General features: G+C 41.7%; 4 protein-coding genes across 9 annotated transcripts; all 4 read left to right on the top strand.

The window, feature by feature from the left end:
- Window positions 1-5967: 5967 nt before the first annotated feature.
- Window positions 5968-12975, top strand: LOC309689400 (ubiquitin hydrolase B-like). Of its 2 annotated transcripts, XM_082505791.1 has the most exons (7): window positions 5968-6063; window positions 6175-6251; window positions 6426-6534; window positions 6631-6688; window positions 6850-7007; window positions 7087-7150; window positions 12920-12975. In XM_082505791.1, exons 1-6 carry the CDS (start codon window positions 6043-6045, stop codon window positions 7102-7104), a joined length of 441 nt encoding a protein of 146 aa, XP_082361917.1. In that variant the 5' UTR covers window positions 5968-6042; the 3' UTR covers window positions 7105-7150; window positions 12920-12975. The 2 variants fall into 2 exon arrangements, with proteins under 2 accessions (XP_082361917.1, XP_082361916.1); XM_082505790.1 differs by lacking the exon at window positions 12920-12975 and having other exon boundaries at window positions 7087-9220.
- Window positions 12976-14570: 1595 nt separating this feature from the next.
- Window positions 14571-22717, top strand: LOC309688761 (ubiquitin carboxyl-terminal hydrolase 37-like). Of its 5 annotated transcripts, XR_014271160.1 has the most exons (14): window positions 14571-14717; window positions 14862-15002; window positions 15126-15191; window positions 15289-15420; window positions 15513-15636; window positions 15720-15871; window positions 15977-16076; window positions 16188-16264; window positions 16440-16548; window positions 16645-16702; window positions 16864-17021; window positions 17101-17164; window positions 20991-21214; window positions 22662-22715. XR_014271160.1 is itself a non-coding variant. In XM_082504709.1 (13 exons), the coding sequence occupies exons 1-12, from the start codon at window positions 14578-14580 to the stop codon at window positions 17116-17118; spliced, it is 1275 nt and encodes a 424-aa protein (XP_082360835.1). In that variant the 5' UTR covers window positions 14571-14577; the 3' UTR covers window positions 17119-17164; window positions 22662-22717. The 5 variants fall into 5 exon arrangements, 4 of the variants coding, with proteins under 4 accessions (XP_082360835.1, XP_082360836.1, XP_082360837.1 ...); XM_082504709.1 differs by lacking the exon at window positions 20991-21214 and having other exon boundaries at window positions 22662-22717; XM_082504710.1 differs by lacking the exon at window positions 22662-22715 and having other exon boundaries at window positions 20991-21335.
- Window positions 18560-29207, top strand: LOC309689797 (uncharacterized protein; the record flags this gene model as incomplete). The annotated part of the gene is made up of 19 exons (XM_082506459.1): window positions 18560-19081; window positions 23251-23334; window positions 23451-23506; window positions 23611-23739; window positions 23844-23972; window positions 24077-24205; window positions 24310-24438; window positions 24543-24692; window positions 24837-24977; window positions 25101-25166; window positions 25264-25395; window positions 25488-25611; window positions 25695-25846; window positions 25952-26051; window positions 26162-26238; window positions 26413-26521; window positions 26618-26675; window positions 26837-26994; window positions 27074-29207. The coding sequence occupies 19 exons, from the start codon at window positions 18560-18562 to the stop codon at window positions 27089-27091; spliced, it is 2463 nt and encodes an 820-aa protein (XP_082362585.1). The 3' UTR covers window positions 27092-29207.
- A 10698-nt stretch (window positions 29208-39905) lies between these two features.
- LOC309690007 (pleckstrin homology domain-containing family G member 1) lies at window positions 39906-100748 on the top strand. The gene is given in 18 exon segments (XM_082506809.1): window positions 39906-40198; window positions 76727-77292; window positions 81620-81720; window positions 83863-83932; window positions 88868-88914; window positions 91061-91211; window positions 91769-91900; window positions 92616-92798; window positions 92901-92996; window positions 93394-93480; window positions 94268-94301; window positions 94455-94547; window positions 94682-94743; window positions 94834-95025; window positions 95177-95296; window positions 95409-96993; window positions 96996-97214; window positions 97880-100748. Coding segments are annotated over 18 exon segments (4989 nt in total). The 5' UTR covers window positions 39906-39927; the 3' UTR covers window positions 98860-100748.
- The last annotated feature ends 937 nt before the right edge of the window (window positions 100749-101685 follow it).

Here is a 101685-nt window from a genome sequence, read left to right as displayed (position 1 = left end):
CACTTTTGGAATGGCCAGCTGGTTCACCAGCTGACACCACTGGACGCACAACATCAGCGCACATCCAAACAGATTCTTGGCCAGTAAAATCGGTCAATTTTTGGGTCCAGAGTCTTATCTTATTCCAGGTGACCAGCCATCGAGTTGTAACGAGCCACCTAAAAAAATCATTTCTCAGTGGCTCTTCTGCGACCAACAAGTAGATGTGTTCTTCCATTTTACAAGTGTCACGACACGCTCAACATGGTCTGTCGTTACAAAATGTGGAAATGTCAGGGCGCACTATTTGACTATCAGCTCTCATCATTTGATCAAAGGGCGAATTGCATAGTGCCATTATCTTCTGTGTAGCGAATTGCTGGAACCGGCAAGCTGAACGCGGCCCAAACGCCACGTGTCCCTATTGGCTGTGTGTGCAGCCCAGCATACTGCCCTATTGAGCTACCAAACCCCAACCAATCAGTTTTGAGATTTAAGGGGTATGCTAGCCGCCAGCTAACCGCAGCCGTTACTCTATGCATTTCCCCCCGATCTTTCATTTCCACCAGTACTATGGGGTATTTGTGAATATCCATGACTGAGCCGGACAGGTCGCCAGCTGGTCTTTGGCCAGGGTGATGGCAGTTTCGAGGTTCACCGGCTAGTGATAGCAGACTCACTTCACTGTCCTGGCCGGTAGCCCCCCCCCACAAATTTCTCTAGCACTACCATTTTCAGCAATCCAGCCTTTCTAAGTGTGGGGCCAGGCTGCAGCCACCTGGTTTAGGCAGAGGACTGGTCCTCCAGCCCCATTTGCCCCATGAAAGTTGCTGTGATGGTCTTCTGGAGAGACTGATGGCAGCCACTTGCAACAACCGGAGGGCACGTTCCTTCCCTGGCCACCAACACACATAATGTCACATAAACAGAAGCAGAAACTGCTGGTAAGTCATCAAATACACTCATGGCTGAACACCAACACAACTGAGTGAAGTAAAACATTAACTTACGGTCTTATGAACGCACACACTGTCCGTTATTTGGCTGCCGTTTGTCTCTGAACTAAAGTTGCGGACATGCACCCCGATGGTGCATTCAGGGGGCATAGGAAATCCCATACACAACCCTAACCCTTTTGTACAATAGGTGCAATTACTAGTAGGCTGAAGGGTTGCGCTAGGGGCCATCTGTAGAGATGTAGGGTCAACAACCTGTCTGTGAACGTGGACAAAACAAAAGAGATGATTGTTGACTTCAGGAGAGCACAGAGAGCTCACTTCCCACTTAACATCACTGGATCCTCTTTGGAGGTCGTCAAGAGCACCAAATTCCTTGATGTCCACCTGGCGGAGAACCTTTTCTGGTCCCTTAACCCAAGCTCCATAACTAAGGAGGCCCAACAGCATCTCTACTTCTTGCGGAAGCTGAGGAAAGCCCATCTCTCACCATCCATTCTCACCACCTTCTACAGAGGGATTATCGAGAGCGTCCTGAGCAGCTGCATCACTATCTAGTATGGTAACTGCACCGTATCAGATCGCAGTACCCTACAACTAATAGTGAGAGCAGCTGAGAAGATCATTGGAGCCCCTCTCCCCTCCATCATGGACACTTTTAGCACCCGCTCCATCCGCAAAGCCACCAGCATTATGGAGGACCTCACACACTCTTCACCCTGCTGCCTTCTCGAAAGAGGTACCAGCAAGCCGTCAGACTCCTGAACACTCAGTGACTGGACTGATACACACACACACACACCTTCACACATCGCTACCAAGCACTTATCTGCAGTATCTCACACACACACACACACACACACACACACACACACACACACACACACATATAGGGCTGGGCTATATCATACCGTTCACGGTAATACCGGTGTAATTTTGGGCAACGATAGGAAAATGAAATATCGTGATAGAATATGGGTAAAACGCGCATGCGCAGTGCCTATGTTTACATACGCACATGGCGGCGACACAGAATGAGAAGAGCGAAAGTGGAGCATTACGGCTATATTAGGCAGGCGCCTCGCGGAGTGATACGTACTGTGCTTCAACATAATATTACTGTATTGTGTGTGTATAACCTCTTTTTAAGTTTAGTGGATATTATACATTGTTATGCTCAGGATATGTCGGCCAATTTCCACTGGAAATGCCTTTTGGTTAAACTGTCAGCAAGGAATTTGCATTGTTACATTTTTATATAACTTTAATGCACATAAAAACAGCTGCTTGTTTAAGTGAAAATACATTGATGGTTTTTTTGCACTAATAAAGTCGTGGAGTTGTAAAGTATTTTGTCTAGTGTCAGTTATATCGTCAGTTATATCGTTATCGCAAATTTTCAAATGTATATCGTGATAAATATTTTTGGTCATATCGCCCTGCTCCACACACACACACACACACACACACACACACACACACACACACACACACACACACCAAGTTACTTTTGCACAATACTCAGCATTTTGCACATATCCATTGCACTGTCTTGTCTTGTTTATTTTTGCAATTTTTTGCACATTGCACTGTACATTTCAAGCATGTACAGTGGGGTTGCTTGGAGACGAGTACCACACAGTTCCAATGAGCATACATTCCAAAATATGCAAACTAGCCCCATACATTATGATGACATATGTTCAGGGTATGAACATTCTATGCTGAAAGCTTATAAATATACAACTATTGAACTTGTTTTCAGTTGAACTTTTGCATAGCACAGAAGATTTTCACTGCGATCAAATTAGGTTCAAAGATGTTCAAACGCTTTTTTCTCAGAAAGGTAAGTTTGACGAGACTTGTAGCACATTTCTCTGTATATTTTCTTACAGTAAATAAGCATTTTGAAGCTTTTAATGGAGCTTCATAGATGATTTTTGTAAAAACTGAATTTTGAACCAAATGAAGTATTTTGTATTTCATACCATAAACTTTAAAACTCAAATTGAGGCATGAATAAATTGTTTTTAATTTATTTAAACATATTCATATCGGTCCACTTCATGAGTCGATAGCTCACTAAATTGATAAATAATCTAAAATAATACCAAATTTTCTAACTGGACACTTTTCATGTAGAGCCTCCCTTGGAATGTTTGTTTTATGCCATTACTGATGTTGGTTTTCTTCTTTCTAAACAGAGATCAAAAAACCAAAACGTGGCAGAGAAGGAAATTCCTTCTACGTCTCAACAGAGGTAAAGAAATGTGACTCTTTAATCCAATGTTGCCGGAGATATTTATAGCAGTGGTTTAGTGTGAGCTGTTTTATTTCCCTTTTATTGTTGTTTTTCTTCCGCCTTGTGTGTTTATATCGTTTTTACTACTTCTAGTTTTGTCTATTATTTATATCGATTCAGAGATTAGTTGAAAATATAGAGTGTAAATGTACAAAATACATGATTTTGTTCATTTTGGTATTTCATAACAGTTATTATTTTTTATTTGCAATATCCAGGATGCGCTCCTTGTTAAAAATTTCCACTTTGAAAAATAACATTTACACTTTTGTCCTCGATCAGCGTCCCGGATGCTTCTGTTGCTGCCACAACACCTAACCATGAAAATGGTATAAAGAAGAAGAAGAAAATAAAATGGAGACACTTCTTCTGCTGTTTCTCGGTTTGCTTTTACAGAAGACATATGAAATGCATATTTTCCTTAAAATGTATTTGTTATTTTTAAGTGACTTTTCTTTTTTAATAACATTATGTTTGTTCGTTCTCTACAGGAAACTGACAGCGATACAGAGGCAGAGACCCCCACTGTAAAGCCACAGAAAAAGTCCCGCTGGTCTATTTTCAAATTCTGGAAGGTATGTTTTATGGAAAGAGTCACTATCATCAAGCATTTATTCATCACAATGAAATGGGAGCAATTAAGAGCAATGAAGCACACAGCTATGTCCTGTCTTTTGGTTTCTTTCTACAGAGAAGAAATCAGGTTGCTCCAGAAACAACAGGGGAACCTGATAAAAAGAGTGACAAGTAAGGGAAACTTTAATCTTCTCACTTTAAAGAAAAAATCTTTTGGGATCCTTCTGGTTGCAGATTTGATACTTAATCTTCTATATATTTGTATATTTTTGCAGATTAAAGAACCTGCAGCAGGACTGTACACCTGCCGAGGCAGCACCACCAAAAGAAGACTGCCTAGAAACAAAAGGTCGAGAACTGGTTGCTTCAGAAACAACAGGGGAACCTGATAAAAAGAGTGACAAGTAAGGGAAACTTTAATCTTCTCACTTTAAAGAAAAATTCTTTTGGGATCCTTCTGGTTGCAGATTTGATACTTAATCTTCTATATATTTGTATATTTTTGCAGATTAAAGAACATGCAGCAGGACTGTACACCTGCCGAGGCAGCACCACCAAAAGAAGACTGCCTAGAAACAAAAGGTCGAGAACTGGTTGCTTCAGAAACAACAGGGGAACCTGATAAAAAGAGTGACAAGTAAGGGAAACTTTAATCTTCTCACTTTAAAGAAAAATTCTTTTGGGATCCTTCTGGTTGCAGATTTGATACTTAATCTTCTATATATTTGTATATTTTTGCAGATTAAAGAACCTGCAGCAGGACTGTACACTTGCTGAGGCAGCACCACCAAAAGAAGACTGCCTAGAAACAAAAGGCCAAGAACTGGACATCAAGCCTCCACTGAACAGTTCAGAGGACCTAGTACAGGTCATAACTACAGACAATCCCAGGTAAGTGCTTTTAATATTTTGGCCGATTGCTGATCACAATAAGAATTAGATGTTTGAATGCTTTTCTCCAGAGAGACAATGTTTGTTTGTTGTCCTGTTGTGCTTGCTATGCATCCCTGACTCCTTTCTTCTTTCTGCATGCAGCAGCACCCATAAGGAATGTGGTGAAAGTTCCAACCAGGTTAGAAACACCACTGAACATAGTGAGCCATCAGACCTGAGTTGGGACACTTTGCTTATGGAGTTTCTGGCACAAGAGGATGGATTGGAGCAGGTGCTTGACATGTAAGAGAAAAACGTCCTCCAAAATGTTTAAACTTCAAAGCTCATGCATACATGCACATACACTGCTTAGCTTCTTGACATCTTTCCTAATTGTGTGTTTGTGTTTTTACCTTTTTGCAATAGTTTAGGGAAAAATTTGAAGGATAGAAAAAAAAAGAAAAATAAAGTTCAGACTGTGGACCGCTTCGGGTGAGTACACGTGGTGCACGAGGACCAAAGCTCTCTTTGTCAAAGTGGAAATGAGTTATTTTACACTGATAGTGTAAACTTTGTGTATGTGTGGCAGGTTTCCAAACATTGTAAACAGCTGCTACATGAACTCCTGCCTGCAGAGCCTCTTCAACAATGAGGAGTTCATTAGAGATGTCAGCCGTCAGGAGACTTTGTGGAGAGCAGTCCCAGAAGCTCGGCTCTTAAGGTGCGCTACGTCAACCTTCTACTTTCTTCAGAAACCTGAAGAACAAAGATATCTAACACCAGAAATGTCTGTTTACCCTTTCCTTTTTACAGAAGGCTCATGAACATCAGGAACTGTCATGAATCAAGAGATTATGACCTTAAAAAACGCCGCCTAATGTCTTTTAAGAAGGCATTCAGCCAACAGGTTCCTGAATACGAAGGCAGTGCACAGAAAGTGCGTCAGCTATTTGGACATTTTGTTTTTTGCTTTACCTTCTAATGTTTATGTTCTAAATCTCCTCTGTGTTTTTCTTTCAGGACGCTCATGAATTCCTAACCTTTTTCCTCAATGAGGTGAAAAGCCTCTCACCTCACCTGAAGAGGGAAGCAGCTCTCCTGGGCCGAAGTTATACCTGCCCAGTAGAAGACCATCATGTTTTCAAAATGGAAAACATGAGGACATGCAGGAGGTAAGCCAGTCTTTCAGAAACACAGGGCTGATTGCAACATTTTCATATACCTCTTTTCCACCTACTTGATCGTTACTTTAACTACGTTACTCCTTAAATGTGTAGCTGCGGTCACCAGTCATCACAACAGGAGGAATTTACAAGCTTGTCCCTTGACCTGGTTCCAGAGGGGTCTGTTGAGGACATGTTAGGGACATACTTGAAGGTAAGATCACAAATTCCAGTAGAGATGTAGTATCACTGATCTTGTGTGTGCGCATAGGTTGTGATTTTTTTTTTCTACCATAAAGCCTGTTTTCTCTTTGCCGTTGTTTAGGAACAAAAAATCGAATTTACCTGTGACTGTGGAGGGACGACCTCGGAAGTGAAGCAGTCTTTTGATACACTGCCAAGGTGAGTAAGGTCACATCAGAATTGATCGACTGACCTGATTTCCAAACTGTGGCGCACTAAACATCAGAGTTTTTAAGACAACACTTGAGCAGTCATTTTCTCCCATCTTCGGTTTGTGTTTGACACTCATTCTTCTTATTTTGTACCTTGGGTTTTTTTTTTCTTTTCTGCCAGAGTTCTCATCTTTCACCTGAAGAGGTTTGGCTTTACAAAAACCCACAAGCTTCAGAAGGTGAATGACCCCGTCAGGCTGCAGAGGGACTTGGTGGTGTCATCCAAACAGGTAAAAACAGACTGCAGAACATCTCAGAGAATCAGCTTAATTATCGCACTGATGTGAGACTTTATGAAACTGATCTTTGGATTTGTTCCTTCTCAGGGTGATGGCCGTTATGAACTCATAAGCATCATTAGTCACTATGGAGGCACAGAATCAGGTAAAACAACTGACTTGTTACAAACAGAAAATGCTACTTTTGAGTGAAGGACTCACACACAAAAGCTTTTGATGTTTTAAGAAGCACTAAGTCCAAACCACTGTTTGCTTGAATCAGTTGACTTTTAGAAGTTGGATTCATTTGTCTTAATGTGATCTTAGGACACTACATCTGTCATTCTGTGCATCCTGAGGAGAGCCCACAGTCTACATCAGATCATTGGCTCACCTATAATGATGCACGGGTGCTCCACACAACTGGATCGGCAGTTTTTGAGGAACAGCAGCAGTCTGCCTACATCCTGTTTTACAAGAGAAACGTAAGAAGACACAGCAGCTGAGAGAATTTTGAAATGTCCTATTACCTTGTTAATCATTTTTCTCTTCATTCTAAAACAGGGTGTGGAAGCAAGTTAGAGCCATCATCGTGCTGAGAAGGAACAACCGTCGTCTCAGACCGCTGGTAAGTATTGCCCTTAGGAGGAAGGGTCCTCCCAGAGAGCCTGGTTCCTCCCAAGATTTCTTCCTCCAGGAGGGAGTTTTTTCTTGCCACCGTCGCCCCACATTCACCGGTCATTCACTAGTAGTGCACCACTACTAGAGATAGTCAGGACCAGTGTTTGGCTTGCTCTCTGGGAACAACAAATAAATTAATAATAAAATAAAATAAAGATATTATTGTCACGGGCTGAAAGCAGGGACTCAAGCGCAGAGCAGGTTGATGTCTCAAAACACAATTTATTTACACACCCGTGCAATAATATATACAGTGACGGGAAATTCAGGGTTCCAGGGGATTAGGGGAAGGCTCTCTCTCTCTCACGCTCGCTCACGTCCTCACACACGTTCGTACCGCGGGGAGGTCACAGGTCCGGGAAGATAAGCTGGAACAGGGAAAGGGAGATATCACTCACAAATCACGAAGGCATAAAGGTGTAAGACCACGGGAGCTGGAAAGGTAGACTAACGTCAGTAGCGCAATCATCCCGCGATGAGAGGATCTGTGACCCAGCCTCAAATAGAAGACGGATAATCAGCTGATCGCCAACAGCTGTGAGAGCCAAGGGCGGGAGCCAGCTGTGAGCTCCGCCCAGGCAGAGAGATAGGGGGAGAAAGAGAAAAAAAACACAAGTGTAGCCTTGTGAGGCCGGCTGGGCAGGCACGGGGACCATGACAATTATTTACTTATTTATTTATTTTTTATTAAAATTAACGTAACAACAAAAACAAAAATAACTAATAAAAACTAATTAACTAAGTATTCAACTGTGTTTTGTGAAATTTGTAATGAGTCTCAGTTAAGTTGATGTCACAGAAGTTTCTGAATCAACCATTTAGATTGTTCAACAAACAGATTTACTCAGGTAAAGATGGTAAGCTGGAGCACTGGTACCCTTCTAGTTCAGTTTAAGTTTTTAGACAAATATTCCCTCATTCAGTTGCAGTTTCTGCTTACATTATACATTATTTAGCTGCAAATGTTTAGCTGCAAGTAGCAAAGTCCAAAAGTGACAACATTTCCACTGCACTCTCTCCAGAAATGGCATATAGAACTTTTGATCAAATTAGACATTTATCCTTGAAAAATCCATGAAAATCTTTAATTGTACCTTTTATAACATTGTGGTGGGGCGTGGTCTGCGGTGCCGTGCAGGGAGGGCGGACGCACCTGCACGGCATCCTTAATCACGCCCGCCTAGTTAAAAACACGGGGACTCAGGGGTTTGGGGATTGTTGTGGTGAGATGTAAATAAAGATGGCTCCGAATGATACTCCGTGGTCCCGCCGTGCCTTATTCTCGCCACATTGGTGCCGAAACCCAGGAGGCAGCACGGCGGGTCCGTATCGGAGCCAGGGAATGGAGGAGCTGGCCCAGATGGTGGCCGAAATGGCGGCCGCCCAGCGGGAGCAGGCGGCGGCGGAGGGAGTAGTAGTGACGGAGGAGTCGCGCGATGGGCTGCTCCAGCGGGGAGCGACGGCAGTGACGGATGGACCGCGCAAGGAGCTGGAGGTCCCCGTGCCAGGGGAGCCTGCTCGAGTGGAACTGGCGAGCGAGGCGTGTGCCACGCTTGAGATCGCCGTGCTCACCAGATCGGCCTCACCACCACCAGAGGCCAGTACACGCCACACCTCTGCCCAGCCACCTGTGAGCTGGGGCTCACGACTGTGCCGGCCGCGCCGGGTGCACACGCCACGCGTCCGACTTCCGAACCAGCTTGGCCTGCACCGCTGGATTCGCGGGCGGCCACCTGAACTCGCACCTCCCCGTCGCTTGGCCGGGGCCTGGGGGCGCCAGCTGTCCGGGCTGATTCCCTCTCCCACTGGCGGTGGGGGAGTAGGTTCGGCCGGATGGCTCCCCAGCCTCAATCAGGCGATGGGGGTATGTGGTGGGGCGTGGTCTGCGGTGCCGTGCAGGGAGGGCGGACGCACCTGCACGGCATCCTTAATCACGCCCGCCTAGTTAAAAACACGGGGACTCGGGGGTTTGGGGATTGTTGTGGTGAGATGTAAATAAAGATGGCTCCGAATGATACTCCGTGGTCCCGCCGTGCCTTATTCTCGCCACAAACATTTTAACAAGTTACTGTCTCCTGCTGCATGTTTCTTGTTTTGGCTTAACTTCATCAGCTCAAAAAACACACCGTGCTGTGGTTTACTGAAAGAACTCATGTACAGGACACACTGAAAGCAGGTTTACAACGTTTAATTAACAAAGTCAAGATCAGTTAACAACAGCTGAACGAAAGATTTACTTTTTCTCGTCGATAAAATGGTCAGATGAGGTCCATGCCAATGTGCTCAAATGGTACCTCCATTAAGGGCAGTAAGGGCATAAAGGCACTTTTGGAATGGCCAGCTGGTTCACCAGCTGACACCACTGGACGCACAACATCAGCGCACATCCAAACAGATTCTTGGCCAGTAAAATCGGTCAATTTTTGGGTCCAGAGTCTTATCTTATTCCAGGTGACCAGCCATCGAGTTGTAACGAGCCACCTAAAAAAATCATTTCTCAGTGGCTCTTCTGCGACCAACAAGTAGATGTGTTCTTCCATTTTACAAGTGTCACGACACGCTCAACATGGTCTGTCGTTACAAAATGTGGAAATGTCAGGGCGCACTATTTGACTATCAGCTCTCATCATTTGATCAAAGGGCGAATTGCATAGTGCCATTATCTTCATAAGGCACACGGGATTATAAGGGGCACTGTCGATTTTTAGAAAAATCAAAGGATTGATTTTAAGTGTGCCGTATTTTCCAAAAAACACGGTAATAACGACGGCCTGCTAGCATGCTCTACCAAAAATGTGCTTTGTTGTGTATCTGATGGACGAAAGCTAAACCAGTTCCACACCACTGAGGTTGCAGCATTTTTACAAACCAATTCTGGTTCATCCGTTTCATTCAGCGATCCACTTTCGCCCTTCTCATTCTCCGTCGCCAGCACGCTTTTTCCACCATGTGCGTATGAAAACAAAGGTACCGCACATGCGCGTTTTACCCATATTCTATCGCGATTAGGGATGGGTATCGTTTAGGTTTTATCTGATACCGGTGCCAAATCGGTACTTTTGAAACGGTGCCGGTGCTCAAACGGTGCTCAAACCGGTGCTTAAAGAATGGAGAACACAAAATTGGTCCAAAAACCTCTCATATTCAGCTGGTTTTTTGTAAAAAGATAACAATGTTAGCCTTTTCTGCAGCTATGGGGCATATATGGTATCACTCTTAGCTGGAAGCAGTGCTTAAACAATGGAAAAAATACAAACCTTGTCCAAAAACCTCTCATGTTTAGCTGTTTCCCACTTTTTCTTTGGTCATTTTAGCCTTTTTGGCCAGGGTGAAGGGAGTATCTGCCATCAACCAAGAAGACAGCCGCATGTAGCTATGATGATGTTTGCTAGTTCACCTTACATGCATTAATGTAATAACGTGGTTAGCCTACTCAACGTAAATTACACACAAACAACATTAAGCTACTCACGCAGAGAAGAACGGCTGCTGCTGCCATCAAATACGGCGCATTTCTCGGCTTTTAAAAAAAAAACGCTACGCGTCGCCAGGTGTTTCATCGGATTCGAGGTGTTACTTCCTTTGACAGTATCACAGTATCAGCTTAAAGCACTTGTTGCAGGCTGCTGAGTTTGCATATTTTGCTATGAAGTACAGCCAGACTTTTGACCGCTTCGCCTTGGACATTTTTAATCTGTAGCTCTGCATAAAAGAACGTACGTACCTGGCCCCGCCTACTATCCTCGGAAACGTAAAATGATTGGCTAGAAGTGTATCACAGCTCAGGAAAAAAAAGCACCGAAATAAAGCACCGAAATGTGCACTGCTTTTCGGTCTGGTTACTACCGTTTATGTCAGAACACCGGTACCCATCCCTAATCGCGATATTTCATTTTCTTGTTGTTGCCCAACATCATACCAGTATTACTGTGAACGGTATGATATGCCCTAGCCCTAGCCAGAGTTAACAAAAACTTTTAAAGCCAGTGTAGCTTCTGTTTTGAACACATTTATTGATGATGATTTTACATAAATAAGCAGTGTATTATACTGTAATCAGATGTGGATTCTCACTAACCGCTTTACTAGTAATTGTCACAAATACTGTTTATTTGCCGTATTTACAGATAGTGAAATAAAATGGAAAATAATTCTTTCATAATTGTATACTCAGCTTGGTCAAGATAATAACTCCAGAACAAGAGGCATAGGATTTTGAATTAATACCAATGGTGCATCTACTGATATTCAGTTTGAATATCAGTGACCTTGACCTCAAGGTCAAAGGTCAAGTTTTCTGAAAATCTTGTGAATGTTACAACTTGGTGACAGGAAGGAAGTCACCTAGTTTGCTCAAATTTGTACCATAGGTGTTCAGAAGGGTTAAAGAAATCTGAGCTGGCAGCAATCACTTCAGAGTGTCGGGTCAGGACACTTGCAAATGTTCAGATGTGAGAGGAACAAACAGGCAGAGTCCAGGAATAAAGTTGTCATTCTTTGTATTTTCAATTGAGAATGTGCCCGCAGCTGGGCGAGATAGAGTGTGTGTGTGTGTATGTGTGGTTTCTGCAGACAAAGCATAATAATACAATCAATTAGGAATCAGATTACATAATAAACATAAAGATACAACTGAGGTGTACTCAAGTACCGTATATAGCTAAATAAGCTGACATTATACTTCAGCCTGGTTACATAAACTTAAAGTCAGACATTATGCATTAACACACCGCATACAACTATGCACTGAAGGCAACTGTACATTGGTTTATCATCTGTTACACGGAGCACAGAATCAACAACACGATAACAACGAATCTCTCTCCTAGAAGCTAATTAGTAAACAAATCTGTTATGCTAGCGAACTACCACTTGTACATAATGTCACATAAACAGAAGCAGAAACTGCTGGTAAGTCATCAAATACACTCATGGCTGAACACCAACACAACTGAGTGAAGTAAAACATTAACTAAACTAACCAAAACACACACACACACACACACACACACCAAGTTACTTTTGCACAATACTCAGCATTTTGCACATATCCATTGCACTGTCTTGTCTTGTTTATTTTTGCAATTTTTTGCACATTGCACTGTACATTTCAAGCATGTACAGTGGGGTTGCTTGGAGACGAGTACCACACAGTTCCAATGAGCATACATTCCAAAATATGCAAACTAGCCCCATACATTATGATGACATATGTTCAGGGTATGAACATTCTATGCTGAAAGCTTATAAATATACAACTATTGAACTTGTTTTCAGTTGAACTTTTGCATAGCACAGAAGATTTTCACTGCGATCAAATTAGGTTCAAAGATGTTCAAACGCTTTTTTCTCAGAAAGGTAAGTTTGACGAGACTTGTAGCACATTTCTCTGTATATTTTCTTACAGTAAATAAGCATTTTGAAGCTTTTAATGGAGCTTCATAGATGATTTTTGTAAAAACTGAATTTTGAACCAAATGAAGTATTTTGTATTTCATACCATAAACTTTAAAACTCAAATTGAGGCATGAATAAATTGTTTTTAATTTATTTAAACATATTCATATCGGTCCACTTCATGAGTCGATAGCTCACTAAATTGATAAATAATCTAAAATAATACCAAATTTTCTAACTGGACACTTTTCATGTAGAGCCTCCCTTGGAATGTTTGTTTTATGCCATTACTGATGTTGGTTTTCTTCTTTCTAAACAGAGATCAAAAAACCAAAACGTGGCAGAGAAGGAAATTCCTTCTACGTCTCAACAGAGGTAAAGAAATGTGACTCTTTAATCCAATGTTGCCGGAGATATTTATAGCAGTGGTTTAGTGTGAGCTGTTTTATTTCCCTTTTATTGTTGTTTTTCTTCCGCCTTGTGTGTTTATATCGTTTTTACTACTTCTAGTTTTGTCTATTATTTATATCGATTCAGAGATTAGTTGAAAATATAGAGTGTAAATGTACAAAATACATGATTTTGTTCATTTTGGTATTTCATAACAGTTATTATTTTTTATTTGCAATATCCAGGATGCGCTCCTTGTTAAAAATTTCCACTTTGAAAAATAACATTTACACTTTTGTCCTCGATCAGCGTCCCGGATGCTTCTGTTGCTGCCACAACACCTAACCATGAAAATGGTATAAAGAAGAAGAAGAAAATAAAATGGAGACACTTCTTCTGCTGTTTCTCGGTTTGCTTTTACAGAAGACATATGAAATGCATATTTTCCTTAAAATGTATTTGTTAATTTTAAGTGACTTTTCTTTTTTAATAACATTATGTTTGTTCGTTCTCTACAGGAAACTGACAGCGATACAGAGGCAGAGACCCCCACTGTAAAGCCACAGAAAAAGTCCCGCTGGTCTATTTTCAAATTCTGGAAGGTATGTTTTATGGAAAGAGTCACTATCATCAAGCATTTATTCATCACAATGAAATGGGAGCAATTAAGAGCAATGAAGCACACAGCTATGTCCTGTCTTTTGGTTTCTTTCTACAGAGAAGAAATCAGGTTGCTCCAGAAACAACAGGGGAACCTGATAAAAAGAGTGACAAGTAAGGGAAACTTTAATCTTCTCACTTTAAAGAAAAAATCTTTTGGGATCCTTCTGGTTGCAGATTTGATACTTAATCTTCTATATATTTGTATATTTTTGCAGATTAAAGAACATGCAGCAGGACTGTACACCTGCCAAGGCAGCACCACCAAAAGAAGACTGCCTAGAAACAAAAGGTCGAGAACTGGTTGCTCCAGAAACAACAGGGGAACCTGATAAAAAGAGTGACAAGTAAGGGAAACTTTAATCTTCTCACTTTAAAGAAAAATTCTTTTGGGATCCTTCTGGTTGCAGATTTGATACTTAATCTTCTATATATTTGTATATTTTTGCAGATTAAAGAACATGCAGCAGGACTGTACACCTGCCGAGGCAGCACCACCAAAAGAAGACTGCCTAGAAACAAAAGGTCGAGAACTGGTTGCTCCAGAAACAACAGGGGAACCTGATAAAAAGAGTGACAAGTAAGGGAAACTTTAATCTTCTCACTTTAAAGAAAAATTCTTTTGGGATCCTTCTGGTTGCAGATTTGATACTTAATCTTCTATACATTTGTATATTTTTGCAGATTAAAGAACCTGCAGCAGGACTGTACTCCTGCCGAGGCAGCACCACCAAAAGAAGACTGCCTAGAAACAAAAGGTCGAGAACTGGTTGCTCCAGAAACAACAGGGGAACCTGATAAAAAGAGTGACAAGTAAGGGAAACTTTAATCTTCTCACTTTAAAGAAAAATTCTTTTGGGATCCTTCTGGTTGCAGATTTGATACTTAATCTTCTATATATTTGTATATTTTTGCAGATTAAAGAACATGCAGCAGGACTGTACACTTGCTGAGGCAGCACCACCAAAAGAAGACTGCCTAGAAACAAAAGGCCAAGAACTGGACATCAAGCCTCCACTGAACAGTTCAGAGGACCTAGTACAGGTCATAACTACAGACAATCCCAGGTAAGTGCTTTTAATATTTTGGCCGATTGCTGATCACAATAAGAATTAGATGTTTGAATGCTTTTCTCCAGAGAGACAATGTTTGTTTGTTGTCCTGTTGTGCTTGCTATGCATCCCTGACTCCTTTCTTCTTTCTGCATGCAGCAGCACCCATAAGGAATGTGGTGAAAGTTCCAACCAGGTTAGAAACACCACTGAACATAGTGAGCCATCAGACCTGAGTTGGGACACTTTGCTTATGGAGTTTCTGGCACAAGAGGATGGATTGGAGCAGGTGCTTGACATGTAAGAGAAAAACGTCCTCCAAAATGTTTAAACTTCAAAGCTCATGCATACATGCACATACACTGCTTAGCTTCTTGACATCTTTCCTAATTGTGTGTTTGTGTTTTTACCTTTTTGCAATAGTTTAGGGAAAAATTTGAAGGATAGAAAAAAAAAGAAAAATAAAGTTCAGACTGTGGACCGCTTCGGGTGAGTACACGTGGTGCACGAGGACCAAAGCTCTCTTTGTCAAAGTGGAAATGAGTTATTTTACACTGATAGTGTAAACTTTGTGTATGTGTGGCAGGTTTCCAAACATTGTAAACAGCTGCTACATGAACTCCTGCCTGCAGAGCCTCTTCAACAATGAGGAGTTCATTAGAGATGTCAGCCGTCAGGAGACTTTGTGGAGAGCAGTCCCAGAAGCTCGGCTCTTAAGGTGCGCTACGTCAACCTTCTACTTTCTTCAGAAACCTGAAGAACAAAGATATCTAACACCAGAAATGTCTGTTTACCCTTTCCTTTTTACAGAAGGCTCATGAACATCAGGAACTGTCATGAATCAAGAGATTATGACCTTAAAAAACGCCGCCTAATGTCTTTTAAGAAGGCATTCAGCCAACAGGTTCCTGAATACGAAGGCAGTGCACAGAAAGTGCGTCAGCTATTTGGACATTTTGTTTTTTGCTTTACCTTCTAATGTTTATGTTCTAAATCTCCTCTGTGTTTTTCTTTCAGGACGCTCATGAATTCCTAACCTTTTTCCTCAATGAGGTGAAAAGCCTCTCACCTCACCTGAAGAGGGAAGCAGCTCTCCTGGGCCGAAGTTATACCTGCCCAGTAGAAGACCATCATGTTTTCAAAATGGAAAACATGAGGACATGCAAGAGGTAAGCCAGTCTTTCAGAAACACAGGGCTGATTGCAACATTTTCATATACCTCTTTTCCACCTACTTGATCGTTACTTTAACTACGTTACTCCTTAAATGTGTAGCTGCGGTCACCAGTCATCACAACAGGAGGAATTTACAAGCTTGTCCCTTGACCTGGTTCCAGAGGGGTCTGTTGAGGACATGTTAGGGACATACTTGAAGGTAAGATCACAAATTCCAGTAGAGATGTAGTATCACTGATCTTGTGTGTGCGCATAGGTTGTGATTTTTTTTTTCTACCATAAAGCCTGTTTTCTCTTTGCCGTTGTTTAGGAACAAAAAATCGAATTTACCTGTGACTGTGGAGGGACGACCTCGGAAGTGAAGCAGTCTTTTGATACACTGCCAAGGTGAGTAAGGTCACATCAGAATTGATCGACTGACCTGATTTCCAAACTGTGGCGCACTAAACATCAGAGTTTTTAAGACAACACTTGAGCAGTCATTTTGCCCCATCTTCGGTTTGTGTTTGACACTCATTCTTCTTATTTTGTACCTTGGGTTTTTTTTTTTCTTTTCTGCCAGAGTTCTCATCTTTCACCTGAAGAGGTTTGGCTTTACAAAAACCCACAAGCTTCAGAAGGTGAATGACCCCGTCAGGCTGCAGAGGGACTTGGTGGTGTCATCCAAACAGGTAAAAACAGACTGCAGAACATCTCAGAGAATCAGCTTAATTATCGCACTGATGTGAGACTTTATGAAACTGATCTTTGGATTTGTTCCTTCTCAGGGTGATGGCCGTTATGAACTCATAAGCATCATTAGTCACTATGGAGGCACAGAATCAGGTAAAACAACTGACTTGTTACAAACAGAAAATGCTACTTTTGAGTGAAGGACTCACACACAAAAGCTTTTGATGTTTTAAGAAGCACTAAGTCCAAACCACTGTTTGCTTGAATCAGTTGACTTTTAGAAGTTGGATTCATTTGTCTTAATGTGATCTTAGGACACTACATCTGTCATTCTGTGCATCCTGAGGAGAGCCCACAGTCTACATCAGATCATTGGCTCACCTATAATGATGCACGGGTGCTCCACACAACTGGATCGGCAGTTTTTGAGGAACAGCAGCAGTCTGCCTACATCCTGTTTTACAAGAGAAACGTAAGAAGACACAGCAGCTGAGAGAATTTTGAAATGTCCTATTACCTTGTTAATCATTTTTCTCTTCATTCTAAAACAGGGTGTGGAAGCAAGTTAGAGCCATCATCGTGCTGAGAAGGAACAACCGTCGTCTCAGACCGCTGGTAAGTATTGCCCTTAGGAGGAAGGGTCCTCCCAGAGAGCCTGGTTCCTCCCAAGATTTCTTCCTCCAGGAGGGAGTTTTTTCTTGCCACCGTCGCCCCACATTCACCGGTCATTCACTAGTAGTGCACCACTACTAGAGATAGTCAGGACCAGTGTTTGGCTTGCTCTCTGGGAACAACAAATAAATTAATAATAAAATAAAATAAAGATATTATTGTCACGGGCTGAAAGCAGGGACTCAAGCGCAGAGCAGGTTGATGTCTCAAAACACAATTTATTTACACACCCGTGCAATAATATATACAGTGACGGGAAATTCAGGGTTCCAGGGGATTAGGGGAAGGCTCTCTCTCTCTCACGCTCGCTCACGTCCTCACACACGTTCGTACCGCGGGGAGGTCACAGGTCCGGGAAGATAAGCTGGAACAGGGAAAGGGAGATATCACTCACAAATCACGAAGGCATAAAGGTGTAAGACCACGGGAGCTGGAAAGGTAGACTAACGTCAGTAGCGCAATCATCCCGCGATGAGAGGATCTGTGACCCAGCCTCAAATAGAAGACGGATAATCAGCTGATCGCCAACAGCTGTGAGAGCCAAGGGCGGGAGCCAGCTGTGAGCTCCGCCCAGGCAGAGAGATAGGGGGAGAAAGAGAAAAAAAACACAAGTGTAGCCTTGTGAGGCCGGCTGGGCAGGCACGGGGACCATGACAATTATTTACTTATTTATTTATTTTTTATTAAAATTAACGTAACAACAAAAACAAAAATAACTAATAAAAACTAATTAACTAAGTATTCAACTGTGTTTTGTGAAATTTGTAATGAGTCTCAGTTAAGTTGATGTCACAGAAGTTTCTGAATCAACCATTTAGATTGTTCAACAAACAGATTTACTCAGGTAAAGATGGTAAGCTGGAGCACTGGTACCCTTCTAGTTCAGTTTAAGTTTTTAGACAAATATTCCCTCATTCAGTTGCAGTTTCTGCTTACATTATACATTATTTAGCTGCAAATGTTTAGCTGCAAGTAGCAAAGTCCAAAAGTGACAACATTTCCACTGCACTCTCTCCAGAAATGGCATATAGAACTTTTGATCAAATTAGACATTTATCCTTGAAAAATCCATGAAAATCTTTAATTGTACCTTTTATAACATTGTGGTGGGGCGTGGTCTGCGGTGCCGTGCAGGGAGGGCGGACGCACCTGCACGGCATCCTTAATCACGCCCGCCTAGTTAAAAACACGGGGACTCAGGGGTTTGGGGATTGTTGTGGTGAGATGTAAATAAAGATGGCTCCGAATGATACTCCGTGGTCCCGCCGTGCCTTATTCTCGCCACATTGGTGCCGAAACCCAGGAGGCAGCACGGCGGGTCCGTATCGGAGCCAGGGAATGGAGGAGCTGGCCCAGATGGTGGCCGAAATGGCGGCCGCCCAGCGGGAGCAGGCGGCGGCGGAGGGAGTAGTAGTGACGGAGGAGTCGCGCGATGGGCTGCTCCAGCGGGGAGCGACGGCAGTGACGGATGGACCGCGCAAGGAGCTGGAGGTCCCCGTGCCAGGGGAGCCTGCTCGAGTGGAACTGGCGAGCGAGGCGTGTGCCACGCTTGAGATCGCCGTGCTCACCAGATCGGCCTCACCACCACCAGAGGCCAGTACACGCCACACCTCTGCCCAGCCACCTGTGAGCTGGGGCTCACGACTGTGCCGGCCGCGCCGGGTGCACACGCCACGCGTCCGACTTCCGAACCAGCTTGGCCTGCACCGCTGGATTCGCGGGCGGCCACCTGAACTCGCACCTCCCCGTCGCTTGGCCGGGGCCTGGGGGCGCCAGCTGTCCGGGCTGATTCCCTCTCCCACTGGCGGTGGGGGAGTAGGTTCGGCCGGATGGCTCCCCAGCCTCAATCAGGCGATGGGGGTATGTGGTGGGGCGTGGTCTGCGGTGCCGTGCAGGGAGGGCGGACGCACCTGCACGGCATCCTTAATCACGCCCGCCTAGTTAAAAACACGGGGACTCGGGGGTTTGGGGATTGTTGTGGTGAGATGTAAATAAAGATGGCTCCGAATGATACTCCGTGGTCCCGCCGTGCCTTATTCTCGCCACAAACATTTTAACAAGTTACTGTCTCCTGCTGCATGTTTCTTGTTTTGGCTTAACTTCATCAGCTCAAAAAACACACCGTGCTGTGGTTTACTGAAAGAACTCATGTACAGGACACACTGAAAGCAGGTTTACAACGTTTAATTAACAAAGTCAAGATCAGTTAACAACAGCTGAACGAAAGATTTACTTTTTCTCGTCGATAAAATGGTCAGATGAGGTCCATGCCAATGTGCTCAAATGGTACCTCCATTAAGGGCAGTAAGGGCATAAAGGCACTTTTGGAATGGCCAGCTGGTTCACCAGCTGACACCACTGGACGCACAACATCAGCGCACATCCAAACAGATTCTTGGCCAGTAAAATCGGTCAATTTTTGGGTCCAGAGTCTTATCTTATTCCAGGTGACCAGCCATCGAGTTGTAACGAGCCACCTAAAAAAATCATTTCTCAGTGGCTCTTCTGCGACCAACAAGTAGATGTGTTCTTCCATTTTACAAGTGTCACGACACGCTCAACATGGTCTGTCGTTACAAAATGTGGAAATGTCAGGGCGCACTATTTGACTATCAGCTCTCATCATTTGATCAAAGGGCGAATTGCATAGTGCCATTATCTTCTGTGTAGCGAATTGCTGGAACCGGCAAGCTGAACGCGGCCCAAACGCCACGTGTCCCTATTGGCTGTGTGTGCAGCCCAGCATACTGCCCTATTGAGCTACCAAACCCCAACCAATCAGTTTTGAGATTTAAGGGGTATGCTAGCCGCCAGCTAACCGCAGCCGTTACTCTATGCATTTCCCCCCGATCTTTCATTTCCACCAGTACTATGGGGTATTTGTGAATATCCATGACTGAGCCGGACAGGTCGCCAGCTGGTCTTTGGCCAGGGTGATGGCAGTTTCGAGGTTCACCGGCTAGTGATAGCAGACTCACTTCACTGTCCTGGCCGGTAGCCCCCCCCCACAAATTTCTCTAGCACTACCATTTTCAGCAATCCAGCCTTTCTAAGTGTGGGGCCAGGCTGCAGCCACCTGGTTTAGGCAGAGGACTGGTCCTCCAGCCCCATTTGCCCCATGAAAGTTGCTGTGATGGTCTTCTGGAGAGACTGATGGCAGCCACTTGCAACAACCGGAGGGCACGTTCCTTTCCTGGCCACCAACACACATAATGTCACATAAACAGAAGCAGAAACTGCTGGTAAGTCATCAAATACACTCATGGCTGAACACCAACACAACTGAGTGAAGTAAAACATTAACTTACGGTCTTATGAACGCACACACTGTCCGTTGTTTGGCTGCCGTTTGTCTCTGAACTAAAGTTGCAGACATGCACCCCGATGGTGCATTCAGGGGGCATAGGAAATCCCATACACAACCCTAACCCTTTTGTACAATAGGTGCAATTACTAGTAGGCTGAAGGGTTGCGCTAGGGGCCATCTGTAGAGATGTAGGGTCAACAACCTGTCTGTGAACGTGGACAAAACAAAAGAGATGATTGTTGACTTCAGGAGAGCACAGAGAGCTCACTTCCCACTTAACATCACTGGATCCTCTTTGGAGGTCGTCAAGAGCACCAAATTCCTTGATGTCCACCTGGCGGAAAACCTTTTCTGGTCCCTTAACCCAAGCTCCATAACTAAGGAGGCCCAACAGCATCTCTACTTCTTGCGGAAGCTGAGGAAAGCCCATCTCTCACCATCCATTCTCACCACCTTCTACAGAGGGATTATCGAGAGCGTCCTGAGCAGCTGCATCACTATCTAGTATGGTAACTGCACCGTATCAGATCGCAGTACCCTACAACTAATAGTGAGAGCAGCTGAGAAGATCATTGGAGCCCCTCTCCCCTCCATCATGGACACTTTTAGCACCCGCTCCATCCGCAAAGCCACCAGCATTATGGAGGACCTCACACACTCTTCACCCTGCTGCCTTCTCGAAAGAGGTACCAGCAAGCCGTCAGACTCCTGAACACTCAGTGACTGGACTGATACACACACACACACACCTTCACACATCGCTACCAAGCACTTATCTGCAGTATCTCACACACACACACACACACACACACACACATATAGGGCTGGGCTATATCATACCGTTCACGGTAATACCGGTGTAATTTTGGGCAACGATAGGAAAATGAAATATCGTGATAGAATATGGGTAAAACGCGCATGCGCAGTGCCTATGTTTACATACGCACATGGCGGCGACACAGAATGAGAAGAGCGAAAGTGGAGCATTACGGCTATATTAGGCAGGCGCCTCGCGGAGTGATACGTACTGTGCTTCAACATAATATTACTGTATTGTGTGTGTATAACCTCTTTTTAAGTTTAGTGGATATTATACATTGTTATGCTCAGGATATGTCGGCCAATTTCCACTGGAAATGCCTTTTGGTTAAACTGTCAGCAAGGAATTTGCATTGTTACATTTTTATATAACTTTAATGCACATAAAAACAGCTGCTTGTTTAAGTGAAAATACATTGATGGTTTTTTTGCACTAATAAAGTCGTGGAGTTGTAAAGTATTTTGTCTAGTGTCAGTTATATCGTCAGTTATATCGTTATCGCAAATTTTCAAATGTATATCGTGATAAATATTTTTGGTCATATCGCCCTGCTCCACACACACACACACACACACACACACACACACACACACACACACACACACACACCAAGTTACTTTTGCACAATACTCAGCATTTTGCACATATCCATTGCACTGTCTTGTCTTGTTTATTTTTGCAATTTTTTGCACATTGCACTGTACATTTCAAGCATGTACAGTGGGGTTGCTTGGAGACGAGTACCACACAGTTCCAATGAGCATACATTCCAAAATATGCAAACTAGCCCCATACATTATGATGACACATGTTCAGGGTATGAACATTCTATGCTGAAAGCTTATAAATATACAACTATTGAACTTGTTTTCAGTTGAACTTTTGCATAGCACAGAAGATTTTCACTGCGATCAAATTAGGTTCAAAGATGTTCAAACGCTTTTTTCTCAGAAAGGTAAGTTTGACGAGACTTGTAGCACATTTCTCTGTATATTTTCTTACAGTAAATAAGCATTTTGAAGCTTTTAATGGAGCTTCATAGATGATTTTTGTAAAAACTGAATTTTGAACCAAATGAAGTATTTTGTATTTCATACCATAAACTTTAAAACTCAAATTGAGGCATGAATAAATTGTTTTTAATTTATTTAAACATATTCATATCGGTCCACTTCATGAGTCGATAGCTCACTAAATTGATAAATAATCTAAAATAATACCAAATTTTCTAACTGGACACTTTTCATGTAGAGCCTCCCTTGGAATGTTTGTTTTATGCCATTACTGATGTTGGTTTTCTTCTTTCTAAACAGAGATCAAAAAACCAAAACGTGGCAGAGAAGGAAATTCCTTCTACGTCTCAACAGAGGTAAAGAAATGTGACTCTTTAATCCAATGTTGCCGGAGATATTTATAGCAGTGGTTTAGTGTGAGCTGTTTTATTTCCCTTTTATTGTTGTTTTTCTTCCGCCTTGTGTGTTTATATCGTTTTTACTACTTCTAGTTTTGTCTATTATTTATATCGATTCAGAGATTAGTTGAAAATATAGAGTGTAAATGTACAAAATACATGATTTTGTTCATTTTGGTATTTCATAACAGTTATTATTTTTTATTTGCAATATCCAGGATGCGCTCCTTGTTAAAAATTTCCACTTTGAAAAATAACATTTACACTTTTGTCCTCGATCAGCGTCCCGGATGCTTCTGTTGCTGCCACAACACCTAACCATGAAAATGGTATAAAGAAGAAGAAGAAAATAAAATGGAGACACTTCTTCTGCTGTTTCTCGGTTTGCTTTTACAGAAGACATATGAAATGCATATTTTCCTTAAAATGTATTTGTTAATTTTAAGTGACTTTTCTTTTTTAATAACATTATGTTTGTTCGTTCTCTACAGGAAACTGACAGCGATACAGAGGCAGAGACCCCCACTGTAAAGCCACAGAAAAAGTCCCGCTGGTCTATTTTCAAATTCTGGAAGGTATGTTTTATGGAAAGAGTCACTATCATCAAGCATTTATTCATCACAATGAAATGGGAGCAATTAAGAGCAATGAAGCACACAGCTATGTCCTGTCTTTTGGTTTCTTTCTACAGAGAAGAAACCAGGTTGCTCCAGAAACAACAGGGGAACCTGATAAAAAGAGTGACAAGTAAGGGAAACTTTAATCTTCTCACTTTAAAGAAAAAATCTTTTGGGATCCTTCTGGTTGCAGATTTGATACTTAATCTTCTATATATTTGTATATTTTTGCAGATTAAAGAACATGCAGCAGGACTGTACACCTGCCGAGGCAGCACCACCAAAAGAAGACTGCCTAGAAACAAAAGGTCGAGAACTGGTTGCTTCAGAAACAACAGGGGAACCTGATAAAAAGAGTGACAAGTAAGGGAAACTTTAATCTTCTCACTTTAAAGAAAAAATCTTTTGGGATCCTTCTGGTTGCAGATTTGATACTTAATCTTCTATATATTTGTATATTTTTGCAGATTAAAGAACCTGCAGCAGGACTGTACACCTGCCGAGGCAGCACCACCAAAAGAAGACTGCCTAGAAACAAAAGGTCGAGAACTGGTTGCTCCAGAAACAACAGGGGAACCTGATAAAAAGAGTGACAAGTAAGGGAAACTTTAATCTTCTCACTTTAAAGAAAAATTCTTTTGGGATCCTTCTGGTTGCAGATTTGATACTTAATCTTCTATATATTTGTATATTTTTGCAGATTAAAGAACATGCAGCAGGACTGTACACCTGCCGAGGCAGCACCACCAAAAGAAGACTGCCTAGAAACAAAAGGTCGAGAACTGGTTGCTCCAGAAACAACAGGGGAACCTGATAAAAAGAGTGACAAGTAAGGGAAACTTTAATCTTCTCACTTTAAAGAAAAATTCTTTTGGGATCCTTCTGGTTGCAGATTTGATACTTAATCTTCTATATATTTGTATATTTTTGCAGATTAAAGAACATGCAGCAGGACTGTACTCCTGCCGAGGCAGCACCACCAAAAGAAGACTGCCTAGAAACAAAAGGTCGAGAACTGGTTGCTCCAGAAACAACAGGGGAACCTGATAAAAAGAGTGACAAGTAAGGGAAACTTTAATCTTCTCACTTTAAAGAAAAATTCTTTTGGGATCCTTCTGGTTGCAGATTTGATACTTAATCTTCTATATATTTGTATATTTTTGCAGATTAAAGAACCTGCAGCAGGACTGTACACTTGCTGAGGCAGCACCACCAAAAGAAGACTGCCTAGAAACAAAAGGCCAAGAACTGGACATCAAGCCTCCACTGAACAGTTCAGAGGACCTAGTACAGGTCATAACTACAGACAATCCCAGGTAAGTGCTTTTAATATTTTGGCCGATTGCTGATCACAATAAGAATTAGATGTTTGAATGCTTTTCTCCAGAGAGACAATGTTTGTTTGTTGTCCTGTTGTGCTTGCTATGCATCCCTGACTCCTTTCTTCTTTCTGCATGCAGCAGCACCCATAAGGAATGTGGTGAAAGTTCCAACCAGGTTAGAAACACCACTGAACATAGTGAGCCATCAGACCTGAGTTGGGACACTTTGCTTATGGAGTTTCTGGCACAAGAGGATGGATTGGAGCAGGTGTTTGACATGTAAGAGAAAAACGTCCTCCAAAATGTTTAAACTTCAAAGCTCATGCATACATGCACATACACTGCTTAGCTTCTTGACATCTTTCCTAATTGTGTGTTTGTGTTTTTACCTTTTTGCAATAGTTTAGGGAAAAATTTGAAGGATAGAAAAAAAAAGAAAAATAAAGTTCAGACTGTGGACCGCTTCGGGTGAGTACACGTGGTGCACGAGGACCAAAGCTCTCTTTGTCAAAGTGGAAATGAGTTATTTTACACTGATAGTGTAAACTTTGTGTATGTGTGGCAGGTTTCCAAACATTGTAAACAGCTGCTACATGAACTCCTGCCTGCAGAGCCTCTTCAACAATGAGGAGTTCATTAGAGATGTCAGCCGTCAGGAGACTTTGTGGAGAGCAGTCCCAGAAGCTCGGCTCTTAAGGTGCGCTACGTCAACCTTCTACTTTCTTCAGAAACCTGAAGAACAAAGATATCTAACACCAGAAATGTCTGTTTACCCTTTCCTTTTTACAGAAGGCTCATGAACATCAGGAACTGTCATGAATCAAGAGATTATGACCTTAAAAAACGCCGCCTAATGTCTTTTAAGAAGGCATTCAGCCAACAGGTTCCTGAATACGAAGGCAGTGCACAGAAAGTGCGTCAGCTATTTGGACATTTTGTTTTTTGCTTTACCTTCTAATGTTTATGTTCTAAATCTCCTCTGTGTTTTTCTTTCAGGACGCTCATGAATTCCTAACCTTTTTCCTCAATGAGGTGAAAAGCCTCTCACCTCACCTGAAGAGGGAAGCAGCTCTCCTGGGCCGAAGTTATACCTGCCCAGTAGAAGACCATCATGTTTTCAAAATGGAAAACATGAGGACATGCAAGAGGTAAGCCAGTCTTTCAGAAACACAGGGCTGATTGCAACATTTTCATATACCTCTTTTCCACCTACTTGATCGTTACTTTAACTACGTTACTCCTTAAATGTGTAGCTGCAGTCACCAGTCATCACAACAGGAGGAATTTACAAGCTTGTCCCTTGACCTGGTTCCAGAGGGGTCTGTTGAGGACATGTTAGGGACATACTTGAAGGTAAGATCACAAATTCCAGTAGAGATGTAGTATCACTGATCTTGTGTGTGCGCATAGGTTGTGATTTTTTTTTCTACCATAAAGCCTGTTTTCTCTTTGCCGTTGTTTAGGAACAAAAAATCGAATTTACCTGTGACTGTGGAGGGACGACCTCGGAAGTGAAGCAGTCTTTTGATACACTGCCAAGGTGAGTAAGGTCACATCAGAATTGATCGACTGACCTGATTTCCAAACTGTGGCGCACTAAACATCAGAGTTTTTAAGACAACACTTGAGCAGTCATTTTGCCCCATCTTCGGTTTGTGTTTGACACTCATTCTTCTTATTTTGTACCTTGGGTTTTTTTTTTCTTTTCTGCCAGAGTTCTCATCTTTCACCTGAAGAGGTTTGGCTTTACAAAAACCCACAAGCTTCAGAAGGTGAATGACCCCGTCAGGCTGCAGAGGGACTTGGTGGTGTCATCCAAACAGGTAAAAACAGACTGCAGAACATCTCAGAGAATCAGCTTAATTATCGCACTGATGTGAGACTTTATGAAACTGATCTTTGGATTTGTTCCTTCTCAGGGTGATGGCCGTTATGAACTCATAAGCATCATTAGTCACTATGGAGGCACAGAATCAGGTAAAACAACTGACTTGTTACAAACAGAAAATGCTACTTTTGAGTGAAGGACTCACACACAAAAGCTTTTGATGTTTTAAGAAGCACTAAGTCCAAACCACTGTTTGCTTGAATCAGTTGACTTTTAGAAGTTGGATTCATTTGTCTTAATGTGATCTTAGGACACTACATCTGTCATTCTGTGCATCCTGAGGAGAGCCCACAGTCTACATCAGATCATTGGCTCACCTATAATGATGCACGGGTGCTCCACACAACTGGATCGGCAGTTTTTGAGGAACAGCAGCAGTCTGCCTACATCCTGTTTTACAAGAGAAACGTAAGAAGACACAGCAGCTGAGAGAATTTTGAAATGTCCTATTACCTTGTTAATCATTTTTCTCTTCATTCTAAAACAGGGTGTGGAAGCAAGTTAGAGCCATCATCGTGCTGAGAAGGAACAACCGTCGTCTCAGACCGCTGGTAAGTATTGCCCTTAGGAGGAAGGGTCCTCCCAGAGAGCCTGGTTCCTCCCAAGATTTCTTCCTCCAGGAGGGAGTTTTTTCTTGCCACCGTCGCCCCACATTCACCGGTCATTCACTAGTAGTGCACCACTACTAGAGATAGTCAGGACCAGTGTTTGGCTTGCTCTCTGGGAACAACAAATAAATTAATAATAAAATAAAATAAAGATATTATTGTCACGGGCTGAAAGCAGGGACTCAAGCGCAGAGCAGGTTGATGTCTCAAAACACAATTTATTTACACACCCGTGCAATAATATATACAGTGACGGGAAATTCAGGGTTCCAGGGGATTAGGGGAAGGCTCTCTCTCTCTCACGCTCGCTCACGTCCTCACACACGTTCGTACCGCGGGGAGGTCACAGGTCCGGGAAGATAAGCTGGAACAGGGAAAGGGAGATATCACTCACAAATCACGAAGGCATAAAGGTGTAAGACCACGGGAGCTGGAAAGGTAGACTAACGTCAGTAGCGCAATCATCCCGCGATGAGAGGATCTGTGACCCAGCCTCAAATAGAAGACGGATAATCAGCTGATCGCCAACAGCTGTGAGAGCCAAGGGCGGGAGCCAGCTGTGAGCTCCGCCCAGGCAGAGAGATAGGGGGAGAAAGAGAAAAAAAACACAAGTGTAGCCTTGTGAGGCCGGCTGGGCAGGCACGGGGACCATGACAATTATTTACTTATTTATTTATTTTTTATTAAAATTAACGTAACAACAAAAACAAAAATAACTAATAAAAACTAATTAACTAAGTATTCAACTGTGTTTTGTGAAATTTGTAATGAGTCTCAGTTAAGTTGATGTCACAGAAGTTTCTGAATCAACCATTTAGATTGTTCAACAAACAGATTTACTCAGGTAAAGATGGTAAGCTGGAGCACTGGTACCCTTCTAGTTCAGTTTAAGTTTTTAGACAAATATTCCCTCATTCAGTTGCAGTTTCTGCTTACATTATACATTATTTAGCTGCAAATGTTTAGCTGCAAGTAGCAAAGTCCAAAAGTGACAACATTTCCACTGCACTCTCTCCAGAAATGGCATATAGAACTTTTGATCAAATTAGACATTTATCCTTGAAAAATCCATGAAAATCTTTAATTGTACCTTTTATAACATTGTGGTGGGGCGTGGTCTGCGGTGCCGTGCAGGGAGGGCGGACGCACCTGCACGGCATCCTTAATCACGCCCGCCTAGTTAAAAACACGGGGACTCAGGGGTTTGGGGATTGTTGTGGTGAGATGTAAATAAAGATGGCTCCGAATGATACTCCGTGGTCCCGCCGTGCCTTATTCTCGCCACATTGGTGCCGAAACCCAGGAGGCAGCACGGCGGGTCCGTATCGGAGCCAGGGAATGGAGGAGCTGGCCCAGATGGTGGCCGAAATGGCGGCCGCCCAGCGGGAGCAGGCGGCGGCGGAGGGAGTAGTAGTGACGGAGGAGTCGCGCGATGGGCTGCTCCAGCGGGGAGCGACGGCAGTGACGGATGGACCGCGCAAGGAGCTGGAGGTCCCCGTGCCAGGGGAGCCTGCTCGAGTGGAACTGGCGAGCGAGGCGTGTGCCACGCTTGAGATCGCCGTGCTCACCAGATCGGCCTCACCACCACCAGAGGCCAGTACACGCCACACCTCTGCCCAGCCACCTGTGAGCTGGGGCTCACGACTGTGCCGGCCGCGCCGGGTGCACACGCCACGCGTCCGACTTCCGAACCAGCTTGGCCTGCACCGCTGGATTCGCGGGCGGCCACCTGAACTCGCACCTCCCCGTCGCTTGGCCGGGGCCTGGGGGCGCCAGCTGTCCGGGCTGATTCCCTCTCCCACTGGCGGTGGGGGAGTAGGTTCGGCCGGATGGCTCCCCAGCCTCAATCAGGCGATGGGGGTATGTGGTGGGGCGTGGTCTGCGGTGCCGTGCAGGGAGGGCGGACGCACCTGCACGGCATCCTTAATCACGCCCGCCTAGTTAAAAACACGGGGACTCGGGGGTTTGGGGATTGTTGTGGTGAGATGTAAATAAAGATGGCTCCGAATGATACTCCGTGGTCCCGCCGTGCCTTATTCTCGCCACAAACATTTTAACAAGTTACTGTCTCCTGCTGCATGTTTCTTGTTTTGGCTTAACTTCATCAGCTCAAAAAACACACCGTGCTGTGGTTTACTGAAAGAACTCATGTACAGGACACACTGAAAGCAGGTTTACAACGTTTAATTAACAAAGTCAAGATCAGTTAACAACAGCTGAACGAAAGATTTACTTTTTCTCGTCGATAAAATGGTCAGATGAGGTCCATGCCAATGTGCTCAAATGGTACCTCCATTAAGGGCAGTAAGGGCATAAAGGCACTTTTGGAATGGCCAGCTGGTTCACCAGCTGACACCACTGGACGCACAACATCAGCGCACATCCAAACAGATTCTTGGCCAGTAAAATCGGTCAATTTTTGGGTCCAGAGTCTTATCTTATTCCAGGTGACCAGCCATCGAGTTGTAACGAGCCACCTAAAAAAATCATTTCTCAGTGGCTCTTCTGCGACCAACAAGTAGATGTGTTCTTCCATTTTACAAGTGTCACGACACGCTCAACATGGTCTGTCGTTACAAAATGTGGAAATGTCAGGGCGCACTATTTGACTATCAGCTCTCATCATTTGATCAAAGGGCGAATTGCATAGTGCCATTATCTTCTGTGTAGCGAATTGCTGGAACCGGCAAGCTGAACGCGGCCCAAACGCCACGTGTCCCTATTGGCTGTGTGTGCAGCCCTGTATACTGCCCTATTGAGCTACCAAACCCCAACCAATCAGTTTTGAGATTTAAGGGGTATGCTAGCCGCCAGCTAACCGCAGCCGTTACTCTATGCATTTCCCCCCGATCTTTCATTTCCACCAGTACTATGGGGTATTTGTGAATATCCATGACTGAGCCGGACAGGTCGCCAGCTGGTCTTTGGCCAGGGTGATGGCAGTTTCGAGGTTCACCGGCTAGTGATAGCAGACTCACTTCACTGTCCTGGCCGGTAGCCCCCCCCCCACAAATTTCTCTAGCACTACCATTTTCAGCAATCCAGCCTTTCTAAGTGTGGGGCCAGGCTGCAGCCACCTGGTTTAGGCAGAGGACTGGTCCTCCAGCCCCATTTGCCCCATGAAAGTTGCTGTGATGGTCTTCTGGAGAGACTGATGGCAGCCACTTGCAACAACCGGAGGGCACGTTCCTTCCCTGGCCACCAACACACCTCCGCCAAGCGTTGGAAAACTTCCAGGAAAAGCTTGCTGTTGATTTAAGTCAAAATATATTTGCTGATGTTGAGTGTGTGGATATTCAGAAGGACACCCATTCCATAATACATCATTTCCATAAGTGTAAAATCACCAATTATGTTGTCATTAATGTCCAAAAACAACTTGGAGTTTATCACAGATGCGCTTCTTACTACAGTCAGTATATTTAGCATGAAATGGAGTTGAGGAAAATGGTAGAATACTTAATATCAATGTTTTGAAGACTATGACATTAGGGACATTAGGGGATGTATTGGTTGGCACCATCACCTCACAGTGTGAAGGTCCTGGATTTAAAAAAATCCAGGCATGGTCTGTTCTGAGTGCAGTTTAGATGTTCTCACTGTGTACTCTGTCTTTGTCCTGGAGTCCAAAGACATGAATGTTAAATTAACCCATGATTTTAAAATGTCAATAGGTATGAATGGTTATCTTTTGTTCTGTGTTAGTCCTGCAGTAGACTTGTGATATGTTCAGGGTGTGCTCCACCTTCTGCCTGATGACAGCTGGGATATGATTAATTCCCTCCACAATCCTGAATTGCATAATTGAATGGATTTATTGCATTCAGATGATAGCACATATCTTAAAGATGTTTCAGAAAGTTGTACAAATAAAAGTATGTCAGCATGGCTAAACACCAGTAGACGTAAGTAAGGAAATTGTGGGGAAGGGGAATTTTTTTTTTTAACTTATCAGTATTTCAGTTCTTGAATTCGTTACAGTTTGTGGCTTTTTCATTTAGCTGTGCGGGCATGTTATAGCATTTGCAACTCACAAGTTTGTATAAAGAAGGCAAATCCAAAAAGCACTTCCGTCTGCCAGTAAATCTTAGATGGAAAAGTTTCAGATTGTGATAATAATGGTCCTTGTTTGAGGCTTTAAACACTGCTCCCTTTCTGGCAGACAAAAGCAAAGTTTGTCTGAGGTGAACCAGAAGCTCTTGAGATTTGATGACCTAGACTTCCCCTAATCTCTTTCTCAAGGTTAAGGCTGATGAAGAAAACAGGCTCCCTTTTCCAACGGCCTCCCCATCTTCCACCTTTTTTTTTTCAACAACCAAGAGGATTGTGACAGCCAGAGTGTCTGCAATGAAGTTAAATGGGCGGATAGAGTTGCTCTCCTCTGCCCGATATGTGATATGTAAGGCAACTAAAATGCAAGAGACAGTGGAGAGAAAGAAAGATGGAGCAAGATTAGGAGGAATGTATGTTTGTACGTATTCGTAGTAGATCGGGTTTCTGGGAAATTGAGTAGAAAGTTATATGGGGTTGTCACACTGAAAGAGTTCAGTACAGGTAGACTGAGTCTCAGTTTCTGATTAAAGTGAACTTGTCAAGTTCATGTAGAGAAAAAAAAAGAGGCACTTGGCTAAAATGTCCACATCTGCTGCTAAATGAGCAGCTTTTTAAAAAGAGCTATGGCTGATATCAGAGATCAAAGGTTTTTGTCCTGCAGACCGATCACAATGAAAAACTTAACTCAAATCTTCTGTTTGTTTCAAAGCAAAGTGGAACCTTATTTAAAGATCGGCTATGCTGACAGCTCGATAACTTTGGAAACCTCACCTTTATACTTGGCCAGCCCATTTGTGTTATTAACATCCAGATTTATGTGGTGTTTTATTGTTTAAAACTTCTGGCTGTTGACAACATTTACTGATTCATGAATGGATTAAAGAGAGATATTCAAAATCCCCTCCGAAGAACACCGAAAGGAACTCCGAGGATTAAATTTGCAATTGTTAGTAGCGGTTTTTGTTTGACCCCAGACAACGAGCAAGGGAAGCCAATGTTAACTAAACAAATATAAGGGATATAAGAGATAAGGGATGTGAGAGGTAAGCATAGAAAGGAAGGGGAAATAAAGAAGTCTTTGTAATTTGGTCTTCAGTCACATACAGTGCTTAAAACATTTTTTAAGCCACCACCCAATGTAAGGCTAATGCTACCGCTCCTCTAATTTATAATACTGGTAATTAACAAAATGATGTTTTATGTTTCTGTAATTGTTAATCTACCTGCACTCCCACATTTAAAATGCATTTTTTTGGAGGGGGGTTGTTTTGCTTTTTACAAATTGTCACTATCCTTACCCATTAACCCCTGTGTGCAACTTTGGACAATTTGTGAGAAGGTAAATGTACATATACTGGCATTAGTATAGTGCAATAAATCTCACTAAGCACCTCAAGTGTTTGTTTTTTTGTTTGTTTTTTTACCGTGCATTGGGTTTTTTGTTTTTACGTATATCCATATAGCACAGTGCATTATTTCTATACACTATAATCTGCGCCATACCCAAAGTCACTTTAAAATCATTCATTAACCTAACGTGTATGTGTTTGGACTATGGGAGAAAGCTGGAGTATGTGGAGAGAGCCCACGCAGGAATAATAAATAAAAATAAAGAATAAGAAAAGAGAGGCGACAAAGAGTGATTCATTTTCTTCCCATGAATCAACAGCAGTCTGCAGAAAAGTTCTCTCTTGAATGTCAGACACTAATGGATTGCGGGGCTGCAGGTGTGTCTGTGCTCCTCTCACGCTGATGGTTTTTACGTAACAGCACAAGTCAGGAATCATTTCTGCAATCATTCTCCATTGTTGGTCACAGAACAAGTGTGGGCAACACATCTCCGGTTATATATGAGATGGAAACTTCTGGCTGGTACGGAAGGACAAACTGGTCACAGACATTTCATAAAAACATGTTCTGGAAATTATCTCATCAACATCCTGGTATCATAACTACAGCCTTTATAATGTGAGATGCGGTTTATGCTGGGACCTCAGGGCCACCCGCTTCTACATCCAGCCTTTCACGGTTGGTTTAACAGAAAGAAAAGAGTTTTGCTGTTTCATCGTTAATCGGTGAATTCAGCAGAATGGTAAAACTGTAAACTCAGAGTATTTCCTGGGATTTCGATGAGGTTAAAGATGGTGATGACAGACCACCTGCAGTTATTTAGATTAGATAGCAGCTTGTTCATTCTCTTTTTTCACTGTTGACATGGTTGGGTTCAGCCACTGATTAGCAGCTTTTGCACAGCTCAACCCACCTCAAATCCCAGAGAAATCCATTTAAATCAACTTAGTTTTCAATGACTTCTTTTATGCATTATTCATACTTTTTCGTCTGATCTAGCTTCCTGTTTACCTCCTGATGATGAACCTTTAAGTCAAGGGAAAAATATAATCAGCTTAAATAAAAATGCCTACTGTACAGATATATTCCTCTCATCTTTTATCTTTTCTACAGTTGTGGCCAAAAGTTTGGGTTTTATTTATTTGGCAATAAAAGTTTTTGAAATTATTTAGATTGTTCTTCATATGTCATAGAAACATACAAAAATCATCTAAATAAAAAGTGAACAGCCAAAGTGCATGGAAATTCTGTTTGTCTTACAGGTGGGACTTTGACTTGAACAAAAATCCAAAAACTGCTCTGGAGACATGTCAAAATATAATAGGTGTATAATTAGTGATATGGTACTATGCAAAAGTCTTGACGCCCCTCATTTCTTTGTGTTTTGCTTCCAAGGAGCTAGAATTATTAGTGAAACATGTTAGCTGAAAACTTTACATCTAGTGGCATTGTGTGTATTCTGTCCTTAAAAGAGTGAGGAAACTGTGTGGAGGACAGATAAGCAAAATTAAAACAACAACCAAGTTTTTCTATAACGAATGAAAATTTTCTGACAGTCATGTCCTTAAGAAATAAGGTGGAAAATCCAGCAAAGACATGACACAGGAGCTGAAAGATGCATCTGACCCATCAGTTGATACTATTCACTGAAGCCTCATCAGAAATAGTCTCAGTGTCAAGAAGCCATTCTTAAGAAAGGGCATCAAAGAGAAGATATAGTGGCCCGCTAGAGACAAAGCAAGTACAAACTCCAAAACACGTACAAACTCCGAAGCACGTACAAATTCCAAAACACAACGGAAGTGCTCCAGGACGCTAGGATCAGTGTTGAGCTCGATTTGCAAAATAAACAGCAAGTTTGTTGCAAACACTGGTGGAAAACACCTGCAAGGATAGAACAACCACACTCATATATATTCAAATAATTAATTGTGTAGCCACTATAGGTAACAAAAGCTCAACACTGACCCTAGCGTCCTGGAGCACTTCCGTTGTGTTTTGGAGTTTGCACGTGCTTTGTCTCTGGGCGCCACTGTACAAAAACACTGCCAGTGCATGAAAAGCACACCTGGATAGAAAAGACACAATGGAACATCAGTAGTCATGGACTGGCCTCCCCAGATCCCAGACCTCATCATTAAATGAAGCAGTGTGGGACCATCTTGACAGAGAACAGAACAAGAGGCAGCCAATATTCAAAGAGCTTTTCAATGTCCTTCAAACCTTGAGAACTATTCCTGAAGACAAGAAATAACAAGAAAGCTTACCTAAGAGATGTCATGCTCGCTCTGGCCAAATTTCCCATTTTCACAGCAACAGATAAATAAACCAGGGGTCGAGTTTTACACAGTAAACTATTTTTGTTTTTTATTACTTAGTGTAAAATGTAGATAGTTACATTTTCTTACATGAGGATATTTTATTTATAATTTAAGGAAGTTCCTCAGTTTTAAATTGAACTTCAAACTGGTAACAGACATGCAGAATCTAATTTTCAAAACTGCCATTCATTAATAAAAAAGTAACCAATCCATCTGATTCATCCTCACAGTTAATTACGTTATTGTTACTCTGGCACTCATTGTGATACTATTTTTCTTATTGCAATCACTTTCTTTCTAAAGCATCTCAGAGGTTGTTTTTTTTAAACATAATTAGCACTCCCACTCATGTGCTACTGTAAGTACAAAAGCCACCAGTATTTTCCCACTGCATCAGCATACATAATGCGGGTGCCACACGGACAGTGATCAGAGTTGGCATTACACACCCTCTGAGGCATTTCCTGTGGCGTTTCCTGCTTTCTTCATGGCTTCATGTGCTAATGTCCATTAATCCTGGCACACTCGACAGCTTTTTCTGTCCCAGCGTCTGATAACACAAAGGCGCTCTCTCTCTCACTTTCTGTCTCACAGTCGTTGCTCTGGACTGAAAGCAGCAGAGCGGGTCGCCCAGTATTTCTCAGCTGATGGTGGAGATAAGCTTTCCCTTGTGTGTGTCTCCCATGACTTGTGTGTACACATATGAGGGGAAAAAACACTGTATACAGTTCTGCCCTCGGGGAAAAAAAGTGTCTGGGAATTGTGAAACTCATGCCAAAGTGTTTTACACTGAAAATATCCGTATTAGTCAAACAGGAAGGGCTAAGATTAAAACTATCGGCTTTGAGCGTTTGATCCTGAAATGCATTTTTCTGTAGTGTTGTGTCTGCAAGGCTTAATGATTATTCCAAACGTACATTGTTTGTATATGCTCTCTAATCCTAAATGGGATGATGACATCTCAGTCAGGTCTATAATGACGTTTGTTATGGCTGCCCTCATCTTGCCTTCATTTATTGCCTTTGTCTATATGAGCGCAAACTCACCTAGTCTATTTTTGGCATCTCATCTGTCACACTGCCCTTTGACACTACAAACACCAGACACCATTTATCTCCTATTGCGTGACTCAGATCAACAGCACTCTTGCCCATGTCTCCTCCACAGTCTGCCACAGATAAGCATTTAATTAACCATTTCACTGGACTATTATGCAATTCACTCACTAATACAGGGACCGGCACTCTGAAAATGATGTATACTCGCAATTCTGTTTCAAGGACAATCAGAATCAGAATACTTTAATAATCCCTAAGGAAATTATGTAAATTATTATGTGGGTTAAATAATACAATATATTGCAAACTTTACAAATTTAAGAAATGGCACTAATCTATACAAGGTGAGAATATTAGAGAGGTGATATATTTGACTCTAACCTGTGAACTTTGTCATCTGTTATTTTACTGTAGAGTATGTGCAAAAGGGTGTAACTATTGCAGTGTTTACAGTGTATTAAATGCAGGAGTTGTACAGGGAGATGGCCTCACTGAGCGTGCTCCTGTGACTGGCCAGCACGTCATGGAGTGGGCGGAGGTATTATCCAACATTGTCCTTATCTTGGACAACATCCGCCTCTCATACACCACCCTAAGGGGTGGGCTCCATCCCCACAACATTACTGGCCTTGCGGATCAGTTTATTCAGTCTGTTGGCATCTGGGACCCTCAACCTGATGCTCCAGCATGCAATAGCATAGAGGCTAGCACTGGCCACAACAGACTCGCAAAAAATCCTGAGCATTGTCCAACAATGTTGAAAGACTTCAGCCACCTCAGAAAATAGAGTCGACTCTGGCCCTTCCTGTAGAGTGCAGTGGTGTTTTTAGCCCAGTTCAGTTTATTGTCTATGTGTACTGCAAGGTATTTATAGTCCTCTACAATGTCAACATTGACCTCTCTGGATTGAAACGAGGGTGAAGGTTTTCCTGGTCCTCCTAAAAAGTCCACAATCAGTTCCTTGGTCTTTTGCCACGTTGAGCTGCAGAAGGCTCTGCTCGTACCACAGGTACAAGGAGACCATGCAAACTCAATGCAGAAGGGCCTCGGGCAGCAGGTCCTGGGTTCAAATCCAGTGACTGGCCAAGGCCTTTGTGTATGGAGCTTGTTTGTTCACTCTGTGCCTGTGTGGGTTCTCTCTGTGTACTCCAGCTTCTTGACAAAAGCAACAGGCTTTTGTCAAGAAAGCTCTCCAGGGTGTACCCTGCATCCTGCCTTGTGACAAACTCCTCATATCAGATAGCATCATAGTATCACCAGTGAGTACAGGACAGCTCATCAGTGGCAACAAGACCAGAATTGGCCTGATGAAGACTCCAATTAGGACTTTTAACTGTATTTACATTTTACAGCTTTTCCTACTGATAAAGACACCCCACCCCACCCTAACACCACTCATACTGCAACAAAGTAATTAAGTTATAAATAAACAATTAAATGACAGAAAAGTTCCTTTTTCTGTTTGTTTGTTCAAATGGATCCACAGTGAGAAAAAATGACATTTTTCTGTGAATAAACAAAATCTTTCTGTTTTATAATTATATGGTATTCAGGCCAATGCGTTACCAGAACCTTTCTCTGTAATTTAACTTTTTAAGATTTAATGGTTACAGCTGCAATGTTAAAAAACATTTGCGTGAGGAATGATGTAAAATAGTGAAAGAAAAAATGTTTAAAAGACAACTGGTAAAAATAGATGGCCGGACAGCGAAAATAAAACAACATCTGTATGTATGCACATAATTAAAACGCATAAACAATGTTAAATGCAGGAAATCTTTATCAGGTCGTCAGGAAGTCGTTTTGAGTGTCCCAGTCATCTGAGATAAATTTCTGTTTTGAACAGCACATAATTTTCTCGTGTCACAGAATGTCACATAACACATCAGTCGCTTTGAAGCCTGTAATGTGAAACGAGATTAAACACATTTTTATCAGATGCTGTTTTAATATTTCGGTGCTTAAAAGTGGCGTTCACTCTGAAAATGATAAAATCATGTTGTCAAATCAAAAGCTGAGCAGCATCAGTGCGTGTATGCTTTCAAAATGAAACCAAAGGAACAGATTTTATCTGTCACCATCAGCATAGTAGGAATTGTTCTCAATCTGCCCTATAGCTAGGTGCATGTCTGTTTCCACGGACTAAGGGATTTCCACGCTAAAAATGATCAGGCATGTCTCTACATGTACAGGGAAAAACAGCAATTAACAAGCTATATTTTCTTCCACTGAAAACTAGACACTGACATACTAGAAGGACAGCAATGTAAATAGACAGCTTTGGCATTGTTTGTCAGCTTTTACCTGAGGGAAAATCCTCCTCACTCTCAGGACTTCAGCAGTTTCAGTTGACAATGAAGTCATCTTATTCTGAGAAAGCTGATATCACAGAGAAAAGCTCAGTGGCTAAGCCTGTCCTCTGTGGAATAATCATTCAGGCCATGACCTCCCCAGTGACAAAGATAATACTCACCAGAGAGCATGACACCTATAAATCAAAATGAAAAAATAATTATCAAAACTGTACAGACAAAAGAATATTGTTCAGTGAGTCACATAAAAGCTACAGATGTAAAACTACCGTCTGTCTGTCAGCAAGGTAAGCAGTAAGGAAAGGCAGGAATGTGAGAAATAACCACAACGCTGTTAGAGATATGTCCTATCCCGCATTCTGTTTTATGCCCAACAATAGACAGTGGGAAGATAAGAGGTTAGTTTTGGTTTTCCCAGTACAAAATACAAAGACAGTCACTATAAATAATGTATAAGAGATTTAAAATAAAGTGTTTTGAAGTCATCAAACTACTGGTTGCTTAATGTTTTTCATTAAAAGGGCCAATAAAAGGACAATTAGAGAAAGACTGAAGAAATAATGTACAGCACGGTGACTGGAGAAATCCAAGCGCAGCATGCCACCATTAACACCTTACATCCATTGTCAAGCAGTGGAGGAGGGGTGATGGTTTGGGCCTGTTTTACAACCACAGGACTTGGGCATCTTGCAATTATTGACTCAACTACAAACTCCTCTGTAAACCAAAGGAGTCTAGATTAAAGTCTGAATGCTAAACCTTAGATAAAAAAGGATCACGCAACATAACAATGATCCCAAACAGCAGCAGATCTACAGCAGAATGGTTGAAAAAGAAAATAATCCAAGTGTTGCAATGACACAGTCAAAATCCAGACCTCACCCTGATTGAAATGCTGTGGTGGAACCTATAAGTGAGCTGTGCATAAACAAACGCCCACAAAGCCTCAATGAACTGAAGCAACATCATAAAAAGACTGTATCAGAATCCCTGCACAACGATGTCAGAGACTGATAAATACATAGAGAAAATTATTGCTTCAAATTATTGTTGCTGAAGGTGGTTGCACATGCATCTTAGTGCCTAGTTTTTGATAGGAGTGTAAAAAATTGTATTTTTCAAATGACTGTACAACTACAGAAAAATGCCAACAGTATTTTCATTTTAATGAAATAGAGCAACTGTAGGTCTCTATAATATTTGACGTGCAGATTAAAAAATAAAACGATTGTCTCCCAAGAAGTCAAACCCGAGACCTCTCCTGAAGTAGAACGATGCGACTTCTAGGAAGTTGAAACCTACATAGATGGCCTGTTTTCCTTCTTACTAACAGTAAATCCTATTTCATAGCAGAAACTGTCAAATGGGGGCTGTGACTTTAAACATTATCCGATCACGTTGGTAAGCAATGAACATGTTCATTGATGTAGAGTTATATGAATAAGAAAGACAAAATTACACAAACAAATACATAACTAATGAAAAAAAATTCACAAAAATCTTAAATAATTTTTTTTTAAATTATAAATATATTTCTTCACCTTTACATCTAAACAGCTCATTTTATTTATTATTTATTTTAATTAAGTCCAAAAAAGTTTAACTGTTGAGTATCGACGCTGATAAAGTGAGCCGGAAAATGACGCCACGCAAAGGTAACGTCACTGAGGTTTTACGACCAGGTAAACGAGGGCGCTGGCAAAGTGAACAGGTGAGCCAGCGTGGCTGCGATTTAATGAAGTGTCGAGGAGGGTTTTCAGCGCTCCAATTCAAGGTTGACATGTCTCCGGTGGCTGCAGGAGGACGAGGATTTGCTCATGTGCCCTCTGCAAAGACACCCGCAACAGAAAACAGCGAGCGGAAACTGCCTCGGTGCACTTTTCGAGCAGGTCCCTCATCAATCCCTTCCCGTGAGTCTAACGAATTGCCCTAAGGTGAAGTTGAACACGGATCCCGCGCTGTTATCAGCGGAGTGATTTCAGAAACAGGTGTGCTGCGCAGAGGAGTTACTGTGCGTGTGAACAGCCTGCAGGTCAGATCGCAGGACTGGAAGATAATTGCTGGCAGATGAACGCTGATAGGAGATAAGGAAGAGACTGCTGGCGGAACAGGTTGCATGAGAATGACTATGAATCAATAACACCGGTTATGTAATGACATGTAGCTAGTGGTAAGCTATGTGTCTGGTGAAGTTCTGCTTTTAACAATGTTTGGGTCTTTGATCTTTAAAAAAATCATCTTACAAAGAATCGGTTTTGCTAAAAACTGATGCTCTCTGTACTAAGAAAGAGCTGACAGTTCTGGACACACTCCAGGCTCTTATGAAACGCCAGCAGATGGCTGAAGGAAGTCAAATTTCACCACAGTGTTTTTCTCTCTTTTTGCCACTCACAGGTGACTTTCACACTGAATCACTTTAATCTTTATAAATAATGATTAATGCAGAACATCACCACAAATAACATATTAAGCTTTTGCAGCTTTGACTGACAAGGCACTGTTGTCATCACTGTGACTGTTCCTGCTGTTGTATGCTGGATTAAAGGGATAGTTTAGGTTTTGGGGATGTTTGCTCACTTGTTGAGGGTTAGATGAAAGGTTTGATACCGCTGCTGCTTATGTGCGGGTTGAGGGAAATGAGGGAAGTGGCTAGTTTTGTTCCAGCTGCCAGGAAACCAACATGTTACTGATGCAACACGTTGCCCCCATGGATGCATTATTGAAAAATGGATACAGGACTTAAAGATGGCACCTGCGCGTTTGAATTAATGGTCTTTGTCTCCCTGGTGTTGTTCTGTACCCTCACCTCCAGTATGAGGGGGAGGGAAGGGGATGGACCAGCCACCCGTTAGTATTTGTCTACAAAGAAAGCAGCAGGTATCTGCACATCTCTGAAAAGCAGTTGTGTTTACCCAAGTAACACTAAATCGTCGTTGCAGAGAATCAGTCATTTATGATGTTAGTTTATTTACCTGTAATAATTTTGTACTGTAAAATGTGGCTATCAAATCTTGCAGTTTTTTCTAATAAGTTCATAGCTTGCTATGTTTGACTGTGATAGAGCGGGTTGTATACCAAGTGGAAGGTCGGTGGGTCGATCCCCGATTTATCCATTTGTTTCATTTGTTTCTCAGGCACAAATGAAAACGAGCGCAAGATAAACAAAAAAATCAGGTATCAGCAAAACTGATATTTTGATCACAGATATAATCTTTTACAGAAATGCACATCCCTTATTAATATCATAACAGCAAAATTGAGTCACGTAGAAATATTCAGTTAAGCCGTCCGTGTTGCCTTCTTTCGTCACAGTCAGAGGAGGACGGCAGGTGCTGTGCTATTCTAAATCTCGTGAGAATGTAACCTGAGATTTAGTGACCTTAGCACCTTCACCCCCCGTGTAATGTTAAACCCAGGAAAGACAGGACCTCATATCCTGTAATCTAGTCCTGCTGATTTACTGTCTTCTGCTTGTCTAATAACACTGTGGCCCTAAGATTACGTATTACGCCGCCATAGGGATCTATGTTAGCGTAGACCGAAGGATGAAAATGCTAATCAGACTGTAAAATATGTAGGCTTATGTAGCTCATCTTATCTTTGAGTTTAGGATGAGCTGCACCTGTCAAGTAGCTTTCTCTCTGAGTGATGTTTTTACCAAAGTACCTTCAGACAGATGGCTCCAGAGAATGCCTTCGGTCCCACGCTGTATCCAGTTTCTTTCTTACAAAGTTGGTCATAAATCACCCCACATTTAAACTAAGGTCCAGGTGATGTGCGCTCGAAATATGCATGATGGTTTATAGGAAAGATTGAATGTGTGGCGACTGTGTGCGTACACATGGCTGCGTTTAAGGATAATATTCATACCTTCCTGATGTCCACTGTAATCCAACACTTTTATCTCTGTTCTGCCTGAAGCAGATCCAGATAGCATGTGGAGTTCAAACGCGCTCCAGGCGGAAAGGACTCAGTTGTGCTTCCATAGGAGCCTTGGCACATATGTGATGTATTCTTGATGAGAAGAGCTGCTACTGTGCATTCTGGGAGACCGATACAGAAGCAGAGCTGATTAAAAACACAAACAGGAAATGACCTATTTTGTCCACTGTTGTTTTCATCTCCACTCCTTTTGTTTCATTTTAAACAACCTCAAGTATAGATGCAATTTCACAGCAGTTCGATTTTAGGACTTGTTGAATCTCCATTCCCTGCTTAAGGCTACTGTTTTTGGTATTTTGTAATTGTTCCTGGTAAATTGTCAGTGTTGAGAGATGTGATAGGCTGCTGTTTTTCCAGTCTCTGCTGAAGCCGAGGAAGAGGGCAGCGAGTCTTTGTGTTGGGGGTCGTGATCTTTCACCTGCTGCTGGCGACCTTCCCTGCTGGGAGGTCACATGTAGGAGCTGAGGCGTGAAGGAGTTGACAAAGGGGATTCAAAGGAAGATGTGAAGAGAAGAGGTTGAAAAATATGAGGCAAAAAGTTTACCCGTCAGCTGTTTGACCTTTCAATAACTTTCTTCACTGTTGTTTATAGATCATTTTTACCCTCGAACTCGAAGCAGCAATGGCTTCTGTATATAGTATGCATGAAGATTGCTACAACAGTGAGCGGATGAAAACTGGTGAAATAAGCAACAAAAGGCCTCCAGCTTCCATCATCACCTGACTTTGTCTTAATCAGGCAACGTGGGCTTCAGCTGCACAGCTGAATGACCTTTCTTGCTTGTCATACAGGAAAAGGAAATGAGCTTTGCTAACAGCACATCCAGCTCTAATTTAAACTTCTTTGTAGAGACATACAAAGTGCACACTCTTAAAATCTTTAAATTTAGCATAAATTATAGGCAGTATTGTCAACCTTTTACTAAAAAACATGAAAAGCTTTACCACCACTTTTCCATCAAAAGGTGCTCATCTGTGAAGTGTTTAATAACAACAACCGAGAACAAATGCCTGTCATTTTTACTCTTCCTGCCGTGAGTGGAGATGCAAACAGTGGTGTTGGCCTTGTCTGAAATGCAAAGCATGTCCTTTCACATGCAAAGCTGCGTAAGGAGAAGGGCGCACATGAATGTTTGGTTTATTTGGACAAGTTCTGATCGCCCCCGCGCATGTTTGTGTGTTTTTAAAAATGTCGTCCCGTTGCTTTGATGGATGAACTTGTGCTGCTCTGACTGCAGCTTCCTGTTATAATTTCCAAAATGCCTGTGATTGTCTGTATGTCTGTGTGCGTGAATGTCAGTCCACAAAAAGGTTGATGGATATCACCATGTGCTTCCTATTTTATAGGAAGGTGTGTGTGTGTGTGTCTCCACGTCCAACCCCTGACAAGAGCTGTTGGACATGCAGAGACCTGCTTTGTGTTGAACCGGGATATTTTTGGACTGTTGTTACTGCGAGACAGAGAACTTTTAAACTTCCTTTTCAAAACCAAAATATACTTTTTTTTAAATTATTATTATTATTCCTCTGGTCTGGGTTACTGGATTGTCTGTTTACCACCAGACTTCCATCTTTCTATTCATAGTGTAGAGCTTTGCATAAAGTGTTTTTGTAGTAGGTGCTGACAGTGGAAAAAGCGACCAGGTGGTTTCATGGAAACACCTGCAGGAAAATAGTTCACTGTACTCTTGAGATTTGAGGATGAAAGATTCTCTTGAAGTTAAAAAGGATACTGTCCGCTGTCAGGACTTTCTCTAGCTATAAAACTGGGCTAACCTCCTTATCTGAGTGCTAAATACCAGACATGCAAAACTTTGAGCTGATTGATTGATGATGGTGAATGTCGTTTGAACAGACAAGACCAAAGAGCTGTTTGGCCATAAGTACCATGTGTGACATTTGTTCAACAGCTAAAACTTGTCCAAAATTGATCATGCAATTGATCTCATTAATGGAGATGGTTTGTTTTTGTTTTTTTCATTAAATTTTGAATTAAAGGATATTGAACTATTAAAAAGGAATTAAATTAATGATGTATACACAGTAAAACAGTCGTGTTCACTGTCAGACTGTGCAATATAGACAGACTGGTATGGCATCTAAATAGCTTAGTATTATTTAGATCTTTTAGTTTAGATGTTTATGAGACTGCGTGTGTCCGTGTGTGTCAGAGGAAAAGAGACACTGGGATTACAAACTGCATCATTTTACCTGAGCAGTCTAAGGAGCACATATAGAAATGATGCCCCCTTTGCACACTTCATGCATCTACTTCACATGTTAAATGAAGCGTGGCTGGGATTATTTGTGTAAATTCGCTGTGTGTCACAAACCATTCTGTGCATCTGATAACAGAGATGGGTTTCTGTATTTGCTCAGCAGGCAAAGACATTCCAGGAGACATACCTGTAGTCTGTGATTTAAGTGCGTGTGTCTGCTCAAGCTTTTTCTATACTACTAACCACTACTTAAAGTACTTAGAGATATGCTGTAAAAACATGTTTTACCTAATTACAAGGTTTGCGACGGGGAGAGGGAAAGTTTGGCCCACTGACTTTAGTATTTGGCATGAGGTGCAAGTATGAAAATACTTTAAGTGTGGCTTCACAGCAACTTTAAGACCCACCTAGTTGAATAAGAAGTGTTAAGAGAAAGATTACCATGAATGAAGGTAGACATATAGTAAAATAGCCGATGACCCCAATATGTAATTTAATTTTAAATGTTTAAAAATTCATATTGGTTGGTATAGAACAGAAGTATAGTATATAAAGTTCTGTACAAAAGTGTTGTGCCACCCTTATTTCTTTATATTTAGAAATTTGGGACATGTGTGCAGCAATTTATTGAAACATGTGCAAACATACATGGAAATACAGCACATAAGCAAACACAGTTTCATAGTGAGTGAAAGCAAGTTTTCACAATTTAATTAAATTGAAAGTTGATATTTGGTCTGACCGTCTTTTTTGGGTTTGGGTTCCTTGTCATGCTGAAGAATGACCAATCAGCTTTCCCGATTGCATTTCATGGTACTTTTCTGCATTTATAATGTCATCAGTTTCATAAGATCTCTAACACCACTGGCTCAAATGCAGCCTCACATCTAAGAGCCTCTGTCATGTTTTGCAGATTTTTAGATTTGATGAAAGAAATAGAAACAAATTGTTTTTCTGACACATTGCTAGTAACAAAGTTTACAGATACAAATGCTTTGTTACTGTACTTAAGTAGAATTTTCAGGTATCTGTACTTGAGTATTTTTGTCTGAAAACTTTTTACTTTTACTCCCTACATTTTTATACAGTGTGCAGTTTGTCACACAGTGTGATGCTACCTAAAACTCCAGCTGCTGTACTTCAAAGGGTTCTGCCTGACTGAGAGCTAACTTCACTGAGAGATGGAGTAAGAAAACAAAGATAAGACAGGAGATAATCAGGTTAGTCTGCAGTACTGTGGTGAATACACAGTAAAGCAATATATTGGACTGCTGAACAGTGGCTGTGATGCTCATGGTTAGATTTAGGTTAGAGGTTATATCAAGCATAGCAGAGATGAATTTCCATTTAAGGTGAATATGCTTATTTTAATTAACTGAATTCCAAATTTATATTGTGTAGTGTAAAAACAGTATAGTGTCAGTGTAGGGAATGGTCATCGGCAATGACAGCTTGTCAAACATCTGTTGTTGGGTTCCCCACCTGCTAAATCCCACTGTGACTCCTGATTACTGTTTAGGTGTGGAGGGAAAGTCACACAGTCAAAAAGGTTAGCTTGAATCTGAATTTCAAGGAGCTACTTTTTACTTTCTTATTTTGATTACAATTCTGAGCCTGTACTTTTTCACTTTTACTTGAGTACAAAAGTTGCTTCGGTACTTCAACTTTTACTGGAGTGTAGTTTCACGCTGGTATCTGTACTTCTACTTAAGTAAAGGAAGTCTGTACTTTTGCCAGCTTTGCTTATATGTAGAAACATCACTGGTTTGTTTCTTGGGTTATTTCCCTTTTTCATGCTTGAATGATCTATAGGTCAGTGTTAAGTGACTTCACACAAACATGAAAAATGTCTTCTATATACAGCTAGACTGAAATTGAAAGTGAAAAAGTCTTGCAGTACTGTTGCTCAAGACCAAAATTTAAATAAAAATACAATAAAATCTGGCTCCTTGGAAGCAAAATATGAAGTTATTATATGTGTAAAGCTACACACACTTTCATGCACCGGTTTCCAAAGACCTTTGAGCTTTCTGAAGCTTGAGTAGTACTTAAAATATTCAGTACAAACAACTCACCGGATGCACTTACACCACATCTTAAATATGAAAGAATTACTATTTGAATTTACTGACAGCAACTGTACACTTGTGTCCACTGCGCCGGCTTTTCAAAGGATCCGCCTATGCACTTGCACGTCCCAGTCCATTGCTCCCTGCTGATTGTACCGTGTAAACCAAAGGCTAAAAGGTTGGAGGTCAGGGCCAGGGTGAGACTGAAATACTTGCTGAAATGCTGCTCCAAATGAAGGAGTCTAATTACAGGTTGTAAGAAAGTAATCCTGATTGAAGTCCATATATGGGAATGGAGCTCCATCCATATACTCACTTATTGTACATTGACACTATCACTGCATGCTAAGGGTGTGTATACATTATCAGGGGTTGACTGTTTTGGTTTGCATTTCTTACTAAGTGCGTCTCAAGTCCCATCTGTGTCCTGGTCTGCACTCAGTGTGTGGCAGTAGAGAGCTAATTCACTATAATAAGGGCATGTAAACATACATGCTTATCAAGTGGGTAATTATGGCACTTTGTCCTTTGTGGTGTGTGCAAGTGTGTGTGTGTGTGTGCCTACTTCACCCCATTGGTGGTTCAAGGTTCAGTTTATTCATCCATTAAAAACACAGCAATCACAGCACTCCCATCCAATCAACCAATAATTATTTACATAAGATATCTTTAAAAATGCAAGGTTTATTCTACAGCTAGGTGTTTATACATATTTGCCTAACACATATTTGTATTTTGATGTTTTTATCGTCTCGCCACATGTGTAGTTTATCCAGCTTTGGCCATGCCATACTGCTCAGCGGAGTGACGAAAGAAAGGCCTGCAAGTTGAAATTATAAGTGTAGGATGTGAGGTGATGTTCAGTAAAAGCAAACCTTTGAGTGGGTGAGGCAGTTTTAGAGTAGCTGTTTGCTTTCTAACTGGTGAAGTCTTAGTGCAGGATTAAGCCAAGCTCCCACACTCAGCCCTGAGAACAAACCCCCATGAGGCGTTTTCTTCAAACTTTATCATGTTCATCTGTATTTAAAAAGAAGGCGGGCATATTCTTGCTAAGTTTATCAGTTTGGAACTCTTATTGGGAAACTATGCAGAGATAAATGCTGTGGTAGAAAATGAATTCCTCTGGTTACATTTAAATACCCATTAGAAATGTTTCCCATCCTTAAGAATGGCATCATTTTTTGTAGATTCGGCTAAAGAAATGGGAACAAATTGTTTTTGTGACACACTCCACACAAGTGGTATCAGTGGTATCCACATAAAGGTATCTTTGCCAAGTTGTTTATTATGTGTAACACAATAACACTGGTTCATCCCATTGAGTTGGGTTCCTTTTTATGCTTGAATGATTCAAAGGTCAGTATCTGTGTGTGTACCTGTGTGCCAACTTTCTGAACTGGTCATGTACGAGGATTTTGCCAGGATTTGGTGTGTTATAATAAAACGTGTCACCCCGATTTTACATTTCAAATGGTTTGTAAGTGTTTGAGGTTTTTTTTTAATACATTAATGGTCTTTATTCAATATCTCACTTAATCAATGTGATTGTGACGGCACCTTTCAAAATATTGGTGCATTCCCCTAATTTTCCTGGGCATTATGTCTGTCAATGTTTTACTAAAAAAAACCTGAGATTTCATCAGGTATGAATAAGAGAGATTAAAGTCTGATGACTGAGGTTAAAGCTATGCAAGTGACAAGGGTGGTTTTGTTGGGAGATTATACTTTCTATTTCAATGGCTCAGTGAATAAAACATTTTGAATGTTTGGTTGTGTTGTGTCATGTGCCGCACTAGTTGCATTTCTCATCAAGTTTTTCACGATTACCCGTTTATTTTTCTGCTTCCCATCTTAGAAGAAAGCTTGTCTGTATTTCAAAAAACAAACAAGAAAGACTAATTATCAATAGTTGAAATGATAAAATTGACAGAATTTAAATAAAAACGTAATTTGACTCATTTCTGTTTGATCATCACAAACGCTGTCGTGTGGGCTGGAAGAGCAACCGCCAACCCTGTGATAAGTAGATGTGGTACCTCAGAGTCTATAGACATACCCAACAATGTGATAATAAGGCTATTTTAAGGAAGTGGGAGAAAGGATAAGGCAAATAACATGACTACTTATTTTCTACTTGGTGCAATTTTATACTAGAAAATAAAGGCAGAGTTTGAGTAGTCGGTGTGCTATCAATCCAAGCAATTAGTCGGCCTTCTGTTGTTTAGAGAATAAATCCTTTTGCACATTAGCTTTAGACTTTAGCACTTTTTTATATTAACATCCTATCAGAATTTTATTCTGTGTGGTGTGTCGCACTTAACAACTACAGAATGACACCCAGCTAAAGCAGAAAATGAATGTGTGCCATTGTTGGGCTGAGTGCCTCCCTCCCTTCTCCTCATGTCCCCTTCTGTGTGGCCTGGCTTCTTTCCCTGCTGATTTTGTTGTCTTCAGTCGCACCCCAAAAATACCCTGCGCTATTTCTGGCACGTATTCATTTTAATGTACATGTGAAAAGTACTGCCAGCTGACTAAGGCGGAGAGCAAAAGAAAAAGAGTGCGTCTGTTTAAAAAATGCTGAGGAAAAAAATGGAAAGCTGTGGAAAGGAAGTTGGCAAATTGAAACTAACAAACCTTTTTTAAGCTTATGGGCCAAATTATAGACTAACCAGCTTCCTTTTATTTGGCCAAAATATCCCAAATACGTTTTGTTTTGGGGCTACACTTGCAAATCTGAAAGTTTTCATTTGCTTACTTGTGTTTTTACGGGAGGTTAAGTGAAGTGAATGGTTATATTCGGATGTTCCCAGTGGCTGTATTAACTTGAACATCAGGTGTGTGACCTATGGATCGAACCAGGTGATCCAGAAGGGTGTGTAAAGTGTGCAACTCACATATTTGTGCCTCATTGTTTTGTCTTCAAAACATTCGAGTAGCTAACAGCAGGCTGTCAAATGGACTTTGAAAATGAGGTTATGATGTGTTGCTGAATATATATAAAGTACTAAAACAATCAGAGTGCATTATGCTGTAAATTTATGAGAACATTTCTAAGAATTGCCCTTTGACATCAACATGTGTCTGCTGTCATAAAGACAACTATTCTGAGAGCAACACAACTCTTTCCATGTAGTGTTGGAAAAGGATTAAAGACATTTATTATTTTTTTGAGAGCAGTGTTTAAGTTAGCGGTGTGTCTCAGTCTTCCACATGAATACCAGAATATAAGGTTTCTCTTGTTGCATTCTAACAGCGTAATCAGGCCTGACGTAGTCAGTGATCACTTTATTGTGCAGGAAGAGAGTTCAGGGTACCTCAAGCCAACATTGTCACGTGTAGTTGTAAACAATTCGGTTTGTGAATGTGCAGCTTCTGCTGAATTTGATGAGCTTCGTGGTGTTTCAGTATGCTGTTTACTTGTCTGGCCTACAATGGCAAATGAAAGTAACAAAAGAATGTTGGGGGGAAAAAAACAGAAACAAAAAAACCAAGAATTACTATCTGTCCAGCTGACTGTACTTTTCTGACTTTTACATTTTTTTCCCAGGGCATTGTATCAAACAACGCGTGAGTGTTTCATGAGTCTTATCACATCGTTGCCTCCAGATCACCACTAGTTGTCAGAAATTACAACTGGTACACTGGACAAAAAGTACCAAGTACCAGTACATTGCACATAGAAACCCATGCAATGAAGCTCCTGGCGCACAGTTTTTATGCTGATGTTACTCTAATGATACAGTTGATGGTGGACTATCTGGACAAGAAGTAATTTCACAAACTGAGTTGTTGCAGTTGTGGCATCCTTTTGCATTTTCACAGTCAAATTAATTGATTACTTTTTAATAGACCTGTTCTTTCATAAATGTCTCTAATTTCTGCATGATTAGGTGCATGAGTTTATACACTTATATAAAACAGGTCCGAAAACACCTGAATTCAACAGCAGAATCAATGTTTTTCATCTGTCAGTTGTTTTAATCTTGTGATTGGTCACTTTAGGTGGCAGTAGCAAAAACAGATGAGCGTCACGGAGCTGAGTTGTCTGGCCTACAAGAGAAGAATGAAGATGGGCAAAACAATTTTGGGGGAAAAACACCATGGTTATTGCAAATAACTGTAGTGTATGTTTAATTATTAGCTCCAGATATTAAACCTTGATATAAGAGAAGGGCAAAGGTTCAATCCTGGCGAGTAAAAGCTTGTCACACAGACACAGTTGGTCTCTAGCTCTTGACTTAACAGCAGTTCCTAGTTTTCATCTCCATTCCTGTATTTAGCTGATCTTTCAGCACTCAGCAACTTCAACCACAGAGTGACACACTGACTGTAATATGGAAAATTCCTCACACAGAGGTATAGGACTATCTGTAAAGTGCAAAAAAAAGAGTATGTGCATGACAAGATGGCAGATGTGGACTTTCCACACTAATCCAATATTCTGGAGAGAATAGTGTGGCTATGAGCTACATCTTTTGTAAATTTGCGAATGCTTAAAGAGAACAGAGGTGGCCCATAAAGTGAAGCAAGGGGGGTCTATTCCTAACGATAGCTTAGCCTGAACAGGCTGCAAATATAAAAGTAATTTATTTCACTGACATAGAAAAGAGAGAAGCCCCCCCTCCCTTCCTCCAGCTTTCTTTTTTTTTCTCCTATGCTCCCCCCTCATCCAGCTCTCCCACTCAGCAGCTGTTCCTCTCACTTTCCGCCCTCCCTCCACCCCACCCCGCATCCCTGCATGCCCACCCTGCTCCCCCTCCTCCTCCTCTGGCCCCAGTGCGATGGCTTTGTTTTATTGTTGCGCAGCGTTTGGCAGGGAAACCCCCGTCTGGAGTGGGGCAGGAGTCCGACTCCCTCTGAGCACTGGGGTGTAGCATTGTGGATGCCCAAATAAGCAAAGGATTAGTGGAGCCAGTTGGGCATTTGGTTTCTAAATGAGCTTTATGATGAGTTTAAGTGGTTAGTTTTGGACATTTTTCAACACTTAGCACTTGTTGTGAAAATGTAGTCCACTCATTTTTTTTATCTATTTATTTTTTGTAACTGAGTCAAATGAACCTGTGATTAATGTGAGTGAGGAAAAACATCTCTTGAGCCTAAATTGCAACCCTTGTTGCTGACTCTGTATGTTTTACTTTCTCTGTAAATAAAAGGCTCAGTCCCATATTTTTCTGGTTTGCTTGGCTTAGGAAAAACATGTATCACATGTCAGCACACACAGACAGACAGCAGATCAAGATCTGTAAAGCTGGTCCAAAAAAGGAGGAAAAAGAAATCCCCCGTCCAAGACAGGAAACAAACAACAATTTATTTGTGGTGTTGACAAACGACTGTTTCCTGTACCGAGGAGAAAATATGTAGAGGGAGGGGGAATCGGGAGCAGCTTTCATTCCAACAGTGCCAGCCAAAAAGTACAAGTACAGCCCCCAAATGAAAACTTAAGGATGTGTGTTTATCCTCTAACCACCTTCCTGTGGTGTGTATGCGTGCATGTTTGTTTCTTGCTATGGCAGATTCTTTTTGGCACTTGATGGTACTGTTGAGCTCGAGTTGGATGTCTCTTCCCATAGGTCTTACTCTGTTTTTAAATGCAGAATTATTCTATTTTATTTAGCAAATCACTAGATTTCAACTGGTGTTCTTCTACATTTTGGAAGCCAGGTTAGAAAATCACATTATAGGTCATGTGTTTATGTGGCTGATGTCAATTTATGAGTCATATTTTTAACTACTTTAATTTATATTATTGTCTACCTGGATCTGATTTATGGGTTTCTGTGGTGAGGATGGTGGGTTAGTGGCTTGAAAATGAAGCCGTACCGGTTTCCTGTTCCCCTACTCTGTCCTACCACTGTAGCCCTGTGGCTTGCTGGTGGAGGGTTGGGAAGATAATGGTCTAAGCTGTTTACACTGGAGAGGCCTTTTTGAGCAGTTCTTGTGCTCATAGGAAGTAACTTGCTGAAACGGCTGAGGTATTATAGTATTTGGGGAATCAGAGTTTATTGCGTATGCATTTCGTTTATTTTGTTTAGGAGCAGCTGTGTTAGGCCCTACAAAGACGTGGGGCCTAACACAGCTGCTGGAGAATGAAGGGCTCTATTGTGTCACGAGATGACATCTTCAGCACTTAACCCGGTGTCCAGTTATGCCAGGAGAAGTCAGCAGAACAGCAAGTCTGTGCTGATTTGCATGCAGGCATATATGAATTAATTCGGGTTTGGTATCCGGGAGTACGGCTTTGTGCACGCGTATAGAGTGCTAGTGCAAGAATGTCATTCTGTGTAACAGGTGGCATCGGCTTTTTTTCTTATTTGCATCCTGAACAAGGCCTGTCAATATTGTGTGTGTGTGTGTGTGTGTGTGTGTGTGTGTGTGTGTGTGTGTGTGTGTTACATATATGGATTGGCCATTGTGCCCTTGGTCCTCAGCAGATGTGGTCTGAACAATGAGCTGGGTGAATAAAAGGAAGTGGTGTATAAATAGCCTCTTACGTCTGCATGAGTGGACTCCGTGTGTTTGTGAGATCCTGTTTGATGTGACTGAAATGTACGATAGGAAGTTGCACTGTCGAGCGCTCCACAGGTGCCGTTTGGTGGACTTTTATATACATTCCCAGAACATCAGTATTTTGTATGGCTTTGATTTCATGCCCGGTGTGTCTGTTTTTGGAGAGTTTTTCTCTTCTTTTGAGTGATTCTCACCTGAGAACACACAGTAAGTACTAAAAGGCTCATCAGTGCTGTGTAAAAACTTTGCAGGTCCTTATAAGCCCCTACAGACAGCTCATAATGAGCTGTGAAGCTCAGAAACTCGTCTCTAAATCACATCCTGGTGATAAGTGCACATGGGGACCGGTGCTAAAAATAAACAAGCCTACTCCCTCTTCTATCTAGCTTTCCCTTCGTCTCTCTTGTAGCCTCTCAACAGACAGACTTGCACCTTTCTGTGGTTCATTTCACATCACAAGCACATTCATGCAGAGTTTGTTTTCATTCTCATTCATTTGTCCTTTTTGGTCAGGATTATCACAGCCAGCACCCACGCCCTCATGAAGGATGTAGTGCAGGGGGGTCTTGAGTGTAGTCTTCTGCTGCTGTAACTCATCTTCTTCAAGGTTTGATTTATTTTGAATGCAGAAATGCTCTTCTGCATACCTTTGTTTTTTACAAGTGGTTATGTGCTGAGCCTGTGCACATTGCAGCCTCAGTTTCTTGTTCTTAACTGACAGGAGTGGTATTTTAGAAATATTCACCTGCTGCCAACAAACATGGCACGTTCAGAGGCATTTAAATCACCTTGCTCTCCCATTCTAATACTCCATTTCAGCTTCAACAGGCTGGTTTGACCATGTCTAGCTGCCACATCCATTAAGTTGCTGTCATATAATTAGCTGATTAGATATTTGCATTAAACAACCATACCTAATAAAGTGGAGAATGAGAGTGCAGTAGAATAGTTGGGTATAATATCTGAAATTTGGAGCAGTTAGAAGCAGAATTGTTACACATTACCTTACGTCCTATTATGATGCACTGTTGTTATTTTATGGCTTGAGTCATTAATCTATGAAGTGAACAAAAGGATACAAGAATAATCATCTTTGTTCCCTTTGTTAATAGAGAAAAACAAACGGTTCCAAACAACCTACTGTAATCTGCGCTGTTTAAGATGAGTCACCGATTAGTAAGATTAACTGTATTGACTCTATTAGTGTATTATCTTGCATAAATGATTATGTAAATAGTAAATCTCCTTTTGATGGTTTCAGTTTTAAGCTGTTTTCTATCTAATGTTATCTCTCTCACTCTCCTCTCTGTCATGTCCTAGATCCTGAGTTCTGTTACAGCTCCATGGGGAAGTGTGTGCGCGTGCTTGCGTGTGCATTTGCATTGCAGGTTTAGGGTCTGGCCCGGGCTCGGGCGGCTGGGTGTTGTCATTGAAGTCCTGGCCTATATTAACAGCACACTTCGCTGAAACATTATACAGGTGGCAAATACTGCAGCGAGCCTCACAGCAGATAACAAGAGAAAGAGGGTAGGAGATAATTAAAGGTAGAATTACAGTGACGATGTGAGATAAAATAGAATAAAATCTAGTGGAGTATCTCCAGGTTAACGCCTTTTGGCTCGTGCCTGAATTTCACTCTTATCTTTCCATATGTTGGGAGCTGGATAGTTTATAACTTTAAATGCAACACAAACATGCATTCTGTCAGCATATAGAGAATAGCTGCTGATTTTGGAGCTTGTGATAAGATTTTCTTAATCTAACTCCGTAGAGACTGTAGAATGATTGCACATGTAGACGAATACTGTAGACGGTAAACTGCTAACATCTTTCTGTTGTGCAGTCACTTCTATCAGATAGTCTGTGTGCACTCTCTGCAGATAACCCAAATAATAAACTTCTCCATGGCAACTTTAATTACCAAACCTGAAAGGATAATGAGTGTTATTCACTTCACTATTTGCACAATGTTAGGTTGAGACTTTAGCTGTTTTTGCACATTGGCTTCTTCATTTTTGTTTTTTCCTTCAGTGCTGTGTCAGGATATTTTTGGGTGCTGCCATGTTTTTGGGGCCCTCTCCGTCACATCTGTGTCAAGTTAGGACCTGTCAGTAACATCTGTGCTTACAGTAAACACAAGGGCAGAAACTTTTCTTGTTCCACATCCTTTTGAAAATGTTCTTTGGTCAGACTGTCACATATTTCTAGTCTTGTTCTCTAGCTGTTATTAAGTAGCACGTGACCTCAGCACTTTTTTTTTTTTTCTTCTGTCAGCACAACCGGCAGTAACACTGAGCCAGTAACTGGACCACAGTTTACTCTTCATACAGTAGCTTCCAATCAACAAGTTGAAACAGGAGTCGGCTGCCCAGTCGATACCACAACAGATTTGAGGATAATGCTGCTAAGCAACATTAGAAACCAGCCATGCAAATAACAGAAATGAATATCTCTCTGATCTCTTCTCCCACGCATGAGCAGGACTCGCACTCAATGTGTATTACTCATCTGTACTGTGTAACTTTAAGTTAAATGGGGATAGTGTGAAGATGGTCTAGTGCCAGTTTACCAGTATTATTTGAAGACTGTAGTTTAAATCTGCGGTAACTCGTATTGTATGTTCTGTTCAGGGTTGTCTTTTTCTTAAATTTACCTATATGATAAAACAGAAAGTGGGGGAGCAGCTCCCTCGGTGCAGAACAGAGCAAACATTTATGACAACAGATTGATGAAAGAGATTGAATCAGACATAGGAGGGTTGCAAAGTGGCTTGCAGATGTATTGCCTATGCTTTATATGAGATTTCCCATTTGGGTGTTTGGGGGATGAAGATGAAGCAAGCGTTGTGGGATGAGATCCATCTAAAGTCACACATTCAGCAAATGCCTGTTGCTAGGGGAAAATTTTTTGTATTTGTATTGTCTCCTGTTCCAGACAAGAGAGACCTGTCTGGAACAGGTCTCTCTTGTAAATGAGACATTATACATTTGCATAGAAGAAAACTAAGATACTCCAAGTATATTTGGTCTGTTATTAATGTTTTTTTTTTAATAGTATCAAAGCATTTTTATTTGTTACACACTTCAAAGGAAGCATTTGTTTAGTTTAGATGGGATACGGCTCATTTAATGCATTCAGTGGCATGAAAAGACCCAGCTGCTTTTGAAATTTGTAATTTGCCTAATCTGCAATTGTTGTTAGTTTCAAATGATTTGTGAAGTTTAGAAAAGTGAAGCTGTTATGGAAAGCTTTTACTTATTTATTTATTTTTTTTAAGCAAACTTCACCAAGTGGAGTTTCTTCTCTTTAGAGGGATTTATATGATCAGGAAGGATTTTTCTGTTGGCTTTGAATGGCTCAGTGAAGATTGGCAAAGCTTCAGTTTGGGGCTTACGCCTAATTTTGGGCTTACTGGCTGCAAAACCCACAATTTACTTTATTATGTTATGAGACAGAGGGCTATAAAGAGAGAGAGGGCTGATTGAAGGAAAAGAGGAGGAAGACAGAGAAGACTTAAAGAGAAATGAAGGGACTGGAAAAGGGCAAAAAAAAGGGAAGCATTACAAGGAGACAGACGGCTGACGCTTGTGGCGGAGGGGGGGTAGCGTTTGACAGAGAAGCGATTTTTCTTTTGGTACTGTAAATAATAGCCCCTGCTTGAGTTGGACGGCTTTCATGGCTCCTTTTGTGTGCAGTGACATCTTAGGTTCCCTAAGAGAGAAGAGGGCCGGAGAGGGCTCGGCTTCCAGGGTTTTCACTGGCACTGCGTATTAGCCCAATATGAATATGAGGGAAAATAAAGCCTCCACAGGTCAAAGCGATCCAGCCAATACACACTCATGGCTCTTTATCCTTCACAAACCCGCATGCCTGAACAGATGCAGGCAGACGCACAGATTGTGGCGCCTGCACACACATCAGCATTTCACCATCAGCTGTAGTCAGATGCAGACAGCTTTCCTCACCCCTCCTTTATCTTCGTCCGAGCAGTCGTGTTTTGGCTCGTACTTCTGACGAGAGCAGCCCAGCGGCTGACTTGTGGCCTCTGCTCGGTTTCGAACTGTAATTTAAAGCTTTTAATCTTAATCCCAAACACATGTACTTGCTAAGATGTCCCATTCATATTTATAGCAGGGGGCCTAGTATCAGTTTCTCGTAGTGAAAGTCCCGCAAAAAAACTTTACTCTAACTTTGTGTATTTTACAGCTGCCCATGTAAAGTGGTGATGACTTAACAAATTGGTTACTTTCATTCTTAGTATGAGTAGTTTTCACGGTTTTGTGAATACAGAATAATAATACAGAAGAAATGACGTGTCTGAAATGACGTGTCTGTCTCGAAAGTAACATTGAGACATACTCAGAGTGAGATCAGAATAGGAAGGCCACCAAACAAACAAAATGAAAAGATGATGATCTCATTAACATGTACTTTCCTTCACTTACATGACCGGAGGAAATCCCTGGAAAAGCTGCATGAGTGTGAATCACCTGCATAATGACATCACATCCTGTTTAATTTGTTCATTTGTAAACAAGAAGCTTAAGATAAGCAGGAAATGGTAGCGGGAAAGGAGGGGAGGGACATTCCTGCTGTTGCAGTTGTCCCTGCATCTCAGAATATCCACTCAACAACACCTAATAATCTCTTACTAGCCCCTCCAGACCAAAATATATTGACCTCTTAACGTTGTCCACAAGAAACATAAATTTAATGTAGTGTTCCTGGCTTGTGGACAGGCATGCCCAGTATTGGGGAGTGGGATATGACTTATTTCCTTTGAATAATCACACGGCTGAATAACACCCACGACTTCACACAGGATACATAGTTTAACTGGACCTACTTTTTTTGGTCCGTCATTATTAGCATATTAGCATCGCGTTAGACAAATTTAGCTTTTTTTATTGTTTCTTTTATTGTTGTAATTTTAATGTTTGTCTGGAACAGGTCTCTCTTGTAAATGAGACATTATACATTTGCATAGAAGAAAACTAAGATACTCCAAGTATATTTGGTCTGTTATTAATGTTTTTTGTTAATAGTATCAAAGTAAAATGCATATAAGCAAGCATTACTTTAACTATTAAGTACTGTTTTGACCATTAATCCCAGATTTTAATTATTAGTTTACTGACTTCAGTTATTTTAGTCTACTTTTCTGGGTTTGAGAAGCTGCCCAACACTTCAGCCATCGAAGTAGAATTAAAAGCTTTAAAAGCTCGAACGTGTCATTGTCTCTTCAGGTTTTAAAGTGCAAGGTGTGGTGTTCAGTTGCAAGGGCTTAGCACAGTGTCTGTGTGTTTTCCTGGTTGGAATAATGGCAGCCAGTTAAGTGACTCACATCAGTCCTGTTTGTGTGGTCATTGCTACAGTAGGTCACAGATAAGGGTTAAAACAATTGCTTGGGTTGTTTGATGTATGCTAGTAGTTTCTGCACATTCCAGTGTTCACTCAAATGTATTTTTCAGAAGATTAAGGTCATTAGAGTTGTGTTTTTAGTTGGTTTCTTATCAAAGGTCAGTGTTTTCCACCATATGCGACTGCCGTAGCACCACGTGCAGTTTTGTTTTTCCTGGAAAATCTCAGAGCAGTAAAAAAGAAAAATGTGGAAGTAAGAAAGTGTGTGTGCTGGTTGGAGCTGCTTTATCAATCCCAGGAAGCCTCGCTACCAGGAGGCAGGAACAACAGTCACTGGCTTCCAGAAAAGGGACTTTCCTCCATCCTGCTCTGTTAGGATGCAGAACAATAACCAAATGACTTACGCACACACCATGACCACTGGCTTGGATATTTGTTGTGTGTGCTCATACAGACCTGTTCGCAGCAGGTTGCACTTCAAGCTCTAAACCATGAAATATATTTTCTTGACCTTTTTTTTTTTTTTTTTTTTTAAGTAGTTTTACCTTTTTTGTGTCCTGACCTTGACCTCGAGCATCCCATAAACTGCACCGTTGAAAGTAACTCCAAGGAGTAAAGAACAACAAGGGGGCAGAACACGAGGCTCCAGAGTGCTGCTGTATGCGACGTGACCCACTTGTTGGTGTGTTTTTTGGGGTTAGATGAGGCAGCTCATCCTTGGGCTGCCCTCTTTTCTTTTCTTCCCTCTCTCCCTGAGCATCGGATCATGTCGCCCACCCACACTCCCGATTGTTATTTCACATTGCCCAGTCACCTCATCACCATTGCTTCTGTTCGGTCTCTAGGCATGTTGTCACAGTTTCACTGACGGCACCGCTCGCTTTTTTCCAATTTCTGTCACATGTGTCGCCTGCAGCGCTGGCAGCTCTCCAGTTCTTGCGGCGATTCCACACCGCAAAGTGAGAGAGGGGGCAGAGCGAGGGCCCGGCTGGAAAGAGGGAGAGCGACCAGTCTTGCAGCAGTAATTGGTCAGGAAGTGGGCTGCTTGGATCTACGAGCTCTTCTCTCCCAGTCTCCCCCCCACTCCCTCCCGACTCCCTCCCCTCCCAGTGGGCAGTCAGTTCCGTTGCGTTTTGCTTCCATCTGTCCCCCCCCCTCCACACCCGCCCTCGCTCTCCCTCTTCACACTCGGTGTCTATCTTTCTCTCTGAACTGACCTCATACTGTAGAAGTGTGGACCACGGACTGGGCCGCCTTGACGCGAAGCCTTACCTACCTCGTGTCAGCGTTTCTAAGAAGGTGTGAAACTTTCTAAATGGATCTAACCTGTGAAAGGATACTGGGATACCAGCAGCTCAGGAAAGGCTAATCGTAGAAATGGTCTGTCTGAGGTGAGTGACAGGTTATCATAGCCTCTTTGTGGATCAGTAAACTGACAAGGCATAGAGTTTGGCCTCTGGTTTTGGCTGCGTGAACTGCTTTGATAATTACTGTAAATAAGGCTATGCCTCAGTGTGTCTGCTCTCAGACATTACAGAACACCACGTTTTGTGTCGTTTCCTCCTTTTTAAAAGCCCAGGTCTTTATTTAATCATAATTGCAGACGTTACTCCTCCAAACCCAGTCTGGCCGGCAATTATACATCCCAAAGTTTCAATTTAGCATGACTCTAATAGCACGTTTTGCCAACTTGTCTAATTAGACTGCATGGCAGCCCGCTGTAGTTAGTTTCTGTTTCAGCTTGAGGGATGCTGACCATTATTTTTGTGTTTTTTAAATCTGCGATCCTGAATTTGCTGTATTATTCTCCCCTATCTTCTAAATGCCACTAGATCCAATTATAATAGATTTGTCATCATTTTCACAGCAGTTTGATTAGAAATGAGTTTTTAAAAAGATGTGGACACAGTGAGTGTTTGACAGTCAGCTTTAAATACAACATAAATCACATTTTACAGCTTGTAAGTGAAACATTGTTACTTTATATTGCGATGCAATAACACAGACACGCCACAGTGTTTGGTGTATGTGGGTGTGCGTGTGTATCTGAGCATATACTCGTGTGTTCTCCTTTGTGGTTTGTCCTCATTTGAGGTGCCCTAACTGGAGCACCCAGCTTCTGATGGGCACAGATTTAGACTTATATTTTTGCTTTCCCCCAGAAGAAAGTGAACTGACCCAATAAAGTTACAGTTAAAATCTCTGGCATGTGTAGCATGACTTTAAATATTGTTTAAATCTGTTTAGCAGTAGAGTACCTCTAGGATCATTTTTGATAGTTCAACAATAATACATTAACTTCTATTTAAATTTGTATATGTGGATCGCTTGTATATATGTGTATATTATTAGGCTTGTGTCATGCGTTTCCCTAATGTGAGAAAAATCCCCCTGTCTGGTCTCCTTTCCTGAGGCAGGACCCCCAGGTCCTGCATTTTAATCTGAGGCCAAACACCGCTTCCTCCTGATATCCGCCACACATGCTCTCATACTAGCTTAACGCACAATAACTCTGTGTATATACATGTAACACACACGCACTGTGGCCCTGCACATTACTCTCTCTTCTGTTTCAGAGCTTTATACTTTGTCACATTTTTAAGTATAATTTTCCTGTGAAAGATCGCTCAACAAATCTTGCTTCTTTTCATTTATCTGCCTTTTCTTGATGAAAATCCAAACATACTGAAAATCCCTCCTATCATAAATACTTTTCCAGAGTTTTGCTCAAGCCCCTGGTGCCACCCAGCTCTATCATTAGCTGCGGCTGTTGCTGTTGACGTTGTTGTTCTTGACGTAAATGCTTGAGTTATTTCTGTGTCGCTGTTGTTGTTGTTTTGTCTGCTGGAATGGCGAAGACACTCCTTTGCTTTCCTGGACGCTCCTTCTCTGGCCAACTTTGAGGGATTCCTACTCTTATATAAGCTGTATCTGCTGCTTAAGTCAGATTTCTGGCTGGGATGAGGCAGAAATTCCTGAACTTGTTCTGGCACCGAGAATGGACTGCTGCAGCCTGAGGGAATACCATCCGAGAATCAGAAAGACTTATAAATCAGGAAGTGGGGGGGAAAATCACCGCATCACTTTAGATAATCGGGATCGCAGATTCTGCTTTCCTGTTTCACAAAATTAGTCCTAACACAACAAATGCTAGAATTTCCATACATCTGTTCATGATTTATAGACCGTGTTGATGCGTGAGACAGGCAGGCAGTAACAGGACAACAACTTCTCACATCACAGGTGGTGTGTTAAGAACAGTCAGTCTGTGTCACTTCAAAATACTTAACTGGGATGCATGTGGGTCAGTTGTTGCAAAATCATGCAGTTCAGCTAAGCTTGGTTCAAATTGTCACAACTTTATTTTGTATACCTTTCAATTATAGTTCACATGTGTGAGAACGTTCAGTAATTTTCAGTAACGTTCAGTAATCTCTTCCCCATGTTGATGTTGCAGGGGACAACATCAAGCCTTCTATCTGCTTTTAGTCCACTTGTATGTAATATTGACCGTGTAGGTAGCATGCAGGCAAACAGTCCAGGTCGATACCAAAAGAGTTACTGCATTTGCCAGAAAAGCAGCAACAGAAAACTGGCAACACACATGGATCAGATGGCTGTAGCTGTGTACAAGCTGCTGAATGTTGACTGAGATGAATCTGATATCCCTGTGTCAGTGGTGTTCCTGCATCATCATCATCATCATCATCAACCTGCAACATCATAATGTTGGTCCAGGATCAACATTGCAGCTGACCAATCATCTTGTTGTGATGTCATAGCTTTGCAATGCGGGGAAACGAGAAACAAAAGCTCTTGTTTATATAAAACGCTGTTCAAGGACAAATACTCTGCATTTTGAGTGTTTTTCTTTTTTATGTGATTTGTGCAACTTCATAAATATATTCTCAAGTTAGGTTTGCTTTAACCTAAATTTAGTTTGGCTCACTGGTGGTAGTTTTTAATATCATTAGCCAGCTTCTTGGCTAATGCTAATATGATTGTTGCAATGGTGATCCTGGACCAACATCACTTTGATGCTGTAGGAACAGGAACAACACCGACACCGGCGATATCATGCGTTGACTGTTAAGTTCAACTGTAATGTAACCACTTTGAGTTCCTGTTTGTTGTTTCTTAACATTAAGCATACACTAGTGTGGAGGAGCTGGCACTGTAGGTGGATTTGGCTTGTTATCTTGATTTAAGGCGGGTTCTGCTGTTTCTGGTGTCTTTGCTGAGCTAAACTAATCATCTGCTGGGTGCAGCTTTATTTTTCATGATTATATTGGAAGGGATCTTATTGTTACTGAGCTACATTAGATTTCCAAGATTGCCCCCTTAAGGTCTGTTAAAACAGAATTTCCCAATATAGTATTTGTTGCCTACATATCTACTCCTTGATAGATACTGACGCTTCTTGGAGCCATTACTTTAACTTCCCTGTGAACATTAAATTATCCTCGCTACTGGTTGCTTAGGTCCACTTCCAACAAGTTTTTGCTTCACAACTCTATATGCTTATTGGACCTATTGAACAGCTGCTATTACATGGAGAGGTTAAACAAGATTTGAATCAATATAAACATTAACATAACATCTGGAACAACTTAAAACAGCGAACAAAGGCATCAGATGTTTTGCAAATGCCTCCAAATTACCTTTGTTTACATTCATGTGACAAAGCCCCCGAACAGCAAAGGGAAGTCAGGAGAGCTCAACCAATTTTTGGACACACGTTGCCCATTTCCTTTATTTCCAGCTGTGAGTAAACATTTTTCAATCCATGGAAATGATGTTTCCCTTACTTTGACCACATGGTTTGTTATTCGAACTGTGATGACAAAGGTCTCCTATGAAGACGTGTTTTAAGTGATAGTGATGCTGCTTCTGTTGGATATTAATTTCGAAGATATGTTGGATACAAAATAGATGATGAGAGACAGAAGATTTTTTTTTTTTCATCATTTCATTTTCGGGTGAAAAGGGACAACGCTGTCTTTTTAAAGGGTTAATGAATAGCTCTGGCGGCAAGAACAAAGGCTTTAAGTGTTTATGACAGAGTCTGTGAGTGGAAGAAAAGACTGTGTATATGTGTCTGCTGATGATCCATCTCAGTAATGACAAAGACAGACAGGGTCACACAGGGAGGGGGAAACTGTATATGAATGACCTCTCCACCCACTAACTCCTGTCATTAATCACGGTCGTTCCCGTCCTCTGAATCTGTTTCCCGCTGTATTCTCACTTTACATTTCCTCGTTACCACAGAAACATCCCCCCCCCCCCCCCCCCCCCGACTTTAAAATGTGAACAGCTGAGAAAATGAAGAAGCTGTCAGGCTATCAGAGTTGGAGATTGGACCTGGTTTCACACACATGCAAGCACAAATTCAGTCACCCACTGCCCACTGAAATAACAGCCATCAAATTAGTTGTCCGCCTCTCTCCGCCTGCAGTCCTTCCTCCTCCCTCCAGGACATGCAAAAGAGGTTCCTTTTGGCAAACTTAAACCTATTTTATCACATTTCTCTAAACCTTTGCGGCCGTTTTATATACCAAAATAGTGTTTCTCCCCCTCCAACTTCTCACTGGTGGTTCAGATCATCAGACTGAATCCCACCGCCGTGGATCAGAAAAAAACAAAACAAAAAAAAACAAAACACCGGCCCAGACCCGAATTCACGTCCTGGGGCTCTCTCCTCGTCTAATAGGGCTGTCGACAGACTTCGGTGCTGGCTTCGCACGGCGTCAGGAATCAGTGCTGGATCTTGGAACAGAGTCACAGATAACAGTTCTGATGTTTTCTGATTCGGCTACGACCAAATAATGTAAAGAGATGTACTCTAAAACGCTTCTTCAGTAGAGAATCAGAGAAGAGAAACACACAGAATTTCTTGCTAGCAAGGGCAGCCTCCAGAACTGAGACTCGCCCTGAGGACTGCCCTGGTCCTTTATTTATATGCTTCAGTGAGCATTTGTTCCATACATTGAAGTGTGTGTGTGTGTGTGTGTGTGTGTGTGTGTGTGTGTGTGTGGCAGTAAAAGCTGATAAGAGTGTGTACGAACCTTGTGCCCTCCTCCAGTGTTTGCACTGCCCAAGTGTTATGAGGAATGGAACGGTTTATTGACAATAAGCATTTTCTTCCCTCGTTTCCTCCCCCTTTCTTGCTCTCTCACTGTCTTTCCACATGCCGCTCAACCATGGAGATGGATACCTCGAGGTTGCCATAGTGACCACTACAGCACAATGGCTCGAATTATCTTGGCAACCCCAAAAACTTTAATACTTACATCTCCTCTTAAAAGCGATGTCTACATTCCAGTGATAATCACACTTATTATAAAAGTTATACTGTTATTTTTTTAGTTAACATTACGCAAGGGAGGAGCATAAAGGGGGGCATCAGATAAGGAACAATGCGGCTGTAGGTTTCTGTCATCAGCAAGTCGTGCTTAGCTGAACTGAGGAGTTTCGAAGTTCCTGCTGCATGTTTGCCAAGCTGGAAGTGCTCGTCATGGACTGTGTGTGTGAGGGGTGAAAGGTAGCAGAGAGGGGGAGTGGCAGGTGGATAGTTTTGGATTTAGAGTGGAGCTTCAGGGGCTTCGTGGGTCAACGATCCCTCAAGTCATTAGAGAGAGGGGTCGTGCTTCTTTAGGTCTGGCCCTTGTGTGTTTGTGTTTGCGTGTGAGAATGAGAAGCAGAGAGAGAGAAAAGTCCAAGGGGGTCTCTATTCTAGTATTTGTGACGAGATGAGGTTGGCCGTTAGCAGGACCCCATACTGCTTGGACCAGTCCTTATCATTTAAGAGGGACAACAAATAGGCAACATATTTGCTTTAGTGTGTGAAACTGATGGTTCATTGTCTCACGTGTGCCATCCTGATGGGACACACGGCATGTCCTGATTTATAAGCGTCCTGTGAACTTCCCAAGCTAAGTGTTGTGACATCCACAAGGGTTGCATGATGAATCTGTGGGATCCTAAGGAGGCAAGAAAAAGGACTAAATTCTGCTTTTAAAAAGTTGTTTGTTATGCAAAGCCTTTATTAAATTTAAGATTAAAGATCTTTTAAAAGTAGATGATGGGGAAAACAAATCAGTTCCCATAAGACATTAAATCTGCTGGTCACAACCTCTAACACAAATGTGTATGGAAACATTCTTACACAGAGCAAAAAAACCAAAGTTTGTAAATTATTGTCAGACTTACGAAACGTGTGCAGCAGCCTGTTTAGCTCTTCTTAACATGCCTATGTTAACAAATCAGAATCATTCCAAACGAACAGGCTTTGCAGTCTGTGTACAATACCTACTATCTGAATACTGCTGAACCCAATTTCCTTACCTACATAAGAAAACATGTTCCCGTTCAGACGAGGTGGAGAAAGTGGTCACAATGTTGCAGGAGAGAAAGCTACAAAAATGTAAGGCAGGAAAACGGGAGAAAAAGCTAACCAAACAAACTGAAACTATTGTGTCCATGTGGAAAACAGCTTGAAGCCCTGACAGAAACGGCAAAGCAGTTCACAGTCGTGCACCAACTGTGCGCTGGATGGAGCAGGCTGTTGGAGATTAACCAATTGGATGTGTACAAGGATATCGACAGAGCCATAAGTAAGGAGATCAACCGATTCTCAGTTTGCAGCCGACTCTGACTTGGTGGTGTGCCTAAACTAACACTATGTTCCTTTTAGATACGGCTGTGTATTAAGCCTCAACACTTGTCATCTAATGATTAATGAGGTTTTAATAGTCTGAAGCAGGATTTACTCTCAATTTTTCACGTGTGTTTCTTGGAGTGTCCCTCTAAATTAGATGAGAGAATGATAAATGTTTAAGTTCCTGGAAGGAAGGGGGTTATTTTCACTTCACAAAAACATTTGTGTATGTCCACAGAAACACAACTCCAGCTTTTATCCTTAACCAAATATTCCAGCATTTTGAAATAGATTTTTATTAAAAACATCCTTTTTCAGCCATTGTGTTAAAGCAACATTAAAAGGATATTCCAGCCATTAAAAATGACAATGCTATACAGTTGAGGAGACTTAATGTGAATGATTAAAATTAATGATATCATTTGCTTTAGCCCCTAATCATTACTCAGTCCAAAAAAAGTCTAAGATCCAAAAGATTTTTTTTTTTTTAAGAAGACCCTCCCACCTACTAACTACTACACACCTGCAGTTTGATATGAAGGCTTTCTGTTATACCCAAAACATATTCATCCTAACGATCTTAAAGTTTTAGAAACTTTTTAGAAACTTTAGACTGCTTCACAGCCCGCAGACGACATGATAGAGTGGAAAAGTATAAAATCAAGTTTAACATGGCATCCACTGTCCACATCCTTCCTCTTCTGAGATTTTGTGTTCTCGTTCCCTCCAGCCTTTCTCTAATCTGGGCACAATGAGCCGTGCGGTGGACGAGGAGCTTTTGTCTGAGCCGGCTCGCAGCCTATTGATCAGTCGTAACCCCCTCCCCCCTCCTTGTAACGTGCGTATATGAGTGTGATCTGTGGAGCTGTGCACTAACAACAGCAGTTCAGCTGCCCGCTGAGCGTGATGGACACGCGCGCACACACACAAAAAGGGTGCCGCCTGGCCTACAATGCATTGCGGACCATGCTAAAAGTTTTATTTTGCAGTACAAGTGTAAAAGAACGGGGAGAAATAAAGTAGGGGAAAAGATAAAAGAAGGAAAAGGGGAGAGGAGGCACTTAATGTGGAACTCCCAGCTCCTTATAATTTGCTGCAGGAGAGAGAAAGCAAGGGAGAGGAGGAGTCAGGGGGAGGGGAATACCCAGCGGGGAGGGAGCAGGAGAGCAGAGGCCATTCACTCCGACACACACACACAGACTCTCTCATATGCAGGCACACACATGAACTCTTATAGACACACACATGAACAAAATAGATGCATTGCCACAGAATAGAGGGAGGGAGAGAGGCATTCAGAAGGGCAGGCAGAGATCCTCGGCCAGCTGAACTAGAAGAAAGAAAAGAAAGAACATCAGCCTGAGGAGTGTGTTCAGGAGAAAATCCAACCTCAGTGTTTGTACCTCTGTGTGTTTTAGTGGAGCGGACTGCATGTTGGATCCCTGGAAAAAGATTCACAATGACTGGGAAAAATTTGGAAAACTAGGAGATTAAAAAAAAAAATCCAGACTGTGCTGGGAATACTGTTGGAATAATCTGAATATGTGACTCTTGTTGGAAATCCTTCTTTCATTTCTGAACCCATTTGTCAACTCATTCACTTGCATTTTGTTAAAGGGAGCGCTAAATCAAAATGCCTACTGGTAAGCAGCAGCTCTTTTTTTATTATTCATGTCTAATCTATTCTAAGTCAACTTAAACACATTTCCCAAGAGTTTATCTATTTTATTATTTTATTTATGAAGTGATGGGACTGGATTTTGCATGGGATTTTCACATCTGCACATCTCTTGACGGGAATTAAAACCACGTTCTTGTTGAAGAATATCTGGGTTATGTTTCCATTTGGTGAAATGAAATCTGTGGTGAACATTTGTTTGGTCAGCAAACTCAAAAAGTATAACAGCAGCCCTTTTCAAGTGGCAACTGGTCAAACATCAGACAGCGAGATATGATTACAAGGTATGCTTACTGGCCTCTGAAGGCTTGCTTGTTTATGCTCTTGGGTCTTTTGCTGGGTGTGTGTAATATTTGTCCACAGCTGACAGCGCTGCGTGAAGTGTATTTGGAGCGTTGGTCTCTTGTCAGCGCTGTTCAGTTAACGCCGTCTTCTGCTTGTTGTCCTCACCTCTGGCTTTGAGTGAAGCATGTTTGTTTTCTCGCAGACGTGTTGAGTTAAACTTCTTGTGATGCTGAGGTGATGGTGCGCACACACACACACAGCCTTTGGTGTTCTTTTACAGTGGTTAGAAATTGTATTTACTTGTTGGCAATTACAAATAGAGATCTGCTGCTGCAGAACATTACAAAACTTTGTGTGTTTATTTACCAAAGTAGATTTTCACCGGTAGCTACATTCAAAGCATCAGTTCAAATCCACATGTAAACTACCTTTTAAATCATTTTCTACTTTGCTTGTATATCCTCATGTCTCTGAAAGCCAACACATGTCTCAGTGTCCTCTGACCCCGGGTGTAGGTTGGACTGAGTGTTGAGATGCCATTCTACAGCCTGTGACCCAAATTAGAGCCTTGAAGACAGCAGTTGGGGGTGAGGCTACAAATGGGCAAAAGGAAGAGGAGGGGGAATAATTACTGTTTAGAGCAAACTCTTTGGTTTAGAGGTGCAGGAGACAATGGACCCCTCCGTCGTCCTCCTTGCACCCTGCTTGTCCAGTCATCTGGTCAGACATCTGCCCCCATCCAATCATGAGCACTTGGCACAAGGCGCTAGAGGCACACAGCGGCTGGACGGGTGGAGGTTCGGGGCAATTTAAACAAATGAGATCTCACGGTTCATGTAGAAAGAGATTGAGAACTGATGAATCTTTGCAGAAAGCAGGCTGAAATCCAGCTAGGTCAGAGAATGAGGCTAGTGTGTCACTCTCATAGGGAGTTGAAGGGCGTGTGCGGCAAAGGGTCGCGTGAGTGTCCCAGGAGTGGGTGCGACACTGAGTGTCTGAAAATAGGGATGGGTTGTTGGTGAATGCTTTTCCCACAGCTAAACACCGGTGCTGTCAACTAAAAGCACACTGCACATTCCTCAAGTCCGCAGTGTCGGTAACAGAGAGTCTCGGCTTTTAACTCGCATCTTGTAAACATGGAGATACAATGTGTTAATCTGTGTACATAATGTGTGTAAATGAACCTATGTGTGGTGGCTGTTTTAATCATTTAAAGGGTTTTATGTAATTACGTGAAAGAAGAAGGCATTTGTTTGTAATTATCCTGCCAGCTGTGTGTGTTGACTTTGACTTTAACCATTTTCGTGAGGCCATGAAACCCCAGGGGTCTGCCGAGTCACAGATCGAGTTCAAGCTTCAGGCTTTACCAGCGATAACGTGCAAAGTGATGTTTTAAATCTGGCTGGCGGATGTGCACAGAAACACATTGAAGAAAGAAGGCTTCATTTTCCTCCATCAATCCTCCAAAGTGTCTGCATTATAACACATGTCCTGGTCATTGTTGGTCCATTGGGAAGCTGTTCAGTGGAAACCCCACCCCATGTCTCAAATCCCATCTTTCGCCTCACTCTGTCTCTCCCACCTCTGCAATCCCCCACCCCTTTTCTTCCTCTGCTCTCTACATTTGTTTGACTGCAGTGTGAAATCCAGGCTGACACTTTAAGGTCCTTAGTGTCAGTTGAAATCAAGTCTACGTCTCTATCAGAAACAGAGGTTGACCTTAAGTGGACGCAGCGGAAGATCGGGAACCTCTCCATAGCCTGTAAAAAAGATGAAAGAATTTGGTAGATTGGTTTTAAAATGGAGATAAAATGTGTTGGTTAAAGTGCCACAAAAGGCAGGATTCAACATGGGAGCGAGAGTGGGAAATGGAAAAGAGAAAAAGCAGTGGAGTGGGTGTTTTTCGACCTTTGGCCTCTCTTCTCATCTTTTCTTCCTACTTTCATTCCTCTGGGATCTCTCCTCCTCGTTTCTCACTCTGTTGCAGTCGCACAAGTCTGATTGCTTGACGACTTTACAAAGATGCTGCCAAAGTGAAGACCACTGGGCTGCTTTACTTCCATCTTGCCTTTTACATTCTCGTCACTCATCATAGCATATCCTGGATTTAGTTACGTTTTTAAAGTCCTTGGATACCAGAAAAATGCAACGTCAGCAACAGACTGCATGGCATTGAACTCATTTGCCATCTGGTAGGCTTGGTGAAGAATAAACAAGAACACACACGAACAAACAGCTTTGATTGAAGGCTTTTTGAGATGTGCAAAGTGTGTGGTCAAGTCATGTCTGGTGCGCTCACTCCTGTCTTCAAATTCTGGTTCTTTACAGGTAAATATTTTTCTGGTGAACTTGTACAGATTCATTTTAAACCCTCCCACAGCTCCAACAGTACGATGGTTGGAATATAGTCTTGGCTATACAAGAGGAAAGCTGCATTTATCGGAGTATAAGTGCTCTGAGCGTGAAAGGCAAGTGTTATGAACACATGCGCTCCAAAAGCAAATATGAGCCCCGGTGGTCTGCAGCCATGTGCTATATGCATGCTGGTCAATGTGTATTTTTACATAGTAAAGTATATACTTGCAGAAGCATGGTTTGAGCCTGTAGGAATGTAATGTGCAGCTCATATTTAAACACAGCGAACTTGGCCGACTTATTTTATGAGCTGCCAAACACATTCAAAGCTTCAATGCATAATAGAAGGAGGGAAGAGAAGAATGACAGGAAGGGAGAAAGAAAATGGCCGGAATTAGGAAAGGGGTAGGATAGTTGTGAGAATTTGGTGAAAATGACCTAAATTGGGGGGGAAAGGAGTGAGCAAACAAATGGAAGCAGGAATGATTCAGAGGGTTGGGAGGGGGATGCAGCCTGAGCTTATTGATATGCCCAGTCTCTCCATGCTGTCATGCTGCAAATGACCATGTTGATGCCTTTTTATCTGTGTTAATCTTTAACCTTTGAATCATACTCATAAAGCAGGTGGCTTGGAGCATTTTCTTGAGGGTTGTGAAGTGGCTGTCTTTGCTTGTAATGAGTTTTGGCTCAAGTTGGCTCTAAGGAAGGTGGTTTGATCGGGATACTTTTTGTCAGGAAAGAGGAAAGGGATGAATGCTACAAAGCTACTACAAACCTTAATTTGTTTTCAAAACCGTATTCTGTTTTTGGTGAATTTATTTTTGACTTTTCAGAAGTTTAGTTCATTTTCTAAAGAAGTCCGTTTGTACTTTCTGCCTCTGCATTCCCATAAGGGTCTCGTTTGTTGAAATATTGCTGCGGACTTGCATGCAGAAATAAATTTGTGAACATCTGTGTGTGTGCATAAACAGATCTTTGTGCACATGTGGCCTAATTCACAGCATACCTGCCTTTTTTTTTTTTTTTGTTTGGCACTTTGTTTCCCCTCCTACGTGAGTCCCCCTCTCACTCTGTAAGATTGCTTTAACTCACACCAAACCAAGCTAGCCATACCAAGTGGGTATTTTCCATATGTCCAGTTTTTTGTTTAAAAAAAAAAAAAAATCCCCTCTTTCGTATTCACATGCCTGTGTTTTATTGCTGAGGGATCCTCCCTGGAAGTAGCATGGCGGCTTTGTTTCTGGAATCCCCAAACTGCTGCGCTCAGTTAACTACTCGTGTACAAACCCAGTGATTAGGGATACCACTTAACTTAAAATAAACAATGTGAATTGTTTTTCACTCCAGAATCTGAAGATGACATAATACTTTCAACTTGTTTACCCCTTGGAGGTTCACATGTCCTTTACAAAGCACTCACATAGCTGTTTGTGCCTGCTGAGCTACTTGTAAGGATCCTGAGGGCCATAAAGAGGGAAGGTTGCTAACAGCTGTTTACTGACCTCTCCAGAACAAAGAACACTTCAGGTGACCATAAAGTGTGTTACTGAAGTTGAGTGCCGCATGAGTCATTAAACCTAGCTGGACTGGTAGTGAGGCTTGTCTGGCTAACTTTGTAAATGGAGCAAAACTGGCGCTGTGGCGGGTTGTCATGAGCATGTGAATACACTCTGTGTTTTGATGTGTGCTAGTGGCAGTCTTGTGAATGTGATTGATTCCACAAATTTGGATTTTAAATGGTCTTAATGCACGTTAATGAGGAGAAGTGGTGTTGACTCCTTTATACTTTGGAGTAAAGTGTTTTTGACCACTTCAGTGCATTTTACAAAGTAGACAACAGGCAGTTATGCTATCCAGATTTACATCTTCCTCAGTATTGCTTGTTAAAAATAATTATTGAGACTGTTTAGTTAGTTATATGGTTGCTTGCCATAAAATATTTAACAGATATGTAAAAGTAGATTTTATGTTCTATGAAACAATGAGTTAGTGAAGTTTACCTGATCTTCAAGAGCAGAACCGATTAAGAAAGGCTCTTCTTTGTTTCGCTTCTGACTTCCAAGTTACTGACTTGGTTCCCTCTCCATTGTTGTCATTGTTTTGGTCTCACAGAGTCATACTTATCCATAACATAAGCTGCTTTTTGCATGCGCTGCTACACGCAGACATATTATGTCAAATTCAGTTCATTCTGTCCTGCAGAAACTGAAAAGAAACGGAGAGACTGAGATGGTCCATTTCCCAAGTTTCTGCAGGGTTGAGGTGGAGATTGACCATGAAAATAGTTTTTCATGGTCAGTAATTTCTGATAAGTTTAATAGTTTATATGGGGCTCATTCACCACTAAATTGCATGTGAAGAAAAAAATGTAAATAAAATCCAGATGAACGGGATTGTTTTTAATCATTTTATAATACCACCATTGCATTCTTTAAACAGTAAAACACAAAATGCGACTCATTGTTTTTTACCACTGTTTCTTTTTACTGTGTCTGCACAGTTTTCGGTCTGCTTCCTTTTAGTTGTTGCTGTCTGCCTTACAGATGGGTGTGATGGTCAACATATTAAGAATAGCTGAATTGTAAAGCACCCCTCAGCTTCTTGTGCCAGGGTGCTTTACAAAGTTTAAATGAAAGCCAGAGATTGAAGCCAGGTTGCTCCGGCACTCACTGACTCTCTCTCCCTCTGCTCTGGCAGGAAACTTGGCCCTCACACACTAGCCTAATCCTCATATGCACAGACATTTGACACACACACAGAGGAGACACAGTCCCAACCTGCATGCTTAGGACCATAATTAGAGATCATTTACAAGGATCAAGTTGAACATAATCTGGACAGGAGGTAACTAAAGACTGGCCATCATTGGTGTGTGTGTGTGTGTGTGTGTGTGTGTGTGTGTGTGTGTGTGTGTGTGTGTGTGTGTGTGTGTGTGTGTGAGAGAGCCATTTCACCCAGGAAACGGACAGGGTGTGCCCCAAACATGAAGCTGGGAGGTGGTAAGGAGGGGTTGGGCAAACACACGATGGGGCAATCTTCTCTGTGATGTTTGGGTTTCACTCCAAGCTTGGCTTCTCTGTATTTGCTCTCTTTGTATGTTTGCGCATGAGCGTGCGTCTGTGTGTATGGGTGTAGGTTGCACGTGTGCGCACACTGCCTGACCATATCTAGCTGCAATGGCTGGTGTAAGGACCATTAAGTTATGAGCTTAGTTAGTCTTATCTTTGGAGTGATAAACCTAATGCATTTTGTGTGAAACATGCACACACATTATAGATACACATACATTAGCAGCTGTGATAAGAAACGATGTATCACAGATTTGTCAAAGTGCAAAGAAAACTGTCTGTTACCTATTAATGGCGAGATGTGTTATACAACCCTTTGGCCATTGTGTATGGTAACTTGAAAGCAGGGCGCTGTTTATAAAAAAGCCAAGGCCCTTTGGTTTTTCTGTGAATTGTTTTTGCCCAGCAAATTCTTTTTCTACTATCTGATGTTTTCGTTAGGGGGGGGGGGAGTCAGGTTTGGCACTGCAGAAATTTGCATGGACACACATGCACAGGGAATCTGTTCCAAACTTGTCTGAGGGAAGTGCAGTTTCATGCTCCTTCAGTTTTTGGGCGCTCCAGATCCTTCCTGTTTTTCTTGGCACACTAGCGGAGCAAAATTAAAAGTAGAGAAAGATATGATGGAGCTCATTAGATCTCATTGTTGGGTTTTTTTGAGAGGTGGATTTAGAAAACTGGCTTGACAGCGTGAGGAAACATATGGCTGATAATATCGCACGGCTTAAGTGATTTTTCTGACTTAAAGCTCTTGTTTGTATCTGTTAATAAAGGATCAGATAAACGTGTCACGGGAAAGGTGTGTCGCAAGCATTGTGAGACATTATCAGCAGACCTTGCAGTCCCTACAGCTTCACAGGACTCTGTAAGCAAATGTGCTTATTCAGTTGCATTTCCAGGTAAATTCTGACGAACTTTCAGTCCCAGGAATTTTTTTTTTTTTTCCTTTCAAGGAACTGAAAGATTCCTTCAGACCTGTATGGGGGGTAAGGTCTGTACACAATGTTGGACGTCTGAAACTTTCGGTGACAGATGATCACACTTCCCATTTGATGTGTGTTTGAAAATCTGAAAGGCAGAAACATTAATTTGCTCCCAATTAGAGATCATTATAAAGAGATGACGGATGATATATTTTGAAGCGGATCATAGCTAGGCTATCTCTTTTATTTCCATCCATGCCCAATGTATTTCTTGCAGAGTGTGTGTTATCTAATTCTTGCTAAATGAAACTGACTTTTAGCTCTAAATTTTAGAGCTAAAAGTCCCCACAGAACTGGATGGCTTTCAGAAGTGCGTACAGACATTTATCTTGCAAATGGAAAATGTGTCCAAAAAATCTGAACCTTGATCCAGTAAAGTTACATACAGGTTCAGTATTGATGTTATAAAAGCTGCTCCAGTGTGATCTTCTTATCACGGGACCAGTCTGACTAGTGTGCAGCCACCAAAGGGGGGAAAAAAAGCTGTCGCTGTAACTAAAAGCGTCCGAGGTACCTGTGTGAAAGGTGAGAGAGCGGGTTTTTACCAGGATTCTTTGAGCTTGTTCTCAGGTTCACGTTTCATGTTTTTGAACCTGAACCTGTGATCTCTGAGCCTTTGAAGTGAGATGGGCTTAGGGTGAGTAGGTGCTACTGGCAGCAAGCGAGCTACGCTGTCCTGAACGGCGCTGGATATCATTGTTGCCACAACATGGCAGCTGCCGGTTCACTGGTGCTTCTAGCTTTGATGGTGTCAAACCCCCACAGAGCTGTTATAAGGCTCTTGCACGTTGTTCTTCCCTTTGCTTCATCACATTTGTTCTCGGTTGTTGCCATCAAAGCCTTTCTGTGAAGCAAGACCTTGGAAACTTGGAAGGCTTCTGTCTGATACGCTGCATTCGTGGTTTCACTTCAGCTGCCCTGACTGTGGGGCCTTGGGAGCTGGTAATCATATCTTTAACGCAAACACAAGGTCTTGAGCCAGTTTGGCATGTGCTGGATGCCAAGTAGACTCCTGTAGGTACACGCAAACACACAAACTTGTCTGCCTTGGAAATAGGGGTTTCATTCATAACTGTAAGTGGCGTGCTTTCAGCATTACACTGGTAATCTTTTTGTATTCTTGCAAAAATGTCTACTCACACAAACATAAAATCCTCGTCTATGCAAATAAATAAGAATTCAAAGGGTTGTGTTTCCTGTGGTTGTGTATGTTTTCTCATCTGGAATTGGAATTACTGTCAGCTCCTTGTGAGTCAAAGCATTTCTTTGGATACAAGTGGGGGCAAATCTGTGAAGGTTGGTGATGGGTGGTCAGTTGGCCCGTGGTCAGTAGGAATGTAAGGAATCGGGATGCTAAACGGAGACTGTGAAGAGTATAAAAGTCGTAGTGTTAAGTGTTTAAAGAGGGCAGCACAGCCTTTCAACTGAGTGAATATAATCAGAATTTTAGTGTAGGTCAGCGATTGAGTTTTTTTCCCCATGAATATTAATTTAGACAGTTTTTTTGAACTTCTTCTGTATAGTGTCTATTATGTCCATCCTTGCGGCTTAAAGTTTCCAATTGAGATTCTTCTTTTAAAATCTTTGTCCGAAAAGAGGACGTTGTATGCTGGAAAGAAGTGAAGACCACAGAGTGTGCTATCTTGGTTTATGAAAATAAAATCTGATTATTTTGTGTGACTTATGCTGGGGCATGTTGTACGACCTGTTCAATGCTGTGGCTGTGTTACCATAGATTACTTAAGACGGATGATGATACACAAATGAGGACGTGCAGTTTTGAACTGTATTATTAAACACCAAGACAAAGTACAGTGGTTTATGTAATGTATGTCTAGCTTTTACATCTCTGGTTCTCTTCTGTCCAGGGTAAATAGAAAGTCACCCAAAATGTAATTTCGATCAGGCATTCAACCCATTTGCACCACAATCTTTGGCCAACTCACTGACAATGCAATGCCATAAAACTTAAACCATGGCATTTTCAGTATTTTTTTCTAACCAGACTCCATGGAGCCCTCAGCAGTCTTCCAAGTCAGGGGCTTGATTGTAATAAATGAGGAAGTGTGTGAGTGTGTGTACGATCTACTGTTGTTGTCCTTGTTGTATTTCACTCTTTTTTTTCTTTTTCTTTTGGGGGCATCATCATCATTATTATTATTATTATTATTATTATTATTATTATTATTATTATTATTAGTATTATTATGGCAAAGCCAATATCTAGGACATGAACACAGAGCAATATGAATGTAATCTTAGCACTGGTGAATTAATGAGAATCTCTTCCTTTGCTTGATTTTCCTTCCAGACGATTACAGCTACCTACCTGATGCATTGCCTCCTGTTCCTGAGGTCCCGGACACCGGGTCAGTCCTGAGCTCCGTTGACATCCCAGCTCGCTGCCTCCGCAACCCAGCCTTCCGCCACGCTTCTTCTCGCTACTGCTCCGCCCTCAGCATGGACTCCTCTCCCGACAGCGCCGAAAGGCCCATCAGCTACAGCTCCACATCCTCCTCTGCCTCCTCCAGGGACAGTCACTGCTCGTTGGGCAGCCGCACAACTCTTGTCGCTGCCCCGCACTGTAACCCCATGACCGCAGACCGAGACTCTGGGGCGATTCGGTTGGAGCTGGTCCCTGCGAGGCAACTGGAATGCAGAGAGGAAGATGACAGAAATGATGGAGCAACGGACACAGGGACAGGGCAAGGAAGATACAGCAGTGGACAGACTCCAACTGAAAATTCAGAGCCTGAGCTGAGCCCAGAAGGAGGGGAGCGGGCGAAACAGGGACCAAGAACATATGTGGACCGGGTGGTGCAGGAAATACTGGACACAGAGAGAACCTACGTACAGGACCTACGTAGCATTGTAGAGGTAAGGGACTAGAATTCCAAATAATATATAACTTGGCTACACAACATGACATGTGAAGGAAATTGGAAACAGAAGGATCTTGCACATGCACAGAAACTTCAAAGCTTCAGAGTATTAGCATATTTGGCAGAACATCAAACAAAGAGAGAGATGTGGAAAAAAGTTAGAAAGACTACAACTATTTTTTTTGGGGGGGGTGGGGTGGCAAGTTATTGGTGTGTCTTACTAAAATATATATCAATTATATATAAAATGATTATTATTAGATAGTTTTTACCGATTTCTCCCTTTTCAGACATGTTCAAGCTTACTGTTGCTCAAGGTGGCGAGGTAATTTATGTCTCTGGTCTCAAACCAAGGGATCCAGCCACCTTAATGGATTATAAAGGCGATCTCAGGGGTCCTGAAATGAATAAAGCCAAATAAAGGACAAATTTTATGTAGTTTTACTTAAAAAAACACATTTTTAAGATGTATTTTTGGCGTTGTTAGACTTATTTTTGATAGGAGAGTAGAGAGAGAATAACAGCAAAGCAGAGAATAGGGAATTGAGTGAAAGAAGTGCCTCCTGACACAGGCAATCATTAAATGGATGTCAGTCCAGTGACTGCCTGACCCTGATCTCTTTAGGAAGGCTTTAAATTGCCAGATAATACATATTTAATGCACGTGACGCATACTGCTTGGTGCCTTCTGGAAAACTTTAATGCAATAAGGTCACCAGCCAGAGTTTGGGCGAGTTACATGACACCAGCGCCTTTTGTGCTGCACACAGAGGCACACACATACTGTATGCACACACACTCGAGCTAATGCACTCGTTTGTGTGTGTGTCTGTGTGTTTGGCTGGCTTTGAACTGCAAGGATACACCTTGCCTGTAGTCAGTATCTGAGTGGCTTTGTTAAGGATTGGGTGTAGAGCTTTTTATCAAAGGTTGCTCTCTTTGGCCTCTCCTGCCTTTTGGTTTCTGTATTCAGCTCTATGTAAAACTAAAAAATTCACTGTGTTGAATGTATGTGGTGCATGTTGTATCCTGCAGCTTTATTATAAAGTGGTGGCTTGAAATCTTCATCCACTTTTTCCCACATTGTCCGCCCTTGGCGAGCTGTCGATTCATAGGCCAAAGTGTCTGTGCATGTGTTTGTATGTCTAGGTTGTGTTATTTTGGCTTTGGAGTGCACAATGGATCCATCATCACGCATATTTTTTTTTTTTTTTTTTTTTTTTTTTGTGATATGTGTTTTTGGTGTTTCACTCCTGATATTCCACCCTCTCCGACTCCTCCTCCTCCTATCAGAGGTGAGGAAATGGGATAGAGGGTGAAAATAGGAAAAGGGATTTAGCTCCAAGATAACAGTATCCTAAGTAGGTTAAGAAAACACTGAACAGGGCTTAGAAGCTGCACTTAATAACCCTCTACTGCTTCTACTACTGCAGCCCGCCGATTGCCATCAGTGGATCAGACCACCCAGCACTCAACCACACTTGCATTTCAAGAAAGCTAATTTGTCACTAGCACTTTGGAAAAGACACATGCATTCAGCCTTACTTTACTTTTTTAATGACTGTTTCAATGAGTGCATCGGGGATGGATTGCACTGATTGTATATGTGTGAAAAGGGCTTTTAACATCACAGTTAACCTACAGTGAAGAGAAAAGCACAGCTAGCAGCCACCACAAGCACAGCAACAGCTCATCAGTATTCAGCACTGTCCTGCATCATTAGCCATCTTGCATTTCAATAATCCAATGCTGCTGTAGGAGGGTGTGACGGCCTTAACACAAATATTTACCCAGACTCCCCTGGGCTCAACTGTGTTTCATCTTTCTGCAACTTTGCAGGCTTCTTTTTTTTTTTTTTTTTTTTTTTTAAATGCTCCTTAAGTGTTGTTAAATTGGTGAATATGATGTTTGTTTGCATGAGCCTAAATCCTCATTAGCCAACAATGTCACGATCCGGAAATGATCCGGGAACATCCCTTTTCTGTCGTTTGCCCTCATCAGTGTCTGGAGAAACGGTTTCCCACTGAAGGGCAGAAGGACAACTTTGTTTTTTTTTTTGCGTGTGATTGTGGAAAAGGAGTGTGTGCTTGAGGAGATTAATGGTTAACACAATAAAGTTATTAAGCTTGCACATGTGAAGCCTGATGCTTAGCAGGAAGTGAACCCTCAGGTGTGTGTCTGTGAACGCTTCCCGTTGTTGAGCCTGCAGAGGCTTTGGCTGAGTGTGATGAGTGAGCGGGTCAGGCCAGGTCAGATCTTTGACCCTGTGGCTAATAAACTATCAGTTTACACATTACTGCCAACATCAACAAAATCTTAACATGACCTCTTTATGTGACCTTAGACATAATCACCGCCTTCCCTTTTAAGCACGATTTCTTTCTGTATCTCAAATCCTTGCCCTAAAACGTTGCCCTAAAGCTCTTGCAAAAACTTGTACACTCTTTACATTCAGATCACTTTTTCCAGTTGTTTCTGTTTTTCTATGCCTTTGCCTAACCAAACACAGTTTAATGGATTGCAGCTCAGACTTGAGCTAGTTAAACTAATAATGAATAAATGCATAAAACAATACTTGGAACAGAAACTCTTAGCAACCGACTGCAAATTAGGCCGACGGGAGAGAACATTAAAAAAACAAAAAACCAACTCCCTGTCTTTGGTCTCTTAAAAACACACAAGTATTGTCTGCACTGAAATGGCGAGTTGTGTTTGTGCATGTCGAAGGCAGCCTGGCGCTTTTCTCAGTGTTGTAAGATTTTCCCAGTTTCAGACAGTAATGTGGTTTAAAAGCACTTTTTCTATTTCTATGTGCTCGTAGCTTGAAGGGACAGTTCACCCCAAAAACAAGTTAATATATTTTTCCCCTTCAATTCAATCTATATTGTTTTAGCGGCCTTCTTTGAGATGTTGTTTGTAGAAATGTCTGCCATCTCCTGGATTTAATGGAGACGGATTAAACTGTTACTCAAAGCACCAAAGAAAATAAATAAAATGAAATGCGTGTCTTTTGCCCAACAGCCAAAGGAAACATGGAGCACCATTAAAGATTAAATCCTGTAACTCAGTCACAAGCAAGAGGCTCTTTTAGATTCATTTTGTGTTTTTCAAATACATTTTTTCTCGAATTTGGAGATGTCATTTCACTGTATACAAAAGAAGACACCTTGCCAAAGCTGGGCAGGTCAAAAGGAAAATGCATAAATTTGATTTGGGGTTGAACTGTCGCTTTTCTAGATGAAATCTTTTGTGTTTATTTGCACTGCACTTCTCAGTAACTGCAGCAGTGTTGTGTTGGTTTTTAGTTGCCTGCAGAACGGGCAAGATCAGTTGATCTATTTGTTCTGTTCTTTTGAAATGTATAAAAAGCAGTGAAAAGTCCCCGTGCAAAACACACAGCTCCATTCAATGCTGCTGCTCCCAGCTACCGGTCGCCGCTCACCTTTCTCTTTCTTTCTTCAGGCCAGATGGATATCTGGCAGTGCTGTTGTTTAATAGCAGTCATATGAGCACTCATCACTAATGTCACTGATGGAGGCGGTGATAAGCGCCACAGAGTTAAAGCTTCCTGAGGCGACATTTTTTTTTTTTTTTTTTTTTTTTTTAATGTTTTAAAACTGTTCTTCCCAGCAACAGCCAGACAGTTTCAGGGCTACAAGCTGTTGACCTGCTTTATCCTCTTATCAAAGTGTTGACACGAATCAGCAACACAGGAAATTGGCTTTTAGTTGAACATAGTACACCAGGGTTAAGTGTTTTTACTATATTACTGCAGTTTAAATCGTTTAAAAGTAAGTTTTCTGTTTTGTTTTCTTGTTTTTTGGATTATGGCATTAAAAAAACTGATTATGAAGAACCCCCAGTTTACCCATCACTCATTGGCTCATAACGGTGTGCCTTTATTCTGCAAAAGTAACATAGTTCATAAAATCTTTCCTAAACATATTTTTTGATAACCTAAGAATGATATTTAAAAACAAATCAGATTCGTTTCAGTCATGGATTTAATATTGGTTTTCCTAGCAGGTGTAGTTGTTCCCCAACAACCCTTTTTATTTATTTATTTTTTTGGAAAGGCTTCTTAAAATGATGAAACAAAACCTATAACTTATAAGATCCACTCTAAAGATAAAGATCAGAGAGTCTGAGTGTGTCTGGATGTTGTCAGTATGATTCTGTTTCCAGAGTCAGCCGTCCAGGGGAGGTTGAAAGCTTCCGGTGTCTGCAAGAGTTTATGTGGGTGGGCTGCTGTATGTGTGCCGAGGCTGGTCCCAATCAAGACGCCAACCTCCTAACAGACTGTTGCTTCTTTCTCTCTGCAGGACTACTTGGAGTGCATAAGTAACCAGTCTCGACTGGCCTTGAGCTCTGAGGACAAAAAGTCACTATTTGGCAACATCCAGGACATCTACCACTTTAACAGGTACAACACAGAGCGACAGACATAATCAGGAAAATATAATATAATGAATAAGACTGTGTGGCATAAAGCAAAGACACTCAGATTTCCTATATTTGTTGGTTTCTGAATTTTTGGAGATCAGAAACGGAGATCATGTGTCGCTAAATAATTTGGATATTAAATTATTGTGTTTCCTTATTTCACATAACACCCAGTCTTGGTTAAATGGCTCTAATTTCTTCTCATATCATCGGGAATCTTTACTAAAATGACTCATTAGCCAAATATTGCAAAAAAAAAAATCATTTTAAATTACATTAAAATATATTATTTCCTCACAGGTATAACCGTCTGTGTTATTTTAATGCATCCATTAGCAGCTCTGCTCATTTAAATTTTCGCTTCATGTTTGTACTTTTATGAGAGGTGTATATTACTTTATTAATTGTGTCTCTCATAATTCCCAGGATATGCTGGTGTAATTTCAACTATTCCTGAACATGTTTGACAGCATATTCAGGGGTTAAATACACAACACTCCAATTTTCCATCCATAATAGATTTGTGACTCTAACTATTTGCTGCTACTGCAATAAACCATTTAAAATGTGAGTTGCCTGACTGAAATTCAGTTTCACTCTGTTACTGAGTTCTGAGTTACAGATCTGTTTGTGCCACAGATGTTATTCTAATATCGAGAATATTATAAAATATCTCTATTAAATCTACTCTTTTTGTTATGGCATCGCTATGGTCTTAATGGAAAATTACGTTTAATTGGTGCCTCTCTGAAGGGCTAATGAAATATCATAAGCATCATCGTGGTCTAAAAATGATAACCAGCTTCTCACTCAGCTGTAAGATCATCCATCAGCTGCAAAATGTTGCAGTATCTGTTGGGATAGAATGACATTAGACATTAAAATCAACCTGGATTTGCCGCAAAGCTTCTCTAAACTGCTTTGTCTCTCCACTCACCAGTCACTTTATTGGGTACACCTTGCTAGTACCTGGTTGAACCCCCTTCTGAACTGCCTTAATTTTGGTCCATGATGTCGTCACGCAGCTGTTGCACATTTGTCAGCTGCACGTCTATAATGTGACTCTCCCGTTTCACTACATCTTATAGAGCAAAGGTCCTCTACTGCACTGAGATGTGGCGACTGTGGACTGTATACAGTGAACTCATTGTCATGGTCATGAAACCAGCAGTACTTAGGTAGGCTGTGGTGGTTTTAAAACAAGAAGTCAAATAGGTTTAAGGGACCCCCTAAACTGTTACATCACTGTCCGTCTGAATTGTTGATACAAGACGGGATGGATCCAGGCTTTCATGCGGATTACATTATATTCTGACCCTACCATCCAACAATTTTCCGATCTTCCACTGTCTATTTGCATTTGTCCACATATGTAAATGAACCAAGCTGCTGCCATGTGATTGGCTCTTTTTATGACCTCTTTGCCTTAAAGACCAACTGAACAGGTGTACCTAATAAAGTGGATGGTGAGCATAATGTGCCAGCAGCCTCCCCAACACTGAAAATGGACTGTGCCACCTGTTGTTGTTCTATGAAAGGCATTGTTGCAGCAGCCAGGCCTCTAGTGTGTGTGTGTGTGTGTGTATAATCAGTCCCAGTCTGCATGCTTGTCACCTCTAGTACCGCTCCAGACTGTGTGTTTCAGTGTGTGAGTTTTGTATTCAGATGAGATGGCAGGTCCAGCATCAGTCATGGTGGTCTGGAGACACAAACATTCACTCCCACCTATTCATTTCTCAGCTGCCCCACACAGTCAAACTGGCCAGTAAACGGAAACATAAAAGCAGTTAAAAGAGGTCACAATGACCTCATGCTTTAGCCATGAAACAATAACTTCAGGAGTGGCTGTTTCTTTCGTTCTTTTTGTCCCTACACTGAATTTACAGCTGCACAACAGGAGCTGCTCCCTGTTTGAATTCATGGAAGTTCTGAATTTGTTCAGTGGCCTATCACCTCATTTTGAACACCGAGATTTTACTCGTGAAATTCAGCACAACTGTTGGAACAATGAACCACGGGAGAGTCATTTATATGTGTGTGTATTCAAGGAAGAAACAAAAGAAGGTATAAAATGTAAATCCCGGGAATACAGTGTTAACTGCTGTGAACTTTTTTGCTTTAGGGATCTTCTTCATGATCTTGAGAAGTGCAACGCAGACCCCGTGGCCATCGCAGAGTGCTTTGTATCCAAGGTAATCAGTTTCACTGTTCACAGTACTGGAAGTAACTGAATACATTTAGTCAAGTGCTGCACTTTCAGGTACTTGAGTACATACATTTTATAATACTTTATATTTAGCTTTTTACCCCCCACTGTATTTATTTAACAGCTATACTTGCTAGTTTCCAGCAAATGCAACATATTGTAATAGTTTAATGCTTTTTAGGCTTATACAAAGAAACAATGTCACAATTCAGATCTTTAGAAGTTGTCCTCTGAATATCTCAGATGCTTTCATTTATATAGCCATTGAGAGCCAAGCTTAACTGTTGTTTATTTAACAGAATATCTAATATTAGAGAATATTGTGGAAAAACTAAAGATTTTGAATGAACTTTTACTTGCAGTGGAGTACTTTTGCTTAGTTTTATAGGTTTAAGTAAAGGTCCTAAGTACTACCCTGTACTGTCTGTTTCTTTGCTTGCATGGGCTCTCCTCCTCTGCTTGTTGAAACCTGTCCATACAGCTGCTTTGGACACATGCACACGCACACAGAACAACATCAACGAGACAGAAAATGAGAAACTAGAAATGTGAAATTATCGATACCTTCCTCAAATCAGGTGATGACATTGCTAAAATGAACTTCCTAGAAAGTGCATTGAGGTAAGAAGCATTATTGTGCCGGTGCGAATGTCAGTTTTAAAAGGAACAGCAGGGCGGGGAGGAATGACAGCACCTAATCACCTTTTTGCTTAAGAGGGATAATTGTAGTTTTCATCAAGGAAAATGGACTCAGACTCTGCTCACGGTGTCAGAGGTCCTCTTTTCTGTATGATTCAGCTCCTGCTCTGTCTCTCGGTGCCCTACAAACTGGTGGCACGATTATGTCCCATTATAAAGTGCTGCATACCAGCACTTTGTGTAAAACACTTTGCGTTCCCTCCCTTTCCTTCTGCAATTACACCCAAAACCGCAGAGCAACTGTCTGACCATGTACACACAAAAAAAGTCACAGTTAGTGTCACAGACTCTCTAAATGCAGCAACTGTTGTTGAGACAAGCTGGTTTTATGGCTGCATAATTAACTGAGAGCTATAAACAAACCAGCCTCATGACATCTTGAAACCAGCTGATTAATCTTACAGTTAGCAAAAAGAGGTCTCAAAATAAAATGGCATTCATGTAGGGAAAAGAAGCTTTTTGTTGATGTCTTGGTGTCAGACGATTGTACCGCTTGCAATGTGCAAAAAATCGTGCGATATTTATTGGTTGTTTGTGCAGTGGATAAATTGGGAGACAGCCAGCTTGAGAGCAAGCCTCGGGCTTCTGAAAACACATCCGTACTGCTGACGTACTGCTCTTGTAAGACTCGCAGATACCCATTAAAACCATTTAAAATATTCTGTTTTTACTGGAAGTGGTAGCAGGTTCCTGCCCCGTCTTGCTGTCAGCATTTCTGAACACGGTTTAATTATAGTTGTACGGCAATATGTAAAGCTTCCTCTTCTTCTCACAAAACGCCAGAAATTTCCAGCTCATATCTAACTGGTTGATTGATTCAACTGGTTTCTCTTAAAATGTGTATGTGCGTTATAGTTTCACACCCTGTTACTAAGCCTTAAAGGTTGAAAGCACTATATTTTCACCTTGAAGGGACTAAAACTAGCAATGAACTTGCACACCTGATGTTAGAGTTAAACCCGGGCGCTAACAGTCTCACATTAGGCTCTTCTGTTTAGTGATATTTGTATTGAGAGTGGCTCAAAACGCTTGTTACCGATATTTATTCATGTCTGGATTTCAGTGTGTGTTTGTTTTTAAAGGATTTAGTTTAGTGTAGATTTGTCATCAAGTAGCTTTAATACAGTTGTATAGGGGGGTGGTCAAGAGTTGGACCAGCACCTGGAAATGTTTAGTCTCCACTGACCAACCCACTACTCTAACATTAAGAAGCCACAGTTAGAGCTCTGTGTTTGTGCATGTGTCCTTAATGATATCACAGGCTTCTGGTAAACGGGTTGTAGCTCAAATTCCACTTTATTGCTAAAAAAAAAAGGTTAGTCAAGGTTTCAAAAACCCTGGAAAACTCCTAAACCTCTCTTTCGCTATCTACAGTGAAATGCACACACTCGGAGACGCACACAAACACTGCTAATACCTTTCTAGTCTCAGCAGCCAAGGATCACATGCAAGCACAATGTTTGAAGAGGAGACAGATCTAGCTGTAAATCTCCGTCTCTCCCTTCTGGATAATTGGCTATCTATCCTCATGTTCTTTTCTGTTTGACTAAACCTTCGCTGTGCTATGTGTTGAGTAAGCCTTTAAAGCATTTTATGGGTTGCTACATGCTGACTGAAGCAAAGAGAGAACAATTACGCTGAATTTTTTTTGGTCCTAATGATCCTCTGAGTTCAGCGCATACCTGATGACTCACTGTGACCAGTCCGGTCTCGTAACAATAAAACCTGCAGCTTTATTACCTTGCTATTAAAGTGATGAGTGGGCGCGTAGCCATCTATCAAACTTAAACTTTTTCTGTCTCCCTGCATACCGATTAGTGGCCGCAGTTCAAATAAGTACAAGTCTTTTCTGTGTAATTTGAATCTTGATCTCTCAGAGAGGTGTGTTTATTTTTCGTGATGTGAAGCAGCTTAAAGTTAATAACTTTTGGATATTTTGACATGATGAGTATATGATTTTAAGATAGCTTATATGTATTTTAAAGGATAGTGTATTATAGGCATGAGTTATTTCAAGGCCTTCTGGTTTCCTGGTTAGGTTCAAAGAGTGTGCACGGACGGGTGTTTTTTGGCATGTCTGCGCTCATGCGTGCGCTCTAAAATTTATATTATATAGCAGACGTTATGCACTTTGTGGTCTTGTGTTCACAGTGCAGGAGGATATTAGGAGTGTGTATTAGGAGTGTGTTGGTTTGTGTCATCAGAAATCGATGGTGGCACATCTGGTTGTGTTTAGGCCTGGTCTGTGGCGGCAGACTGCTGGAGACGTGGAGAAGAGCTCTGCTCTTCAATTAAGAAAGGTTCCCACGAAGCACCTCGGGCTAACAAATCATGGGAGGATGTCTGTGTCTTTATGTACGTGTTCTTCTGTTCAGTATATTTTGGTGGGATATACTGTGTGCATGAGGTAGATTGACTCTTTGCTTCCAGCTGATTGGACGTCGTATTTAGTTCAAATCAAAACACGCACACATCCAAAGTGGGTACGTGCTCGAAGTTTATTAAGAATCCAGCGATCACATTGTCCTGGTTCATAATGTGCACTCTTTCACACACATGCAGAGCAAACTTCTTCTGCATGTTTATGCTAACACTTCCTGAAAGCTGTACACATCCTGCACCCTACTAGTGATTACGGACACAAATGGAGTTCAGTTACATTCTCACGTTACGCAAGAGAAACGAGTTTATCACAAGGCCTCCAAGAGAATATGATAAAGGGGAGCGATGAAGAGGAAGCGCTTGCAGGGAGAAAGGAGGGATCGAGGAGAAGAGAATATCCATAAGAGATTGGTGAAGAGAAGATATCAAAATGTGTTGTAGAAATAATCGTCGGGAGCAGGCAGGGATGATGGGAGGATGAGAGCAAAGAGGTTTAGACTAGCTTTGATAACTCATGCTGTCTTTGATGTCTTTGATGTTCAGGGAGGTATGCGAGGTGGGAAAAGTCTCAGTTAAAAGGGAGGTGGGTAAGGTACGAGGGGATATTTAATCTGAGTGCTCAGGGCTGTTGGGATAAACAGAGAATTAAAGGCCAGGATGGAAGCTAATCATAAGCTACAGGGATGAGGTTAAATTAGGATCAGTGAACGAAGGAAGAGTGGAAGCCTTGTCTGTGGGCTTTAAGTAAACATGAAATAACCCAATTCATCAAAGTGGACACAGTCCACTGCAGATGTATTATAACCACTGATTAAACAGGCGAAAAAGCATGTGGATACATATTGACCTGTAAGGGATTATGCAGTACCACAGCTTTCCTGTCTGAGCCCATTTAATCACAGCCGCACATACTTTAAGTTACTGCTAATAATTTGGCTAGTAGTGCTGCTGGGTTTAATTTGAATGTATTCGCTCTTGCGTCGTGTGTTTTCAAATCATATCAATCTGCATGATATGAAAACCCATTAGAGCCATCTTCCTTGTCTTCCTCAACAAGCTTTGCTTTTTGACTTTCTGCCCTGCATAAACAAGATTTTTGTTTTAATCACTATCTTGCTTTAAAATCTGTATTTTCACAGAGAAATTATTGCTCTGAGAAAACAGAGCAGCACAGTCTGCAAATAAAACTATAATAGCACCAAGGAGTTGTGCAACACTGACAAAAACAAATGCCGACCTCGTGTGACTGTTGTGAGCCAGCTAATTCTTTTTTCAAAGACCTAAAATTGGGCAGACAGACATGATATTATTAGTAAATTGCACAAATCCAGACCAAATGCTCAGAGGTGTGATTGTTCTCCTCACAGACTTACAAGATATTTCGCTACCACATAATAAAGTGTCAAAAAAACAGTCAAAGCAAACTCCACACTATCTCAACAACTATGCAGTTGCCAGTGCCATAAAATCCGGGCATTAATTCCCCTCCCCTTTCATCTGGTATAATCATCAGGTCAGCTTTGGTTAATACCTCTAAAATTATATACTTTCCCATCGGCTGTTGATGACATGGTGGACTTTACACCTGCTAAGTTGCTCTGTGTTAGCATTTTTATTGTTGGCTTCTTACCATTATCAACACCAGCATTTAACTCAAAGTACAGGTTTGTGCTTTCGCTTTGCTATGCACCTTCATGCATCCACTAAGATACAGTGCCAACAAGTGTGACATGACATCATACCGTCTGACACGTTTCTCCTCTACACTCCTCAGTCTGTCTCGTTTCATGTTACAAAGCTGCATCGACTCATTTGCTCTTTTTGTTGTTGTGTTTTACAGAGTCAGGAGTTCCACATTTATACCCAGTACTGCACCAACTACCCACGGTGAGAAAGCTACGCCCTGTGTGTGACCAACCATGCTTATTCACTAATGGGGCCCACTGTAGAATTGTTAAGTCATCCTGATCTCACCTTCACATGCCATCTTCCCAGCATCTCACATAGCTCTATTGTGTATGTTGTTCAATGCATTACCTTATCCCCCCTTTCTGATGAGCTGACACTCTCTATAGAAGCCTCCTCAGCAGGAGTCAGAGTGTCTACTGTCAGTTGTGCCTCAAGGTCTCTGTAAATCCCTCCCTTCTTCTTTCAGTTTTTTCTTCTTTTCCTTTATTGGTGTCCTATTGACAGAGTTACAGCCCACATACTGACAGACAGGGTATTAAAGTTGTCACCTTATCATAGCTAATGCTGTTAATGTTTTATCCTGCTTTGTCTGAGTGCCTCAGTTCCATGGTGCACCTGTGTGTTACAATGTACGGGGCTTTTTGTGTCAATTTCTATATTGTGTGTAATTAAATGAACTGAAATATGATGCAGTTCTTCCTGCCATGACACAGAGCACCTTTAAAACACTGATAAAAAGGCATAAGAAGGAGGAAATGCATACAATCTAATGATGACTAATTGAATGTTCTGTGTGTGTGTGTGTGTGTGTGTGTGTGGGGGGGGGGGGTCTGTTGTCAGCTGTTTAAGATAGACTTTCTCCTACATCCACACCACAGCTGGTGACCCCTATCAAGGTCACACACGACACACACAGACTCATACACAGACTGGGAGACACTTACATATGCACAGACACACACACACGAGCTGTAGATGTATCATGGTCATACTGAGCTCAGAGGTCAGGTTTCCTCCAGAACAATGTGAGGCCTGTGTGGAGCTGCGCTGGAATTTAGACATGCAGACATGCACATGAGTGCACACACACTTACACAAGACACAGAAGAAAGAGACAAGTTCACAACTGTCTTCCTCTGTCTTTTTCCACTGTGCGTGTGTGTACACATAAACTCAAACACATACAGCCTCCATTGGGTAGTGAAAAAGTTCTTTATTCTTCAGTAGGTCAGACAGCAAATGAGCTCCACCGAGCAGTAAATGTGGTTTTACGAGGCTGTAGAGTGGTACAATATGTTGCAAAAATTAGTTGATACAGGCCAAGCTAACAATAAAAGCATCAAATACGCAAATAGAAACTGATATTTGAGATTCTGGCCCTATTTTTGAATAAAAGACTCAGCAGACCAGGCAGCATTTTTCCAATCTTCTGTTGAACAGTTTTGGCAAGGCTGTGCGAGTTGTAGGCTCGGGTTTCTGTTCTTATCTTAAACAAGTGGCAGCCAGCGTGGCCTTCTGCTGATTTGGCTCATCTGCTTCAACGTTGTGCATTCAGAGATGCTCTTCTGCATGCCATGGCTGTAGGGAGTGGTAATCGCCTTGAAGCAGTCTTTCCACTCCAAAAACTGCCACTCACTTTGTATTTTCTCTTTTGTTCTGACTGTTGCCTGTAAAGCCTAGAGATGGTTGATCGGTAGATCTGGTATTGCTGAAATACTCAGCTCAATCCAAACAACTATGCCATGTTCAAAATCCTCATTCTGATGCTCGATTTGAAGATCAGCAGGCTATCTTGACCATGTCTACTTGCCTAAATGCATTAACTTGCTGCCTTGTCATTGACTGATTAGATGGTGTTAATGAGCAGTTGAACAAGTGTACCTAATAAAATGCCCAATGACTGTAGCATGATAGCGGGACACAAATTTGGCTTATTTTTGTATGCATTTGCAAATGTACGTGCACACAGTGTATGGCTGCCAGAGCTTCAAGAATAATAAACCTCATGGAAAAAGTACACATAACAGCTCAGATATCATATTGTGTATTAATTTACATACCTCACTGTGTTATTCAGAATTAGCATAATATTAATTTAACCACATTGTTCAAGCGAAAAACTGAAAGAGAATCTCTCAGTCCTCCTTAAATGTTTTTATCAGGGCACATACCGATCCCTGTTATGTCTCTCACTCTTGGTTAATAATCCCTTTGTGTTTGGGTGATATATAATTTTTTTTTTTTCCGCCTCCTTCAGTTTTACTTTACAGCTCTCACTCGTCATCGCTGTCAAATTACAGTTTCCTGCAATTCTCATCTTATTTGCTGCTTTTTGTCTCCACAGGTCTGTTGCTGTGCTCACAGAATGCATGAGGAACAAGGCGTTGGCCAAGTTTTTCCGCGAGCGCCAAGAATCTCTGAGGCACTCCTTGCCCCTGGGCTCCTACCTGCTCAAGCCAGTGCAGAGAATCCTCAAGTACCATCTACTATTGCATGTATGTCTTTTTTGTCTAGCCCAAAGCGCGCGCGCGCACGCACACACACACACACACACACACACACACACACACACACACACACACATAATGTCATCCAAACAGTTAGTCTTTACCCAGAAAAATGTGAGAGCAGCCATAATTATTATTATTATTTTAACCTATTCCAGTGCAAATGCATGTCTACGGTTAAGTAACTGAGCTGAGATTCCAGCCCACCTCTGATGGAGAAGCCAAATGTTTAGACATATGGTGCTCAGTATGCATGTTCCTGTGTGTCTGTGTGGTTGCATTACACTGCATGCATTGTTGTTATGAACACAAAACAAAACATAGTAGTATGAACATGCTCATGAATGTTTTGCTTTCATTGTGTGCAAATTCCAATTGGCAGCATTTAAAAAATATATATATTATTATTATTATTATTATTATTATTATTATTATTATTATTATAATATATATATATATATATATATATATATATATATATATATATATATATATATATATAATATTTTTTTTTTTTTTTTTTTTTTTTTGTGCCACCTGTGCAGGAGATAGCCAACCACATGGAGAAGGACACAGAGACCTATGAGGTCGTACAGGAAGCCATAGACACCATGCAGAGAGTGGCGTGGCACATCAATGACATGAAGAGGAAGCACGAGCACGCTGTGAGGTTGCAGGTACAGCGAGCTCTCTCACATACATTAAAATTGCGACTGAACCTTTCCATAAATCATTACATGGATGACGTGTGATGGCGTCTCCTGCGTGCGTTCCACAAGTAAACAGCTACAATACTTTGAAAACCTTTCAAGGAACAAATTGTTTTAGCGTTCTGCGCAACAGTTATGTGAACTCCAGGTTTGAATCGGCCAAGGCCCCGATGCTCCCCGCATCTTGCACAAGTCAGTGCATTTTCCACTGGGCTAATGATGGCCTTGCATAAGGAGGACACATAAAAGGGAAGCTTGTTTCTTTTATCTGCTCGGGGGACAGAATGGTCTGATGAATGCAGGAATGTGGGGGAACAATTTCCGTAAGAGTCTGAAGGAAGTATTTGCTTCATAAAAATGGTCAGTTTATGCTTGTTTTGTAATTTTCTTCCCTTTTAATTTTCTAAACATTTATTTAGGCTTCAGTGTGTTTGTCCTTCCACCCAGTAACCTTGTTCAGGTCATTTAACACTCTGTTTTCGTCTGTATTTCTTGTTTTTTTTTGATAAGTTGAGTTGTCTCATCGTATTTATTTTTTGTGCTCCAGTTTGGCAACACAAATATGCTTAGTTTTTTCTTTGTTTTTTTCCTCAATTTCGTCACAAGGGCATGATTGTGTGTCCCCCTTCTTGCTGTTACCATGTTTAACTCTCGTTACTCTGTAACCCTGTGATTGCTGCAGGAAATCCAGAGCCTTCTTACCAACTGGAAGGGCCCTGATCTGATTGGCTACGGAGAGCTGGTCCTTGAAGGAACATTTCGTCTGCAGCGTGCCAAAAATGAACGAACACTCTTCCTCTTTGACAAACTTCTATTAATAACTAAGAAACGAGAAGAAACCTACACGTACAAGGCTCACATCCTGGTCAGTGACGCAGCTTGGAGAACTTCATGCCCTGAAGAAATGCTAAGGATTTCAATGCTTGTGCTCCGTATTCTAACACTACTTCCTGCCTGTCTCTTGTAGTGCTGTAATCTGATGCTGGTGGAAGTCATCCCTAAAGAACCACTGAGTTTCAGTGTGTTTCACTACAAGAACCCCAAACTACAACATACAGTTCAGGTATAGCAACATTACATAAGAGAAGACATGTCAAACCAGACACCAAACACCCTTTGAATTTAATTACACGTTTGAAAATGTAGCTACGAGCGACATCGTGCAAGTCAGAAGTTGTGATGGTTGTCGCTTCGTGATTTGCAGCTGTCTTATTGTTTTGTATTTAGTCCAGGCTCACGTCACGGAGCTGTTCAGACACGTAGACTGTTTAAAGGCTAACGGTAGCCATTGTTGTTTCCTAATAACTGTTTTTCGACGAGCGCTGAAAAAGAAAGCTAATATGTGTTATGCAACAAAGCTGCTCTCCAGTTCTTAAGGATTTAACCCAAACCTTTTGAACTGTATTTAAAATACATGTATGAGATTATCTCTTCTGTGATGTTGTGCTATCTGCCCGCAGGCTAAATCCCAGCAAGACAAACGCATGTGGATCTTACACCTCAAGAGACTCATACTTGAAAACCATCCTGCCAAAATCCCTGCCAAGGTAAGAGGAGCTTATCTCCTGACAGGCCCCATCTTTATTCAAAGATTTTGTAACTGCTCTGAGCGGGATGTGCTGAAAATGTCACTCCCTCCTACTCACTCCATCTCTCTTACTTTCTCATATTCCCTTATCCACCTATCCTGCTTTTACACTTTCTAGCGTCTTCCTATCAGCATTCATCATCAGTTTTTAATGAATTCTTTTTATTCTATGTTATTCTGTTTTGGCTTTTTTTGTAATGTTTTATTGGGGTTATTCCTAAATTTTTGTATTTAATTTTAAGTTGTAAGTAAAGTATATTTATGAAGCACTTTGTGGCTACACATCTGTGAAAAGCACTTTGAACATAAACTTTACTATCTCTTCATCTGGCTTTTGACACGTGCAGCAAAAACTAAGACTTTTCAGAGAAAGCAAAGAGTGTCCATGAAGAGGCTCCTTTGATAAGTTTCAACTTGAACTGTAACGTGAATACAGTAATATGGTGCCACCTAGTGTCAAAATGCATTTAAAAAAAAATGCATGCATTTTTTTCTAATCCAAACTTGTCTTCTTGCAGTTCTACTAAAGTAGTTGAATTGTAATTAATTTAATAATTATTATCAATAATTCAATATTCTTGCATTCAAAGCAAAAAAAAGGGAAAATTATTGAGAATGACAAAGATCCTCACCAAAGCACTAAATTTTTAACGCAGCTTATCAAAAAAGACTCAATTGCAACAAAGTGTTTAAGTTATTCAAAAGACTTCATCCTAATTTTTTTTGTTGTTGTTTCCGAATTCCAGGCCAAACAAGCTATTTTGGAAATGGATGCGACACGTAAGTACCAATTTCTAAATTAGTGATCATTTATTAAAATTGTACCTTTGGTATATTTTAGTCTAATGTTCTTTTTGCTGCAGGTATAAAAAAAAAAATTAAATATTCATTTATCACTTATTTGTTTTCCTCTACTGACATTTTTTTCCCCAGATCATCCCGGGTTTCACTATACCCCCGACGGTGAAAAGAAGGATTCCCCTCAAACCAAGGAAGGCCCCACTCCTCGCAGAGGGCGCAGGAAAGGTGAGAAAAGTCTCAGTCAATATTGTGTTGAGCAAAAATTATGTTTCATAGCTTAGTGTGTAAAATAAATACAAATTAAAGGAATTGAACACACATCTAAAATTTATCATATATTTATTTTTCTGTCTTCCCAGAACCTCTGTCCAAATTACTGAAGAATGCTAAGCAGAATGCAGCCAATGCAGACGGTGAAAAAGTGAGTCATGCAAACACAAACCAGGAGTTGGTGTACACACACTCGTGAACAAATTTTACTTAACCCAAAATGTGTTCCTTCTCCATACAGCGAACAAGTCTAGGTGCCACACTGCTTTCTCCAGTGTCCCAGCTGGCTCTGGGCACAATTGGCCGCAGCCGTAGCCTCATCAACCAATCACAGGAGTCCTTAGATCCTGGCGATCACTATGACCACAGTGACCGGGAGGAAGGGGAGGAGTCACATCAGCAGGACGCTGACGATGAGGATGACAGTGGTCTGGTGGGTTTTGGCTACCTATAATTGTGCACTATATTTAAATTTGCCAAAAATATCCCTGTGAAATTCGGGGTTACATGAAAATCCCCCAGTTTGTTTCCATGTTAATCCAGTCTTTCAAACATATTGGTAATACTCTAAATTCTGCATTCAGGGAGGCGGAAAGAGGCTGCGGGTGCCTGGCAAAGGCAGTAGAAAGAGGCTGAACCCTCAGGCTTCTGTTGATAGCATTGAACAGTGGAAAGCTTTCAACATGAGTTCAGCAGACCTACAGGTACAGTATCAATTTGGAGCTAATGAGAGATGCAATATAAAATTGTACTGGATCTCAGATTTTTCAGCTGCTTCAGTCACGTGCAATACAAATGATCTCTGCTGTCCTTCAGAGAGCCAGAGAATCCCTTGTACGGGACGGAAGTCACCACCCACCACTCCTCAGGACACCACACGTGACAGAGGAGCCTCCAGACTCCCCCATTCCCTCTGTAATAGTAACAGAAAGTGACCCGTCAGTGAGGAACATTTGGGCAGACCATCAGGCTCGCAGGGCAATGTTCCCCACCCGCCAGAGAACAATGCAGCCTGACGATGAAGACGAGGACATCTACCAGATGTTTGTTCCCACAGAGCCAAACGGACAAGAGCCAGAGGTGCCTTCAGAGAGATCAGAAGCTCCCTCATCGCCAAGGACCGCTCGGCCCTGCAGCTGGCATGTTGAACAGGTGCCCACGGTGCAGGTTGAACCTCCACCCAGCGGTAGCAGAGTCCTGCGGAGGGCAAGCAGTGCCGGGGAGAAGGCTACAGAGCCTCGAGAGAGCCCCGAAGATGACCAGGCCGGTCACAGCAAAATGGAAGTGATCCACACTGAATCATCCAGCAATGATATATCTGGATCATCTTCAGCTGAGCAGCTGACAATGGATGATATTGAAAATGTTTATGACAATATCAGCTATGAGGACCTAAAGAGCATGGGACTCATCAGAAGAGACCCTGAAGAAAGCCAGTCGCAGAAAGATGCTTCTACAGATGCACAGCGTTCCCGGAGTGAGGCAGAGAAAGCAGTCAATGTTCCAGAGGTCAAAGAGTCTATGTCCAAACCAGACAGTTTGCCAGAGGACCATAAGTCACTAACACAAGAGGGGAAGTCATTTGGGACATGTGAACTCAAAATAGTGGAGGAGGAGAATATCTATGACACAATCTGTTTTAGGGATCCGCCATCAACCGAGGTCATGGAAAAAAATGAAGGTGATAAATTAAAAGAAGAGAGGAACAGTGTGCTGCTTAGAGCATTTGTTTCTGAGCAGAGCTCCCACTTTAGAGAGGATGAAGGACCAGCCCCCTGCCTTGCCCCATGTTCTTCTGAGCCCGATCTTTCGTCTTCTTCCACCTCTGAGACCTTTTCTCAGAAAGGAGATAAGATGTCCGAGCAGGTCGATGAACTCTGGAACGACTTGGAAAACTACATCAAGAAAAACGAGAAGAAAGCTGATCGACTTCCTGCTGCATTCCCAGTGAGTGCCAGCGAGTCGCCGAAGAAGACCTCGTCTGTCAAAAAAAGCCCTGTGAAGAGCACTCCTGTAAATACTCATGCAGCCTGTGCACCCACCAGTTCCCCAACACATCAACCTAAGCCCCCACCTGTCACTGCCACACTCTCATTCACCATCCCACTTATCAACCTTCCTGAACAAAGTGAAGGTACCACTGAAGAAGAAACCCACAGCCCTTCTCCTGCATCACGCCCCCTTCCTGTCACCCCAGAGCCCGTCCCAGGAACCGTGAAGAGCATCCGCAACCGACTGGCTCGTCTAAGCAGCGGCAGCTTTCGCCTGGAGGATGACGATCTGGTGGAGCTTCCCCAGCGAAACATCTCTCAGAGAGAAAATTCCCTCAAGGACCTTCACAGTTTGTTCCCAGGGGAGCTGGCAGGTCTGGACTCACCCCTGGCATCCTCCTCTCTCCTGCTGGTGAGTCTGTGGACTTTCCCCTGGAACTGATGGACAAAACTAAGAGCCGTGTGTTCCTCATGGCACGCCAGTATAGCCAGAAGATTAAGAAAGCAAACCAGCTGCTTCGCATGAGGAGCATGGACCCTGGAGACTCTTGCAGTCGGGCCAGAGCAGAGAAGAAACAGAAAGATCTCGCAGCCATCTTAGAGGAGAAGAAACAAGGAGGTGCAGCCATAGGTAAAAAATAATAATAATAATTCTCAGATGCTAGAGTATAGGTTTAAATTTGTTTCCATTTTGTGTTTCAGTGGGTAGAAATCTGTAGATCACCTATTCAAATAGCCATAATTTGACAATACAGCCCTTCTCTGGCAGCTCTCCTCTCCAACCAGACCAGCACAAACAAATGCAGTCACTTCATATGTGAATGAGGGTAGTAGCTTCCCTGTGCAGGAGAAGAAATGCGAGCTGAGAATTCAGCTCGAGGCCAAAACAGTTACAGTGTCACCATCTGACATATTTTGCCAGCAGGCCCTCTTTTAACATATCCAGTTGTTGGCAAAGCTGGAATAGCAGTTGATTCAAGTTTTTCATTGTCTCAATGGATTCACTTTTAAAACAACCAATAGGATTTTTTTTTTTAATGAAATGCCAATGATTGGCCAAAGGTGAGCTATAGATGTCTCGTTTCCTATTGAGACCACTTAAATTATATTTTGTTGAAGTTATTATTGAATATTTGTCCAGTGAGAGCCAAAAATCTGAGTTTTAAGATGCTCAAAATATGGTTTGAGCAAAAAATGGTGCCTTTATTGTATACCAGTGCTGTTAGTTTATGAGCAAAAATGCAAACATGCCTCACTCACACTTCTTTTGCATCATTTTTTTTCTCCCATCTTAAGGTGCAAGGATAGCAGAGTACTCCCATCTGTATGACCAGGTGATGTTTAAAGATTCCTCCAGTCCAACCTCTGCTACCCCACATCACTCCCATCCAGGTCTGTCATCTTCTCCGTCCATGCCTGAGACCTCTCTGGAAGAGGACTGGCTCCACTCCACCTACAGCAACGGAGAGCTGGCCAGCTTTGTCTCCTCGTCTAGCGAGGTGGGAGAGGCTCGAGCATCTTCTACCCCTCAGCGCAGGCTTACTTCAGCCTGCTCCACCCCTTCTTTCTTCCCTCCATCTCCGACCAGTCCACCGGCACAGAGATGGAGCTCGTGCATTTCCGCGCCTATTGAGAAAGAAGAGCACGTGTACAGCTCCATTAAGAGACATCCTTCCTTTAATGCACCATCTTTGCCCGCAAAGTCCTCCCCTTCTGCTCAGTCAGTCACTTCTACTGGCAGCCAACAGCAGGAGAAGTCTGGACTTAAATGTAACGGACTCGATGTAGATCGATCCACAAACAGACTTCATGGTCCAAGTCTAGGCCGAGCTGGCCGGCAAAGTAGCCTCCCAGAGCGGTCTACCCAGGGGCTTTCAGACCTCACTTTACACGATGGCCAAAAGGTGGTGGTCCTGAATCGGGCTTCTGCACTCAGCATACTCACCGCTACCCAGAACTACTTGGCCAACTTCAAGGACAATGGGGAAGATGACGATGACTATGTCGAAATCCGCTCAGAGGATGAGAGTGAACAACAGCGTGACAGGTTGTCGCAGAAGAACGGCAGCTCAGCCGCTCTTGCCGGTCAGAATCGGGGCGTTATCCAGTCTCAGAGTCTACCGTGCACCCCAATCCGCTCCTGCGACCCGCTGAGACCTTTGGACCACGAGCATTTGGAAAAATACCTGTGGAACGAGCCGCAGCAGAGCCAGCCCAACATCGTCCAGTCTCTGAGGGAGAAGTTTCAGTGTCTGAGCTCCAGCAGCTTTGCCTGAGGCTGTGTGTCAACTAAAAAGCCAAATCTATATCAACAAAGGGAACAATGCTGCTTGGCCTTGACTGCCCTACATCTTAAAACACAAAGAAATGTAAAGCAAATATAACACAACTCTCAGTGTAGATCAGCCATATTTGTAATGACATGTTAATGCCTTCGCCTTCTGTTACAGTGCTTTGAAGTTTAACATAACAGGTGACCATTAACGGTCAAAACGCCACATCAAAGCTTGCATGTAAGCTGCCTTAGCACTTCCGGAGATCGGGGTGGGTGGGTGAGGGGTCGCTAGAACAAAGCAAAGTTCTCAGTTGTCTGTAAAAGGAGTCCAGTGTGACTGAAAAGATTTTAATATTCAAACTCTTTGATTGCTTTTTGTGTTGAACCTTATAGACATAACTGGTGTCATATGAACTGTTGTACAGTAGTTCAGGATACTGACTGAAATGTACTCTCTTCTGTGCTCAAGGTCTTAGACTTAGACTCAAACATCTAGTGGACTTTGACAGATTGTGTCAGTAGTACCTCTTCAGTGGTGTTCTTAAGGTTAATTTTAACTGCACTTTCATCTCTAGTTAATATTTACCTATATAGGAGAGGTGGCCCAGATTCGTGGCTAGTTTTAAAAAAAAATTTGCTTACACTATCAAACCGTTCCAAACAAGCAGCTTTACAAATATACAGTTCAGATTCGCAGTCTTCACATGTGCTACTCAGGCTAGTTTTTCACCTTTAGGTGGCTAATACAAGACCCAATAGGTTAAGTATGACTAAACATAGACTTGTAAGTCTATTTGAAGTTATTGTACGTCACTCTGCCTCCCACCTTTCTAGGGTATCGTGCTTTAAAAATTGAGAAGATGCTGATATTTTAGATGATCAATAAGAAATATAGGATTAAATATTTATTTTGAATCTGTGAGCAAATCGGAAATGTTTTTTACGTGTTAATGTCTGGGGCCATCCATCGTGCACAGCTTAAATGTTCATCTCAATAAATAAATTGTGCGTGTGTGTGGATTTTTTTTTATTTTATATATTATAATTTAACCTTTGCTTTTAAGAGGGACCACAAAGGAAAGGATTAAGGAGATTTACTACAGTACTGTATATGGTGTAGTTTTTTTTTTTTTGTTTTGTTTTTTTTAATTGATCATCATCTGTTTACCTAGTTTACGTCTTGGGGCACTCCCAACTGTCACACTACTGATATTACATCCTCACTCCCAGAAAGTCACCTCGACAATTCGTCAAGTTTTTTCTTTCCCATCAAAGCAAACCCAAGATTTATGCCACACTTGTTTAATTTCTGAATGTCCTATTTATTTGAAAGCATCCCTCTGTTACTGCCCCGTGTCACTATTACTGCGAGCCACCGACTGGTTGTAAATGAAAGAATATATTTATTGAAAGAGTTTTATTATTATTTAGGAGCTCACAAAATTTGTATCAAATACTGTGAATATTATCCGAAAATGTTTCTATCACGCACTGCTTGATAAATACTCACGAAAATGAAAACCACACAAACATTTAAAAAGCACAAGATCGTGGCCTGTTGTTCATGTCAGGAGAACTGCGTCAAACACAAGTTAGGAATATGAAGTATTTTTGTTCCATTGTACATTTTTGTCCTGTTTCACTGGTGGGGATTGTCAGTTTTCATTTACTTTTTTTTTCTTTTTTTGCACTTTTTTTTTGTCCTTTTTTTTTTTTACGTTGAATTTGTAAACACTTTGTAAAGATGTACATTTTAGGAATGTTATTCTTCTATGCCATAGGTATGCTTTTTAATGCTTTGTTTAAGTTAAGTCTACTGTATTTTTTTAACTGGCTAGATGTCGTGGCTCAACAAACTATGTTTGAGGTAATAAATACAGATTGAACTCACCTTTGCGTGTGTGGTTTTTTTTTTTTTTTTTTTTTTTCCCCTCTTGTTATCTCACCACACTGAATAATAGGACTCACAGCAGTCAGGAAGCTTTTCGTTGTGTACTATAGTTCTTATTAGCAGAAGAGCATGCATGTCATTTACTTAAGTAAAACTGTTTGCAATGGCAGAACACTTCCCAGCACTGAAAGGCACTTCCCGGCACTAATGGTATGACTTTCAAAATCCTACATCACCTCATTCTTAAGTTATTCCATTCACAAACTTATGTGTCCGCTCTTCCTGGCTAGTTGACGACAATACCCCAGTCAGCCTTTTATAGCTGAGCAGTCAAAACTAAGCCAAAATTCTAAAGTGTGTTTAAAACAATTTAATAATAATAATAAAAACTACACCCCATGAACCTTTCAGCTGAGCTCTGGACTTTGACTGCCTCATCTCAGCAACTTGCTTCTTTTCTTTTTCAGCCATTGTATTGTAGAGTTGCTGTTGTGTAGGGACCTGTGTCCTGCATAATTCAAGTTGGCAAAGCTTTAGCTGTCAGACAGATGGCCTCACATTTGACTCTAGAATGCTTTGTTACATAGAGGAGTTCATGGTCAACTCAGTGACTGCAAGATGTCAAGGCCCTGTGACTGCAAAACAAGCCCAAATCATCACCCTTCCACCGCATACTTGACTTTTGGTTTGAGGTATGTTCAAATGCAGCTTTGCAAATATAAACCATGCTGCCATCCTGGTTTTTTATTTATTTATTTATTTTATATAAAGTAGAGGCTTTTCTTTTTCTTCCAAACATGTCATACTTGTTCCCTCTTAATTCTTAAAGTAAGGGTGTACTTAGATTTCCACTCACTGCTTTCACTCTTCATTTTGGCTTAGTTTTTGATAAATAAAAATAACGGCATATGTCATGTTTTACAATTAATCTGAGGT

Source organism: Aulonocara stuartgranti (genome assembly GCF_965226115.1).
Source record: "Aulonocara stuartgranti genome assembly, chromosome: 15".
In the NCBI taxonomy this organism is placed as follows: domain Eukaryota; kingdom Metazoa; phylum Chordata; class Actinopteri; order Cichliformes; family Cichlidae; genus Aulonocara; species Aulonocara stuartgranti.
Note: the sequence above shows the minus strand (reverse complement) of the source record. Positions and strands in the feature narration are given on the sequence as shown.

What these genes read in the sequence shown, in the direction of transcription:
- LOC309689400 (XM_082505791.1), top strand. Translation starts at nt 6,043, where the DNA reads ATGTTAGGGACATACTTGAAG. An exon ending in TGTTAGGGACATACTTGAAG is followed by an intron (nt 6,064 to 6,174) that starts GTAAGATCACAA and finishes GCCGTTGTTTAG; the next exon opens with GAACAAAAAATCGAATTTAC. An exon ending in TCTTTTGATACACTGCCAAG is followed by an intron (nt 6,252 to 6,425) that starts GTGAGTAAGGTC and finishes CTTTTCTGCCAG; the next exon opens with AGTTCTCATCTTTCACCTGA.
- LOC309688761 (XM_082504709.1), top strand. Translation starts at nt 14,578, where the DNA reads ATGCAGCAGGACTGTACACTTGCTGAGGCAGCACCACCAAAAGAAGAC. An exon ending in AACATGAGGACATGCAAGAG is followed by an intron (nt 15,872 to 15,976) that starts GTAAGCCAGTCT and finishes TTAAATGTGTAG; the next exon opens with CTGCGGTCACCAGTCATCAC. An exon ending in TGTTAGGGACATACTTGAAG is followed by an intron (nt 16,077 to 16,187) that starts GTAAGATCACAA and finishes GCCGTTGTTTAG; the next exon opens with GAACAAAAAATCGAATTTAC.